This window comes from Semicossyphus pulcher, unplaced genomic scaffold, assembly GCF_022749685.1.
Source record: "Semicossyphus pulcher isolate SPU_LCO1_2020_fin unplaced genomic scaffold, fSemPul1.0.p SCAF_23, whole genome shotgun sequence".
Taxonomy (NCBI): Eukaryota; Metazoa; Chordata; class Actinopteri; order Labriformes; family Labridae; genus Semicossyphus; species Semicossyphus pulcher.
The window spans coordinates 14,253,918-14,398,096 of record NW_027211697.1 but is presented as its reverse complement, the minus strand read 5'-3'; the positions used below and the strand labels follow the sequence as shown (position 1 = coordinate 14,398,096).

The window sequence follows — 144,179 nt, the reverse complement described above, 5'->3', positions numbered from 1 at the left end:
TATCATCGATAAAAACAGTTTCTCCCCTTGTGAACACTAACATGAAGCCACCACAGGAGGAGCCCTCAGACCACCAATGATGTCAACATCAGTTCACTGTTACAGCAGCAAGAAAAACTTGAGACTTCATGAAAGAACTCTTCTGTTTCCATCAATAGAACTGATCATTATCAGAATCATGTGAGCATTGGAAACTGAACCAGAAGTCACTTTTATTATTCAAACTACAACAAATGAAGCTTTCAATACCAATCTAAACTCTGGGCAGATACCCAGAAACAAAGGAGACAAAACCTCCCACACATGTCGACAGTGAGATCTATAATGAAAGAACATCACGGGCAGTTAACACCTGATAGAGGTTTATATGGGAGCAGATCTTCTGGTGTCAATCAAGAGAAGAACTTACTGCTTCAGTCAGATGAACTGAAAATAACAGAGATAAAAGTCAAATGATATTCCTCCCTGAGGAGGAGTCAATGCAAACTGTGATGTCTTCCTCCTCTACTTATGTGACTGCAGAGAGGAGGACAGAGAACAGTGGACACACAGTTTAACATGATGGACTACAGGACAGGACTGCTGCTGTTAACTGTCTGCTGGGCAGGTGAAGATCATCACTATATTCATGTTACATAGCGTATATATCTGTCAGCAGCTGATTTCACTTGATGTTTTTCTCCTCTCTCCAGGTGTTGATGCTCAGACTCTGACAGAATCTGAACCAGTGGTTAAACGTCCTGGAGAATCCCACAGACTGACCTGTACAGGCTCTGGATTCACATTCAGCAACTACTGGATGAACTGGATCAGACAGGCTCCTGGAAAAGGACTGGAGTGGATCGCTTACATCAGGGGTGACAGTAGCCACAAATCCTACTCTCAGTCAGTTCGAGGCCGGTTCACCATCTCCAGAGACAACAGCAGACAGCAGGTGTATCTGCAGATGAACAGTCTGAAGACTGAAGACACTGCTGTGTATTACTGTGCCAGAGAGCCACAATAACACAAACCATCAGCAGAGCTGAACAAAAACCCCTCAGTGCCTGAACACTTGTAACATGAAGCCACCAGAGGAGGAGCCCTCAGACCACTAATGATTATAACAACAGTTCACTGTTAAGAACAGAACAGACATATTTAGAAACAGGAAAAGTCAAAGATTATAATGTATAAAAAGATATTTAATATACAGTGAAGTGTCAACATGTGAAATAGTGACATTATTTCTCTTCACAACTCTGTCTCAAAAAGGTTTCCATGAAACAAATGAAACATTAAAGATGGAATTTCTGTCTTTGACTTAATAACATGGGGTTAAATGGCATCTATGTTCTGAGGGCTTACACACGTTTCCTCACTTTGTTGTTAAAGCTTCATTAATATCCACAAATGTTTTCTACACATTTATTCCTGCTGTTTTTTTCCTAATGATGTTCTGAGAAATAAAACTGATGAGAACTCAGTGAGAAAATAAACAACAGAAAGAAAAACTCTGAAGGTTTGATTTGTTGGAAAAACTCACTTTGGCAAAACTTAAAAACTGATTAATTGTTGTCAAAGTCGTCACATCATGCAGCCTGAGCTCCAGAACGTAGAGCAGGGGTGTCCAAACTACGGCCCGTGGGCCATTTCTAATTAGCAGAAATTCCTAAACACAGAATGGAATATGGCCCGCATGAGAAAATAAAGCTTGTGCTTGACTGTATTGTACGTCTTAGTTTTGACACTAGGCGGCGCTGCTGTCTTGAACAAGGCAGCTTCTCTGTCCTCACAAAACAGGTGCAATCACTCAGAGAAGATTTTGCCACGGGTGATTAAACATGAAAACCAAAGAAACACAAATTAGCAAGTGAGTGCAGAAAGTTTCAGACACGGTGGGAAAATGAATATTTCTTCATGGAAGTCAAGGGGAAGTGTGTCTGTTGGATTTGCATTGAAACTGCTGCAGTGATGAAAGACTACAATGTTCAACGACACGATGAAACCAAGCATCAGTCCGACACGTCCTACACTGGTGCCGAGCCACAACAGAAAGTTAAGCAAATGGCAGCTAGCCTGTTAGCTCAACAACAGTATTTTTTCCATCCTAACAAAACACAAGAAGATGCCACAGTCACCAGATACGAGGTAGTTCAACTCATTGCCCGACACGGATAACCTTCCTCAGAGGGTGACTTCATGAAACAGTGCCTCACTAAAGTGGCAGGAATAATGTGACCAGAGAAAATGCAGGAATTCAACGTCAGCACGTCCAGAAACACAGTCGCCCAGCGAATCCAAGACTTGTCAGCTGACTTAAAGCATCAAGTGTCAGATGAAGCTCGTGCTTTTGATTTCTACTTGATTGCATGTGATGAGAGCACAGAGGCCACTTTGTTCTTTTTTTGTTTGCAGGAATAGACGAGAACGTTTGACAATAACTCTGTGCCAAGAAGGTCCAGCTTGGCGACGTGATGAACACTTCTGAAAACATATTTCGAGCTCGAGGGCTCTATCACAGAGAATTCCAGGCTCTCCTGAAATCGATGCTGAATACGGGGACCTAATCTTCCAATGTCCAAAGAGCAGTTTGTGCCACAGCTTTACACACACATGAAAGCCTTCTGTGTGAAGCTCCGTCTCTTTGAGACACAATGAGGCAACTTCAATGCTGCACACTTCCCCACGCTTTGTGAAATTTAATCTGCTTTTCCAAAGGCCAACTTCTCTGCTAAGAAAGGGAAATATGTGTCTGGGATCATTTTTCTGCTATTGACAAAGACATCCAGCTGTTCTCTACCTCCTTCTTGATGGATGCAGAAGAAGTGGATGAGAGTCTGCAATTAGAACTGATGGAAATGCAGTGTGAAGACTCTGAAGAATCAACATCAGCTTCTCTTTGTACCCGACTTCTACTGGATCTTGGAAGAGGCCAAGTTTCCTCTGATGAGGTGCCAAAAAGAATGATCAGTCTTTTTGTCTCTTCATACAAATGTGAGCAAACTTTAATACACGAGAGGTGAGGTAAATTAAAGTGGGCCAGTTTCTCTCTGTGAGGAGGAGTCAATGCAAACTGTGATGTCTTCCTCCTCTACTTATGTGACTGCAGAGAGGAGGACAGAGAACAGTGGACACACAGTTTAACATGATGGACTACAGGACAGGACTGCTGCTGTTAACTGTCTGCTGGGCAGGTGAAGATCATCACTATATTCATGTTACATAGCGTATATATCTGTCAGCAGCTGATTTCACTTGATGTTTTTATCCTCTCTCCAGGTGTTGATGCTCAGACTCTGACAGAATCTGAACCAGTGGTTAAACGTCCTGGAGAATCCCACAGACTGACCTGTACAGCCTCTGGATTCACATTAAGTAGCTATCACATGGGTTGGATCAGACAGGCTCCTGGAAAAGGACTGGAGTGGATCGCTTGGATCCAAACTGATAGTAGCGGCAAATCCTACTCTCAGTCAGTTCAAGGCCGGTTCACCGTCTCCAGAGACAACAGCAGACAGCAGCTGTATCTGCAGATGAACAGTCTGAAGACTGAAGACACTGCTGTGTATTACTGTGCCAGAGACACACAGTGACTGGAGGAGGCTGAGCAGCTGTACAAAATCCTACAGGACTCATCTTTACTGCACTGACAGACACTAGGAAACAGTTTAATACTAATATAACATATTTCATTAAACATCACCAACATAACCTTTAATCTCATAACTTAAAAGCTGTCTTTGTGTAATAATCACTTTTATAACCAGCTTTTGAAAACAGACTCTGCTGTTCATTATTGTGCGACTCATGGACTGAGTTACAGCACTGCCATTAAATATAGATATTGAGATCAATGTAAAAAGTACATCCAATCTATTTCAAAGGATTCAGAGCTTAACTTCAGTCAACAAAGTGTTTTTAATGTAGAGAACAGAACTTCAAAGTGCACACTCGTGACACTCAGATATCTAAATCATCATCATTAATATCATCATCACATCAACAATAATCATCTGTCCATCCATCCTTTTTTTCTTCAGCTTCTTCTCCCTGTTCACTGTCAGGTCAGTTGCAGTCCCTCCATTAAAACTGTTGAGGGCAGACAAGGACTGACTGTATTCAGTGCTGATCACAGTAATGGCCTCCATGGAACGAGCTGTATGTACAAGTAATGGCCCTGAGGAAAGCACTGACAGTTTAACACAGTTAACACCCTCAAACATCCTCTGAGTGTCTGTGATGCTTTCCTCATCCTGTCAACACACATGTATTTAGGTAAAATGGCTTTTGGAATCCTTTCAGGTGACAATATGTGTGAATGTGTTTGTCTCGTGTTTCAACTTGCTTGTTGAGAATGCAACGAGAAAAGTCCAGTCACCATGAAAAAGACAAAGTGGTTTGGAAGCTTGAAAGAATCCTGGTACCGCTCTACAAACAAAGTTGTGTCTCACGTCAGGCTATAAAACTCATTAGTGCAACGTGTCATTAATTAATGAAAGGGGTTATATGTTGCTTCTACTGACTGTCTGTCTGTCTGCTGAAATCTGGCACCAAAGACTCGATCCATTCAGTTTGATTTATCGTGCACGTCTTGTCCAACCAGCCCTGAAACCTCCAATAAAAAACAACATGGAAATATGAGGCTAAATCTTCATGCTTCTATTTTCAGCTCTGTGAGGCGGAGTCAATGCAAATCTACATCTCTTCCATCGTTATTAATCTCACTGCAAACTGAGGACAAACCAATCCACCAACCAGACATACAAACACATTTTCACAATGACTTTGGATGTTTTTAGTTTCCATTAGTGCTTATCTTCATTGTTATAGCAGTGCTGATTCTAATAACATTTTCTATTGTCCATGAATGTTAAATTAACATGAAGTAATAATGTTTGTCATTTGAAAATCAACATAATGTTTCAGTATCATATTTCTTTCAATGCAAAACATTCAGACATTAATATTCTGTAAATGTTGGGACATTTAAATGTAAATGAAAATATCACATGTGAAGCAAAGGTGATTTCCAGGCATGTTTCCACTCGACTGCCCCTCCCTGCTTCACACACATAACATTCATAAAAACGTTTAAATCAAGAATGTCATGAATTAAAATAAAACTATTTAAATAAAGTTATTTAGAGGAACACCAATACACGTATGCATGAAGTAATAATTCTGTAGTGCATTTGAATTTGTGTTTGCAGCTGAGGGGAAATGTAAACTGCAGAAACGAGATAGGCCTGAAAGTATGGCTGACATCTTAACATTAATAAGTCAACATCTGGGTAACATTGTCCATCGACTTTGGCTACAATACAGCCCCAAGCATCACTGATGTAAACACACAGTTTACAATGTGAACAACAGGAGGAGCCCTCAGACCAACAATGATGTCAACATCAGTTCACTGTTACAGCAGAAAGAAAAGCTTGAGACTTCATGAAAGAACTCTTCTGTTTCCATCAACAGAACTGATCATTATCAGAATCATGTGAGCATTGGAAACTGAACCAGAAGTCACCTTTATTATTCAAACTACAACAAATGAAGCTTTCAATACCAATCTAAACTCTGGGCAGATACCCAGAAACAAAGGAGACAAAACCTCCCACACATGTCGACAGTGAGATCTATAATGAAAGAACATCACGGGCAGTTAACACCTGATAGAGGTTTATATGGGAGCAGATCTTCTGGTGTCAAACAAGAGAAGAACTTACTGCTTCAGTCTGGTGAACTGAAAATAACAGAGATAAAAGTCAAATGATATTCCTCCCTGAGGAGGAGTCAATGCAAACTGTGATGTCTTCCTCCTCTACTTATGTGACTGCAGAGAGGAGGACAGAGAACAGTGGACACTCAGTTTAACATGATGGACTACAGGACAGGACTGCTGCTGTTAACTGTCTGCTGGGCAGGTGAAGATCATCACTATATTCATGTTACATAGCGTATATATCTGTCAGCAGCTGATTTCACTTGATGTTTTTATCCTCTCTCCAGGTGTTGATGGTCAAACTCTGACAGAATCTGAACCAGTGGTTAAACGTCCTGGAGAATCCCACAGACTGACCTGTACAGGCTCTGGGTTCTCATTCAGTGGCTCCCACATGGCCTGGGTCAGACAGGCTCCTGGAAAAGGACTGGAGTGGGTCGCTTTCATCTACACTGATAGTAGCGGCAAATCCTACTCTCAGTCAGTTCAAGGCCGGTTCACCATCTCCAGAGACAACAGCAGACAGCAGGTGTATCTGCAGATGAACAGTCTGAAGACTGAAGACACTGCTGTGTATTACTGTGCCAGAGAGACACAGTGAGAGACAATAACAGGAGAGTCGTACAAAAACTACTTCCTCTATTTACAACCATCAACTTTCAGCTGTCTCAGCATCACTTTATAAAAAGGCCTCTACAACTTATATTAGACTAAATGTAAAATATAACAAATAAAAATGTAATAATGATCGCAGAGTTGAAGTTCATTGATAAAAAAAACAGCTGATCGGTCTGCGGCTAAGCAGCCCCATACACAACAATGTGATGCTCTGTGTGTTCTGACACCTGTCTATCCGAACCAGCATCAACTTTTTCAGCAATTTCAGCTACAGTAGCTCTTCTGTTGGATCGGACCACATGGTCCAGCCTTCACTCCCTCCTTGAGCGTACTGACCGCTGCAGACCGGGAACACCCCACAAGAGCTGCAGTTCTGGAGATGCTCTGACCCAGTCATCCAGCCATCACAACTTGGCTCTTATCAAACTCGCTCACATTCTTACTCTTGACCATGTTTTTCTGTTTCCATTACATCAAGTTCGAGGACAAAATGTTCCCTTGCTGCCTAACATATCCCACCCACTGACAGGAGCCATTGTAACGAGGTAATTAGTGTTATTCACTTCACCTGTCAGTGGTCATAATGTTTTGGCTGATTGGTGAATATTAAATGACCCTTGGCTGCTTGATCTCGAGGAACTTTAGTTACAGATCAAGTCTGTTCCAGCTGTACGTTCTGGTGAGGAGGAGTCAATGCAAAACTCAGATGTATCATATGTAAAGCAGAGGTGATTTACAGTCATGCTTTCATTTAGTCAGAGCAACACTGATGCTTCATATGTTTGATTCTATGCAAACTCAGTGAGCTTCCTTGTTACTCGGCTATAAAAGCTTCACATCAGGCTGTCAGTGGAGTTCACAGCACGTCACTTTAACATAAAGCATGTTTTCTGTAGCTCTGCTGCTGCTGTTGGCAGCTGGATGTGAGTCTCTCTGGATTTGTCAAAGTCAACAGTTCTTCTTTTGCACTTTAACTTGATCATTTCTTACAAAACATGTTCTTTATTTTAACAGGTGTGAAGTGTCAACAGTTGACACAGCCAGCCTCTGTGACTGTGCAGCCAGGTCAACGTCTGACCATCACCTGTCAGGTCTCTTATTCTGTTAGCAGCTACTACACAGGCTGGATCAGACAGCCTGCAGGGAAAGCACTGGAGTGGATTGGAATGGCAGCTTCTGGATCCACAACAAGCTACAAAGATTCACTGAAGAACAAGTTCAGTATCGACTCAGACTCTTCCAGCAACACAGCGACTCTAAACGGACAGAATGTGCAGCCTGAAGACACTGCTGTGTATTACTGTGCCAGAGAGCCACAGTGAGAGACAATAACAGGAGAGTCGGACAAAAACTACTTCCTCTGTTTACAACCATCACTGGGAACATTCATTTACTCCAGTAGCTCTTCTTTTTTGTAATAACAATCGTGATAAACTGTCAGAGCTGGAAATGATAGAGTTGATTGAATAACAGAGTCTTATTTCATCTCATGTGTCTGAATGGTAAATACAATTCAATCATTTTCATTTATTTGTGATGTCACAGTTTCTCAATCATGTGAAGATGTTGCCTCTTCCTGCTCCACACACATATGTAGCGTTAAGGGGTAGCAAGATTAATAACTAATTAATAGCAAAAGGATTAAGGTTTACTTTAAATTCAGTGTTGGACGCCACCCAATTTTGACAAAACAGGGAAAACTTATAATTAGTTATTAATGACTTTAGGCTCATGATCTCAGGGTTGCTACGAGGTTCTTGGACATGGTGTACAGTGACTTTACCATTTCATACACACAGAAATCACATGGATCAAGGTCTTTATAAATGAAAGGTTTATTTAACTACTTCTAAGCGGAATATGAATGAATAAATGAACAGGGACAATGAATACAACGATGAACAATACATGAATGACAACGGACCACATTGTAGATGGTATCTGTGACTGGTTTCTTTGATGTTTAGAATTAAATGGGATTTAATGACTAATGCATCGCTCGGCAGTTGAGAGTTTAAAAGGGCACCAAGGAAGATTGTAAAGCAATTCAAAAGTAATTCTAATTTTTAAAGATTTTAGGTTTAATGTTTATTAATCCTAGTTAATTTAGCATCAAGCATCAACACATGGGAGATGTAATTGTATCACCTGATGATCATCTGATGGGTGTGGCAGCAGGTTCTCTTTTGGCGCTCGGGCCTTTTCAGGACGGCTTGTGTCCCTCGTGGCCGATTCGGCTTGAATCGGGTTTCTCCATCTCCCTCTCTCTCCAGCTCAGCAGGAAGCTGAATCATCTTCATCTTCACCCCCCTTTCTCTGGCTGGGGTGAAGTCTGTGGCAGTTTTGCCAGACGTTGTTCGGGAGTGTCTTTTGTGCAAAGTCTCCTTTAAAGGTTGCTAGATTCGGCTTCTTCGGCACGTTCAGTGCGGCACGGGATTAGCATGGTGATACTGGCGGCATTCTGCGGCCCAGTACACAATAAGGCCGTTCTTGACGGCTCAGGACTTCAGGAGAGGTTCAGGCTGCATAAGCTGACAGCAGAACCTGGGACAGGCCATGTGGCCAACCCTCCCCCCCCCCCCCAAGGGGGGGAAGAGAACTCAGAGGACTCAGGAACAAGAGTAACAGGACAAGACACAGGACCAAGAGAGCAAGAGGAAGTTGCTTGGAGCTTTATAACCTTGGGACCAGAGGGGTCTGGTTTCTGGGGTCCCTCTCTAGCCACACCCATGAGGAGAAGGCTCTGAGATAGAGATTATGTCTTTTAAAGCATTAAAATCAATATTGTCTACTTCACATATTTAATTCTTCCATATTTAAAAGTTGGGCTCTGTCAACTACAGAACGATACCAAACACTTTATATTAATTGTTGAATAAAACCTGTTGAAAAGGGATTAGATGAACTAAACAATTAAACAACAAGGTTGATGGCAACATCCATTATGACGACAAAAAGTATATACATGAACACGTACACGTCTGCATATGCACAGGTAAACCTTTCTGCACATCACATGAATGGATCAAATGATCTCACGTGTCCATATGTGGTCTTCCTTTGTTAGCAGACAGACATGAGGAGGAGGTGTGATCAGGATGAGGAGAACTGCAGTTTCAGATTCACGTTAAAACAATTTTCTAAGTATTAAAATATGTTCGCTCAGCATAACATTACTTTAAGTACATTTCAATTGCATAGGAGAGTTAGTCACTTTAGTCCTTATATTCTTTGCAGAAAGGATGTGTCTGCATGTGAGTTATCTTCTCTGGATAACTGTGAGAAGGGCCGTAAACTTGGGGGATGGTTGGTACCTAAATTGACCATTTGTACCAGCACTCTTCTTACAGACTCTGCATGTGTCTGTTCCAATGATCAGAATACTTTGTAAAAAGATGCAGAATTAAGGTCAAGGCGATTCACGCTACACATAGAACATAAATATAACTATTTAAAGTTAGAATAACATAAATAAAAATAAAACTATATATAAGGTTATTCATATTCACAGACACCTTTACACAGAGAGGATAAATAATTATCTAGTGCATTTCTTAAAATGTCTTCTAGGGGAATGTAAACGGCAGCAACGAGATCGAGCTGAAAATATTTCTGACAACTGAACATTAACGACTCAACATGTGTGAAACATTGTCCATCAGCTTTGACTACATTTGAGCCCCATGTATAATTGATGCAAACACAGTTTACACCAGAGGAGGAGCCCTCAGACCACCAATGGTTTCAACATCAGGTTACTATTATAGCAGAAAGAAAAACTTTAGACTTCTTCTGTTTGTGTTTTTATGTTGGAGCAGATCTTCTGGTGTCAAACAAGAGAAGAACTTGCTGCTTCAGTCTGGTGTGTGAGTGTGTGTTATTTGCCTTCTGTGTTGATGTTGATGGACTTAAGTTCAAGTTAGTGAATTTAAAACAGTGAAAGAAGGAACAAGTGGTATCTTAGTCAAATAGTTGTCACCCTCCTGTGAGGAGGAGTCAATGCAAACTGTGATGTCTTCCTCCTCTACTTATGTGACTGCAGAGAGGAGGACAGAGACCAGTGGACACACAGTTTAACATGATGGACTACAGGACAGGACTGCTGCTGTTAACTGTCTGCTGGGCAGGTGAAGATCATCACTATATTCATGTTACATAGCGTATATATCTGTCAGCAGCTGATTTCACTTGATGTTTTTATCCTCTCTCCAGGTGTTGATGGTCAGACTCTGAAACAATCTGAACCAGTGGTTAAACGTCCTGGAGAATCCCACAGACTGACCTGTACAGGCTCTGGATTCACACTCAGCAGCTGGGCTATGGCCTGGGTCAGACAGGCTCCTGGAAAAGGACTGGAGTGGATCGCTGCTGATGGTAGCAGCATCTACTACTCTCAGTCAGTTCAAGGCCGGTTCACCATCTCCAGAGACAACAGCAGACAGCAGGTGTATCTGCAGATGAACAGTCTGAAGACTGAAGACACTGCTGTGTATTACTGTGCCAGAGAGACACAGTGAGAGACAATAACAGGAGAGTCGTACAAAAACTACTTCCTCTATTTATCACCAGCAGCAACATCATTACAATAATAACTATATATTTTTTTACATTTGAAGGACATTAATATTAATCCAAATCAATCTCTAAATCTAATCTTGTTTTATTAACATGTTACATGATATTTTAATTGCAGGACTTCAGAGAGTTTTTCAGTGATCATCATCATTAAAGTGCTCAAACATACTTCCTGTTTCTCACTAAAGTTACTTTCTCTGTAGTTTCCTCGTGAGTGTGAAATCTAATCAAACCAGCATTACTGTGACTCACATTCATTCAATTATCTGGCAGTGATAGAAATTCCACTGATTGACTCAATGTTGGGATCTTTTTTCATCTCATTCAGCTGAATCTGAAATTCACATTCAACCTGAAAATCAACATTAATATAGAAAGTTGTTTTTTCTCTCATGAAGAAGAGAGCCAGAGAGTCACAATAACACAAACCATCAGCAGAGCTGAACAAAAACCCCTCAGTGCCTGAACACTTGTAACATGAAGCCACCAGAGGAGGAGCCCTCAGACCACTAATGATTATAACAACAGTCTCAGTGGGACAAACAGGCTTTAAATAGTGTATGTAACATTTATATACAGAAGTAATGAAAACATTTGAATGGTTATGTCAGATATAAAAATAAATGTGTTAGTGTATGAATACTTAAAACATGTTTAAATGTAAGAGACTTGTATGAAACTAAACTGACCAGCATCACTTTCATAAATGGAGGATGTATTTGTTATGACTGAGTCATATTATGAGTCCAGCTGTTGTATTGAGAGTAATGATGTGGCTCTGCCTCCTTGCCTGGGGTGGGTGCTATTGTCTCTCGTTTTGTGTGTGTTTTCTCTCTCGGTGCTGTGTTGCAGGTGGCTGTTTGTGATTGGGGGAAAACTTGTGGCGCCTGTTTTAAAATCGAGCTGCAGAAGTAGACTTTGCCCCGCCTCCTTTCTTCACTCCCAACCCGAACGTAGTGTTGTAGCGTCTTTGAGACAAGTGGATGATCGCTTGAGCAAAATTGTGTAAATATTGTAAATAGAGTAAATATATATTTAAAGTCTGAAAAGCAGGGCCGCTGATTTAGCTCAGCTGGTAGAGCAGGCGTCCCATGTACAGAGGCTACAGCCCTTATTGCACTGATCGCAGGTTAGACTCCCGATCTGCCGATCATTTGGTGCATGTCATCCCCCACCCTCTCCTCCCAATATTTCCTGTCTATCTTCAGCTGTCCAATCTAATAAAAAAAAGCCAAAGAAATAAATAAAAATCTGAAAAGCAGTCCTGGTAATAGTAGGGCAGAGGAGAAGTTACTTTTCACCCTTCTTTTGCTCCTGTTTTCTGTTAGGGAGTTAGGTAAGAACTTTGCATTTTCTTTATTGAGGTGAGAAAAATTGGTTTTGGGTAAGAGGTTCTGTTGGTTGTTTTGGCCTTGCTCTCCCTGAAGATTGTTTATGCTTTGTGTTGGATTAAATAAATCAGAGATTGTGGACTGCATATTGGTTTGACTGGTCTTCCTTGGGAGTGAGGAAAAGGAGGGGGTCACCTGTGTGCTTCAGTTTCCCCTGGGCCGGGCGTGACAGCACTTTTAATGCATGTGGATGTTTTATGAAATAATTGAGCATGAACCTGTTACTTCAAACATCATTTCTCCTGTTTGATGAATGTTTCAGTATTTATCAACAAGTATTTCCAAAATCTGTGAGAATGTGCAGCCTGAAGACACTGCTGTGTATTACTGTGTGCGAGTCAGCTCCACTGTGATACAAACCACCAACACACCTGCATAAAAACTCAGAGACTCAGCTACCTCACTAAATGTTAACTTTATAAAGACAATACTCTCTGATTAGTAGATAAGATAAATGTTTATGTAACTCACAGAATCAGAGAGTTCAATATTTCAAAGTATCAAAGCAGATCTAGTTTCACCTTTACTGCAGCCGACATCAGTACAGAAGAATCAGAGAGAAGCTTCATCTTGTGATACCTAGAAACAGTTTGTTTCTGTTTTTATGGGATGGGGCAGAAATTACCATCTGATAATGTAACTACATAAACATTATAGCTCCCCGTCTCACACAAACAGGAAACTATTTTCCCTTTTGGAAATCGTCAAGATAAAAACAGGCTCTAAACTGCTGAACCATGAGTTAAAGATCGTCAGTGAGGAGAGAAAGGTGTATTCTCCTTCTCAGATGGTTCAGATATGAGTTGCCAGTTGCCATCATACATGTAAAATATAAAGAACGTTGAACATTGTGTATGGGAGTTACAATGATTTTCTGTTTTTGGCCTCAAGCTTGTAATAACTTTGAATATCCAGTGTGTCAATAAACTGAGTTTGAAAAGGATCAGATGAAGTCCCTACGAGGAAGTCGTTAAAGTATGACCACTGTAAATCACCAAAAACAAGCCTTATTTTGAAATTCAAAGCAAAATGGATGACTTCCTGTTGGGTTTGAGGTATGGGTGCAAGAGGCTGTTTTGTGCATCTTGACCTGCTATATATACCTACCAAAAACCATATGTGTACGTCAGAGTAACCTTTATGGGGACCCCTTTTTTTAATTTTCTAGGGGGCGCTATGGAGCCATTTTGCCACGCCCATGTGCATAAAACACAAAATATAAAATTTTTTCGACAGACCTGATGCACAATCCAAATGTGGTGAGTTTTTTGGCATGTTTAAGCTGCGAAATCTGCACTTCATTTGGGGAGAAAAGAAAGGGTCTTTGCACCCATCGGTGCTCGGGCACCAATAATACGAGTGACTCTGGTTCAATTAAAAATGTCAGTAAATATTAGATTCTAGATTAAATTCTGAAAGCTATGTTATTCAACACAGTGAAATTTGAGGTGTTTCATATTCAGGAATAAAAGAAGGAAGATTTCTTTTATGTTCCAAAGAATGAGGAAACTGTACATGATCATTTTCTACATGAAGTTTTCTTGCTTTGCCCGACCACACTGCAGTTAGAACAGAGGAAACATGATGATCAAATATGACTAAATATGTCGAGAACACACAAAGAAAATCTCCCACCTGCCCCCAAAACACTCCTTTTCTCCCTGTGAGGAGGAGTCAATGCAAACTGTGATGTCTTCCTCCTCTACTTATGTGACTGCAGAGAGGAGGACAGAGAACAGTGGACACACAGTTTGACATGATGGACTACAGGACAGGACTGCTGCTGTTAACTGTCTGCTGGGCAGGTGAAGATCATCACTATATTCATGTTACATAGCGTATATATCTGTCAGCAGCTGATTTCACTTGATGTTTTTATCCTCTCTCCAGGTGTTGATGGTCAGACTCTGACACAATCTGAACCAGTGGTTAAACGTCCTGGAGAATCCCACAGACTGACCTGTACAGCCTCTGGATTCACATTCAGTGGCTCCTGGATGGCTTGGGTCAGACAGGCTCCTGGAAAAGGACTGGAGTGGATCGCTGCTATAAACCCTGGTGGTAGCAGCATCTACTACTCTCAGTCAGTTCAAGGCCGGTTCACCGTCTCCAGAGACAACAGCAGACAGCAGGTGTATCTGCAGATGAACAGTCTGAAGATTGAAGACACTGCTGTGTATTACTGTGCCAGAGAGCCACAGTGAGAGACAATAACAGGAGTCGCACAAAAACTACTTCCTCTATTTATCGCCTCTGAACATATTCAGTCGTCTCAGCACTGATACTGTTTGTTATAAACTATAAGTGATGAAAATTCTTAGTTGTGATTGAATGTCTTTTTTATCTTATTTGACTGAAATTGTTTTTTTTGGTTTTTTTTAAAAAGAGACAAATCTAAAAATGTCCATCCATCCGTTATCTTTCGATTATCCGGGGCCGGGTCGCGGTGGCAGCCTACTCAGTAAGGTGACCCAGGCGTCCCTCTCCCCAGCAACATTTTCCAGTTCCTCCTCTGGGATTTCGAGACGTTTCCAGGCCAGACGGGATATATATCCCTCCAGCGAGCTCTGGGTCTGCCCCAGGGTCTCCCCCCAGTTGGACGTGCCCAGAAAACCTCCAAAAGGAGGCGGCAAAGGGGCATCCTAACCAGATGCCCGAACCACCTCAACTGGCTCTTTTCGACGCGAAGGAGAAGCGGCTCTACTCCGAGCTCCCCCCGGATCTCTGAGCTCTGTACCCTATCTCTAAGGCTGAGACCAGCCCTAATTGGTTCATCAATGCCCCTGCCAACAAATATGTCCATCCCTTCGCCTGTAGTCCATCACACTCTAAAAATTTACTCACAATTGAGGAAACACTTTAATTTATCAGGTATGTGCCTTTCTAGCCCAGTAGCATTCAATCATCTCTTCTCACCCTCCATACTGGACACGTCATTTAATCTATGGCATGAGAGAGGTCTGAAGAGTTTCAATGACCTTTTTATCAAGGACACATTTTCCTCCTTTGAACAGTTGTCTGAGAAATTTAATATACCAAGGTCACACTTTTTTAGGTACTTACAGATAAGGCATTACATTAAAGGATCAATTACACAGTTTTCCAACTAACCCCCCAACACAATAATCGATTCCATCGTGTCTTTAAACCCGACAGATAAAGGAGCAATTACATCTATATTGAGACTCATCTCTAGATTAGATCAACCCTCCATGTATGGTATTAAGAATGCTTGGGAACAAGATCTGCAGCTGGCAACTAGCGAAGGAATCTGGACTAAGATTTTAAAAACAGTTCATTCCTCCTCAATGTGCGCTCGACACTCCTTAATTCAATTTAAAGTGGCACATAGTGCCCATTTATCTAAATCCAAAACAGCTAAAATATATCCCCAAATCGACCCTACGTGTGACAGATGTAAGTCTGAGGATGCAACATTAATTCACATGTGTTGGTTATGTCCTAACTTGGAAGGATTCTGGAAAGCTATTTTTGATGCCCTCTCCACCATACTATCAGTTAGAATTGATCCAGACCCCCTTCATGCTGCTTCTGGTCAATTATTTATTTATTTATTTTTTATTTATTTATTTTATTTATAGCATCATTTGTACATCAGATTACCTTTGTTATCTAATTGCTTAACTGTTTGAGTGACAGCTAGGGGGAAGGGATTGCCGGGTGTGGGGTGGGTAAAATGTTATGTTCATGTTAATGTATGTGAAAATGTCAAAATTCAGTAAAAAGAACTTTGAAGAAGAAGAGCTGGTCCACTGTTCCACGGCCAGGTCGGAATCCGCATTGTTCCTCCTGTATCTGAGGTTCGACAATCGGCCGGAGCCTCCTTTCAGGCACCCTGGAATAAACTTTCCCCGGGAGGCTGAGTAGTGTTATACCCCGATAGTTGGGACACACCCTCCAGTCCCCCTTTTTGAAAATGGGAACCACAATCCTGGTCTGCCATTCCACAGGTACTGTCCCAGACCTCCACACGACATTGAAGAGATAAAATAATGTACAATATGTTTCAATATTGAACTGTGGTCAACACAATACATTTAAGCATTAATAGTTAATATATAAAAGCAGTGAACAGACTCTTCAATTGGCTCCACTTAAACCAACACTGATGCTTCATATGTTTGATTCTATGCAAACTCAGTGAGCTTCCTTGTTACTCGGCTATAAAAGCTTCACAGCAGGCTGTCAGTGGAGTTCACAGCACGTCACTTTAACATAAAGCATGTTTTCTGTAGCTCTGCTCTGAGACTGTGCAGCCAGGTCAACGTCTGACCATCACCTGTCAGGTCTCTTATTCTGTTGGCAGCTATCACACAGCCTGGATCAGACAGCCTGCAGGGAAAGGACTGGAGTGGATACTAGCTGGACGTGTGGGATACACAACATACTCCAAAGATTCCCTGAAGAACAAGTTCAGTATCGACTTAGACTCTTCCAGAAACACAGTGACTCTAAACGGACAGAATGTGCAGCCTGAAGACACTGCTGTGTATTACTGTGCCAGAGAGCCACAGTGAGAGACAATAACAGGAGAGTCGTACAAAAACTACTTCCTCTGTTTATAACCATCACTGGGAACATTCAGTTCTCTCAGCATCACTCTATAAAACCTGATTGTGATTATCTGTCAGTGGATAAAATTCCAAGTAGTGATTGACTGAATATTGGAATCATGTACCACGGTCAGGGTGAATACTTGACTCTGATTGGTTGCAGTTTGTCACTTAATTTCTCACTTTGGATGGTTCTGGCCTCTAAGTCATCCATAAGTTGCCCCCCAAACACTCCCTTTCTCTCTGTGAGGAGGAGTCAATGCAAACTGTGATGTCTTCCTCCTCTACTTATGTGACTGCAGAGAGGAGGACAGAGAACAGTGGACACACAGTTTAACATGATGGACTACAGGACAGGACTGCTGCTGTTAACTGTCTGCTGGGCAGGTGAAGATCATCACTATATTCATGTTACATAGCGTATATATCTGTCAGCAGCTGATTTCACTTGATGTTTTTATCCTCTCTCCAGGTGTTGATGCTCAGACTCTGACAGAATCTGGACCAGTGGTTAAACGTCCTGGAGAATCCCACAGACTGACCTGTACAGCCTCTGGATTCACACTCAGCAGCTACTATATGTATTGGATCAGACAGGCTCCTGGAAAAGGACTTGAGTGGATCGCTGCTATAAGCCATGGTGGTGGTAGCTACAAATACTACTCTCAGTCAGTTCGAGGCCGGTTCACCATCTCCAGAGACGACAGCAGACAGCAGCTGTATCTGCAGATGAACAGTCTGAAGACTGAAGATTCTGCTGTTTATTATTGTGCTCGAGACCCACAGTGACCGGAGGAGGCTGAGCAGCTGTACAAAATCCTGTTTCATATTCTTTATTTTACATTATAAACATTATTTAAATAACAAACAAAATATAGAATCCTTCAAACTGCTCCTAAAATGTTTCTAAGAAACACAATAAAGATCACTGGCTCGAACAGGCCGAACACAAAACAACAGTTTGGTTGCTGAAATTATATTTTGTAATATTTTTTTTATCTTGTTCACACAAGATAATAAAAGATTATTTCCACAAGAGTTCAAACACAAGACACACACAGGGCAGCAAGTTAATACATCTCTGAGAAGATGATCGCATTGTGCGCACAAGATTTGCATCTGGTCTCAGATCCTCTGGCCTGCTTGAAGTTTCTTGTATTTCTGTGTCTTTAAACTGTGATAACACTGACACCTTTAAGAGTCTGTATGCAAACCTGCAAAGCAGCGCTATTAAATATGACTACTATTTACATGATGCTGACTGACGTCACTGTATTTCTGTTAGCAGCAAATGAGTAGAGTTAGTGAGAAAATACATTCATTCATAAATGCTACAATTAGAAACAAAGCTGTTTATAAATGTTCAAAGTCAATCATAAATTTAATGTAGCAGGCGACCGGTGATAAATTCTGTCAGGAAAACTGCTGAAGTAATATTTAAAGTGGATTTTAATCATTTGTAAACTTATTATTAAACTTACTGTAAATGTGGCTCATAAAGTAACAGATAGACAGCTGCTCCTTTAGACTCCATTAGTGCTCATCTTCATTATAGCAATGCTGATTTTAATGAATACATTTTCTATTATCCCTGAATGTTAATGTTAATATTCATAAGAGGAATAATTATCCTTATTGTTGTTCTCAATATGAAAATAAATTACATTATTATTATGTTTCCAGTCTGCAGATATAAAAGCAGTGAACAGACTCTTCTACTGGCTCCACTTAAACCAACACTGATGCTTCATATGTTTGACTCTATGCAAACTCAGTGAGCTTCCTTGTTACTCGGCTATAAAAGCTTCACATCAGGCTGTCAGTGGAGTTCACAGCACGTCACTTTAACATAAAGCATGTTTTCTGTAGCTCTGCTGCTGCTGTTGGCAGCTGGATGTGAGTCTCTCTGGATTTGTCAAAGTCAACAGTTCTTCTTTTGCACTTTAACTTGATCATTTCTTACAAAACATGTTCTTTATTTTAACAGGTGTGAAGTGTGAACAGTTGACACAGCCAGCCTCTGTGACTGTGCAGCCAGGTCAACGTCTGACCATCACCTGTCAGGTCTCTTATTCTGTTAGCGGCTACTACACAGCCTGGATCAGACAGCCTGCAGGGAAAGGACTGGAGTGGATTGGAATGAGATTCATTAAAGTGCTCAAACATACTTCCTGTTTCTCACTAAAGTTACTTTCTCTGTAGTTTCCTCGTGAGTGTGAAATCTAATCAAACCAGCATTACTGTGACTCACATTCATTCAATTATCTGGCAGTGATAGAAATTCCACTGATTGACTCAATGTTGGGATCTTTTTTCATCTCATTCAGCTGAATCTGAAATTCACATTCAACCTGAAAATCAACATTAATATAGAAAGTTGTTTTTTCTCTTATGAAGAAAAATAATGTGTGTGTGTTTTTACTGTGAAGCAATGTTTACAGATGATGGACAAAGACTGTTTCTGTTTGACACTATGTTGATTAAATTCTCTGTATTTGAGGTGAAACTGTGTCCACATATCTTCAAACAGTCCTTTACTGTCCTTTGAACAACAATCACAGTGAGGCAGTCATGGCAATAAATCTAAATATTCAGGCTCCATTCATCAATTAGTTTATCACATAACAGAAATGTATTGTGTCCCTATGGCGTCAAAAACGAGGAAACAACACATTATTCTATAATTCTTCATAGACACTCAAAACAGTCATGCACTGGAACGTTTGTTCATTTTATAGAGTCACAAAGAAAAGAAGGGTTTCTGTTCATGTGTCAGAGAATGAGAAAACTGTAGATCTGCATTTATTACATGAAGTCTGTGGTTGTTATATTTTCTATTCAATTCTGAATAAAGTTATAAGAAGAAGAAACTGGATCAATAATGACAAAAAATGTGACAGAGAGAGAGAGAGAGACAGAGAGAGAGAGAGAGAGAGAGAGAGAGAGAGAGAGAGAGAGAGAGACAGAGAGAGAGAAAGAGAGAGAGAGAGACACCATCATCCTCTCAGAAAAGAAATTCATGCAAACTGTGATGTCTTCCTCCTCTACTTATGTGACTGCAGAGAGGAGGACAGAGAACAGTGGACACACAGTTTAACATGATGGACTACAGGACAGGACTGCTGCTGTTAACTGTCTGCTGGGCAGGTGAAGATCATCACTATATTCATGTTACATAGCGTATATATCTGTCAGCAGCTGATTTCACTTGATGTTTTTATCCTCTCTCCAGGTGTTGATGGTGAGACTCTGACACAATCTGAACCAGTGGTTAAACGTCCTGGAGAATCCCACAGTCTGACCTGTTACGCCTATGGATTCACATTCAGCAACTACTGGATGCATTGGGTCAGACAGGCTCCTGGAAAAGGACTGGAGTGGATCGCTTACATCAGCAGCGGTGGTGGCAGCACCAAATCCTACTCTCAGTCAGTTCAAGGCCGGTTCACCATCTCCAGAGACAACAGCAGACAGCAGCTGTATCTGCAGATGAACAGTCTGAAGACTGAAGACACTGCTGTGTATTACTGTGCCAGAAGAGACACAATAACACAAACCATCAGCAGAGCTGAACAAAAACCCCTCAGTGCCTGAACACTTGTAACATGAAGCCACCAGAGGAGGAGCCCTCAGACCACTAATGATTATAACAACAGTTCACTGTTAAGAACAGAACAGACATATTTAGAAACAGGAAAAGTCAAAGATTATAATGTATAAAAAGATATTTAATATACAGTGAAGTGTCAACATGTGAAATAGTGACATTATTTCTCTTCACAACTCTGTCTCAAAAAGGTTTCCATGAAACAAATGAAACATTAAAGATGGAATTTCTGTCTTTGACTAAATAACATGGGGTTAAATGGCATCTATGTTCTGAGGGCTTACACACGTTTCCTCACTTTGTTGTTAAAGCTTCATTAATATCCACAAATGTTTTCTACACATTTATTCCTGCTGTTTTTTTCCTAATGATGTTCTGAGAAATAAAACTGATGAGAACTCAGTGAGAAAATAAACGACAGAAAGAAAAACTCTGAAGGTTTGATTTGTTGGGAAAACTCACTTTGGCAAAACTTTCAAACTGATTAATTGTTGTCAAAGTCGTCACATCATGCAGCCTGAGCTCCAGAACGTAGAGCAGGGGTGTCCAAACTACGGCCCGTGGGCCAACTGCGGCCTGTGGTCCATTTCTAATTTGCCCGCAGCAATTCCTAAACACAGAATGGAATATGGCCCGCATGAGAAAATAAAGCTTGTGCTTGACTGTATTGTACGTCTTAGTTTTGACACTAGGCGGCGCTGCTGTCTTGAACAAGGCAGCTTCTCCGTCCTCACAAAACAGGTGCAATCACTCAGTGAAGATTTTGCCACGGGTGATTAAACATGAAAACCAAAGAAACACAAATTAGCAAGTGAGTGCAGAAAGTTTCAGACACGGTGGGAAAATGAATATTTCTTCATGGAAGTCAAGGGGAAGTGTGTCTGTTGGATTTGCATTGAAACTGCTGCAGTGATGAAAGACTACAATGTTCAACGACACGATGAAACCAAGCATCAGTCCGACACGTCCTACACTGGTGCCGAGCCACAACAGAAAGTTAAGCAAATGGCAGCTAGCCTGTTAGCTCAACAACAGTATTTTTTCCATCCTAACAAAACACAAGAAGATGCCACAGTCACCAGATACGAGGTAGCTCAACTCATTGCCCGACACGGGAAACCTTCCTCAGAGGGTGACTTCATAAAACAGTGCCTCACTAAAGTGGCAGGAATAATGTGACCAGAGAAAATGCAGGAATTCAACGTCAGCACGTCCAGAAACACAGTCGCCCAGCGAATCCAAGACTTGTCAGCTGACTTAAAGCATCAAGTGTCAGATGAAGCTCGTGCTTTTGAGTTTTACTTGATTGCATGTGATGAGAGCACAGAGGCCACTTTGTTCTTTTTTTGTTTGCAGGAATTGACGAGAACGTTTGACAATAACTCTGTGCCAAGAAGGTGCAGCTTGGCGACGTGATGAACACTTCTGAAAACATATTTCGAGCTCGAGGGCTCTATCACAGAGAATTCCAGGCTCTCCTAAAATCGATGCTGAATACGGGGACCTAATCTTCCAATGTCCAAAGACCAGTTTGTGCCACAGCTTTACACACACATGAAAGCCTTCTGTGTGAAGCTCCGTCTCTTTGAGACACAATGAGGCAACTTCAATGCTGCACACTTCCCCACGCTGTGTGAAATTAAATCTGCTTTTCCAAAGGCCAACTTCTCTGCTAAGAAAGGGAAATATGTGTCTGGGATCATTTTTCTGCTATTGACAAAGACATCCAGCTGTTCTCTACCTCCTTCTTGATGGATGCAGAAGAAGTGGATGAGAGTCTGCAATTAGAACTGATGGAAATGCAGTGTGAAGACTCTGAAGAATCAACATCAGCTTCTCTTCAAACATGACTTCTACTGGATCTTGGAAGAGGCCAAGTTTCCTCTGATGAGGCGCCAAAAAGAATGATCAGTCTTTTTGTCTCTTCATACAAATGTGAGCAAACTTTAACACACGAGAGGTGAGGTAAATTAAAGTGGCCCAGTTTCTCTCTGTGAGGAGGAGTCAATGCAAACTGTGATGTCTTCCTCCTCTACTTATGTGACTGCAGAGAGGAGGACAGAGAACAGTGGACAGTTTAACATGATGGACTACAGGACAGGACTGCTGCTGTTAACTGTCTGCTGGGCAGGTGAAGATCATCACTATATTCATGTTACATAGCGTATATATCTGTCAGCAGCTGATTTCACTTGATGTTTTTATCCTCTCTCCAGGTGTTGATGCTCAGACTGTGACACAATCTGAACCAGTGGTTAAACGTCCTGGAGAATCCCACAGACTGACCTGTACAGCCTCTGGATTCACATTCAGCAGCCACTGGATGTTCTGGATCAGACAGGCTCCTGGAAAAGGACTGGAGTGGGTCGCTGCTATAACTGGTGGTGGTGGTAGCAACAAATACCACTCTCAGTCAGTTCAAGGCCGGTTCACTGTCTCCAGAGACGACAGCAGACAGCAGGTGTATCTGCAGATGAACAGTCTGAAGACTGAAGACACTGCTGTGTATTACTGTGCCAGAGAGCCACAGTGAGAGACAATAACAGGAGAGTCGTACAAAAACTACTTCCTCTATTTATCACCAGCAGCAACATCATTACAATAATATCTATATATATTTTTTTACATTTGAAGGACATTAATATTAATCCAAATCAATCTCTAAATCTAATCTTGTTTTATTAACATGTTACATGATATTTTAATTGCAGGACTTCAGAGAGTTTTTCAGTGATCATCATCATTAAAGTGCTCAAACATACTTCCTGTTTCTCACTAAAGTTACTTTCTCTGTAGTTTCCTCGTGAGTGTGAAATCTAATCAAACCAGCATTACTGTGACTCACATTCATTCAATTATCTGGCAGTGATAGAAATTCCACTGATTGACTCAATGTTGGGATCTTTTTTCATCTCATTCAGCTGAATCTGAAATTCACATTCAACCTGAAAATCAACATTAATATAGAAAGTTGTTTTTTCTCTCATGAAGAAGAGAGCCAGAGAGTCACAATAACACAAACCATCAGCAGAGCTGAACAAAAACCCCTCAGTGCCTGAACACTTGTAACATGAAGCCACCAGAGGAGGAGCCCTCAGACCACTAATGATTATAACAACAGTCTCAGTGGGACAAACAGGCTTTAAATAGTGTATGTAACATTTATATACAGAAGTAATGAAAACATTTGAATGGTTATGTCAGATAGAAAAATAAATGTGTTAGTGTATGAATACTTAAAACATGTTTAAATGTAAGAGACTTGTATGAAACTAAACTGACCAGCATCACTTTCATAAATGGAGGATGTATTTGTTATGACTGAGTCATATTATGAGTCCAGCTGTTGTATTGAGAGTAATGATGTGGCTCTGCCTCCTTGCCTGGAGTGGGTGCTATTGTCTCTCGTTTTGTGTGTGTTTTCTCTCTCGGTGCTGTGTTGCAGGTGGCTGTTTGTGATTGGGGGAAAACTTGTGGCGCCTGTTTTAAAATCGAGCTGCAGAAGTAGACTTTGCCCCGCCTCCTTTCTTCACTCCCAACCCGAACGTAGTGTTGCAGCGTCTTTGAGACAAGTGGATGATCGCTTGAGCGAAATTCTGTAAATATTGTAAATAGAGTAAATATATATTTAAAGTCTGAAAAGCAGGGCCGCTGATTTAGCTCAGCTGGTAGAGCAGGCGTCCCATGTACAGAGGCTACAGCCCTTATTGCACTGATCGCAGGTTAGACTCCCGATCTGCCGATCATTTGGTGCATGTCATCCTCCACCCTCTCCTCCCAATATTTCCTGTCTATCTTCAGCTGTCCTATCTAATAAAAAAAAGCCCAAAAAATAAATACAAATCTGAAAAGCAGTCCTGGTAATAGTAGGGCAGAGGAGAAGTTACTTTTCACCCTTCTTTTGCTCCTGTTTTCTGTTAGGGAGTTAGGTAAGAACTTTGCATTTTCTTTATTGAGGTGAGAAAAATTGGTTTTGGGTAAGAGGTTCTGTTGGTTGTTTTGGCCTTGCTCTCCCTGAAGATTGTTTATGCTTTGTGTTGGATTAAATAAATCAGAGATTGTGGACTGCATATTGGTTTGACTGGTCTTCCTTGGGAGTGAGGAAAAGGAGGGGGTCACCTGTGTGCTTCAGTTTCCCCTGGGCCGGGCGTGACAGCACTTTTAATGCATGTGGATGTATTATGAAATAATTGAGCATGAACCTGTTACTTCAAACATCATTTCTCCTGTTTGATGAATGTTTTCAGTATTTATCAACAAGTATTTCCAAAATCTGTGAGAATGTGCAGCCTGAAGACACTGCTGTGTATTACTGTGTGCGTGTCAGCTCCACTGTGATACAAACCACCAACACACCTGCACAAAAACTCAGAGACTCAGCTACCTCACTAAATGTTAACTTTATAAAGACAATACTCTCTGATTAGTAGATAAGATAAATGTTTATGTAACTCACAGAATCAGAGAGTTCAATATTTCAAAGTATCAAAGCAGATCTAGTTTCACCTTTACTGCAGCCGACATCAGTACAGAAGAATCAGAGAGAAGCTTCATCTTGTGATACCTAGAAACAGTTTGTTTCTGTTTTTATGGGATGGGGCAGAAATTACCATCTGATAATGTAACTACATAAACTTTATAGCTCCCCGTCTCACACAAACAGGAAACTATTTTCCCTTTTGGAAATCGTCAAGATAAAAACAGGCTCTAAACTGCTGAACCATGAGTTAAAGATCGTCAGTGAGGAGAGAAAGGTGTATTCTCCTTCTCAGATGGTTCAGATATGAGTTGTCAGGACTCTGATATTTTACAGTTTGCTCTGCTGCTGTAGAGATACTCTACTTATGGAAATGTATCTGTGTCACATGTTCCCTTTTAAACCTGCAGAGGGAGGTCCATGCAAACTCTTCCTCTCTTATAAACACACCATCAGTAACCTGTGGCAGAACACCGGGACACTTTAGTTTATTCTGTAACACTGAGATCAGAGAGAACTAAACTACAGGATGGAAAAAACGATTATCTGGAGTTTAGTTTTTGTAGTTTCTATTCATGGTGAGAAAATCAATTCTGCTTCACTTTTTAATGTCCAACCTGTTCTTTACACGTTTGTTTGATAATGATCACTATTCATTTTTCTACAGGAGTTTGGAGTGAGATCAAACTGGAGCAGTCTCCCTCTGAGGTGAAAAGACCTGCAGAGACAGTGAAGATGTCATGTATCACATCAGGCTTTGACATGACGGACTTCTTTATGCACTGGATACGACAGAGGCCAGGGAGAGCTCTGGAGTGGATTGGGTGGATGTATACAGGCAAAAACTCTGCTAGTTATGCCAGCTCCTTTCAAAGCCGTTTCATCATGACTGAAGATGTGCCCAGCAGCACTCAGTACCTCCAGGTCAACAGCCTGACAGCAGAAGATTCTGCTGTTTACTTCTGTGCTCGACAAGACACAGTGAGTGAAGACAGTGGAGCAGCTGCACAAAAACCTCCACAGGGAAACAGCCATGTGATCTCAATGACATCTGGGTTTACATACCATAATCCTTTTTACCGAGTCATTTGATTTGGTGTAGATTACAAATCAACACTCAGTCCTAATCACTTGTAACTGGAGAAACTCACACATTCACCTGTACAGGCTCTGGACTCAAATTCAGCAGCTGCAGGATGTCCTGGATCAGACAGGCTGCAGGGAAAGGACTGGAGTGAGTTACCAAGATGAATAATGCTGATGGTCAATGCTACTCTCAGAGGGTTCAAGTTCACCATCTTCAGAGACGACAGCAGACAGCCTTACTCATCCCGGACAGAGACATATAATGAGATCGATGTAAAAAGTACATCCAATCCATCTCAAAGGATTCAGGGCTGTTTTAATCCTTTCAGGTGACAATATGTGTGAATGTGTTTGTCTCGTGTTTCAACTTGCTTGTTGAGAATGCAATGAGAAAAGTCCAGTCACCATGAAAAAGACAAAGTGGTTTGGAAGCTTGAAAGAATCCTGGTACCGCTCTACAAACAAAGTTGTGTCTCACATCAGGCTATAAAACTCATTAGTGCAACGTGTCATTAATTAATGAAAGGGGTTATATGTTGCTTCTACTGTCTGTCTGTCTGTCTGCTGAAATCTGGCACCAAAGACTCGATCCATTCAGTTTGATTTATCGTGCACGTCTTGTCCAACCAGCCCTGAAACCTCCAATAAAAAACAACATGGAAATATGAGGCTAAATCTTCATGCTTCTATTTTCAGCTCTGTGAGGCGGAGTCAATGCAAATCTACATCTCTTCCATCGTTATTAATCTCACTGCAAACTGAGGACAAACCAATCCACCAACCAGACATACAAACACATTTTCACAATGACTTTGGATGTTTTTAGTTTCCATTAGTGCTTATCTTCATTGTTATAGCAGTGCTGATTCTAATAACATTTTCTATTGTCCATGAATGTTAAATTAACATGAAGTAATAATGTTTGTCATTTGAAAATCAACATAATGTTTCAGTATCATATTTCTTTCAATGCAAAACATTCAGACATTAATATTCTGTAAATGTTGGGACATTTTAAATGTAAATGAAAATATCACATGTGAAGCAAAGGTGATTTCCAGGCATGTTTCCACTCGACTGCCCCTCCCTGCTTCACACACATAACATTCATAAAAACGTTTAAATCAAGAATGTCATGAAATAAAATAAAACTATTTAAATAAAGTTATTTAGAGGAACACCAATACACGTATGCATGAAGTAATAATTCTGTAGTGCATTTGAATTTGTGTTTGCAGCTGAGGGGAAATGTAAACTGCAGAAACGAGATAGGCCTGAAAGTATGGCTGACATCTTAACATTAATAAGTCAACATCTGGGTAACATTGTCCATCGACTTTGGCTACAATACAGCCCCAAGCATCACTGATGTAAACACACAGTTTACAATGTGAACAACAGGAGGAGCCCTCAGACCAACAATGATGTCAACATCAGTTCACTGTTACAGCAGAAAGAAAAACTTGAGACTTCATGAAAGAACTCTTCTGTTTCCATCAATAGAACTGATCATTATCAGAATCATGTGAGCATTGGAAACTGAACCAGAAGTCACCTTTATTATTCAGACTACAACAAATGAAGCTTTCAATACCAATCTAAACTCTGGGCAGATACCCAGAAACAAAGGAGACAAAACCTCCCACACATGTCGACAGTGAGATCTATAATGAAAGAACATCACGGGCAGTTAACACCTGATAGAGGTTTATATGGGAGCAGATCTTCTGGTGTCAAACAAGAGAAGAACTTACTGCTTCAGTCTGATGAACTGAAAATAACAGAGATAAAAGTCAAACGATATTCCTCCCTGAGGAGGAGTCAATGCAAACTGTGATGTCTTCCTCCTCTACTTATGTGACTGCAGAGAGGAGGACAGAGAACAGTGGACACACAGTTTAACATGATGGACTACAGGACAGGACTGCTGCTGTTAACTGTCTGCTGGGCAGGTGAAGATCATCACTATATTCATGTTACATAGCGTATATATCTGTCAGCAGCTGATTTCACTTGATGTTTTTATCCTCTCTCCAGGTGTTGATGCTCAGACTCTGACACAATCTGAACCAGTGGTTAAACGTCCTGGAGAATCCCACAGACTGACCTGTACAGGCTCTGGATTCACATTCAGTGACTACGGCATGCACTGGATCAGACAGGCTCCTGGAAAAGGACTGGAGTGGGTCGCTGCTATAAGCTATGGTGGTAGCGACAAATACTACTCTCAGTCAGTTCAAGGCCGGTTCACCATCTCCAGAGACAACAGCAGACAGCAGCTGTATCTGCAGATGAACAGTCTGAAGACTGAAGACACTGCTGTGTATTACTGTGCCGGAAGAGACACAGTGAGAGACAATAACAGGAGAGTCGTACAAAAACTACTTCCTCTGTTTACAACCATCACTGGGGACAGTTGGAACATATGTTTGTAATACTGATGTGCCATAATGTAAATTCTTATTATAGATTCAATGTTGAAGTCTTGTTTAATCTCATTCGTCTGAATGTTAAAGTCGTTTCCATCAAGAATTCAACATCATTCATTTGTCATTGCACAACAGAGTTCCACAATGATTCAATGTTTTAGCCCATTCCTGCAACACACAGAACAAAAGGACACATTGTTTAAAGTAGAATAGAAAAAGATACATTGTCATATTTGAGTTATTTAGATACTAATACACTGGTTCATTAGCACAATTAAAATTATAATTCTGTTGCACTCTTTTTGGATTTGTTGTTTGGGGGAATGTAAACGGCAGCAACAAGATAGTGCTGATAACTTTATGCTGAAATCTGAACTTTAAAAACTTGACATCTGGGAAATATTATTAACTTTTACAATATTTGAGCACCAAGTATCATCGATAAAAACAGTTTCTCCCCTTGTGAACACTAACATGAAGCCACCACAGGAGGAGCCCTCAGACCACCAAAGATTTCAACATCAGTTCACTGTTACAGCAACAACAGAAACAGTCTTTAGGACATTGGAAATAATAGACAATGTTCCAATCACTGATAAAATAGTGTATGTTGTCACAGTAACAAACTCCATGATACATTATTAAATATTAAAGCATTCAACAACTTATACAAATGAGGTTGATTACTTTGCTCAGTGTTCCTCGTCTCTGAAAGTCAGTTCCTTTTTGAGAACATACTAAAAAATATCAAACTGATAAGTTATCAGAATCATACGTGCATTAGAGACTGAACCGGTCTTTAGCCAAAGTCATGGTGGTGTTTATTATTTAGGACATAAAACATGTGATTTAAACATCAATCTCATGACGTTTGATATGACTGAAGTTTCACCAACTCTTTCTGTGAGACGGAGAGAAAACATTTTAATAAACTTTACTGTCCCATGGATGTAAATAAGCCTCCTTGTGTGTTGCCTTATAAGGACATAAAGTGTCTTCTCCTCTTGCTGGTTTCTAGTTTCTATTCATGGCTGCTCCTTTAGTTTCCAGTAGTCCTCTTCTTCATTGTTACAGCAACGCTGATTTTAATAAATATTATCAATGAATGCTTCTGGTTGTTTGCAATTTGAAAATAAATTACATGATGCTTAAAAATCAAATGTCTCTCAGTGCAAAACATTCAGACATTTATATTCTGTAAATGTTGGGACATTTTAAATGTTGAGTGTTCTGAAATGAAAATATCACATGTGAAGCAAAGGTGATTTCCAGGCATGTTTCTACTCGACTGCCCCTCCCTGCTTCACACACATAACATTCATAAAAACGTTTAAATCAAGAATTCATGAATTTAAAAAATAAAGTTGAGATAAACACCAATACACGTATGCATGAAGTGATATTATATAATATAATTTCCATCAATAGAACTGATCATTATCAGAATCATGTGGGCATTGGAAACTGAACCAGAAGTCACCTTTATTATTCAAATGGTAAATGGACTGTACTTATAGAGCGCTTTTCTCACTCAGAGCTGCTTTTTACACTACATATCACATTCATCCATTCACACACTGATGGCAGAGGCTGCTACTAAAGTGCCCAACTGTCAATCAGATATCACATTCATACCCTTTGGCTATGCCACCGGGAGCAATTTGGGGTTCAGTGTCTTGCCCAAGGACACTTCGACATGTAGCCTGAGGGAGCTGGGGATCGAACCTCCGACCTTCCGATTGAAAGACGACCGACTCTACCACTGAGCCACAGCCGCCCCAAACTACAAAACTACAACAAATGAAGCTTTCAATACCAATCTAAACTCTGGGCAGATACCCAGAAACAAAGGAGACAAAACCTCCCACACATGTCGACAGTGAGATCTATAATGAAAGAACATCACGGGCAGTTAACACCTGATAGAGGTTTATATGGGAGCAGATCTTCTGGTGTCAAACAAGAGAAGAACTTACTGCTTCAGTCTGATGAACTGAAAATAACAGAGATAAAAGTCAAATGATATTCCTCCCTGAGGAGGAGTCAATGCAAACTGTGATGTCTTCCTCCTCTACTTATGTGACTGCAGAGAGGAGGACAGAGAACAGTGGACACACAGTTTAACATGATGGACTACAGGACAGGACTGCTGCTGTTAACTGTCTGCTGGGCAGGTGAAGATCATCACTATATTCATGTTACATAGCGTATATATCTGTCAGCAGCTGATTTCACTTGATGTTTTTATCCTCTCTCCAGGTGTTGATGCTCAGACTCTGACAGAATCTGAACCAGTGGTTAAACGTCCTGGAGAATCCCACAGACTGACCTGTACAGCCTCTGGATTCTCATTCGGCAGCTATGAGATGGCCTGGGTCAGACAGGCTCCTGGAAAAGGACTGGAGTGGATCGCCTGGATCCAAACTGATAGTAGCTACAAATACTACTCTCAGTCAGTTCAAGGCCGGTTCACCATCTCCAGAGACAACAGCAGACAGCAGCTGTATCTGCAGATGAACAGTCTGAAGACTGAAGACACTGCTGTGTATTACTGTGCCAGAGACCCACAGTGAGAGACAATAACAGGAGAGTCGTACAAAAACCACTTCCTCTATTTACAACCATCACTGGGAACATTCACTTGTCTCAGCATCACGTTATTAAAAAGTCCTCTACAAACAATATTAGTCCAAATGTAAAATATAAAAAATTAACAAAAATGTAACAATGATTGCAGAGTTGAAGTAGATTGACAAAGGAAAAACAGATTGGATCATCAAACTGATGTAAAAGACTGACGGATAAAAACATTGATCTACATACACGGATCAGCCGTAACATTATGACCACCTGCCTGATATTGTGTAGGTCCCCCTTTTGCCACCACAGCCCTGACCCATCAAGGCATGGACTCCATGACACGTCTAAAGATGAGCTGAGGTATCTGGCACCAAGACGTTAGCAGCAGATCCCTTAACTCCTTTATGTTGCGAGGTGGGGCCTCCACAGATCGGACTTGTTTGTCCTGCACATCCCACAGATGCTCGATTAAATTGAGATCTGGGTAATTTGGAGGCCAAGTCGACACCTTGAACTCGTTGTCTTGTTCCTCAAACCATACCTGAACCATGTTTGCAGTGTGGCAAGGCCCATTATACTACTGAAAGAGGCCACTGCCATTAGGGAATACAGTTTCCATGAAGGGGTGGACTTGGTCTGAACAATGTTAAGGTCGGTGGTACGTGTCAAAGTAACATCCACATGAATGGCAGGACCCAAGGTTTCCCAGCAAAACATTACCCAAAGCATCACACTGTCTCCGCTGGCTTGCCTTCTTCCCATGGTGCATCCTGATGCCACGTCTTCCCCAGGTAAGCGACGCACAGGAACCTGGCCATCCACATGATGTAAAAGAAAACGTGATTCATCAGACCAGTCCGCCTTCTTCCATTGCTCCGTGGTCCAGTTCTGATGCTGGTGTGCCCATTGTAGGAGCTTTTGGCAGTGGACAGGAGTCGGCATGGGCACCCTGACCGGTCTGCGGCTAAGCAGCCCCATCCATAAAATACTGTGATGCTCTGTGTGTTCTGACATCTTTCTATCAGAACCAGCATCAACTTATTCAGCCCTTTGAGCTACAGGAGCTCTTCTGTTGGATCAGACCACACGGGCCAGCCTTATCTCCCCATGAGCATCAATGAACCTCGGCTGCCCATGACCCTGTCAGCAGTACACCTGTTTTCCTTCCTTGGACCACTTTTGGTCGGTACTGACCGCTGCAGACCGGGAACACCCCACAAGAGCTGCAGTTCTGGAGATGCTCTGACCCAGTCATCACAATTTGGTCCTTGTCAAAGTCGCTCACATTCTTACACTTGACCATGTTTTTCTGTTTCCATTACATCAACTTTGAGGACAAAATGTTCCCTTGCTGCCTAACATATCCCACCCACTGACAGGAGCCATTGTAACGAGGTAATCAATGTTATTCACTTCACCTGTCAGTGGTCATAATGTTTTGGCTGATTGGTGAATATTAAATGACCCTTGGCTGCTTGATCTTGAGGAACTTTAGTTACAGATCAAGTCTGTTCCAGCTGTACGTTCTGGTGAGGAGGAGTCAATGCAAAACTCAGATGTATCATATGTAAAGCAGAGGTGATTTACAGTCATGCTTTCATATAGTCAGAGCAACACTGATGCTTCATATGTTTGACTCTATGCAAACTCAGTGAGCTTCCTTGTTACTCGGCTATAAAAGCTTCACATCAGGCTGTCAGTGGAGTTCACAGCACGTCACTTTAACATAAAGCATGTTTTCTGTAGCTCTGCTGCTGCTGTTGGCAGCTGGATGTGAGTCTCTCTGGATTTGTCAAAGTCAACAGTTCTTCTTTTGCACTTTAACTTGATCTTTTCTTACAAAACATGTTCTTTATTTTAACAGGTGTGAAGTGTGAACAGTTGACACAGCCAGCCTCTGTGACTGTGCAGCCAGGTCAACGTCTGACCATCACCTGTCAGGTCTCTTATTCTCTTAGCAGCTACTGGACAGCCTGGATCAGACAGCCTGCAGGGAAAGGACTGGAGTGGATTCTAACTGGAAGTGTGGGATCCACAACAAGCTACAAAGATTCACTGAAGAACAAGTTCAGCATCGACTTAGACTCTTCCAGCAACACAGCGACTCTAAACGGACAGAATGTGCAGCCTGAAGACACTGCTGTGTATTACTGTGCCAGACACCCACAGTGAGAGACAATAACAGGAGAGTCGTACAAAAACTACTTCCTCTATTTGCCAGCACCACATGGGACACTTGGAACACATTTTTGCAATACTGATTGTGATTAACTGTCATGTTCATTCTAACGGTGCCCCAATTGGTCGGCCACCGATCGTGATCAGCCGATATACATACTAATTGGTTTGATCAGTGGCCTGTATTAAAGGCCGATCATAAGAGCTGATCAGATGATGCAAAAAAACAATTTCTCTAAGCGACACTAAAATGGCGTCACTGGTCTGGCGGTTTTACTTGGTGTCTGAAGAAGATAATAAATTAGTCATTTGCAAGGTGTGTTCCAAGTTAGTACCTCGTGGGGGAACGCAAACGATAACATTCAACACCACAAATCTCAGACGTTTGAGGTTGAGTCACGTCAAAGAATATGACGAGTATTCAAAGTGAGCTTGTAGCACTAAGGAGAGAGAGCAGCTGGCATCAGCAACACTGCCACGACTCACTCAAACATCTGCAGCAGAGACATTTCAATGACAGCAACCAGAGAGCAAGGTCAGAAAGAAATCCACCAAAATAATGGTATTGATCACCAGCCGCTGTCAGTTGTGAAAGACGAGGGGCTCAGATGACTCATGTCATACATGGATCTACGTTACTCTCTGCCGGGGCGTAAATATTTCACAGATGTACGCCAGCCGCAGTTATACCAAACAATCTATACGCTTATCGACAGCCTTATGAAGAACAAGATCACTTTGATGAGTTTCACAAGTGACATCTGGAGTTCGAGTGTGTGTCTCATGTCCATGTTGAGCCTAACTGGGCAGTTTATTGATCAAAACTTCAAACTAAATGTGGCAGTGACAGCGAGTGGAAGCGCATTGGAACAACATCTGTCTAATGTTATCAGATCAATTGAATATTTAGTTGCCAAACAACGCCACTCTGGGAGTTTCACCCAGAGAATTATTTAGTTTACCCACACTTAGGACACACAGATTCATATAGTCAGGAGGCCAGAGACGTGGTTCCAACACTTACAATACCAATACTTTATTTTTAAATCCGTTTTTTTTTTAAAGTACTGAAAACACACCATTCACACAAAGGGGGGGGGGGGGGGGGGGGAATAAAGAAAAACCTAATCAGGTGCTGAGGCTTACCAGATGGACGAGGGACTAGTGAAGGGGGGAGGGATCCACCAAAACAAACCAAACAAATCACCCAGGCACAAGTGACACACACACGATGGTGAAGTAACTAAATCCCAGGGGAGCACAGCACACAAAGGGGGGGGATACCGCCACCTGGATCACCAGTACCACCACCGGCCCTCAGCAACTGAAAAGGAATAACACATTTAGTGAAGTTGAAACAATAAAACAAACAAACAATACAACAAAACTATACTAACTTATCGGTAGGTTACAAATTAGACAAACTATACAAATTAACTTCCCAAATGAAACAAAACAAACAACTTAAGTTCACACGAAAAGGAAACTACCTACACACCCAAAGGAAAACCCACAAACTACCCAAATTCAAATAAAGGAACTAAGGAACAGGTAATCTGACTAAATCAAAATAATCAAACAACAGGAGTACACTTCTAGAAATTAATCTAAACAAAAAGGGACATGAATCCCCACCACTCGATCACACCATTAAGATGTCCATTAAATGCCAATAAGCGGTGTGGCTGGTATCCGTCTCCCTCTGAAGGAGGAGGTGAAGCAGCCAACTCTAGCAGGTGGCCAGACGAGCAGCATGCAGGGCAAGAGACGGACAACCAAACAACTTCCAAACAGTCAGTCGGATCCTCGAACACAAAGCAGCAGTGTTTCCTCGTCAGCTGATGGTGACGTGACGTATAGCGGCGAAATATTTACAGCCACTCAGTTCAACTTCACCTGTCAGAAATATTAACATTTACCATCTAGCTGACAATGATGCGGTTGCGACCTACAGTGATGGATCTACATACCTCTCAGCAGCAGCAGACCCACACACACACGAGAGGAGGGCAGAAGAGAGAGACCCAGGCAGCTACCGGCATCTCACTTGCGACCACACTAGCATTAGCCAGCTATGAGCATGCACAATAACGCAGAGAGAGATGAGAACACTCACCACAGCAACCCTGAGAGAGACATGCACGCGCCAGGGGCACCCCAGTCGCTCTGTCGCAGCAGGAAGTGACAGACAGGAGCGCAAAAGAAAGAGGCAGGGGGGAAGTCGCTGCTTAAATGCTTCCCTCTAGTTCAATGATTGGCCACCAGTGGCGCTCCGTTAATTGAAGCCGCACACTGCATAGAGAAATAAATATATTTCTATGCTGCTACATAAACAAAGTTGTTCTTTATCCTCAAGAGTTCTGCAGGTCACACACCACAGTTGCATTCAGTGACATGTTACGAGCAACGGGGATACCGAAGGAAAAAGTGCACGTTATTCTAAGAGATAATGCCAAGAACATGGAAAAGGCCATGAGGGATACGGATTTACCCAGCCTGCCGTACATGGAGCGTACACTCCAGCTTCCCGTTGCTGAAGGAGTTTCGTCACAATGAAGCATCACATTTGAAGCATTTAATAGCCTCTGAAAGACGCATCGTTGGCCAACACTCCCAGTTTGCCTACTGGCGACTTCAAAGTATCCAGAAACAACTGGGTCAGCCTATCAAAAGACTTGAGCAAGACGTACCCACCCGATGGAACAGTTCGTTATTTATGCTACAGAGTCTACTTGAACAGAAACGTGCACTGTGCGCTTATGGAGCTGACTACAACAGAGTTGTTACTGTTGATCTCATATCTACTCACGGCTGAAAGGACATTAAATTAAGCTCTCATCAATTTCAAACAATCGTCATTGCATCATTTTTGTTTATCCTTGTTTACAGCCTCTGGATTCACACTCAGCAGCTACTGGATGCACTGGGTCAGACAGGCTCCTGGAAAAGGACTGGAGTGGGTCGCTGCTGATGCTGGCGGTAGCACCAAATCCTACTCTCAGTCAGTTCAAGGCCGGTTCACCATCTCCAGAGACAACAGCAGACAGCAGCTGTATCTGCAGATGAACAGTCTGAAGACTGAAGACACTGCTGTGTATTACTGTGCCAGAGAGCCACAATAACACAAACCATCAGCAGAGCTGAACAAAAACCCCTCAGTGCCTGAACACTTGTAACATGAAGCCACCAGAGGAGGAGCCCTCAGACCACTAATGATTATAACAACAGTTGATAGTAAAAGAGAGATAGACATAATTAGAGATGTAAAAGTAGAAGCAACAACGTTTATCATCATCCAAAACAATAATTATTATAATGATCATGACAATAATTTGATTTAATGAGGACATTTCAGGGTACTGACATACTCTTAAATTAAACTACTAAAATAAAAATATTAAATACAAAGTGGAGGATTTTCAGTGTGTTTTCTGACTTCTCAATATTTATGTGAGTTAACGAGAACATTATATCAGCTTTGTACATTAAATTTCACTTTGTCTAAATATCATTTTATTTGGCTGTTGTCTAAACTCCGACATTATTTTTTCAAGTGGTTCAAACAAAAGTCCAAAACTCAAGTCAATGTAAAACCTAGCTGTCTTACAGCTTTACCGATGTGACTCCAGAGAGAATGACAACATGTCTGACTGTGTGTGAGGATGAGTCAGTGATAGAAAGGCTCTAGTTGATCTCTTCTCCTTTTTTATATCATTAGAAACACTAACTCTAGCAGCATTGTAAAACTGATGAACTGAAAATAACAGAGATAAAAGTCAAATGATATTCCTCCCTGAGGAGGAGTCAATGCAAACTGTGATGTCTTCCTCCTCTACTTATGTGACTGCAGAGAGGAGGACAGAGAACAGTGGACACACAGTTTAACATGATGGACTACAGGACAGGACTGCTGCTGTTAACTGTCTGCTGGGCAGGTGAAGACCATCACTATATTCATGTTACATAGCGTATATATCTGTCAGCAGCTGATTTCACTTGATGTTTTTATCCTCTCTCCAGGTGTTGATGGTCAGACTCTGACACAATCTGGACCAGTGGTTAAACGTCCTGGAGAATCCCACAGTCTGACCTGTTACGCCTATGGATTCACATTCAGTGACTACGGCATGCACTGGATCAGACAGGCTCCTGGAAAAGGACTGGAGTGGATCGCTCACATCTACACTGACAGTAGCAGCAAATTCTACTCTCAGTCAGTTCAAGGCCGGTTCACCGTCTCCAGAGACAACAGCAGACAGCAGCTGTATCTGCAGATGAACAGTCTGAAGACTGAAGACACTGCTGTGTATTACTGTGCCAGAGACACACAGTGACTGGAGGAGGCTGAGCAGCTGTACAAAATCCTACAGGACTCATCTTTACTGCACTGATAGACACTAGGAAACAATTTAATACTAATATAACACATTTCATTAAACTGGCCTTGTAGAACATCACCAACAGTAACCTTTAATCTCATAACTTAAAAGCTGCTTTTGAAAAGAAACTCTGCTGTTCATTATTGTGCCACTCGTGGACTGAGTTACAGTACTGCCATTAAATATATCTAGATCAATGTAAATAATAATAATAATAACTTTATTTATATAGCACCTTTAAAAACAAGAGTTTACAAAGTGCTTTGACAGCCAATCAAACAAAGTAAAGCAGAGAACAAGCAGATCATAAAACCAGCAAATCACAAAACCAGCAACTCACTCAGGACCAGCAAATCACACAACAAGCAAAGCACAAAACCCAATACCCAATAGGCAGCAGGAGAACCCACACAACCAAGACCAAGGGGACGAAGCAGGAAGAAGTAGAAAGAGTTAATACAATAAAATAAAATACCTAAAAGAGATAAAGAAAGGAAATAATGCAAAAAGAAATAACAGCTGTAAAAGCAATAGGAGAGATAGAAACCAGTAAAAGGCAATAAAAAGAGCTAAAACAATACAAGCAATAAAAAGGAATCAAATCAGTCAAGCATGAAAGAGATTAAAGAAATAAAAGCAATAAAGGAGATAAAGGATCAATAAAAACAGAGAAAGAAGGAAAAGTAAGAATAAGGTGAAATAACATTTTAAAAACATAAATAAGAGCCAATAAGAAGACGTGTACATCCAATCTATTTCAAAGGATTCAGAGCTTAACTTCAGTCAAAAAAGTGTTTTTAATGTAGAGAACAGAAGTTCAAAGGGCACACTCGTGACACTCAGATATCTAAATCATCATCATTAATATCATCATCACAACATCAACAGTAATCATCTGTCCATCCATCCTTTTATTCTTCAGCTTCTTCTCCCTGTTCACTGTCAGGTCAGTTACAGTCCCTCCTTTAAAACTGCTGAGGGCAGACAAGGACTGACTGTATTCAGTGCTGATCACAGTAATGGCCTCCATGGAACGAGCTGTATGTACAAGTAATGGCCCTGAGGAAAACACTGACAGTTTAACACAGTTAACACCCTCAAACATCCTCTGAGTGTCTGTGATGCTTTCCTCATCCTGTCAACACACATGTATTTAGGTAAAATGGCTTTTGGAATCCTTTCAGGTGACAATATGTGTGAATGTGTTTGTCTCGTGTTTCAACTTGCTTGTTGAGAATGCAATGAGAAAAGTCCAGTCACCATGAAAAAGACAAAGTGGTTTGGAAGCTTGAAAGAATTTCGGTACCGCTCTACAAACAAAGTTGTGTCTCACGTCAGGCTATAAAACTCATTAGTGCAACGTGTCATTAATTAATGAAAGGGGTTATATGTTGCTTCTACTGTCTGTCTGTCTGTCTGCTGAAATCTGGCACCAAAGACTCGATCCATTCAGTTTGATTTATCGTGCACGTCTTGTCCAACCAGCCCTGAAACCTCCAATAAAAAACAACATGGAAATATGAGGCTAAATCTTCATGCTTCTATTTTCAGCTCTGTGAGGCGGAGTCAATGCAAATCTACATCTCTTCCATCGTTATTAATCTCACTGCAAACTGAGGACAAACCAATCCACCAACCAGACATACAAACACATTTTCACAATGACTTTAGCTGCATGTGTGACGTTTCTCCTGCTATCATCAATGTCTGGTAAATACATACTTATCCTCTTGTCTTTGTATGTGTTGGGGTTTATGTGTGGCTCTGCTCTGATCAGTCTCTTTTTTCCACAGTTGTTTGCAGTCAGACTCTGACTGAGTCTGAACCAGTGGTAAAGCGGCGAGGAGAATCCCACAAACTCACCTGTACATACTCAGGAATATCAGATGGAGCTGCTGATATCAGCTGGATCAGACAAGCTGAAGGGAAAGGACTGGAGTGGGTTGCCCACATTTCTGCTCCGAGTGGCAGCACTAAAGCTTATTCCACATCAGTCCAGAACCGTTTCACTGTTTCCAGAGACAACGATGTGGACCAGGTGTATCTGCAGATGAACAGCCTGACGACTGAAGACTCTGCTGTTTATTATTGTGCCAGAGCCCCACAGTGATACAGGAAGCCAGAGAGCTGCACACAAACCGCTGCAGGTGTCACTGTGACAGTCTCATAGAAAGTTCTGTGAAACATCACGTTCAGGTTTTGTTTAGATACCACTCAGAATATGAAGCCTCTCCCGACACCATGCATCTGTCACTATTTGGCCTAAACTGAAGAGTTGATCACACAGCACACTGTGATCATCTGCAGTCATTAGGCTCAGCTGCACTTTAAGACTTTATCTTACTGTTGATCTCAAATCTACTGACGGCTGAAAGGACAACTTTAAAATAAGCTCTCATCAATTTCAAGCGATCGACCATTTTTATTTATCAATGTTAAACATATTCACCTTCATTTTTCACCTGTTTGATTCAGTGTGATCTGTCCTGTTTAATGATCTTTAAATGCCTTAAACCACCAAGACTTTGAAAGCTTCTAGTTTTTCTTTAATATCTTAAAAGTACTTACAAAATGTTGCTATTGTTAGAAAATAAAAAGGTGTTGTACAAAAATGTAGATGTTTAAAATAATGTAGAAGATTGTGATGCAACAGTTTATTGAATATCATAGCTGACTGAAGAATGGTAATGATGGGACTGATGTTCCACCATCTCTTTCTGTGAGATTCTGAGAAAAACAAAACATTTCATCGACACTTTGAATGATTGAATAAAGTTAGTCAGCTGATTAACTGTCCTGTGTGTGTAAATACGCCTCCTTGTGTGTTGCCTTATAAGGACATGGAGTCTCTGTTGGACATGATACATTTCATGACTTATTTTATACCTAGAAATGATTAGGCACTATTATTTTTTCCACTCAACAGGGTGGAAATTCAGTTGATAACTATAAAATACTAAAATAATGTGGCTCCCTTTCTCACACAAACAGGAACTCATTTTCCCTTTTGTAAATCATCAAGGTGAAAAATAAGCTCTTTTTTTACTTTCTTGGAGATGTACAACATATAGTTAATGTATTATTTCCTCCTCTGTCATTTGCTGAGGTTTGCTGTTGAAGAGATACTCTGCTGAACTAAATGTATCTGGTTCATATTTAAATTTCCCTGTTAAACCTGCAGAGGGAGGTCCATGCAAACTCTTCCTCTCTTATAAACACACCATCAGTAACCTGTGGCAGAACACCGGGACACTTTAGTTTATTCTGTAACACTGAGATCAGAGAGAACTAAACTACAGGATGGAAAAAACGATTATCTGGAGTTTAGTTTTTGTAGTTTCTATTCATGGTGAGAAAATCAATTCTGCTTCACTTTTTAATGTCCAACCTGTTCTTTACACGTTTGTTTGATAATGATCACTATTCATTTTTCTACAGGAGTTTGGAGTGAGATCAAACTGGAGCAGTCTCCCTCTGAGGTGAAAAGACCTGGAGAGACAGTGAAGATGTCATGTATCACATCAGGCTTTGACATGACGAGCTTCTATATGCACTGGATACGACAGAGGCCAGGGAGAGCTCTGGAGTGGATTGGTAGGATGATTACAGGCACAAACTCTGCTGGCTATGCCAGCTCCTTTCAAAGCCGTTTCATCATGACTGAAGATGTGCCCAGCAGCACTCAGTACCTCCAGGTCAACAGCCTGACAGCAGAAGATTCTGCTGTTTACTTCTGTGCTCGAGAAGAAACAGTGAGTGAAGACAGTGGAGCAGCTGCACAAAAACCTCCACAGGGAAACAGCCATGTGATCTCAATGACATCTGGGTTTACATACCATAATCCTTTTTTACCAAGTCATCCGGTGAGTTTATGTAGAAACAGTTTATGTAATATCATAGATGATAAAGAATGGTAATGGACATCTAGTAGGTTGGCGTTCAATATATCAATACAAGAGTATAAAGTAATGTGATTTAAATCAAATGCTTTATACAAACTATAATGCTAAAAAGTAAATGACCTATTTAAAACCTTAAATAGTTCTGCACTGTTTCTTCAGTGCAGGAAACTGTGTTGGGTTTTTGTACGAGGGTTTATCACAGTGGGGGGGCACCGAGATACAGAGCCATACAAAAACCTTACAGCAATAATCTCAAACTCAACCATTCATGTGATGGACCAAAGAGCACAGGACGAAATATATCCCTCTAAAAACGAGGTCACTACTGTGTCGATGACTTTGATACGCAGATTTGTGGTTAGAAGTCCGATTTTTAGTCGTTTACAGCCACAGTTAGTCCACAGATGTAAATGTTACCTCTCAGTAAACCTCTACTTTAAAATAATATTTTGCATCACTCCGAGCCGACGCTTACAAGATGACACCAGGGTTTCACACTGACCGGGACTCCTGACCAGGACTTCTGTCTAATAAGGTTTTAACACATTTTTCTGGTACTTCAGGTTTTTGTTCAAGCTTTGAATGGAGGCGTATCACTGTGACTATGGCTACTTTGACTACTGGGGGAAGGGGACTCAAGTCAGCGTTTATTCAGGTAAGTCACATTTAATGTAATATATTTAGAGACTAGTTTCTTTTACTTTTCTTAAAATGATCATTGATGTTTGAGAGGTTCAGCTCAGTTCATATTTAGAAAAATGATTTCACTGCAGCCGTTTCTTAGAAAGCATTTAGAAAAGTTCCTCTTTGGCATTAAAAGTTCATATTTAAGAGATGGTTCGTTTTAATCTTTAAATCCACCCGGCCGATTGAAATCCATAGTTTTTGAGAGGTTTGTGTGTTTGAATACAAGGTCTCGATGCCCTTCAATTAAACTCTGAGTGAAGAGATTATTGAGCTCACACTTAAATAAAATGTTAAATATATATTATAAAGTTTCTTTTGAAATTCCAGGAGCATTGACTTTAATAGGACTATATAATTACACTGAACTGTTGATCAGTTTAAGTTCTGAGAAAACAATTCTCATCAAGTGTTTTATATGTCTTGTTACAATTAAACAATAGACCCACTACATTCTAATAATAAATACTTCAATACTTTATTAAAACTGATTATTATCATATACGATTATTATGGCCACAGAACAGTGCAGTGACTTCACTGGCTTCACTAGCTTCTAACGTTAAGATTTAATACGCAAGTTCATTATGTAAACATTTTTATTTAATCAGTATGTTTTTCTTTATATTACGTTTTATTAAAAATTGTATTATTTAAAGTCTTTTCAGCTTCATGTCTGTGAAATGCTTAAATTTTGTATAAAGATAACAAAATAATTTTAAATTTTAGACAGAAATTGTTCAGTATATCAAATCAGAATTCTTGAACAAAACATTTGGTAGTCGTAGTATATAGTAGTTTTAGTTTTTAGTGTTTAAGTGTCAGTATCAGAGTCACATCCCTTGAAAGTGTCCACATACTTGGCCAATAAAACTGATTCTGAAATCTGCCGCAATATATTTTATAACAATAGAATAGTTGTTATTTATATATGATTCATATATGATGAGTTGTGATCATTTGTTAATTTCTATTAATTTTATTTTAACCTTATAAAATCTCTCTCTTTGAAAGGACCTCCACCGACTCTGTTCCCTTTGGTTCCATGCGATTCTGGGACTGGAGATACAATCACTGTTGGCTGTATGGCAGACGACTTCTACCCACAGGGTACTTTGCAGTGGACCGATGCCACAGGGAACAGCTTGACTTCTGTACAATATCCTGCGCTTGTCAAAGACAACAAATATATAGGAGTCAGTTTGGTCAACGTACCAAAATCTGACTGGAACTCCTTCAAGTCTTTGAACTGTTCTGCGATTCATCCTCAAGGCCCCCGAAGTGTGAAAGTTAAAAGTATGTAATTTTTTACCCTCTATCGTGGCTCTCTTATGTGTAGTCTAAACGCATGACCTTGTTTTTATGTTAGCAATTGATTTTCTATTTTAAATTTTTATCTACAAAGTCTACAATGAACAATCTTCTTAACTAATCTTCCTCTGCTTTTTCATTACTACGCGTAGAGGCCTCGACCCCTCCAAAGATAAATCTGGTATCAGTGCCAAGAGGAGACACTCAGACTCTGGTGTGTACAATTGAGGAATTACCTAACAAAGACCTGTCAGTAAAATGGACGAAAAATGGAATCAATGTACAAGACTTCACTTCTTGCCCCGCCCAATCATCCGGAGACCTGTATTCATCTGTCAGTGTCCTGAATGTGGAGAACACAGACTGGGACAGTAATGCTGTTTACACATGTGAGATGACGCACAAAGGCACTGCATATACAAAGAAGGCCTCTAAAGGTACAGTCATTACTGCTGTACTATTACTCCAAGTAACCTGGTTGTAAAATAACAGTGAACATTGAGCTAAAATAAGCTAAATGTTTTCTCTGTTTATCTCGTTTATGTAGCTGCTGTCACAATGACACTCAAACAACCAAGTCCCAAAGAGCTGTTCAATAACAATCAGGCACAGTTGGAGTGTATCGTTACTGGACAAGACAAGGCCATTGTAGATGTGATGAAGATAACTTGGCTAATTGACGGAAACAATGTGACTGACAACATAACAGAGAAAACAGAATCCAGAAACGGTCAACACAGCAGAACCAGCACGATGACTCGGAGTTTCTCAAAGTGGCAGGAAGTTAACAAAGTGCGCTGTTCTGCTGGAGGAGACAACAGGACACCGGTAATTCAAGAATTCACTGTCCACAAAGGAGGTATGTTACCGAGTGATGGAAACTCATTGATGAAACAGCAAGCTGTGTGTAAAATGAACATTAATCTTGTAGATGAACCTCATTGCTAAAACAAGTGTCTCTTTCAGATCAGACGAAACATACTGTGACAGTCAACATCTTCCAAGAGGATCCACTCACTGTGGTGTGTCTGGTCGCCAGTGACAAAGAGCAGGACTACTACATCACCTGGGCAGAGAATAAAGGAGAGAAGACTGGCAACTATGTTGATGGCTTTGACCTCCCCCCACAGAAGACTCCAAAGGGCTACTTAGTTACAAGTATTTACTATCCAACTGAGAAGACAAATATGTTTGTGTGCAACGTCTGGCCTGCTGGCAGCGAAAGATCCTCCATGATTCCAAAATCAGTGTCTCAGACCAAGGGTAACTCGAGTGAATGCGAAACAGTTTAGATTGCATGTGGTATGTAGTGCTCACGTTTTGTTCTGTCTGTGTGTGTAATCTGTGCTGCGGTAACATGTGCACCCTGTGATGTCACCAGTCTTTGTGATTGTAAAACACAACAGTCAACATGTCAATGTAGTTTTGTTTGTCATCATATGGTGTTTCAAACTGTCTGTCACATTGTCTAACAGCTTGAGAAGCATGCTTATTGTTCCAAATAAATGTTGCATGGAGAAAAGTTTGTTACATGTTCATGAATGACAAAGTAACTCAATAAATAGGCTTATATTTAAGGCAAATTTAAGGCAATCAATTGCCTTAATTTTTTTAAGTTTATCAACTTAAAAGTCAAGTGTTTTCAGAGCTTAAATATTTGGATTACATGCTACACATACCTTTTGATTACAGTTAAATTAAAGTGCTTATTAAGCCAACTCAAATATTTTTCGTTCATGTGACTTAAAGTTTTGATTCACCTATCCCAAGGGATTAAGTTAACAGAACTTTAACAAAATGAGTACACAAACAAACTCTTTTTTTGTTAACAAAACTCAGTATTTATTAGTCTCTTTTGTCATTATTCTTAATTAATCTCAACACAAACACATTGGTTGTGAAACTTAAAACCATGTGACTCAGAACTTAAAAACTTTGTGGCAAGTGATTGCCTCAATTACATCGAGTAAAACCAACTTTAACAGTTTGAGTAAATGTCTTCTATTGAACAGTATTTTCCTGCCCACTTCCATTTTACACACTGTTACGCCACGGTTAATAGGGATAAGACACAGAAAGACATTTTAGTAGAAAATGTGAGTACATTTTAGAGTAGATCTGGTCCTTGATCTTGGATAGGTGCGGTATAGTGCACAAATGAGTCCAAACATTACCAGGAGCAAGTCTGGTGAGGCTGACCACAATGTCTCTTTGTGACGACACAGATGACGACAGAGATTTTCACCACTTAGCAGTGAACTGGACTTGTTTCATTATCACTGATGACGGTATGGATGGCCACAGAAACATCTCCAAGCTCTGGCTCATCAGACTCGTCCTGAATGAAGGAAAGAGAGATACTAATTACAAACTAGTCCAGCTAGTATGAAGGTAGTTTAAAAAGAAAAAAACAAAATATGCACACTTTACTACGCAGTACTTTTGGGGTGTTTCAGATCAACAGATTTACTTTCACATTCAGACAGTTAGATTCTAAAAATTCATCAGTCAGTGTCCCAAAAAAAGTAGACCACAGTTTCCTTATTTGAGACTCGTTAAGTTGTTAAAAAGGAGGTGTCCATTGAAGCCACTTGACTCCTTAAGGTGGGTCGTAGTGTAGAAAACAAATCAAACATGTTCATTCAAAAATGTTCATTAAGCAAAAACAAAGCTCTACCCAACAAGATCTTCCTATGCTGCTATATTTTTTGACTCCAACTTTTGGAGTTATGTTTGTAAGTTATATTTTAGTTAAAAATGTTTTTGAGAGTTGTGTTGTGAGATGGACTGATGCTAAGCTCAGCATATATTTGGAAATGTTTTACCAGACCTCCGTATTGCTGTGAACAAAACAACACTGATCTCATTCATTAGTAATGGGAAGACCAAATATATGGACAGACAGACTGAACAAGGGTAAGTGAGAAAATGTGCATTTTGATGAACTGTTCACTTAATATAGAGTGGTATTGGTAATCATTCAAGGAGACTCACTGTGCAGGTTCTGAAAGACTTCCTCACACAGATACAGAGGCAGGGCATGGAGAAGGGTGGTACACCTTGTGTGGATGTCATGAAGTCCCTAAAACAATAGGGAGAATAGAATAGAAGTGAAGTTTACTGAATAAACCTCATTTTAAACAGTCCAATCAGAATATATATCTACACTAAAAACCTACTCACATATTTATCAGTCGGGGAAGATGTGTATTATTGTGTATCCTCAAAAACATTTTTCAGCTCAAACTTGTGGTGGAGTCAAACATGGAGGATCTATCACGCTCCTATAAAGTAGTAACTAGCCACTAAGTGAGTAAGAACCACAACTATCACTTTAACCTCCACAGAATGTGACATATGTTATCAACAAAGAAAAACAGGTAAAAGAGCTAATCCGTATTACCTCAGACTCCATTTTGAGAGCAGCCAAGAGGTCCATGAGCTCTGCGATGATTTTTTAAAATGCTTTCTGAAATGACAGAAGAGAACAGATTCAGAAAAATGATGCTGAAATGTGCATTTAAAGGGCATATAAATGACAGGGCTGACCATGCTCTGCATCACTGATAACTCTGCCTGGGTAGTATCTTCTTTTTTTTTTGCATGTCACCGTAGTATATGGTATATGACGGGATTTGTGTAAAAACGACAACAACAACCACAATAACAAAAGGCTGAGCTGCTGCTGTCATTAAAATGAGAATAGCTGTTCCACCTTAAAGGTCAGTCCACCTTAAGTGAGACTGGCCTGAAGTTGTCGCTAGATTCGGAGCTAACCCCCTTCACTTTAAACGGAGTTATAGCATTTATTCACCGACAAATAGCCTAGACTGTACACACACTGACACTGCACCGCTATGTTTACAGCTAACGTTACTGCTAACTTTATACTTAACGTCACCCGCACTGTCTCTCTCTCGCTGACGTTACCCAGTGTGCATTTTCCCGTTGAAAATATGTCTAAAAATAGACGTTTAGTTATCTTCAAATAGTCGATGAAAAACGTACGCTTTTCAACCAGTTTTGAAAGTCTTGAACGGAAAAATGCGCACTGGACAGGTTCATTACTGTCTGGTTTCAAAGCATCACCAACTGTGGCCCCGGTTTCCCTGAAGTTAGGAATACAATGCTACTTTAAACGATCTTCTGCAAGCAGTCATAATTCGTAAATTCATAAAACGTATATTACAAGTTTACATTCTACAGTACCTTTGTGCAAATAATTCAAGCATTAATGTGAATCTCCTGACTCAACTGCTGGCTAATGTTAGCTAGCAATTATCAACACAAGCTCAACATTATCGATCCCAAAATATCAACAAATGCTTTAAAATATAAAGACATATAAATATTTAACACTTACGGTGAGAGAAATGCTGATTACTGCCGATAAGAGCGTAGTTCCACCTTACTGCAGGCATTTGTGGAGCTTTCTTGACTTCCGAGCCCCGTGTTCCCACAGCCTACCGTTACTGACGTTGATGACGTCAGACGCACGCATTTAAATTGAAACAATAGAAATAAGTACAGTGAAATTATACTTTTAGAGTGGTGCTTAATTAATCCGCAAGATAATTCAAGTAAATCAAAAATAATGAGTTTAGCTAACTCAAAAAGGAAGAAAAAGTCACAGGAACTGAAAATATTTAAGTTTACACTAGTTAATGTATTTAATTAATTTGAACGTTTGGGTTTACAGTGCTGCAGTGAAAATGGAAATATTGTGATGCTTTTTAAATTTTGAGAGCAGAAGGGTTTTCAATTTCCTGGCGCTGCTAAACATATCATCTTTCGAGAGTCACTTCCAATTTTCTATGCACCTCTGGGACCACACCTGTGGCAATGGAACTTTGTAGAAACTGTCGGAGCTAGTGAGACACTCATCTTTCATTGCATATATTTGCAAATCAGCACGTAACCAAGCGTGAAGAGGCGAATTTGCACACAGCAGACACATCCTCACAGACAAAGATAACATTAAAAAATGTCTAGAGACAAACGTGAAGCAGCAGCATAAATCAGATATATCCAATACACAGAATATTGAAAGCTTGTTAAACAGTACAACAGAACATATGTATGTGTGTAGTGTGTTTGTTTTGCTGTGTGGTGAAGAGTTCTTGGTGATATAGAGAGGGATAGTTTCATATAAGCGTTCTTGGTTTGTAGAACATCATGGCAGCACACATCAGACAGAGCTGGAAGCCTCTGAGGTGGTGTTTAATGAGTCTGACCTTCTCACTGGTTCAATTGAGACCAAAGTTAAGAGGCTAGAAATGTGTGATCTTGTAACCAAATTGGCAGATATGAATGGCGATGACAGAGCCAACGAGCAGTTTGCTGCAGTTACTTATAAGGTATGTCATCCAACATTTCTAACAATGTTTAAATATATGTTTAATGAGCGTAATCAGCCTGGTGACAGTAACTGTTGGAAATGAAAGCTCGCTGCATCCCACTTCCTGATGGCACACACAACCTCACGCCGTGTGTGTGCTGCAGGTGAAGCCGCTAAAGAAAACCTTTCGCAGTATGTCCACTCAGTTACCAGCCCGTATCTGTAGCACCGAGACGAGGTGCCGCTGACAAAAGCACGCACCCCAAACGTTTTAGCCCAAACTGGATGAAGATTCAGCTGAGCAATTCATGAAAAAAGCAACTGTGCTTAAAGATGGAAACAACTTCAACATTTAGAAGAACTTCCTATTGCAGAAACGTGGGGTTTAAGCACATCGACGGTATCACCTTTAAGTTCATCACCTTTGTTTACTAAACAAACTCCTTTATTGATTGGGTTATTGAATGATTGTGGCTGCTGACTGTGTGAATGAACACAAGGAATATTGGGCGGTGTTATTTGAACCAGATCGCTACAAGAGCTTAAAGGGACACCTTCCGATGTTTCGGTTTGCCCAACCTTTTGCCAAATCTGAACCATGACATGATGAATGGAGATCCTGATAATAGTTGCCAAGTTAAACAGAAAAAGCTTGTAAGCTGTTTTGACATTGCTTCTTGAAGATTCACAACCGAGAATAATTAAAAATCCTCCAGTAAGAACTGAGTCAGAATGACTAAAATCCATACGTTACCTAAACCTAAAAAGTTAATGGACTAAAACATGAGATACTTTCAGTATGGATGTTGTGGATGATTGAGTGGATATGACAGCCCGATATCATAAACCTATATCCATGTCCAAGTAATGCAGCTAAATCAAGTATATCTGGTTATCCACGCTGCAGTAACTGAAGGTGACAGGAGGATGTGATAAAGCTGTACACCAACTGTTGGCAAACACTTAGTTTTATATAAGCCCCACCACAGGAAAGGAATACCTTTAGGGAAGTGGTTAATAAATGGTACATTGGGGATTGCTTTAGTCAGTGAAACATGTTTGCTTTTCATGTTTTTTTCATTATAAAAATGTATGTTGGTTAAAACTGTACTCAAACTAACATTTAATCTTTAGTTAAAACATAAGATCAGAGTAAATATTACATATATACACTAATTTACTGAGTAAGTACAACAATTTAGAATATGATACAAGCTCCCAAGTATTTTCGTACTATAGTTCAATTGAAACCTCTCCTTACATTTAAAATTTCATTGATATCACATAATTTGACCTCAGTGGCGTGAAAGGCTTCTTTGAGGTGCTTGTTTTTGTATGTTGGATGTGTTGACATATCACACTGTGACGGTGCTTTTGACATCTGGGGAAAAGGAACGATGGTTACAGTCACATCAGGTAAAATAATTCATTTTGGTCTTGATAATGACAATTTGGTGATTACACAGTTAAATATAAGGTATTTTGACCTCAGTGGCTTGAAGGGAGTCTTTGAGGTGCTTGTTTTTGTATGTTGGATGTGTTCACATATCACACTGTGACGGTGCTTTTGACATCTGGGGAAAAGGAACGATGGTTACAGTCACATCAGGTAAGCCAAACACTTTTTTTGTCTTTTTAATTTGTTTGTTTGATTTTGAAGCAGAATTAGGAAATCCAGTTTTGACACCGTAAGTTAATGTATATCTGGAATACTGTATGTTAAAGGTGTTAAAATCCATAGACTCAATTTAAACTGAGCGGATCCAATTTCAAAGTTGGTAAGTGCAGAGGCCAATGTAACTATGTAATAGGGTAGATTATTACAAAATCACACACTATGGAACATGTAGATGCTTGAGATCCAGGTTTTTGTATGCAGCGGTTAATTATTTGTTGAACTGTGACAACTGGGCTTTTGACTACTGGGGAAAAGGCACTATGGTCACTGTCACTTCAGGTAAGTGATTTTAATATGTTTGATTAGTGAATGAAACTCCCATTGATGCCATTACTAATGCAATTTAATCTTTTTTCATGTGGTCACAAGTGTTGAACAAGGATATCATAGCCAACAGTATTTTGTAGGCTGGCATAGAATCTCTGATAATATTAAAACTCCTGGCTGGTAGTTCTATGGACAGGTTTATATCTAACTTTGGTTTTGGCAACAGTTCAAATCAAACTGTTTGATGAGAAGTTATTATTAAGGGATATTACAGTAAAAAGTAAGTTTTCGTGTTAAGTCCTTATGACTTTCTGAACTGTGACAACTGGGGTGCTTTCGACTACTGGGGAAAAGGCACTATGGTAACGGTGTCATCAGGTAAGATTTGCACTGCTAAATCCCTTTTTAAGTTACATTTAAATTGCTAAAACCTCTAAAGATTTGGAGTGTCACAAAATGAAAGTGTTTTACTATAAGGGTAAAAAAAAAAACGGTAAAAATTCTCTGAAGACACTGGTGAAGATTTATACTAAGTGTATTTTATTTCATTGGAAGAAAATATATGACAAAGCGAGCATTATTAAAAGTTAGAGTAGAGTAGAGTAGCTCTCAACGTTAGTAGACAGCCTTTTCAGACTAGTGGTTCAGTAATTTCAGCGCTGTGTTACTATGAAGCTTTTGACTACTGGGGAAAGGGTACAATGGTAACTGTTACATCAGGTAAGAATACTGTTTAATCTCAAACATATTTGCCTAATTTAAACAAAAGTTAAAGTTAACAAAATGATATGATGCCATAAACTCAGTACTGTATGTTTGTCAAATGTACAGCTACACTCCATTTAACTTTGAAAAAATAACAATGATTATCATCAAAGTTACGGACTAAAAGTTATCGACATTTATATTTTAAAAAGAGTAGACCACAAATGATATTACTGAGGGAGGCTAGTTCATCAAATAACATCTAAAGAAATGTGATAAGATAAAGATGTATGTACGGAGCGCACTTCTCTCATTCAACATATGAAAAGGTTAAGGTATTAAAATGTATCCTTGATTGCAATGCTTTGCTATGCTTTTGATGAAGTAAGCCAACTTCATTCCATTGTTAACTTATGTTTGATGAAAAATATCTTATTTTAAATGTTCACTTCACTTTTTTAACGGCATTTTTGTTTCTACTTTGTTAGCATGTGTTTCCAAGCCAACCGTGTATCCTCTGATACAATGTGATTCTGGGACTGGTGACCTGGTCACTCTTGGCTGCCTTGCCACTGGCTTCACACCGTCCTCAGTGACCTACACATGGAACAAACAGGGGTCTAACTTGCGGGAATTCACTCAGTATCCTCCAGTACTGAAAGACAATGTTTATACGGGAGTCAGTCAACTCAAAGTGAGCAGACAGGACTGGGACAACATGAAGCCCTTCCAATGTGTTGTGACAAATACAGCAGGAACAGGACAGGGGACATTCATCAAGCCACGTAAGTCTTGTGTTTAGTCATATATAAATGCCTTTATAGTAGTTGATTTGAAATTTAGCAGGTTAACATGGCAGAGCTGTTAACATATTTTAGCATTGTGAAACAATTTAAAAGGTTTTCAAATTGATTGTGATGACACAAAGCGTACATGTATTGCCAGTAGATGACAGTAGAATACAGTAACAAATACATAAGATCCATTTCTTACAGTGCACTAATCAATAATAATAATAATACATTGATAAATGTTATTGGTGTAATGTGTCTCTACTAGTTTTATTACTGTGTTCTTTAGAGGTGTTATCAGAGGTAGACTAACCCCGTCATTGTACCTTTATCCTGAGCTGATATTTTGACGTTTGAAGTAAAAGTAAAAGTGAGCCATCACTGTTGTAATTGTTTTACAATATACTCAATTATGAAGGAACGTGAACACAAAGGAGAGCACAAAAAATAATTTAGCTATTAAAAGGTTAGAGTGTTTCTAAGGTTTCTAATGTCATAATGAGCAGACCTGACCGGTTAACCAAACAGTGTGGTGGAATGAGAAGGTTGGCACTTTCTCGTGCACATACAGCTGCTGACTCAGTCTATATTATCTATTACTAATATTCTGCATGCCCTCTGCACCTGCTGAAGAACAAATTATTGTTGTGTGCTCTGCTTCTTTCCATCTATCTGCATAATCATAGTGATGCAGATAGATTGAACCTTTATGGTGATAATTAACGTTCAAGTTAACTCCATGTTTGCTTGCCTGAGCAGTCAATGTATATGCAGAAGCGAGCATCAGAGCTCTGCTGTTCAATTGTATTTTCCTCGAGTCCTTCTGCACACTTTAAAAAGAAGCTAAAGAGATCCTTTAAGTTTTATCAAACTACATGAACCTCTGCTTCTGCATATATATATTATACACACACACACACACACACACACATCCCCTGCTTGCGCATACATATATTTGTTTATATCTTTTTCTTTTTCAGATATGCCTTATCAGATACCAGATGTTAAAGTGTTTGTCTCATGTTATGAGGATCACGAGGTTGCCTTCACCTGCATTGCCAGTGATTTTTCACCAAGTAATCAAAAAGATCAAATGGCTGAAAAATGAAGCACCAATAGCCGATGAAGCAAATGTGATGAAAAGCTCTTCTGCAGAGAAAAAGACAGCTAATGGACTGTACAGTGTTTACAGTGTTCTCAAAGTACCAGCCAGTGAATGGACTGAGAGCATTAATTATACATGCGAGTTTGAAGGGAAAGGTCAAAATGGTGCAACGTCCAATAGATCCACTGTGTCCTACAAACAGACGTCCTCTCCCTCTAGTAAGTAAATGAATACTAATTATTGAAACATTTTGTGTGAATTTCTATGGTTTATATTCTCATTGGTTTGCAGCCATTCCTGTCCAATAATGTTTCCCTTATTCCTCAGCCCCAAAGGTGACGGATGCAGTGAATTAGCTGCTGACGTAGTGATCAAAGACCCTTCACTGGAGGACTTGTTTTCAAAAGGAAAAGGAACAATAGTATGTGAAGTCAAGGTAAATACGCCATCAGTAGAAGAGGTACGTTGGGAGGACGAGGAAGGAACTGAAATCGCTAATGCCAAATCGAAGGACAAAAAAGGACGTGGAGGCCTTTACAGAGTACCACTCGAGATCACATTTGAGGACTGGACCCGGGGGATAAAACCCAGCTGTGTTGTTATTCATCCAGATTTACATGAACCGCTCAAGAAACCCTTTGAAAGGAATATTGGTAAGAAAACTGAAGGGCTGTCTTTATTTTTTCTAATCATGCCATCAAATCCAGTGATCTTTCTCAGCTGATTATGGAGCAGAGATTTCCTTCAGCACTGTATGTGTGGCAGGAGGTTTAATGTTTCTCTCATGCTTGCAGGAGGACCGACTCGGCGTCCTTCAGTGTTTATGCTGGCTCCAGTAGAACATACTAGACAAGAAATGGTGACCTTGACTTGCTATGTGAAAGACTTCTACCCTCGTGAGGTTTTGGTGTCTTGGCTTGTTGATGACGAGAAAGCAGATTCAACATACACGTTCCATACCACAGAGCCTGTAGAAAACCAAGGATCCTATTCGGCTTATGGCCAGTTATCGCTCAGCCTTGATCAGTGGAAACAGAGTGATGTAGTGTATAGCTGTGAAGTGTCCCACGAGTCTATGGCTCAACCAAACTCAACCAAAGCTATTGTCAGGTCCATTGGGTACAGAATGCATGAAGGGAACAACCTGGTCCACCTCAACATGTTTCGACACATGCCAATACTGCCTTTTTAAAATGCGTTGTTGTCTATTGAATTAACTGACCGAACAACTGTTTAAATCTGGTCTTACCTCGAAGGTTATAAAGTATATAACCCTACAAGAAATGACTCAAATACTTTTGAAATCCAAAAACCAACATTTAGCTTTGAACGTTTTACTTAAACTATGAAGGGCATAATTATGAAGATGTCAGACAAGTACTCATTGTGATATTTTATTATACAGTAATGTAGGCCTAACTGGAAAAGCAGGACTTTGATGACTTTGGTGCATTTTCACTCAACATTTGTTTTCTTTGTCTTCACAGGTTAAATGAAACAAGGTGAACTTTCTGTAAGACTTATTTTGTCTGCCTTTTTTTCATTAACTTAAGAGTCATTATTAAGAGTATTGTGTAAGTATTTTCCTTTGTTTTAATTACAAAAGCTTTATGTCTGCTGAACAAAAATGTTTAAATGTCATTAACCATTGATGTTGATCCATTTTTTGCTTTTCCATTTAATTGTTCATACTATCTATTGTCTAAATGTCTATTTCACCAAAACATTTTTTAATACGTAACACTTATTTCTTGTTATTGACATTTTAATTGTTTTATCATGTTATTTATTGCATTACTCTGTTTATCATCTCCATTGCATCAGCAAAAGACAAAAGTTCTCGGTTCTATTATTAAGAGACTTAAACCTTCAGCAGGTCCTGACAAGCAATGCAAAAACTATTGTGCATGTACACTGACATGAGACGACATGAGATATTTAAATGTGCACTCTGTTTCTCTTACTGGCATAACCCCACCTCACACCTGGAGTCTGTGATGCTCCGTTGCTCATAACTTTGTTTCACTTCTGTAATTTGGTGCTTTACTAGGGGCGGCTGTGGCTCAGTGCTAGAGCCGGTCGTCTTTCAATCGGAAGGTCGGAGGTTCGATCCCCAGCTCCCTCACGCTCAGGTCGAAGTGTCCTAAATTGCTCCCGGTGGCATAGCCAACGGGTATGAATGTGATATCTGATTGACAGTTGGGCACTTTACGTAGCAGTCCTGCCATCAGTGTGTGTGAATGGTTGAATGTGAAATGTAGTGTAAAAGCAGCTTTGAGTGGTCGCAAAGACTAGAAAAGCACACAAGTACAGTCCATTTACTTTATTGGGAGCTGTGTGTTACTCAATGCTTCCGCCTGCTGCTTGCCCTGATCACTCTACCCTGTCATGCTGCAACATCTGTGCAACAGACTTCCAGCCTTCTCTCCACCTAACTTTTAGGACACACACCATCTAGCCTAGACACAAAGGTATTACCATTTACAATTCAGGCCCACATAATGTAAAGGTATGTACAACTGCTGATATGATATCAGCTCATTTTTTATAAATAAACATCTAATAGTTAGAAAGAAGCAAGCAAAGGTAAAATAATACTCTCTCTCTCTCTCAGGACCGCAGGTTCTATCTCCAAACATCAATAAAATCAGCAATAAAAAAAGGTCATAACTTTCTTCAAGGATAGGCTTATACTGCAGTACATTGTTCTCACAATACCAACACCCCTGTGTTACTTAGATTGTCCACAAGAGTGAGACAAAGCTCCACGTACAGCAATGTTGAGCTGCATCCTCTGTGAAACACCAGTTGGGTAGACATTTGATGATTCTGAACTGGACTTGCTAAATGCTAAGACACAGAGGTACATTCACTTGAAGAACAGAGACTGTTTTTCTAACCATTTCTGTTCCTCCATACATACACATGCAGAGTTACTGTCAATGTGTGCACATTCTGTCTTTGAGGTAGAACTGCTTGTTTGTATTGTTTATAGATGCCGATGGTCTCTTTTCCCATTCCCAGTGGAGTGTAGTGCTTTCAGTCTCTTTTCTGCTGCGTCACCATCTGACGTCACAAACGTGCCGGGGACAGGGTTAGTAAAGGGTTTTATTGTACCTATTACTCAGTCTATTTATCAAACTCGGCACCCACAACTTGGAACGATGTTCGAGCGCTGCTTGGAAGGAGACGGGCGGAAATTGTAGCTGAGTTGACAAGGAGTCACAGAAGTTACCGACGTAGCATGGCATTGCGCCTGAAAGGGGGCGGAGATTAGCGTGTCAACATGGTTTTTGTGTTCCCATCAATGCCGATTGGAGACGAGGCGATAATTACCCGCGTCTACTGCAGAGTCATTTGACCCGGGTCTGAATGTTGATTGTAGCCTTTCCCATTAAGAAAAAAAGATGAGTGTTCCCGGGTGTTAGAGGGTTTTTCGACCAGTGGGGAAAGGGCTTAAGAGAGAGTGTTCAAACATGGTTAGATTAACGTAAGTGGTCCATTCAGGAGACAGGGACTCATATTGGCCCCCGAGCCCACCTTGAGGCACAGATCTTATTCAACATTAAACAGAGCTGAATAAAATTCCAACAAGGTCTTCCACAACATCTATACTTTGATGTTACAAGGGTGATTCCTTTCTTCCTAAACCCTCATTTACAAAAAAACATTGAGATTTCAATTATTTTCAGTTTTGGAAATAATATAGTGTAATTATAGTTAATTATAGTGTAATAGTGTAATTAAAAAGCACCTGTAAAGTGCCTTTGAGTGTCATGAAAAGCGCAATATAAATAAAATGTATTATTATTTTAAAATTAAACTGAAATTTAATAAGTGAGCCACTTGTCCCAAACAGTCAAAAAGTACATTTCTATCTGATGCTACTTCAACAGACAACCATAAAAATATTGTACCGACAAAAATTGTGACAACTTCAAATCTTCAATACAAAAACAAAAAGACACTTCACCCGTCATAGCTGCAAATGCACAGGTGTTACTCATAAAACTGATAGCTGTTTTATCAGTGTCCCAGTGAGCTGTGATAAAAGAGTCTTTGCTACGTCTTAACTTAAGGATGAGCTCTGTCTCCTCTTGGACCCTTTAACAATATAATGTGATTAAAATGTTTTTCTTGCTCTTTACTTTAATTAACGGGTTTTGCCTTTGCCGAAATTTCAACGTCATGATGCGGATTAGTAAGTAGTAAACATGAAGCTTTGTCAGGTCTGTCCTCAAGAGGAAACTACTTTTAAAATGCTCGTTTGTTGAACGGAGGTCGGATTGATCATTTCTTATGCATTTGAAGAAGTCGGGAAATCTAAACGCTGAACGGCTTTTGTGACACCGTGTCAGGAAATTTAACTCAAGTTGAATCTTGATCTTGATGTATCTTTAGCTGTTAGCATGATGTCTGTTTATAGAGATTAATAAAACACTAAATCATCGCCAGACAGCCGCTGATGGGAGCCGGGATGTCATCTGCCTGCTTTTGCTCTCCACACGGACTGTTTTTCCTGCATACGCAGCAGCCTGCTGATATGTGATTGGTCACAGCCTACAGATTAATGCAAGTATTAGGTCTGTGGGTAACATGAGCTTTTAAAAAGTATGACATATACATGTATATTGACAATATGTTTATACTGATGACATGTTGGCACTACAGTAAATATTGTTTGAGAAACTGACCTTGCTTGTTTTGTTCATCTTCTCGTTCTTCGGTGGAAAAAAGCAGCCAGAGTGTTAAGTTTATTACTGCCACCAAACCATGGATGCATGTGCTTCCTGGAGTGACCTTTGTTGTTACTCACTCCTGCAGTCCTTCCAGGGTGGATCGAGCAAAGTTCCCTTCAGTTTTTCAGACAAAAGGAACTACACTTGTTGGCTGCGGGGATACCCCAACTCATGGGAGTAGACACATGAAAGGCATCTTATGTGAAGTCTGCAGAAAGTTTGCTCTGAGGCCTTCGTGGAATGGATGAAATGTGGATTTGGAGAGCATTTCAGAATGTGTCCAAAGTGAAGAGACATTTACGAGACAGAACTGATGAATGTCATTCAGGTTTACTAAAAAAATAAATCACACCGACACATTACTGCTTATGTTGGCATTAGAGTATTTGTCAACTAGCTACCATGCATTTTGGCCTGCAGGCAGATAGCATTGTTGACTATTATAGACTCATTACACTCTATTTAAACAGTTTTACTCAGACCCTAAACATTACATGTAGAACCGTGCGCATGCTCTCAGAGATGGAGAATGCAGTAAACACAGCATTGATCATTGGTCACATGACTCTTTATACATATATCAAGCCTGTAATCTTGGTTGTTGAAATAAAATCTATGAATCCAGGATCCTTTTAAGCATTTCTATGTTTTTAACATAGACACCAAAAGCAATCTCACTAGCTGGCTTTTATCAAACCAGCTAGCTTGACCCACCTGGCCTTACCTTTGTGCCCTTAAAGGTCAGCTTTGTTGCAGAAGAACAGTGGTAGAAATTCGCGGTGGGAAATGACGTTTTTTGTACGTTTTTGGAGTATGTTTGCTTTTTCAAACATAGAAACAAAACAAGCTCCTCAGAGTGGATCAAGTTTCCATTTGTTGGTAAGCCTCAGAAAGAAATACCTTAAGCAGCATCAAGAAGCTGCAGCATCTGTTGTCTGAGCGTTTGTTAGACCTACCTGTAGGGTTGCTAGCCTTTAGGGAAGGTGGCCTGTGGGTAGGATAAGTTTGTGCCATAGACTGGCAGGTTTGTTATGTTTAGTGAATCTCACCTGTGTGTCAATTGTAATTAACTTTAATTACTCAACATGTGTGAAACATTGTCCATCAGCTTTGACTACAATTTGATAATGATGATGTATAATTGATGTAAACACAGTTTACACCAGAGGAGGAGCCCTCAGACCACCAATGATTTCAACAGCAGTTTAGTATTATAGCAGAAAGAAAAACTTTAGACTTCTTCTGTTTTTATTTGGGAGCAGATCTTCAGTTCAAGTTAGTGAATTTAAAACAGTAAAAGAAGAAACAAGTGGTATCTTAGTCAAATAGTTGTCGCCCTCCTGTGAGGAGGAGTCAATGCAAACTGTGATGTCTTCCTCCTCTACTTATGTGACTGCAGAGAGGAGGACAGAGAACAGTGGACACACAGTTTAACATGATGGACTACAGGACAGGACTGCTGCTGTTAACTGTCTGCTGGGCAGGTGAAGATCATCACTATATTCATGTTACATAGCGTATATATCTGTCAGCAGCTGATTTCACTTGATGTTTTTATCCTCTCTCCAGGTGTTGATGCTCAGACTCTGACAGAATCTGAACCAGTGGTTAAACGTCCTGGAGAATCCCACAGACTGATCTGTACAGCCTCTGGATTCACATTCAGCAGCTACTATATGAACTGGGTCAGACAGGCTCCTGGAAAAGGACTGGAGTGGATTGCTGCTATAAGCAGCGGTGGTGGCAGCAGCAAATACTACTCTCAGTCAGTTCAAGGCCAGTTCACCATCTCCAGAGACAACAGCAGACAGCAGCTGTATCTGCAGATGAACAGTCTGAAGACTGAAGACACTGCTGTGTATTACTGTGCCAGAGACCCACAGTGAGAGACAATAACAGGAGAGTCGTACAAAAACTACTTCCTCTATTTATCACCAGCAGCAACATCATTACAATAATAACTATATATTTTTTTACATTTGAAGGACATTAATATTAATCCAAATCAATCTCTAAATCTAATCTTGTTTTATTAACATGTTACATGATATTTTAATTGCAGGACTTCAGAGAGTTTTTCAGTGATCATCATCATTAAAGTGCTCAAACATACTTCCTGTTTCTCACTAAAGTTACTTTCTCTGTAGTTTCCTCGTGAGTGTGAAATCTAATCAAACCAGCATTACTGTGACTCACATTCATTCAATTATCTGGCAGTGATAGAAATTCCACTGATTGACTCAATGTTGGGATCTTTTTTCATCTCATTCAGCTGAATCTGAAATTCACATTCAACCTGAGAATCAACATTAATATAGAAAGTTGTTTTTTCTCTCATGAAGAAGAGAGCCAGAGAGCCACAATAACACAAACCATCAGAGCTGAACAAAAACCCCTCAGTGCCTGAACACTTGTAACATGAAGCCACCAGAGGAGGAGCCCTCAGACCACTAATGATTATAACAACAGTCTCAGTGGGACAAACAGGCTTTAAACAACCCTGATCGCTGTACGAGAAGCACTGAAGCATGTCGGGCTTTAAAAACATTTCCCCTTCAACAATGAAGAATTAACACTGACGCACATTTTATCAATGAAAGTGTGTTTGTCAGCATGTTGGGACAGTTCATCATGACTCACAGCAACGGCTGCATTCATAGGAAGACAACTGTCCTGTAAATACATCATCAATACGACTGAACAGAGAACTGTACTTTAAAAAGCTCTCTCTCACCTGTTATGTCTCTGGTTAGTCTTTGACTGACAGCAGATGTGCAACAGGTTGGATCAGTCAGTATGAAGGAAAACCAATGGACGGGATTTTTCATCAGTGGGGGGAGGGAACTTTCACCAGAATAATGTTCTGAAGAACACTACAGCAGAGACACTTGTGCTCGATCAGTGACTCTAACCAGACAGAATGTGCAGACTGAAGACACTGCTGTGTATTACTGTGCCCGACAGCCACAGAAAGAGACAATAACAGGAGAGTCGTACAAAAATCACTTCCTCTGTTTACAACCATCAGTGGAAACATTTATTTGTCTCAGCGTCACTTCGTCTTCGCAATACAATTCTTTATACTCAGACTCCCTTCAGCTAATTTGTCTGTTTGTGTCACAAATTCATGTTGTCTCCGTTTCAATCATCACAGAAATACACCAAAACATATTTGAACACAGAGAAGGTTAAAAACAGAAGAGAAATGATACAAGTGACTCCTGTTCAATTCAAAATGTCAGTAAATATTAGATTCTAGATAAAAGTCTGAAATCTGTTGTTTAACACGTAGTGAAAAATGAAGTGTTTTATATTCAGGAATAAAAGGAGGAAGCTTTCTTTTGTGTTCCAGAGTGTTACGTGCCGTAGTTTTGTCTCATGTTTCCTGTGTGCGTCTCTCTCCTGTGTGCTCCTCAGGTGCTGCTCTCCCTTCACTGCAGGTGATTGAGCTCACCTGGGTCTCATTCAGCAATCAGGAGAAGGCATAAAGAGCAGCAGAGAGGAGACAGCCAGGGCCAGTGGGCCATTCGGCTGCACGTGTGTTGGACGTCAACTAGCTTGTGTATATTCCTATTGTGGAAGGAAGGGGTTCTGTCTTCGAGGCCTTCGTGTTTGTTAGTCGTCATTTTGGGTTTAATAGTCTTGATTTATGTTACAGCTTCTCTTTTGTTGGTTTTGAAAGAAGCTCGCTTTGTGTTCCATTTTTGCTTAATTTGTGAATAAATTCCTTTAAATTTGCAGATACTTTGTTCCTCCCTTCTTTTTCCTGGATTATAATTTATCGTTACTCCCCTCATCACCTAACCATCCTCGGGGAACGTAACAGAGAGAATGAGAAAAGTGTAAATGATCATTTTCTACATGAAGTTTTCTTGCTTTGCCCGACCACACTGCAGTTAGAACAGAGGAAACATGATGATCAAATATGACTAAATATGTCGAGGCCACACAAAGAAAATCTCCCACCTGCCCCCAAAACACTCCTTTTCTCTCTGTGAGGAGGAGTCAATGCAAACTGTGATGTCTTCCTCCTCTACTTATGTGACTGCAGAGAGGAGGACAGAGAACAGTGGACACACAGTTTAACATGATGGACTACAGGACAGGACTGCTGCTGTTAACTGTCTGCTGGGCAGGTGAAGATCATCACTATATTCATGTTACATAGCGTATATATCTGTCAGCAGCTGATTTCACTTGATGTTTTTATCCTCTCTCCAGGTGTTGATGCTCAGACTCTGACACAATCTGAACCAGTGGTTAAACGTCCTGGAGAATCCCACAGACTGACCTGTACAGCCTCTGGATTCTCATTCGGCAGCTATGAGATGGCCTGGGTCAGACTGGCTCCTGGAAAAGGACTGGAGTGGATCGCTTACATCTACTCTGGTGGTAGCAACACATTCTACTCTCAGTCAGTTCAAGGCCGGTTCACCATCTCCAGAGACGACAGCAGACAGCAGGTGTATCTGCAGATGAACAGTCTGAAGACTGAAGACACTGCTGTGTATTACTGTGCCAGAGACCCACAGTGAGAGACAATAACAGGAGAGTCGTACAAAAACTACTTCCTCTATTTGCCAGCACCACATGGGACACTTGGAACACATTTTTGCAATTCTGATTGTGATTAACTGTCATGTTTATTCTAACGGTGCTCCAATTGGTCGGCCACCGATCGTGATCAGCCGATATACATACTAACTGCTTTGATCAGTGGCCTGTATTAAAGGCCGATCATAAGAGCTGATCAGATGATGCAAAAAAAACAATTTCTCTAAGCGACACTAAAATGGCGTCACTGGTCTGGCGGTTTTACTTGGTGTCTGAAGAAGATAATAAATTAGTCATTTGCAAGGTGTGTTCCAAGTTAGTACCTCGTGGGGGAACGCAAACGATAACATTCAACACCACAAATCTCAGACGTTTGAGGTTGAGTCACGTCAAAGAATATGACGAGCATTCAAAGTGAGCTTGTAGCACTAAGGAGAGAGAGCAGCTGGCATCAGCAACACTGCCACGACTCACTCAAACATCTGCAGCAGAGACATTTCAATGACAGCAACCAGAGAGCAAGGTCAGAAAGAAATCCACCAAAATAATGGTATTGATCACCAGTCGCTGTCAGTTGTGAAAGACGAGGGGCTCAGATGACTCATGTCATACATGGATCTACGTTACTCTCTGCCGGGGCGTAAATATTTCACAGATGTACGCCAGCCGCAGTTATACCAAACAATCTATACGCTTATCGACAGCCTTATGAAGAACAAGATCACTTTGATAAGTTTCACAAGTGACATCTGGAGTTCGAGTGTGTGTCTCATGTCCATGTTGAGCCTAACTGGGCAGTTTATTGATCAAAACTTCAAAGTAAACAAAGTTGTTCTTTATCCTCAAGAGTTCTGCAGGTCACACACCACAGTTGCATTCAGTGACATGTTACGAGCAACGGGGATACCGAAGGAAAAAGTGCACGTTATTTTAAGAGATAATGCCAAGAACACGGAAAAGGCCATGAGGGATACGGATTTACCCAGCCTGCCGTACATGGAGCGTACACTCCAGCTTCCCGTTGCCGAAGGAGTTTCGTCACAATGAAGCATCACATTTGAAGCATTTAATAGCCTCTGAAAGACGCATCGTTGGCCATTTCGAACAGTCCAAGTATCCAGAAACAACTGGGTCAGCCTATCAACAGGCTTTGAAGAGCTCACACAACAGATCAGCTCATTAACGGCATCTGCTGCAGATGTGATAACATTCATCAGAGCTTTAACTCGTCTTGAGAAAAACTGCAGATTCTGACCATGAAGTAAAAACATCGAGAGCCACATTGTTGGAAGCAGTCCAGAGGAGATTTAGGGACATTGAATCTGAGCGCCTGTATACCATCGCTACAGTCCTAGATCCGAGGTGAGAAAACCTCATGAGCGCATGTGCGTTTGTGTGTGTCCAGTGCTTATGTCGCTCTGAGCGAATTAAAGAACAGGAAAGAAAGCAAGCAAAATGAGTAGGCTATTGAAAATGTTTAGATTCAGAAGCAATGTAAATTAAAATGTATTCATTGCTTTGATAAACATATGACAAATCAAAACAAGACTTATGAACAATCTTCGAAATTCATAAAATTATTGTTTACATTTATTTTTTTAAATAAAAAGGTCTAAAGAGATATTTTCCCGACACACTAAAGCCAAAGATACGTGGGCTGTTTCCTGAAGTCCTAGCTGCCCAAACGGAGCAACAGAATAGTCAGGCGAGTTCAGAAGCAAGTGGCTCCAAGCCCCCAGAGAAAGTACCACGAGCTAGGTCCTAGCATGCTATGTATGCTGAATTGTCGGATGAAGATGGGGAACATGGTGGCGGCGGCATCGTCAGCCCAACATCATCACAGATGAACCTCTGCCTATTGGAACAAGTTATCCCACGAAGCCGGCAGCCACTTGTTTTTTGGCAGGACAATAAAAGTCGCTTCCCTGCTCTTGCACAAGCAGCACGAGCCTACCTCGGTGCACCATGCACAAGTGTAGATAGCAAAAGACTTTTCAGCACAGCAGGGGATAGTGTTGATGACAAGAGGAACAAGCTGTCTGCCAAAAATGCAGAGATGCTTATATTTATAAAGAAAAATGTGCCATTGATGCCAAATAAATAAGCTTAGAGAGACACTGATCTCCACCCCCCACCACCACCACCTTTCACCCTCTAAACATGCACCAAACTGCCTCAGCTTTACAGAACAAAAGAACAGGACTGTATTATTTACTTGTGATGCCAAAGTCATCATAATGTTGGAAACATTTTTGAAACTTTATAATCAAATGTTTTAGAGTTGAAGTTATATATCCATAAGATTTATAAATGAAATGTTTTAAAAGTTAAAGGTCTTATAGTCTAATGCCTTAAAATTAACTTTCCTATAGTCTAATGCCTTTATAGTTAAAATGTCTTAAAGTTAACTTTTCTATAGTCTAAAGCCTTAAAGTTTTACAGTCAAACGTCTTAAAGTTTGAAAGTCAAATGTTTTATAGTTAAGGTTTTTTAGTCAAATGTTTTAAAATAAGTTTTTATAATCTAAAGTGTTAAAACTTTAAAAATAGAATCCTAAGCTGAGAAACTCGCTGGGCTCAGTGTAAAAGCCAGGTGCAGGGTGGGCAGCTGGCCAAGAAAAACAGGTGTCCCCCCGAGCCCCCCCCTTATCTGTTGTACAGTGCATGAACGTGCCTAATTGGCCGGAGTGAGGAAGAGTCCTGCGGAAAAGTTGGAAATGGGTCGGGCAAAACTGAAAGGAAACAAACTGAGGGCAGAGAGCCAGAGCGAGGGGGGGTCTCCAACAGGTGCTGTCAAATAAATGAATAAATCATGTTAAAACAATAAATAGAGCTACACAATCCATCCAGGGCTTCAAAAAGACCCTGTGATCGGCATCGGCAGATCCTGCATCCGGTGATTGGCCTGAAAACTCAGGATCGGAGCACCCCTCTTAAATCCATACTATAGATTCAATGTTGAAGTCTTGTTTAATCTCATTCGTCTGAATGTTAAAGTCGTTTCCATCAAGAATTCAACATCATTCATTTGTCATTGCACAACAGAGTTCCACAATGATTCAATGTTTTAGCCCATTCCTGCAACACACAGAACAAAAGGACACATTGTTTAAAGTAGAATAGAAAAAGAAAAAATAAATTGTTATATTTGAGTTATTTAGATACTAATACACTGTTTCATCTGCACACTTAAAGTTATAATTCTGTTGCACTCTTTTTGGATTTGTTGTTTGGGGGAATGTAAACGGCAGCAACAAGATAGTGCTGATAACTTTATGCTGAAATCTGAACTTTAAAAACTTGACATCTGGGAAATATTAACTTTTATTATTATTTATTATTATTTAACAATATTTGAGCACCAAGTATCATCGATAAAAACAGTTTCTCCCCTTGTGAACACTAACATGAAGCCACCACAGGAGGAGCCCTCAGACCACCAAAGATTTCAACATCAGTTAACTGTTACAGCAGAAAGAAAAACTTGAGACTTCATGAAAGAACTCTTCTGTTTCCATCAGTAGAACTGATCATTATCAGAATCATGTGAGCATTGGAAACTGAACCAGAAGTCACCTTTATTATTCAGACTACAACAAATGAAGCTTTCAATACCAATCTAAACTCTGGGCAGATACCCAGAAACAAAGGAGACAAAACCTCCCACACATGTCGACAGTGAGATCTATAATGAAAGAACATCACGGGCAGTTAACACCTGATAGAGGTTTATATGGGAGCAGATCTTCTGGTGTCAAACAAGAGAAGAACTTACTGCTTCAGTCAGATGAACTGAAAATAACAGAGATAAAAGTCAAATGATATTCCTCCCTGAGGAGGAGTCAATGCAAACTGTGATGTCTTCCTCCTCTACTTATGTGACTGCAGAGAGGAGGACAGAGAACAGTGGACACACAGTTTAACATGATGGACTACAGGACAGGACTGCTGCTGTTAACTGTCTGCTGGGCAGGTGAAGATCATCACTATATTCATGTTACATAGCGTATATATCTGTCAGCAGCTGATTTCACTTGATGTTTTTATCCTCTCTCCAGGTGTTGATGGTGAGACTCTGACAGAATCTGAACCAGTGGTTAAACGTCCTGGAGAATCCCACAGACTGACCTGTTACGCCTATGGATTAGACTTCAGCAGCTACTGGATGGCCTGGATCAGACAGGCTCCTGGAAAAGGACTGGAGTGGATCGCTCTCATCAAGTATGACAGTAGCCACAAATTCTACTCTCAGTCAGTTCAAGGCCGGTTCACCGTCTCCAGAGACAACAGCAGACAGCAGGTGTATCTGCAGATGAACAGTCTGAAGACTGAAGACACTGCTGTGTATTACTGTGCCAGAGACCCACAGTGACTGGAGGAGGCTGAGCAGCTGTACAAAATCCTACAGGACTCATCTTTACTGCACTGATAGACACTAGGAAACAGTTTAACACTAATATAACATATTTCATTAAACATCACCAACAATAACCTTTAATCTCATAACTTAAAAGCTGCTTTTGAAAAGAAACTCTGCCGTTCATTATTGTGCGACTCGTGGACTGAGTTATAGTACTGCCATTAAATATATATTGAGATCAATGTAAAAAGTAATAATAATAATAATAACTTTACTTATATAGCACCTTTAAAAACAAGAGTTTACAAAGTGCTTTGACAGCCAAGCAAACAAAGTAAAGCAGAGAACAAGCAGATCATAAAACCAGCAACTCACTCAGGACCAGCAAATCACACAACAAGCAAAGCACAAAACCCAATACCCAATAGGCAGCAGGAGAACCCACACAACCAAGACCAAGGGGACGAAGCAGGAAGAAGTAGAAAGAGTAAATACAATAAAATAAAATACCTAAAAGAGATAAAGAAAGGAAATAATGCAAAAAGAAATAACAGCTGTAAAAGCAATAGGAGAGATAGAAACCAGTAAAAGGCAATTAAAACAACAAAAGAGCTAAAACAATACAAGCAATAAAAAGGAATCAAATCAGTCAAGCATGAAAGAGATTAAAGAAATAAAAGCAATAAAGGAGATAAAGGATCAATAAAAACAAGGAAAGAAGGAAAAGTAAGAATAAGGTGAAATAACATTTAAAAAACATAAATAAGAGCCAATAAGAAGACGTGTACATCCAATCTATTTCAAAGGATTCAGAGCTTAACTTCAGTCAACAAAGTGTTTTTAATGTAGAGAACAGAAGTTCAAAGGGCACACTCGTGACACTCAGATATCTAAATCATCATCATTAATATCATCATCACAACATCAACAGTAATCATCTGTCCATCCATCCTTTTATTCTTCAGCTTCTTCTCCCTGTTCACTGCCAGGTCAGTTACAGTCCCTCCATTAAAACTGCTGAGGGCAGACAAGGACTGACTGTATTCAGTGCTGATCACAGTAATGGCCTCCATGGAACGAGCTGTATGTACAAGTAATGGCCCTGAGGAAAACACTGACAGTTTAACACAGTTAACACCCTCAAACATCCTCTGAGTGTCTGTGATGCTTTCCTCATCCTGTCAACACACATGTATTTAGGTAAAATGGCTTTTGGAATCCTTTCAGGTGACAATATGTGTGAATGTGTTTGTCTCGTGTTTCAACTTGCTTGTTGAGAATGCAATGAGAAAAGTCCAGTCACCATGAAAAAGACAAAGTGGTTTGGAAGCTTGAAAGAATCCTGGTACCGCTCTACAAACAAAGTTGTGTCTCACGTCAGGCTATAAAACTCATTAGTGCAACGAGTCATTAATTAATGAAAGGGGTTATATGTTGCTTCTACTGACTGTCTGTCTGTCTGCTGAAATCTGGCACCAAAGACTCGATCCATTCAGTTTGATTTATCGTGCACGTCTTGTCCAACCAGCCCTGAAACCTCCAATAAAAAACAACATGGAAATATGAGGCTAAATCTTCATGCTTCTATTTTCAGCTCTGTGAGGCGGAGTCAATGCAAATCTACATCTCTTCCATCGTTATTAATCTCACTGCAAACTGAGGACAAACCAATCCACCAACCAGACATACAAACACATTTTCACAATGACTTTGGATGTTTTTAGTTTCCATTAGTGCTTATCTTCATTGTTATAGCAGTGCTGATTCTAATAACATTTTCTATTGTCCATGAATGTTAAATTAACATGAAGTAATAATGTTTGTCATTTGAAAATGAACATAATGTTTCAGTATCATATTTCTTTCAATGCAAAACATTCAGACATTAATATTCTGTAAATGTTGGGACATTTAAATGTAAATGAAAATATCACATGTGAAGCAAAGGTGATTTCCAGGCATGTTTCCACTCGACTGCCCCTCCCTGCTTCACACACATAACATTCATAAAAACGTTTAAATCAAGAATGTCATGAATTAAAATAAAACTATTTAAATAAAGCTATTTAGAGGAACACCAATACACGTATGCATGAAGTAATAATTCTGTAGTGCATTTGAATTTGTGTTTGCAGCTGAGGGGAAATGTAAACTGCAGAAACGAGATAGGCCTGAAAGTATGGCTGACATCTTAACATTAATAAGTCAACATCTGGGTAACATTGTCCATCGACTTTGGCTACAATACAGCCCCAAGCATCACTGATGTAAACACACAGTTTACAATGTGAACAACAGGAGGAGCCCTCAGACCAACAATGATGTCAACATCAGTTCACTGTTACAGCAGAAAGAAAAACTTGAGACTTCATGAAAGAACTCTTCTGTTTCCATCAATAGAACTGATCATTATCAGAATCATGTGAGCATTGGAAACTGAACCAGAAGTCACCTTTATTATTCAGACTACAACAAATGAAGCTTTCAATACCAATCTAAACTCTGGGCAGATACCCAGAAACAAAGGAGACAAAACCTCCCACACATGTCGACAGTGAGATCTATAATGAAAGAACATCACGGGCAGTTAACACCTGATAGAGGTTTATATGGGAGCAGATCTTCTGGTGTCAAACAAGAGAAGAACTTACTGCTTCAGTCTGATGAACTGAAAATAACAGAGATAAAAGTCAAATGATATTTCTCCCTGAGGAGGAGTCAATGCAAACTGTGATGTCTTCCTCCTCTACTTATGTGACTGCAGAGAGGAGCACAGAGAACAGTGGACACACAGTTTAACATGATGGACTACAGGACAGGACTGCTGCTGTTAACTGTCTGCTGGGCAGGTGAAGATCATCACTATATTCATGTTACATAGCGTATATATCTGTCAGCAGCTGATTTCACTTTTATCCTCTCTCCAGGTGTTGATGGTCAGACTCTGAAACAATCTGAACCAGTGGTTAAAGGTCCTGGAGAATCCCACAGACTGATCTGTGCAGCCTATGGATTAGACTTCAGCAACTTCTGGATGCACTGGGTCAGACAGGCTCCTGGAAAAGGACTGGAGTGGATCGCTGCTATAAGCGATGGTGGTGGTAGCAGCAAACTCTACTCTCAGTCAGTTCAAGGCCGGTTCACCGTCTCCAGAGACAACAACAAACGGCAGCTGCATCTGCAGATGAACAGTCTGAAGACTGAAGACACTGCTGTGTATTACTGTGCCAGAGAGCCACAGTGAGAGACAATAACAGGAGAGTCGTACAAAAACTACTTCCTCTATTTATCACCAGCAGCAACATCATTACAATAATAACTATATATTTTTTTTACATTAGAAGGACATTAATATTAATCCAAATCAATCTCTAAATCTAATCTTGTTTTATTAACATGTTACATGATATTTTAATTGCAGGACTTCAGAGAGTTTTTCAGTGATCATCATCATTAAAGTGCTCAAACATACTTCCTGTTTCTCACTAAAGTTACTTTCTCTGTAGTTTCCTCGTGAGTGTGAAATCTGATCAAACCAGCATTACTGTGACTCACATTCATTCAATTATCTGGCAGTGATAGAAATTCCACTGATTGACTCAATGTTGGGATCTTTTTTCATCTCATTCAGCTGAATCTGAAATTCACATTCAACCTGAAAATCAACACTAATATAGAAAGTTGTTTTTCCTCTCATGAAGAAGAGAGCCAGAGAGTCACAATAACACAAACCATCAGCAGAGCTGAACAAAAACCCCTCAGTGCCTGAACACTTGTAACATGAAGCCACCAGAGGAGGAGCCCTCAGACCACTAATGATTATAACAACAGTCTCAGTGGGACAAACAGGCTTTAAATAATATACAATCATATTCGGAAATAATTTAAAAATGTAATGGTCATATCAGATATTTCCAAAAAGTCTGAATCTTTTCATCAGTGATCATGAATGAAAAATGTACAAATAGAATATAAATAAAAGTTGTATTCAAATGTGTTAGTGTATGAATTATTAAAACATGTTTAAATGTAAGAGACTCACATTAAATTAAATTGACCTGCTTCAGTTTAATAAATGGAGGATGTATTTTAAATGGATGTGTTATGAAATGATTGAGCATTAACCTGTTACTTCAAACATCCAGCATAGATGGACAATCAGCTACATGAAATGTTGAATTGAACTCTAACAGTGCTGAGTTCAGGAGCCACTCCCTCTTGATGCAAATGTTCAGTGTGTGCAGAGTACTTGTGTCCTGCTGACTGCTCTCGTCCTCTGTGTGGAGCTTCAGAGGTCACATCTCCAGCCTCAGGATGATGAACACACTCACTCTTCTGCTGGTTGCTCTCTCTCTGCCCTGTGAGTTCTCCTGCTTCTTGCTCTTTAATATTTTATCAGACAACATCGCCTGATGGTCAGTCAGTGATTCCAGATCCCCGTCTCACTTTCTCCTGTGGTTCCTGTCTGCTTTCCTCTCATCAGGTTGTACAGGTCAGAGTATGGAGTCCATTCCTTCCAGTTCAGTGGTGAAAATGCCCGGGGAGACTCTCAGTCTCTCCTGCAGGGGATCTGGCTTCACTTTTAGCTGCTGTGTTATGAGCTGGATAAGACGACCTGCAGGAAAAGCCCTGGAATGGATAGGGAGCAGTTTCTCTGATGCCAGCAGGAACACTTATGCCAGCAGTGTGCGAGGACGTGCAGAAGTCAGCAGAGATGACAGCAGCAGCATGGTGTATCTGAGACTGTCCAACTTAAAGCCAGAGGACTCTGCTGTGTATTACTGTGCCAGAGACACACTGGTTACAAGAAGCACAGAGGCTTTACAAAAACGTCTCAGACAGTGTTTTAACAAAGACCTACAGGTGGCAGCAGAACACATGAAGTCAGATGACTCTAAGGAGAGTGTAACACACTCTAAAACACACATGCAGGAACACACTGAAGGCAACAGCTGTAGTTGTGGTTTGTGACTTCCTGTTTCTTAGTGTCACATTAAACGAATGTTGACCCTGACCCTGCAGACCCTGACTCAGTCTGGACCAGTGGTTAAACGTCCTGGAGAATCCCACAGACTGACCTGTTACGCCTCTGGATTCACATTCAGCAGCCACTGGATGCACTGGATCAGACAGGCTCCTGGAGAAGGACTGGAGTGGGTTGCTGCTATAACTGATGGTGGTGGTAGCAACAAATACTACTCTCAGTCAGTTCGAGGCCGGTTCACCATCTCCAGAGACGACAGCAGACAGCAGCTGTATCTGCAGATGAACCGTCTGAAGACTGAAGATTCTGCTGTTTATTATTGTGCTCGAGACCCACAGTGACCGGAGGAGGCTGAGCAGCTGTACAAAATCCTGTTTCATATTCTTTATTTTACATTATAAACATTATTTAAATAACAAACAAAATATAGAATCCTTCAAACTGCTCCTAAAATGTTTCTAAGAAACACAATAAAGATCACTGGCTCGAACAGGCCGAACACAAAAGATTTGCATCTGGTCTCAGATCCTCTGGCCTGCTTGAAGTTTCTTGTATTTCTGTGTCTTTAAACTGTGATAACACTGACACCTTTAAGAGTCTGTATGCAAACCTGCAAAGCAGCGCTATTAAATATGACTACTATTTACATGATGCTGACTGACGTCACTGTATTTCTGTTAGCAGCAAATGAGTAGAGTTAGTGAGAAAATACATTCATTCATAAATGCTACAATTAGAAACAAAGCTGTTTATAAATGTTCAAAGTCAATCATAAATTTAATGTAGCAGGCGACCGGTGATAAATTCTGTCAGGAAAACTGCTGAAGTAATATTTAAAGAGGATTTTAATCATTTGTAAACTTATTATTAAACTTACTGTAAATGTGGCTCATAAAGTAACAGATAGACAGCTGCTCCTTTAGACTCCATTAGTGCTCATCTTCATTATAGCAATGCTGATTTTAATGAATACATTTTCTATTATCCCTGAATGTTAATGTTAATATTCATAAGAGGAATAATTATCCTTATTGTTGTTCTCAATATGAAAATAAATTACATTATTATTATGTTTCCAGTCTGCAGATATAAAAGCAGTGAACAGACTCTTCTATCGGCTCCACTTAAACCAACACTGATGCTTCATATGTCTGACTCTATGCAAACTCAGTGAGCTTCCTTGTTACTCGGCTATAAAAGCTTCACATCAGGCTGTCAGTGGAGTTCACAGCACGTCACTTTAACATAAAGCATGTTTTCTGTAGCTCTGCTGCTGCTGTTGGCAGCTGGATGTGAGTCTCTCTGGATTTGTCAAAGTCAACAGTTCTTCTTTTGCACTTTAACTTGATCATTTCTTACAAAACATGTTCTTTATTTTAACAGGTGTGAAGTGTGAACAGTTGACACAGCCAGCTTCTGTGACTGTGCAGCCAGGTCAACGTCTGACCATCACCTGTCAGGTCTCTTATTCTCTTAGCAGCTACTACACAGCCTGGATCAGACAGCCTGCAGGGAAAGGACTGGAGTGGATTGGAATTAAATACACTGGAGGCACTCACTACAAAGATTCACTGAAGAACAAGTTCAGTATCGACTTAGACTCTTCCAGCAACACAGCGACTCTAAACGGACAGAATGTGCAGCCTGAAGACACTGCTGTGTATTACTGTGCCAGAGACCCACAGTGAGAGACAATAACAGGAGAGTCGGACAAAAACTACTTCCTCTGTTTACAACCATCACTGGGAACATTCAGTTCTCTCAGCATCACTTCATAAAAACTGAGTGTTATTATCTGTCAGTGATTAAAATGATGGTTATTGAATGTTTTTTCTTTTCTTTTATTTGTTGGAAGGTTTAATTCAGGTCCAACTTCACAAAAACAGTGAAATAATTTCAGTTTTTACTTGTAAGAAATGTTCACAGACACTTATGAAAGATTGTGTCCTGTTTCAATGCTGATTAAATTCATTTTAATTAATGTGGTTGAACTGTGTCCATGTGTATTCAACATGTTAAAGCCCTTTATTATTATTACTGCAATATCTACAGTGGAGTGGGCATTTGTGATGGAAATTCTGAGGCTTCCGTTAAAATAAGCAAAATGAAACATAATTCTACACAAAGAAAGTCAAAAACAAACAGTAACCACCTCTTTACAGCGGTTTGAAGAGACATCCAAACATCTAAACACATTTTAAAGAGTGGGAAACTGAGTTTAATTTGATGTTCAGAGAAGAAGAAAGCTGTTAATCTTCAGTTTTCACATGAACTCTTTTAACATCAGTGTTTTTTGTGTTGATTTACTCATGGCTTTGCCCGACCATACTGCTGTTAAAACAGAGGAAAATATGATCAAATATGACTGGTCAATACAAAGAGATGTTCTCTCTGTGAGGAGGAGTCAATGCAAACTGTGATGTCTTCCTCCTCTACTTATGTGACTGCAGAGAGGAGGACAGAGAACAGTGGACACACAGTTTAACATGATGGACTACAGGACAGGACTGCTGCTGTTAACTGTCTGCTGGGCAGGTGAAGATCATCACTATATTCATGTTACATAGCGTACATATCTGTCAGCAGCTGATTTCACTTGATGTTTTTATCCTCTCTCCAGGTGTTGATGGTCAGACTCTGACACAATCTGGACCAGTGGTTAAACGTCCTGGAGAATCCCACAGACTGACCTGTACAGGCTCTGGATTCACATTCAGCAGCAACAGCATGAACTGGGTCAGACAGGCTCCTGGAAAAGGACTGGAGTGGATTGCTTACATCAGATATGACAGTAGCAGCAAACACTACTCTCAGTCAGTTCAAGGCCGGTTCACCATCTCCAGAGACAACAGCAGACAGCAGCTGTATCTGCAGATGAACAGTCTGAAGACTGAAGACACTGCTGTGTATTACTGTGCCAGAGAGCCACAATAACACAAACCATCAGCAGAGCTGAACAAAAACCCCTCAGTGCCTGAACACTTGTAACATGAAGCCACCAGAGGAGGAGCCCTCAGACCACTAATGATTATAACAACAGTCTCAGTGGGACAAACAGGCTTTAAGTGTATTTAGGTGTTAAACACTGCAAAATAGTTCATAGTGGTAGTATCAGACCCTCCCATCAAAATCAGAGTTTCTGCATGTATAAAATGTAAGTCATAAAATTTGCACAAATTACCATAAAAATGGTGCATGTAGTTGAAAATTGTCCTTCTGAAACATCCTTTAGCTGAATCCTTGTTCTTGTAAAACGTCTTCACTTAACCTCAGTGAGATGTGAACCGAAACTACAAGTTAACGTGTCTTCATGATCCAATAAAAATAAAAACAAAAATAAAGATTAAGTTCATGTGAATAAACTTAATCTTTATATCGTCACCTGTCACCTGTCAACACTTGACTCTGATTGGTTGCAGGGTGTCACTTCTTTTCTCACTTTGGATTGTTCTGGCCTCTAAGTCGTCCATAAGTTCCTCATAATGGAAACATCATCAGAGAATGTCCCTTTCTTAGTTTTTTAAGAGAACAGTGTTTATTCTTTTCTCTCGATTATAAGCATTATTAACAGGCAATATAAAAAGTCTATCTCTGTTTCTAACTATGCTGATTAAATCATTTGTATTTCTGTCATGAAACAGTATAATAAAGTCTTACTTTAGCAAAGAAATCAGTAGCAATGAAGTTCTTATTCTCAGGCTTCTTTTAATAATTGGTCTTTTTTCATGTCAGAAATTCATGTTGTCTCTGATTCAATCATCAGAAAAATACACTGATACACATTTGAACACAGAGAACATGAAAAACAGCAGACAAGTTACAGCCACAAGCGGCGATGAACGGGCCCTCGCACCCATGGCCACGTTGGGGAGTGTCGCGGCTACGGGGTGTGAGGCAGCCTCGGGACGTGCTGCAGCAGCAGGGTGTGCATGAGCCACAGCATGTGCTGCAGCCAGGGGCTGTTAACCAGTAGGTGGTGCTATCAGCATGACCCAAATTCCTATGTAGATCTGTTCAGGCCGAGACATTGATCAAGCAAATGAAATTTGAAGCTGATTGAAAAATGTATATGAGAGTTACTACTGCCTCTTTCCACTAGGTGGCGCCAAGAGTATGAGTGAAAATGTATATGCAGATCTCTTCAGGGCAGTACCCCCATGAAAAATCACCAGTGCGTGTCACTATAGCTATCATGAAAAAATGACTCTGTTCAGGGCAGAGATGATGAAGTACAGCCACGTTATCAAAGCCTTGATGTTAGGTGACGCATCATGTCGAAGGTTATCTTCGCCACGGCACCAGGGTCACGACGTCTGTTGAAACCTCACTGGGTTTTTTCACAAACCTTGATCAAGGTCTTAAGGCTTTCCTGGCCAAAGTTTGATGTTGATGTGTCTTACCACCTTGGAGGGGAAGCTTGGAGAATAAAACATGTAATTTCCTGTTTCCAGTAGGGGGCGCTAGGCCCGATGGGAAATGTTTTCATGTAGTTGTGTTCAGGCAGGGGCTGTTATCATACATGTAAAATATGAAGAACATTGAACATTGTGTATGGGAGTTACAATGATTTCCTGTTTTTGGCCTTTGACCCCCTGCCAAGGCCCCGCCCTTTGATGAAAACTCAAGCTTGTAATAACTTTGAATGTCCAGTGTGTTGTCAATACACTGACTGAGTTTGAAAAGGATCAGATGAAGTCCCTACGAGGCATTCGTTAAAGTATGACCACTGTAAATCACCAAAAACAAGCCTTATTTTGAAATTCAAAGCAAAATGGATGACTTCCTGTTGGGTTTGAGGTATTGGTGCAAGAGGCTGTTTTGTGCGTCTTGACCTGCTATATATACCTACCAGAATTCATACGTGTACGTCAGAGTAACCTTTATGGGGACCCCTTTTTTAAATTTGTTTTTTAAACAACCCTGATCGCTGTACGAGAAGCACTGAAGCATGTCGGGCTTTAAAAACATTTCCCCTTCAATAATGAAGAATTAACACTGACGCACATTTGATCAATGAAAGTGTGTTTGTCAGCATGTTGGGACAGTTCATCATGACTCACAGCAACAGCTGCATTTATGTAAATACATCATCAATACGACTGAACAGAGAACTGTACTTTAAAAAGCTCTCTCTCACCTGTTATGTCTCTGGTTAGTCTTTGACTGACAGCAGATATGCAACAGCAAATTCCTTTAAATTTGCAGATACTTTGTTCCTCCATTCTTTTTTCTGGGTTATAATTTATCGTTACTCTCCTCATCACCTAACCATCCTCGGGGAACGTAACAGAGAGAATGAGAAAAGTGTAAATGATCATTTTCTACATGAAGTTTTCTTGCTTTGCCCGACCACACTGCAGTTAGAACAGAGGAAACATGATGATCAAATATGACTAAATATGTCGAGGCCACACAAAGAAAATCTCCCACCTGCCCCCAAAACACTCCTTTTCTCTCTGTGAGGAGGAGTCAATGCAAACTGTGATGTCTTCCTCCTCTACTTATGTGACTGCAGAGAGGAGGACAGAGAACAGTGGACACACAGTTTAACATGATGGACTACAGGACAGGACTGCTGCTGTTAACTGTCTGCTGGGCAGGTGAAGATCATCACTATATTCATGTTACATAGCGTATATATCTGTCAGCAGCTGATTTCACTTGATGTTTTTATCCTCTCTCCAGGTGTTGATGCTCAGACTCTGACACAATCTGGACCAGTGGTTAAACGTCCTGGAGAATCCCACAGTCTGACCTGTACAGGCTCTGGATTCACATTCAGCAGCTACAGGATGGTCTGGGTCAGACAGGCTCCTGGAAAAGGACTGGAGTGGATAGCTTACATCTACGATGATGGTAGCAGCAAATACTACTCTCAGTCAGTTCAAGGCCGGTTCACCATCTCCAGAGACGACAGCAGACAGCAGGCGTATCTGCAGATGAACAGTCTGAAGACTGAAGACACTGCTGTGTATTACTGTGCCAGAAGAGACACAGTGAGAGACAATAACAGGAGAGTCGTACAAAAACTACTTCCTCTATTTACAACCATCACTGGGGACAGTTGGAACATATGTTTGTAATACTGATGTGCCATAATGCAAATTCTTATTATAGATTCAATGTTGAAGTCTTGTTTAATCTCATTCGTCTGAATGTTAAAGTCGTTTCCATCAAGAATTCAACATCATTCATTTGTCATTGCACAACAGAGTTCCACAATGATTCAATGTTTTAGCCCATTCCTGCTACACACAGAACAAAAGGAGACATTGTTTAAAGTAGAATAGAAAAAGATACATTGTCATATTTGAGTTATTTAGATACTAATACACTGGTTCATTAGCACAATTAAAATTATAATTCTGTTGCATTCTTTTTGGATTTGTTGTTTGGGGGAATGTAAACAGCAGCAACAAGATAGTGCTGATAACTTTATGCTGAAATCTGAACTTTAAAAACTTGACATCTGGGAAATATTATTAACTTTAACAATATTTGAGCACCAAGTATCATCGATAAAAACAGTTTCTCCCCTTGTGAACACTAACATGAAGCCACCACAGGAGGAGCCCTCAGACCACCAAAGATTTCAACATCAGTTCACTGTTACAGCAACAACAGAAACAGTCTTTAGAACATTGGAAATAATAGACAATGTTCCAATCACTGATAAAATAGTGTATGTTGTCACAGTAACAAACTCCACGATACATTATTAAATATTAAAGCATTCAACAACTTATACAAATGAGGTTGATTACTTTGCTCAGTGTTCCTCGTCTCTGAAAGTCAGTTCCTTTTTGAGAACATACTAAAAAATATCAAACTGATAAGTTATCAGAATCATACGTGCATTAGAGACTGAACCGGTCTTTAGCCAAAGTCATGGTGGTGTTTATTATTTAGGACATAAAAAATGTGATTTAAACATCAATCTCATAACGTTTGATATGACTGAAGTTTCACCAACTCTTTCTGTGAGACGGAGAGAAAACATTTTAATAAACTTTACTGTCCCATGGATGTAAATAAGCCTCCTTGTGTGTTGCCTTATAAGGACATAAAGTGTCTTCTCCTCTTGCTGGTTTCTAGTTTCTATTCATGGCTGCTCCTTTAGTTTCCAGTAGTCCTCTTCTTCATTGTTACAGCAACGCTGATTTTAAGAAATATTATCAATGAATGCTTCTGGTTGTTTGCAATTTGAAAATAAATTACATGATGCTTAAAAATCAAATGTCTCTCAGTGCAAAACATTCAGACATTTATATTCTGTAAATGTTGGGACATTTTAAATGTTGAGTGTTCTGAAATGAAAATATCACATGTGAAGCAAAGGTGATTTCCAGGCATGTTTCTACTCGACTGCCCCTCCCTGCTTCACACACATAACATTCATAAACACGTTTAAATCAAGAATTCATGAATTAAAAAATAAAGTTGAGATAAACGCCAATACACGTATGCATGAAGTGATATTATATAATATAATTTCCATCAATAGAACTGATCATTATCAGAATCATGTGGGCATTGGAAACTGAACCAGAAGTCACCTTTATTATTCAAATGGTAAATGGACTGTACTTATAGAGCGCTTTTCTCACTCAGAGCTGCTTTTTACACTACATATCACATTCACCCATTCACACACTGATGGCAGAGGCTGCTACTAAAGTGCCCAACTGTCAATCAGATATCACATTCATACCCTTTGGCGATGCCACCGGGAGCAATTTGGGGTTCAGTGTCTTGCCCAAGGACACTTCGACATGTAGCCTGAGGGAGCTGGGGATCGAACCTCCGACCTTCCGATTGAAAGACGACCGACTCTACCACTGAGCCACAGCCGCCACAAACTACAAACCTACAACAAATGAAGCTTTCAATACCAATCTAAACTCTGGGCAGATACCCAGAAACAAAGGAGACAAAACCTCCCACACATGTCGACAGTGAGATCTATAATGAAAGAACATCACGGGCAGTTAACACCTGATAGAGGTTTATATGGGAGCAGATCTTCTGGTGTCAAACAAGAGAAGAACTTACTGCTTCAGTCTGATGAACTGAAAATAACAGAGATAAAAGTCAAATGATATTCCTCCCTGAGGAGGAGTCAATGCAAACTGTGATGTCTTCCTCCTCTACTTATGTGACTGCAGAGAGGAGGACAGAGAACAGTGGACACACAGTTTAACATGATGGATTACAGGACAGGACTGCATGCATTTATTACTTCCCGTTTGGACTACTGCATCTCTATATGTGGGGGTCAGTCAGTCCTCCCTCTCACGTCTGCAGTATGTGCAAAATGCTGCTGCCAGATTTTTAAAAGGTACACGAAAGCGCGATTATATTTCCCCAGTACTCGCCTCTCTCCACTGGCTTCCTGTTAGTTTTCAGACTACATTTTAAAATTGTATTTCTTGTTTTTAAGTCGCTACATGGACTGGCTCCCTCTTACCTAGCAGACCCTTTAACCCTCTCTACCCCACCACGAGCACTCAGATCCTCTGAGCAGTCCCTGCTGGTCATCCCTCGGGCAAAGCGAAAACTACGGGGTGATCGCGCCTTTTCAGTTGTTGGCCCCAACCTGTGGAACTCATTGCCTCCTCTTATCCAAAGTGCAGAGTCAATAAATGTATTCAAAGCTCAGCTCAAAGCCCACCTCTTTTCCTTGGCCTTTGAAAATACTTTAAGTGAATGAAGATGTTTTGAAATTATATTGTATGAGTAGTTTGTATGTATGGGTGTATATAGGTGTGTGTGTGTATGCATGTGTAATTGTATATTGTTGTGTGTTATATTCATAATCTGTTATATCTCTTGCACTGTTTTATCTGCCACTGTCTGTAAAGCACTTTGGTCAGCTTATGTTGTTTTAAATGTGCTATACAAATACATTTGACTTGACTTGACAGACACCTTTACACAGAGAGGATAAATAATTCTGTAGTGCATTTCTTAAAATGTCTTCTAGGGGAATGTAAACGGCAGCAACGAGGTCGAGCTGAAAATGTTTCTGACATCTGAACATTAACAACTCAACATGTGTGAAACATTGTCCATCAGCTTTGACTTCATTTGAGCCCCATGTATAATTGATGCAAACACAGTTTACACCAGAGGAGGAGCCCTCAGACCACCAATGGTTTCAACATCAGTTTATAGTAGAAGAGAGAAAAAGACAGATTGAGACAAATAAAGTAGAAGCAACAAGGTTTATCATTATACACAATAATAATATTAATAATAATAATTTGATTTAAAGACAACATTTCAGGGTTGTTACTCAAAAACACTTTACAAAATGTAAAAATTAAACTACTAAAATAAAAATACTAAATACAAAGTGGAGGATTTTCCAAAAAATGTGTCTCTGACTGACTCAATATTTATGTGAGTTAACGAGATCATTATATCAGCTCCGAACTACTTCTAAAAAATCTTCTTCTTCTACCAAGACATGAAACACAAATAATTCCGTCTTCAAGTCACTTTTACATCAATCATTTCCGTCACTCAATCATGACGGCTGATGTCAAAACACCTGCATGATTGTTTCACAACTAACATGTCTGATTGTGTGCGAGGATGAATCAGTGATAAAAAATGTTCTAGTTGATCTCTTTCTTCTTTTTATTGTCAATAGAACCACTAACTCTAGCAGCATTGTAAAACTGATGAACTGAAAATAACAAAGATAAAAGTCAAATGATATTCCTCCCTGAGGAGGAGTCAATGCAAACTGTGATGTCTTCCTCCTCTACTTATGTGACTGCAGAGAGGAGGACAGAGAACAGTGGACACACAGTTTAACATGATGGACTACAGGACAGGACTGCTGCTGTTAACTGTCTGCTGGGCAGGTGAAGATCATCACTATATTCAGGTTACATAGCGTATATATCTGTCAGCAGCTGATTTCACTTGATGTTTTTATCCTCTCTCCAGGTGTTGATGGTCAGACTCTGACACAATCTGAACCAGTGGTTCAACGTCCTGGAGAATCCCACAGTCTGACCTGTACAGCCTCTGGATTAGACTTCAGCAGTGCTTTTATGGCCTGGGTCAGACAGGCTCCTGGAAAAGGACTGGAGTGGATCGCTTACATCTACACTGATAGTAGCGGCAAATTCTACTCTCAGTCAGTTCAAGGCCGGTTCACCATCTCCAGAGACAACAGCAGACAGCAGCTGTATCTGCAGATGAACAGTCTGAAGACTGAAGACACTGCTGTGTATTACTGTGCCAGAGAGCCACAATAACACAAACCATCAGCAGAGCTGAACAAAAACCCCTCAGTGCCTGAACACTTGTAACATGAAGCCACCAGAGGAGGAGCCCTCAGACCACTAATGATTATAACAACAGTCTCAGTGGGACAAACAGGCTTTAAATAATATACAATCATATTCGGAAATAATTTTAAAAATGTAATGGTCATATCAGATATTTCCAAAAAGTCTGAATCTTTTCATCAGTGATCATGAATGAAAAATGTACAAATAGAATATAAACAAAAGTTGTATTCAAATGTGTTAGTGTATGAATTATTAAAACATGTTTAAATGTAAGAGACTCAGATTAAATTAAATTGACCTGCTTCAGTTTAATAAATGGAGGATGTATTTTAAACGGATGTGTTATGAAATGATTGAGCATGAACCTGTTACTTCAAACATCCAGCATAGATGGACAATCAGCTACATGAAATGTTGAATTGAACTCTAACAGTGCTGAGTTCAGGAGCCACTCCCTCTTGATGCAAATGTTCAGTGTGTGCAGAGTACTTGTGTCCTGCTGACTGCTCTCGTCCTCTGTGTGGAGCTTCAGAGGTCACATCTCCAGCCTCAGGATGATGAACACACTCACTCTTCTGCTGGTTGCTCTCTCTCTGCCCTGTGAGTTCTCCTGCTTCTTGCTCTTTAATATTTTATCAGACAACATCGCCTGATGGTCAGTCAGTGATTCCAGATCCCCGTCTCACTTTCTCCTGTGGTTCCTGTCTGCTTTCCTCTCATCAGGTTGTACAGGTCAGAGTATGGAGTCCATTCATTCCAGTTCAGTGGTGAAAATGCCCGGGGAGACTCTCAGTCTCTCCTGCAGGGGATCTGGCTTCACTTTTAGCTGCTGTGTTATGAGCTGGATAAGACGACCTGCAGGAAAAGCCCTGGAATGGATAGGGAGCAGTTTCTCTGATGCCAGCAGGAACACTTATGCCAGCAGTGTGCGAGGACGTGCAGAAGTCAGCAGAGATGACAGCAGCAGCATGGTGTATCTGAGACTGTCCAACTTAAAGCCAGAGGACTCTGCTGTGTATTACTGTGCCAGAGACACACTGGTTACAAGAAGCACAGAGGCTTTACAAAAGCGTCTCAGACAGTGTTTTAACAAAGACCCACAGGTGGCAGCAGAACACATGAAGTCAGATGACTCTAAGGAGAGTGTAACACACTCTAAAACACACATGCAGGAACACACTGAAGGCAACAGCTGTAGTTGTGGTTTGTGACTTCCCGTTTCTTAGTGTCACATTAAACGAATGTTGACCCTGACCCTGCAGACCCTGACTCAGTCTGGACCAGTGGTTAAACGTCCTGGAGAATCCCACAGACTGACCTGTTACGCCTCTGGATTCACATTCAGCAGCCACTGGATGCACTGGATCAGACAGGCTCCTGGAAAAGGACTGGAGTGGGTCGCTGCTATAGCTGATGGTGGTGGTAGCAACAAATACTACTCTCAGTCAGTTCGAGGCCGGTTCACCATCTCCAGAGACGACAGCAGACAGCAGCTGTATCTGCAGATGAACAGTCTGAAGACTGAAGATTCTGCTGTTTATTATTGTGCTCGAGACCCACAGTGACCGGAGGAGGCTGAGCAGCTGTACAAAATCCTGTTTCATATTCTTTATTTTACATTATAAACATTATTTAAATAACAAACAAAATATAGAATCCTTCAAACTGCTCCTAAAATGTTTCTAAGAAACACAATAAAGATCACTGGCTCGAACAGGCCGAACACAAAACAACAGTTTGGTTGCTGAAATTATATTTTGTAATATTTTTTTTATCTTGTTCACACAAGATAATAAAAGATTATTTCCACAAGAGTTCAAACACAAGACACACACAGGGCAGCAAGTTAATACATCTCTGAGAAGATGATCGCATTGTGCGCACAAGATTTGCATCTGGTCTCAGATCCTCTGGCCTGCTTGAAGTTTCTTGTATTTCTGTGTCTTTAAACTGTGATAACACTGACACCTTTAAGAGTCTGTATGCAAACCTGCAAAGCAGCGCTATTAAATATGACTACTATTTACATGATGCTGACTGACGTCACTGTATTTCTGTTAGCAGCAAATGAGTAGAGTTAGTGAGAAAATACATTCATTCATAAATGCTACAATTAGAAACAAAGCTGTTTATAAATGTTCAAAGTCAATCATAAATTTAATGTAGCAGGCGACCGGTGATAAATTCTGTCAGGAAAACTGCTGAAGTAATATTTAAAGTGGATTTTAATCATTTGTAAACTTATTATTAAACTTACTGTAAATGTGGCTCATAAAGTAACAGATAGACAGCTGCTCCTTTAGACTCCATTAGTGCTCATCTTCATTATAGCAATGCTGATTTTAATGAATACATTTTCTATTATCCCTGAATGTTAATGTTGATATTCATAAGAGGAATAATTATCCTTATTGTTGTTCTCAATATGAAAATAAATTACATTATTATTATGTTTCCAGTCTGCAGATATAAAAGCAGTGAACAGACTCTTCTATTGGCTCCACTTGAACCAACACTGATGCTTCATATGTTTGACTCTATGCAAACTCAGTGAGCTTCCTTGTTACTCGGCTATAAAAGCTTCACAGCAGGCTGTCAGTGGAGTTCACAGCACGTCACTTTAACATAAAGCATGTTTTCTGTAGCTCTGCTGCTGCTGTTGGCAGCTGGATGTGAGTCTCTCTGGATTTGTCAAAGTCAACAGTTCTTCTTTTGCACTTTAACTTGATCATTTCTTACAAAACATGTTCTTTATTTTAACAGGTGTGAAGTGTGAACAGTTGACACAGCCAGCCTCTGTGACTGTGCAGCCAGGTCAACGTCTGACCATCACCTGTCAGGTCTCTTATTCTCTTAGCAGCTACTGGACAGCCTGGATCAGACAGCCTGCAGGGAAAGGACTGGAGTGGATTGGAATTAAATACACTGGAGGCACTCACTACAAAGATTCACTGAAGAACAAGTTCAGTATCGACTTAGACTCTTCCAGCAACACAGCGACTCTAAACGGACAGAATGTGCAGCCTGAAGACACTGCTGTGTATTACTGTGCCAGAGACCCACAGTGAGAGACAATAACAGGAGAGTCGTACAAAAACTACTTCCTCTGTTTACAGCCATCACTGGGAACATTCAGTTCTCTCAGCATCACTTCATAAAAACTGAGTGTTATTATCTGTCAGTGATTAAAATGATGGTTATTGAATGTTTTTTCTTTTCTTTTATTTGTTGGAAGGTTTAATTCAGGTCCAACTTCACAAAAACAGTGAAATAATTTCAGTTTTTACTTGTAAGAAATGTTCACAGACACTTATGAAAGATTGTGTCCTGTTTCAATGCTGATTAAATTCATTCTAATTAATGAGGTTGAACTGTGTCCATGTGTATTCAACATGTTAAAGCATGTTTATTATTATTACTGCAATATCTACAGTGGAGTGGGCATTTGTGATGGAAATTCTGAGGCTTCCGTTAAAATAAGCAAAATGAAACATAATTCTACACAAAGAAAGTCAAAAACAAACAGTAACCACCTCTTTACAGCGGTTTGAAGAGACATCCAAACATCTAAACACATTTTAAAGAGTGGGAAACTGAGTTTAATTTGATGTTCAGAGAAGAAGAAAGCTGTTAATCTTCAGTTTTCACATGAACTCTTTTAACATCAGTGTTTTTTGTGTTGATTTACTCATGGCTTTGCCCGACCATACTGCTGTTAAAACAGAGGAAAATATGATCAAATATGACTGGTCAATACAAAGAGATGTTCTCTCTGTGAGGAGGAGTCAATGCAAACTGTGATGTCTTCCTCCTCTACTTATGTGACTGCAGAGAGGAGGACAGAGAACAGTGGACACACAGTTTAACATGATGGACTACAGGACAGGACTGCTGCTGTTAACTGTCTGCTGGGCAGGTGAAGATCATCACTATATTCATGTTACATAGCGTATATATCTGTCAGCAGCTGATTTCACTTGATGTTTTTATCCTCTCTCCAGGTGTTGATGCTCAGACTCTGACAGAATCTGGACCAGTGGTTAAACGTCCTGGAGAATCCCACAGACTGACCTGTACAGGCTCTGGATTCACATTCAGCAGCTTCTGGATGCACTGGGTCAGACAGGCTCCTGGAAAAGGACTGGAGTGGGTCGCTTACATCAGCAGCAGTGGTGGTAGCAAATACTACTCTCAGTCAGTTCAAGGCCGGTTCACCATCTCCAGAGACGACAGCAGACAGCAGCTGTATCTGCAGATGAACAGTCTGAAGACTGAAGACACTGCTGTGTATTACTGTGCCAGAGACACACAGTGAGAGACAATAACAGGAGAGTTGTACAAAAACTACTTCCTCTATTTGCCAGCACCACATGGGACACTTGGAACACATTTTTGCAATACTGATTGTGATTAACTGTCATGTTCATTCTAACGGTGCCCCAATTGGTCGGCCACTGATCGTAATCAGCCGATATACATACTAACTGGTTTGATCAGTGGCCTGTATTAAAGGCCGATCATAAGAGCTGATCAGATGATGCAAAAAAACAATTTCTCTAAGCGACACTAAAATGGCGTCACCGGTCTGGCGGTTTTACTTGGTGTCTGAAGAAGATAATAAATTAGTCATTTGCAAGGTGTGTTCCAAGTTAGTACCTCGTGGGGGAACGCAAACGATAACATTCAACACCACAAATCTCAGACGTTTGAGGTTGAGTCACGTCAAAGAATATGACGAGTATTCAAAGTGAGCTTGTAGCACTAAGGAGAGAGAGCAGCTGGCATCAGCAACACTGCCACGACTCACTCAAACATCTGCAGCAGAGACATTTCAATGACAGCAACCAGAGAGCAAGGTCAGAAAGAAATCCACCAAAATAATGGTATTGATCACCAGCCGCTGTCAGTTGTGAAAGACGAGGGGCTCAGATGACTCATGTCATACATGGATCTACGTTACTCTCTGCCGGGGCGTAAATATTTCACAGATGTACGCCAGCCGCAGTTATACCAAACAATCTATACGCTTATCGACAGCCTTATGAAGAACAAGATCACTTTGATAAGTTTCACAAGTGACATCTGGAGTTCGAGTGTGTGTCTCATGTCCATGTTGAGCCTAACTGGGCAGTTTATTGATCAAAACTTCAAACTAAACAAAGTTGTTCTTTATCCTCAAGAGTTCTGCAGGTCACACACCACAGTTGCATTCAGTGACATGTTACGAGCAACGGGGATACCGAAGGAAAAAGTGCACGTTATTCTAAGAGATAATGCCAAGAACATGGAAAAGGCCATGAGGGATACGGATTTACCCAGCCTGCCGTACATGGAGCGTACACTCCAGCTTCCCGTTGCCGAAGGAGTTTCGTCACAATGAAGCATCATATTTGAAGCATTTAATAGCCTCTGAAAGACGCATCGTTGGCCAACACTCCCAGCTTGCCTACTGGCGACTTCAAAGTATCCAGAAACAACTGGGTCAGCCTATCAAAAGACTTGAGCAAGACGTACCCACCCGATGGAACAGTTCGTTATTTATGCTACAGAGTCTACTTGAACAGAAACGTGCACTGTGCGCTTATGGAGCTGACTACAACAGAGTTGTTACTGTTGATCTCAAATCTACTCACGGCTGAAAGGACATTAAATTAAGCTCTCATCAATTTCAAACAATCGTCATTGCATCATTTTTGTTTATCCTTGTTTACAGCCTCTGGATTCACACTCAGCAGCTACTGGATGCACTGGGTCAGACAGGCTCCTGGAAAAGGACTGGAGTGGATCGCTGCTGATGCTGGCGGCAGCACCAAATCCTACTCTCAGTCAGTTCAAGGCCGGTTCACCATCTCCAGAGACAACAGCAGACAGCAGGTGTATCTGCAGATGAACAGTCTGAAGACTGAAGACACTGCTGTGTATTACTGTGCCAGAGAGCCACAATAACACAAACCATCAGCAGAGCTGAACAAAAACTCCTCAGTGCCTGAACACTTGTAACATGAAGCCACCAGAGGAGGAGCCCTCAGACCACTAATGATTATAACAACAGTCTCAGTGGGACAAACAGGCTTTAAATAATATACAATCATATTCGGAAATAATTTTAAAAATGTAATGGTCATATCAGATATTTCCAAAAAGTCTGAATCTTTTCATCAGTGATCATGAATGAAAAATGTACAAATAGAATATAAACAAAAGTTGTATTCAAATGTGTTAGTGTATGAATTATTAAAACATGTTTAAATGTAAGAGACTCAGATTAAATTAAATTGACCTGCTTCAGTTTAATAAATGGAGGATGTATTTTAAACGGATGTGTTATGAAATGATTGAGCATGAACCTGTTACTTCAAACATCCAGCATAGATGGACAATCAGCTATATGAAATGTTGAATTGAACTCTAACAGTGCTGAGTTCAGGAGCCACTCCCTCTTGATGCAAATGTTCAGTGTGTGCAGAGTACTTGTGTCCTGCTGACTGCTCTCGTCCTCTGTGTGGAGCGTCAGAGGTCACATCTCCAGCCTCAGGATGATGAACACACTCACTCTTCTGCTGGTTGCTCTCTCTCTGCCCTGTGAGTTCTCCTGCTTCTTGCTCTTTAATATTTTATCAGACAACATCGCCTGATGGTCAGTCAGTGATTCCAGATCCCCGTCTCACTTTCTCCTGTGGTTCCTGTCTGCTTTCCTCTCATCAGGTTGTACAGGTCAGAGTATGGAGTCCATTCCTTCCAGTTCAGTGGTGAAAATGCCCGGGGAGACTCTCAGTCTCTCCTGCAGGGGATCTGGCTTCACTTTTAGCTGCTGTGTTATGAGCTGGATAAGACGACCTGCAGGAAAAGCCCTGGAATGGATAGGGAGCAGTTTCTCTGATGCCAGCAGTAACACTTATGCCAGCAGTGTGCGAGGACGTGCAGAAGTCAGCAGAGATGACAGCAGCAGCATGGTGTATCTGAGACTGTCCAACTTAAAGCCAGAGGACTCTGCTGTGTATTACTGTGCCAGAGACACACTGGTTACAAGAAGCACAGAGGCTTTACAAAAACGTCTCAGACAGTGTTTTAACAAAGACCTACAGGTGGCAGCAGAACACATGAAGTCAGATGACTCTAAGGAGAGTGTAACACACTCTAAAACACACATGCAGGAACACACTGAAGGCAACAGCTGTAGTTGTGGTTTGTGACTTCCCGTTTCTTAGTGTCACATTAAACGAATGTTGACCCTGACCCTGCAGACCCTGACTCAGTCTGGACCAGTGGTTAAACGTCCTGGAGAATCCCACAGACTGACCTGTTACGCCTCTGGATTCACATTCAGCAGCCACTGGATGCACTGGATCAGACAGGCTCCTGGAAAAGGACTGGAGTGGGTCGCTGCTATAACTGATGGTGGTGGTAGCAACAAATACTACTCTCAGTCAGTTCGAGGCCGGTTCACCATCTCCAGAGACGACAGCAGACAGCAGCTGTATCTGCAGATGAACAGTCTGAAGACTGAAGATTCTGCTGTTTATTATTGTGCTCGAGACCCACAGTGACCGGAGGAGGCTGAGCAGCTGTACAAAATCCTGTTTCATATTCTTTATTTTACATTATAAACATTATTTAAATAACAAACAAAATATAGAATCCTTCAAACTGCTCCTAAAATGTTTCTAAGAAACACAATAAAGATCACTGGCTCGAACAGGCCGAACACAAAACAACAGTTTGGTTGCTGAAATTATATTTTGTAATATTTTTTTTATCTTGTTCACACAAGATAATAAAAGATTATTTCCACAAGAGTTCAAACACAAGACACACACAGGGCAGCAAGTTAATACATCTCTGAGAAGATGATCGCATTGTGCGCACAACATTTGCATCTGGTCTCAGATCCTCTGGCCTGCTTGAAGTTTCTTGTATTTCTGTGTCTTTAAACTGTGATAACACTGACACCTTTAAGAGTCTGTATGCAAACCTGCAAAGCAGCGCTATTAAATATGACTACTATTTACATGATGCTGACTGACGTCACTGTATTTCTGTTAGCAGCAAATGAGTAGAGTTAGTGAGAAAATACATTAATTCATAAATGCTACAATTAGAAACAAAGCTGTTTATAAATGTTCAAAGTCAATCATAAATTGAATGTAGCAGGCGACCGGTGATAAATTCTGTCAGGAAAACTGCTGAAGTAATATTTAAAGTGGATTTTAATCATTTGTAAACTTATTATTAAACTTACTGTAAATGTGGCTCATAAAGTAACAGATAGACAGCTGCTCCTTTAGACTCCATTAGTGCTCATCTTCATTATAGCAATGCTGATTTTAATGAATACATTTTCTATTATCCCTGAATGTTAATGTTCATATTCATAAGAGGAATAATTATCCTTATTGTTGTTCTCAATATGAAAATAAATTACATTATTATTATGTTTCCAGTCTGCAGATATAAAAGCAGTGAACAGACTCTTCTATTGGCTCCACTTAAACCAACACTGATGCTTCATATGTTTGATTCTATGCAAACTCAGTGAGCTTCCTTGTTACTCGGCTATAAAAGCTTCACATCAGGCTGTCAGTGGAGTTCACAGCACGTCACTTTAACATAAAGCATGTTTTCTGTAGCTCTGCTGCTGCTGTTGGCAGCTGGATGTGAGTCTCTCTGGATTTGTCAAAGTCAACAGTTCTTCTTTTGCACTTTAACTTGATCATTTCTTACAAAACATGTTCTTTATTTTAACAGGTGTGAAGTGTGAACAGTTGACACAGCCAGCCTCTGTGACTGTGCAGCCAGGTCAACGTCTGACCATCACCTGTCAGGTCTCTTATTCTGTTAGCACCTACTGGACAGCCTGGATCAGACAGCCTGCAGGGAAAGGACTGGAGTGGATTGGTAGCAGAGTTGGATCCACAACATACTACCAAGATTCACTGAAGAACAAGTTCAGTATCGACTTAGACTCTTCCAGCAACACAGCGACTCTAAACGGACAGAATGTGCAGCCTGAAGACACTGCTGTGTATTACTGTGCCAGAGAGCCACAGTGAGAGACAATAACAGGAGAGTCGTACAAAAAGTACTTCCTCTGTTTACAACCATCACTGGGGACAGTTGGAACATATGTTTGTAATACTGATGTGCCATAATGTAAATTCTTATTATAGATTCAATGTTGAAGTCTTGTTTAATCTCATTCGTCTGAATGTTAAAGTCGTTTCCATCAAGAATTCAACATCATTCATTTGTCATTGCACAACAGAGTTCCACAATGATTCAATGTTTTAGCCCATTCCTGCTACACACAGAACAAAAGGAGACATTGTTTAAAGTAGAATAGAAAAAGATACATTGTCATATTTGAGTTATTTAGATACTAATACACTGGTTCATTAGCACAATTAAAATTATAATTCTGTTGCACTCTTTTTAGATTTGTTGTTTGGGGGAATGTAAACAGCAGCAACAAGATAGTGCTGATAACTTTATGCTGAAATCTGAACTTTAAAAACTTGACATCTGGGAAATATTATTAACTTTTACAATATTTGAGCACCAAGTATCATCGATAAAAACAGTTTCTCCCCTTGTGAACACTAACATGAAGCCACCACAGGAGGAGCCCTCAGACCACCAAAGATTTCAACATCAGTTCACTGTTACAGCAACAACAGAAACAGTCTTTAGAACATTGGAAATAATAGACAATGTTCCAATCACTGATAAAATAGTGTATGTTGTCACAGTAACAAACTCCACGATACATTATTAAATATTAAAGCATTCAACAACTTATACAAATGAGGTTGATTACTTTGCTCAGTGTTCCTCGTCTCTGAAAGTCAGTTCCTTTTTGAGAACATACTAAAAAATATCAAACTGATAAGTTATCAGAATCATACGTGCATTAGAGACTGAACCGGTCTTTAGCCAAAGTCATGGTGGTGTTTATTATTTAGGACATAAAACATGTGATTCAAACATCAATCTCATGACGTTTGATATGACTGAAGTTTCACCAACTCTTTCTGTGAGACGGAGAGAAAACATTTTAATAAACTTTACTGTCCGATGGATGTAAATAAGCCTCCTTGTGTGTTGCCTTATAAGGACATAAAGTGTCTTCTCCTCTTGCTGGTTTCTAGTTTCTATTCATGGCTGCTCCTTTAGTTTCCAGTAGTCCTCTTCTTCATTGTTACAGCAACGCTGATTTTAATAAATATTATCAATGAATGCTTCTGGTTGTTTGCAATTTGAAAATAAATTACATGATGCTTAAAAATCAAATGTCTCTCAGTGCAAAACATTCAGACATTTATATTCTGTAAATGTTGGGACATTTTAAATGTTGAGTGTTCTGAAATGAAAATATCACATGTGAAGCAAAGGTGATTTCCAGGCATGTTTCTACTCGACTGCCCCTCCCTGCTTCACACACATAACATTCATAAAACGTTTAAATCAAGAATTCATGAATTAAAAAATAAAGTTGAGATAAACACCAATACACGTATGCATGAAGTGATATTATATAATTTCATTTCCATCAATAGAACTGATCATTATCAGAATCATGTGGGCATTGGAAACTGAACCAGAAGTCACCTTTATTATTCAAATGGTAAATGGACTGTACTTATAGAGCGCTTTTCTCACTCAGAGCTGCTTTTTACACTACATATCACATTCACCCATTCACACACTGATGGCAGAGGCTGCTACTAAAGTGCCCAACTGTCAATCAGATATCACATTCATACCCTTTGGCTATGCCACCGGGAGCAATTTGGGTTTCAGTGTCTTGCCCAAAGACACTTCGACATGTAGCCTGAGGGAGCTGGGGATCGAACCTCCAACCTTCCGATTGAAAGACGACCGACTCTACCACTGAGCCACAGCCGCCACAAACTACAAACCTACAACAAATGAAGCTTTCAATACCAATCTAAACTCTGGGCAGATACCCAGAAACAAAGGAGACAAAACCTCCCACACATGTCGACAGTGAGATCTATAATGAAAGAACATCACGGGCAGTTAACACCTGATAGAGGTTTATATGGGAGCAGATCTTCTGGTGTCAAACAAGAGAAGAACTTACTGCTTCAGTCTGATGAACTGAAAATAACAGAGATAAAAGTCAAATGATATTCCTCCCTGAGGAGGAGTCAATGCAAACTGTGATGTCTTCCTCCTCTACTTATGTGACTGCAGAGAGGAGGACAGAGAACAGTGGACACACAGTTTAACATGATGGACTACAGGACAGGACTGCTGCTGTTAACTGTCTGCTGGGCAGGTGAAGATCATCACTATATTCATGTTACATAGCGTATATATCTGTCAGCAGCTGATTTCACTTGATGTTTTTATCCTCTCTCCAGGTGTTGATGCTCAGACTCTGACACAATCTGAACCAGTGGTTAAACGTCCTGGAGAATCCCACAGACTGACCTGTACAGCCTCTGGATTCACATTCGGCAGCTTCTATATGGCCTGGGTCAGACAGGCTCCTGGAAAAGGATTGGAGTGGATCGCCTGGATCCAAACTGATAGTCGCGAAAAATACTACTCTCAGTCAGTTCAAGGCCGGTTCACCATCTCCAGAGACGACAGCAGACAGCAGCTGTATCTGCAGATGAACAGTCTGAAGACTGAAGACACTGCTGTGTATTACTGTGCCAGACAGCCACAGTGAGAGACAATAACAGGAGAGTCGTACAAAAACCACTTCCTCTATTTACAACCATCACTGGGAACATTCACTTGTCTCAGCATCACTTTATTAAAAAGGCCTCTACAAACAATATTAGTCCAAATGTAAAATATAAAAAATTAACAAAAATGTAACAATGATTGCAGAGTTGAAGTAGATTGACAAAGGAAAAACAGATTGGATCATCAAACTGATGTAAAAGACTGACGGATAAAAACATTGATCTACATACACGGATCAGCCGTAACATTATGACCACCTGCCTGATATTGTGTAGGTCCCCCTTTTGCCACCACAGCCCTGACCCATCAAGGCATGGACTCCATGACACGTCTAAAGATGAGCTGAGGTATCTGGCACCAAGACGTTAGCAGCAGATCTTTTAAGTCCTGTAAGTTGCGAGGTGGGGCCTCCACAGATTGGACTTGTTTGACCTGCACATCCCACAGACGCTCGATTAAATTGAGATTTGGGTAATTTGGATGATCTTTTACATGATGTCAAAGAAAACTTGATTCATCTGACCAGTCCGCCTTCTTCCATTGCTCCGTGGTCCAGTTCTGATGCTGGTGTGCCCATTGTAGGAGCTTTTGGCAGTGGACAGGAGTCGGCATGGGCACCCTTGGTCCTTGTCAAACTCGCTCACATTCTTACACTTGACCATGTTTTTCTGTTTCCATTACATCAACTTTGAGGACAAAATGTTCCCTTGCTGCCTAACATATCCCACCCACTGACAGGAGCCATTGTAACGAGATCATCAATGTTATTTACTTCACCTGTCAGTGGTCATAATGTTTTGGCTGATCGGTGAATATTAAATGACCCGTGGCTGCTTGATCTCGAGGAACTTTAGTTACGGATCAAGTCTGTTCCAGCTGTACGTTCTGGTGAGGAGGAGTCAATGCAAAACTCAGATGTATCATATGTGAAGCAGAGGTGATTTACAGTCATGCTTTCATTTAGTCAGAGCAACACTGATGCTTCATATGTTTGATTCTATGCAAACTCAGTGAGCTTCCTTGTTACTCGGCTATAAAAGCTTCACATCAGGCTGTCAGTGGAGTTCACAGCACGTCACTTTAACATAAAGCATGTTTTCTGTAGCTCTGCTGCTGCTGTTGGCAGCTGGATGTGAGTCTCTCTGGATTTGTCAAAGTCAACAGTTCTTCTTTTGCACTTTAACTTGATCATTTCTTACAAAACATGTTCTTTATTTTAACAGGTGTGAAGTGTGAACAGTTGACACAGCCAGCCGCTGTGACTGTGCAGCCAGGTCAACGTCTGACCATCATTTGTCAGGTCTCTTATTGGCAGCTACTGGACAGCCTGGATCAGACAGCCTGCAGGGAAAGCACTGGAGTGGATTGGAATGAGACAAGTATCCTCAATACGCTACAAAGATTCACTGAAGAACAAGTTCAGTATCGACTTAGACTCTTCCAGCAACACAGTGACTCTAAACGGACAGAATGTGCAGCCTGAAGACACTGCTGTGTATTACTGTGCCAGAGAGCCACAGTGAGAGACAATAACAGGAGAGTCGTACAAAAACTACTTCCTCTGTTTACAACCATCACTGGGAACATTTAGACGCACAACACAAACACACCTGCATAAAAACTCAGAGACTCAGCTACCTCACTAAATGTTAACTTTATAAAGACAATACTCTCTGATTAGAAGATAAGATAAATGTTTATGTAACTCACAGAATCAGAGAGTTCAATATTTCAAAGTATCAAAGCAGATCTAGTTTCACCTTTACTGCAGCCGACATCAGTACAGAAGAATCAGAGAGAAGCTTCATCTTGTGATACCTAGAAACAGTTAGTTTCTGTTTTTATGGGATGGGGCAGAAATTACCATCTGATAATGTAACTACATAAACATTATAGCTCCCCGTCTCACACAAACAGGAAATCGTCAAGATAAAAACAGGCTCTAAACTGCTGAACCATGAGTTAAAGATCGTCAGTGAGGAGAGAAAGGTGTATTCTCCTTCTCAGATGGTTCAGATATGAGTTGCCAGGACTCTGATATTTTACAGTTTGCTCTGCTGCTGTAGAGATACTCTACTTATAGAAATGTATCTGTGTCACATGTTCCCTTTCAAACCTGCAGAGGGAGGTCCATGCAAACTCTTCCTCTCATATAAACACACCATCAGTAACCTGTGGCAGAACACCGGGACACTTTAGTTTATTCTGTAACACTGAGATCAGAGAGAACTAAACTACAGGATGGAAAAAACGATTATCTGGGCCCGTATTCATGAAGCTTTCTAGTACAAAGAGTTGCTCCTAGTGAAGAAATTCTAAGAAACTTCTTAGAATCTTGACGTTTTCTAAGAATTTCCCCTGAAAGTTAAGACAAGATCCTGGTAAAAATAGGAGTTATTCAGAAAGCATCTCAGCCCTTAAGAGAGCTCCTAAGGTGAGACACTGTTAGGAGTAGTGAGGAGGACTTTTAAGAGGCTTACAAGTTTTTTAAGCGGAGAAGAAAATGGGGGAAAGACAGAGAGAGAGGAGAAAAGTTCTCAAAACACTGAATAACAGTGAGCTAATTAAACAATAGCCTACAGAGTGGATCGTGCAGGGATCATGTTTGTGGTAGATCTCATTAGAGATGCGACGCAACAACGCAATATTGCCAGAAATGAAAGTGATCATAACATTAAAATATTTGGCAACTGGAAACATGCAAAGTGCAGCAGTGATGACTTGGGTCTGTCGCAACTGTCAATCAGCAGAGTGATCGCAATTACAGGGAATAGGAACGGGTATAGTGGGCTTGGGTATGGGACGCACATCCATAGAACTGCACGGACATCTTTTAATTCAGCATTTAATTTAACTTTGACAGCAGTTACAAGTAAGAGGTAAACTATCTCACCTGTGCTTGCAGACTCCCGTTTGGGTGCTGCAGTCTCCCCTCTCACGTTAGACTTTAACACAGAGCCTAACACTGCTTTTCGCACTCTTCACTAGTGTGCACAACCAGAGGGAAAGATGCATTTCCCTGCAGCGCTACATTTTCCCATGCCTGCCTCTTGGTTTGAGCTGTAAAACCGGGGCTGAATTTATGTCCTAAAATGTTTTTTTATTCATCAACTACTTGAGATAAAAGTAAACACTGTCCCTCCATCCAGTTGGGATTTCTGGTTCTTCTTGTTCAATGCAACAAACCCATTTTCCCTCGTTAATATCAGTTAGATCTAGAACTTAAATTAGCAGCATGGTAAATAAAAGTGATCAAGTAAATATAACTACATCAGCATGTGAAGATGAGCAGCTTCAAACATTCTGTAGGCTACTTTAAAGTGTGGCTTACAATTCATTCAACAGAGACGTTCAGTACATAAAATAGTGTTCATGATGACACAATGTCTGAGTAAATTCTATGATTAGGCCGATAGATTTCACCTTCCTTCTCTGCCCATCATCACTGAAAGACCTTTTTTTTTCAACCAATCACAGCTTCTGAAAGAATGTGTCATACCTGACAACGGGGTCAGCCAGGCCTCCTCACTAAGATACAAGTTTCTGTCCCTTCCTTGCTCAGAGTTGATCTGAGAGTGTTCCTAAATCACTCCTAAGCTAGGACTCTGCTAGAAGTTTATAAGCAAAGTGAGGAGCTCTCTGAGAGTATTCTGAGAATGTTTGTGAATACAGGCCCTGGAGTTTAGTTTTTGTAGTTTCTATTCATGGTGAGAAAATCCATTCTGCTTCACTTTTTAATGTCCAACCTGTTCTTTACACGTTTGTTTGATAATATTCACAATTCATTTTTCTACAGGAGTTTGGAGTGAGATCAAACTGGAGCAGTCTCCCTCTGAGGTGAAAAGACCTGGAGAGACAGTGAAGATGTCATGTATCACATCAGGCTTTGACATGACGAGCAGCTATATGCACTGGATATGACAGAGGCCAGGGAGAGCTCTGGAGTGGATTGGTGGGATGGATACAGGCACAAACTCTGCTCGCTATGCCAGCTCCTTTCAAAGTCGTTTCTTTATGACTGAAGATGAGCCCAGCAGCACTCAGTACCTCCAGGTCAACTGGAGCCCGACATCCGCATTGAGAGACAATAACAGGAGAGTCATACAAAAACTGCTTCCTCTATTTACAACCATCACTGGGAACATCCAGTTCTCTCTGCATCACTCTTTAAAAACTGATTGTGATTATTTCTCAGTGATTCAAATTCCAAGTAGTGATTGACTGAATATTGGAATCATATACCACGGTCAGGCTGAATACTTGTCTCTGATTGGTTGCAGGGTGTCACTTCTTTTCTCACTTTGGATTGTTCTGGCCTCTAAGTCGTCCATAAGTTCCTCATAATGGAAACATCATCAGAGAATGTCCCTTTCTTAGTTTTTTAAGAGAACAGTGTTTATTCTTTTCTCTCGATTATAAGCATTATTAACAGGCAATATAAAAAGTCTATCTCTGTTTCTAACTATGCTGATTAAATCATTTGTAATACTGACATGAAACAGTATAATAAACAAGTCTTACTGCAGCAAAGAAATCAGTAGCAATGAAGTTCTTATTCTCAGGCTTCCTTTAATAATTGGTCTATTTTCATGTCAGAAATTCATGTTGTCTCTGATTCAATCATCAGAAAAATACACTGATACACATTTGAACACAGAGAACATGAAAAACCACAGACAAGTTACAGCCGCAAGCGGCGATGAACGGGCCCTCGCACCCATGGCCACGTTGGGGAGTGTCGCGGCTACGGGGTGTGAGGCAGCCTCGGGGCGTGCTGCAGCAGCAGGGTGTGCATGAGCCACAGCATGTGCTGCAGCCAGGGGCTGTTAACCAGTAGGTGGTGCTATCAGCATCACCCAAATTCCTATGTAGATCTGTTCAGGCCGAGACTTTAATCAAGTAAATGAAATTTGAAGCTGATTGAAAATTGTATATGCGAGTTACTACTGCCTCTTTCCACTAGGTGGCGCCAAGAGTATGAGTGAAAATTTATATGCAGATCTCTTCAGGGCAGTACCCCCATGAAAAATTTGTGAGGAGATTGGACAATGCATATGAGGGTTGATACAGGCTGTCACCAGTGTGTGGCACTATAGCTATCATGAAAAAATGACTCTGTTCAGGGCGGGACTCAAGCATATGAAATTTGGTGCAGAGATGATGAAGTACAGCCACGTTATCAAAGCCTTGATGTTAGGCGAGGCATCATGGCGAAGGTTATCTTCGCCACGGCACCAGGGTCACGACGTCTGTTGAAACCTCACCGTGTTTTTTCACAAACCTTGATCAAGGTCTTAAGGCTTTCCTGGCCAAAGTTTGATGTTGATGTGTCTTACCAACTTGGAGGAGAAGCTTGGAGAGTAAAACATGTAATTTCCTGTTGCCAGTAGGGGGCGCTAGGACTGATGGGAAATGTTTTCATGTAGTTGTGTTCAGGCAGGGGCTGTTATCATACATGTAAAAGATGAAGAACATTGAACATTGTGTATGGGAGTTACAATGATTTTCTGTTTTTGGCCTTTGACCCCCCGCCAAGGCCCCGCCCTTTGATGAAAACTCAAGCTTGTAATAACTTTGAATGTCCAGTGTGTTGTCAATACACTGACTGAGTTTGAAAAGGATCGGATGAAGTACCTACGAGGAATTCGTTAAAGTATGACCACTGTAAATCACCAAAAACAAGAGGCTGTTTTGTGCATCTTGACCTGCTATATATACCTACCAAAATTCACACGTGTAGGTCAAAGTAACCTATATGGGGACCCCTTTTTGAAATTTTCTAGGGGGCGCTATGGAGCCATTTTGCCACGCCAATGTGCGTAACCCACAAAATAGCAAACTTTTCGTCACACCTGATGCACAATCCAAATGTGGTGAGTTTTGCGGCATGTTTAAGCTGTGAAATTTGCGCTTCATTTGGGGTAAAAAGAAAGGGTCTTTGCACCCATCGGTGCTCGGGCACCAATAATACGAGTGACTCTGGTTCAATTAAAAATGTCAGTAAATATTAGATTCTAGATTAAATTCTGAAAGCTATGTTATTCAACACAGTGAAATCTGAGGTGTTTCATATTCAGGAATAAAAGAAGGAAGATTTATTTTATGTTCCAGAGAATGAGGAAACTGTACATGATCATTTTCTACATTAAGATTTCTTGCTTTGCCCGACCACACTGCAGTTAGAACAGAGGAAACATGATGATCAAATATGACTAAATAGTTCGAGGCCACACAAAGAAAATCTCCCACCTGCCCCCAAAACACTCCTTTTCTCTCTGTGAGGAGGAGTCAATGCAAACTGTGATGTCTTCCTCCTCTACTTATGTGACTGCAGAGAGGAGGACAGAGAACAGTGGACACACAGTTTAACATGATGGACTACAGGACAGGACTGCTGCTGTTAACTGTCTGCTGGGCAGGTGAAGATCATCACTATATTCATGTTACATAGCGTATATATCTGTCAGCAGCTGATTTCACTTGATGTTTTTATCCTCTCTCCAGGTGTTGATGGTCAGACTCTGACACAATCTGAACCAGTGGTTAAACGTCCTGGAGAATCCCACAGACTGACCTGTACAGGCTCTGGATTCACATTCAGCAGCCACCCTATGGCCTGGGTCAGACAGGCTCCTGGAAAAGGACTCGAGTGGATCGCTCTCGTCTACGGTGATGGTAGCGGCAAATTCTACTCTCAGTCAGTTCGAGGCCGGTTCACCGTCTCCAAAGACAACAGCAGACAGCAGGTGTATCTGCAGATGAACAGTCTGAAGACTGAAGACACTGCTGTGTATTACTGTGCCAGAGAGCCACAATAACACAAACCATCAGCAGAGCTGAACAAAAACCCCTCAGTGCCTGAACACTTGTAACATGAAGCCACCAGAGGAGGAGCCCTCAGACCACTAATGATTATAACAACAGTCTCAGTGGGACAAACAGGCTTTAAACAACCCTGATCGCTGTACGAGAAGCACTGAAGCATGTCGGGCTTTAAAAACATTTCCCCTTCAACAATGAAGAATTAACACTGACGCACATTTGATCAATGAAAGTGTGTTTGTCAGCATGTTGGGACAGTTCATCATGACTCACAGCAACAGCTGCATTTATGTAAATACATCATCAATACGACTGAACAGAGAACTGTACTTTAAAAAGCTCTATCACATTATATTCTGTTTTTCTACATAAACCTACAAATACATCTCCACATAAACTTTTCCAAGTTTAAACACATTTTCACTGTATGACTCAAATCAGAGCGGCCCAACAAGTTTGATATATTAACCATCTAGATGGTGACATTTCATAAAAACAGAACAAATAAAAAATGACGTTTATGTTCATTTAAGAAGAAAACAGAACCTCCAACTGATTCAAATTAAACTGAGATTATTTAAAAATATGCAAATATATGTAACTTGTACTTAAGGGCGTGTTTGTGTCAGAGAGAGGACAGAAGATCTCTACCTCACTAAATGTTAACTTTATAAAGACAATACTCTCTGATTAGTAGATAAGATAAATGTTTATGTAACTCACAGAATCAGAGAGTTCAATATTTCAAAGTATCAAAGCAGATCTAGTTTCACCTTTACTGCAGCCGACATCAGTACAGAAGAATCAGAGAGAAGCTTCATCTTGTGATACCTAGAAACAGTTTGTTTCTGTTTTTATGGGATGGGGCAGAAATTACCATCTGATAATGTAACTACATAAACATTATAGCTCCCCGTCTCACACAAACAGGAAACTATTTTCCCTTTTGGAAATCGTCAAGATAAAAACAGGCTCTAAACTGCTGAACCATGAGTTAAAGATCGTCAGTGAGGAGAGAAAGGTGTATTCTCCTTCTCAGATGGTTCAGATATGAGTTGTCAGGACTCTGATATTTTACAGTTTGCTCTGCTGCTGTAGAGATACTCTACTTATGGAAATGTATCTGTGTCACATGTTCCCTTTTAAACCTGCAGAGGGAGGTCCATGCAAACTCTTCCTCTCTTATAAACACACCATCAGTAACCTGTGGCAGAACACCGGGACACTTTAGTTTATTCTGTAACACTGAGATCAGAGAGAACTAAACTACAGGATGGAAAAAACGATTATCTGGAGTTTAGTTTTTGTAGTTTCTATTCATGGTGAGAAAATCAATTCTGCTTCACTTTTTAATGTCCAACCTGTTCTTTACACGTTTGTTTGATAATGATCACTATTCATTTTTCTACAGGAGTTTGGAGTGAGATCAAACTGGAGCAGTCTCCCTCTGAGGTGAAAAGACCTGCAGAGACAGTGAAGATGTCATGTATCACATCAGGCTTTGACATGACGGACTTCTTTATGCACTGGATACGACAGAGGCCAGGGAGAGCTCTGGAGTGGATTGGGTGGATGTATACAGGCAAAAACTCTGCTAGTTATGCCAGCTCCTTTCAAAGCCGTTCCATCATGACTGAAGATGTGCCCAGCAGCACTCAGTACCTCCAGGTCAACAGCCTGACAGCAGAAGATTCTGCTGTTTACTTCTGTGCTCGACAAGACACAGTGAGTGAAGACAGTGGAGCAGCTGCACAAAAACCTCCACAGGGAAACAGCCATGTGATCTCAATGACATCTGGGTTTACATACCATAATCCTTTTTACCGAGTCATTTGATTTGGTGTAGATTACAAATCAACACTCAGTCCTAATCACTTGTAACTGGAGAAACTCACACATTCACCTGTACAGGCTCTGGACTCAAATTCAGCAGCTGCAGGATGTCCTGGATCAGACAGGCTGCAGGGAAAGGACTGGAGTGAGTTACCAAGATGAATAATGCTGATGGTCAATGCTACTCTCAGAGGGTTCAAGTTCACCATCTTCAGAGACGACAGCAGACAGCCTTACTCATCCCGGACAGAGACATATAATGAGATCGATGTAAAAAGTACATCCAATCCATCTCAAAGGATTCAGGGCTGTTTTAATCCTTTCAGGTGACAATATGTGTGAATGTGTTTGTCTCGTGTTTCAACTTGCTTGTTGAGAATGCAATGAGAAAAGTCCAGTCACCATGAAAAAGACAAAGTGGTTTGGAAGCTTGAAAGAATCCTGGTACCGCTCTACAAACAAAGTTGTGTCTCACATCAGGCTATAAAACTCATTAGTGCAACGTGTCATTAATTAATGAAAGGGGTTATATGTTGCTTCTACTGTCTGTCTGTCTGTCTGCTGAAATCTGGCACCAAAGACTCGATCCATTCAGTTTGATTTATCGTGCACGTCTTGTCCAACCAGCCCTGAAACCTCCAATAAAAAACAACATGGAAATATGAGGCTAAATCTTCATGCTTCTATTTTCAGCTCTGTGAGGCGGAGTCAATGCAAATCTACATCTCTTCCATCGTTATTAATCTCACTGCAAACTGAGGACAAACCAATCCACCAACCAGACATACAAACACATTTTCACAATGACTTTGGATGTTTTTAGTTTCCATTAGTGCTTATCTTCATTGTTATAGCAGTGCTGATTCTAATAACATTTTCTATTGTCCATGAATGTTAAATTAACATGAAGTAATAATGTTTGTCATTTGAAAATCAACATAATGTTTCAGTATCATATTTCTTTCAATGCAAAACATTCAGACATTAATATTCTGTAAATGTTGGGACATTTTAAATGTAAATGAAAATATCACATGTGAAGCAAAGGTGATTTCCAGGCATGTTTCCACTCGACTGCCCCTCCCTGCTTCACACACATAACATTCATAAAAACGTTTAAATCAAGAATGTCATGAAATAAAATAAAACTATTTAAATAAAGTTATTTAGAGGAACACCAATACACGTATGCATGAAGTAATAATTCTGTAGTGCATTTGAATTTGTGTTTGCAGCTGAGGGGAAATGTAAACTGCAGAAACGAGATAGGCCTGAAAGTATGGCTGACATCTTAACATTAATAAGTCAACATCTGGGTAACATTGTCCATCGACTTTGGCTACAATACAGCCCCAAGCATCACTGATGTAAACACACAGTTTACAATGTGAACAACAGGAGGAGCCCTCAGACCAACAATGATGTCAACATCAGTTCACTGTTACAGCAGAAAGAAAAACTTGAGACTTCATGAAAGAACTCTTCTGTTTCCATCAATAGAACTGATCATTATCAGAATCATGTGAGCATTGGAAACTGAACCAGAAGTCACCTTTATTATTCAGACTACAACAAATGAAGCTTTCAATACCAATCTAAACTCTGGGCAGATACCCAGAAACAAAGGAGACAAAACCTCCCACACATGTCGACAGTGAGATCTATAATGAAAGAACATCACGGGCAGTTAACACCTGATAGAGGTTTATATGGGAGCAGATCTTCTGGTGTCAAACAAGAGAAGAACTTACTGCTTCAGTCTGATGAACTGAAAATAACAGAGATAAAAGTCAAACGATATTCCTCCCTGAGGAGGAGTCAATGCAAACTGTGATGTCTTCCTCCTCTACTTATGTGACTGCAGAGAGGAGGACAGAGAACAGTGGACACACAGTTTAACATGATGGACTACAGGACAGGACTGCTGCTGTTAACTGTCTGCTGGGCAGGTGAAGATCATCACTATATTCATGTTACATAGCGTATATATCTGTCAGCAGCTGATTTCACTTGATGTTTTTATCCTCTCTCCAGGTGTTGATGCTCAGACTCTGACACAATCTGAACCAGTGGTTAAACGTCCTGGAGAATCCCACAGACTGACCTGTACAGGCTCTGGATTCACATTCAGTGACTACGGCATGCACTGGATCAGACAGGCTCCTGGAAAAGGACTGGAGTGGGTCGCTGCTATAAGCTATGGTGGTAGCGACAAATACTACTCTCAGTCAGTTCAAGGCCGGTTCACCATCTCCAGAGACAACAGCAGACAGCAGCTGTATCTGCAGATGAACAGTCTGAAGACTGAAGACACTGCTGTGTATTACTGTGCCGGAAGAGACACAGTGAGAGACAATAACAGGAGAGTCGTACAAAAACTACTTCCTCTGTTTACAACCATCACTGGGGACAGTTGGAACATATGTTTGTAATACTGATGTGCCATAATGTAAATTCTTATTATAGATTCAATGTTGAAGTCTTGTTTAATCTCATTCGTCTGAATGTTAAAGTCGTTTCCATCAAGAATTCAACATCATTCATTTGTCATTGCACAACAGAGTTCCACAATGATTCAATGTTTTAGCCCATTCCTGCAACACACAGAACAAAAGGACACATTGTTTAAAGTAGAATAGAAAAAGATACATTGTCATATTTGAGTTATTTAGATACTAATACACTGGTTCATTAGCACAATTAAAATTATAATTCTGTTGCACTCTTTTTGGATTTGTTGTTTGGGGGAATGTAAACGGCAGCAACAAGATAGTGCTGATAACTTTATGCTGAAATCTGAACTTTAAAAACTTGACATCTGGGAAATATTATTAACTTTTACAATATTTGAGCACCAAGTATCATCGATAAAAACAGTTTCTCCCCTTGTGAACACTAACATGAAGCCACCACAGGAGGAGCCCTCAGACCACCAAAGATTTCAACATCAGTTCACTGTTACAGCAACAACAGAAACAGTCTTTAGGACATTGGAAATAATAGACAATGTTCCAATCACTGATAAAATAGTGTATGTTGTCACAGTAACAAACTCCATGATACATTATTAAATATTAAAGCATTCAACAACTTATACAAATGAGGTTGATTACTTTGCTCAGTGTTCCTCGTCTCTGAAAGTCAGTTCCTTTTTGAGAACATACTAAAAAATATCAAACTGATAAGTTATCAGAATCATACGTGCATTAGAGACTGAACCGGTCTTTAGCCAAAGTCATGGTGGTGTTTATTATTTAGGACATAAAACATGTGATTTAAACATCAATCTCATGACGTTTGATATGACTGAAGTTTCACCAACTCTTTCTGTGAGACGGAGAGAAAACATTTTAATAAACTTTACTGTCCCATGGATGTAAATAAGCCTCCTTGTGTGTTGCCTTATAAGGACATAAAGTGTCTTCTCCTCTTGCTGGTTTCTAGTTTCTATTCATGGCTGCTCCTTTAGTTTCCAGTAGTCCTCTTCTTCATTGTTACAGCAACGCTGATTTTAATAAATATTATCAATGAATGCTTCTGGTTGTTTGCAATTTGAAAATAAATTACATGATGCTTAAAAATCAAATGTCTCTCAGTGCAAAACATTCAGACATTTATATTCTGTAAATGTTGGGACATTTTAAATGTTGAGTGTTCTGAAATGAAAATATCACATGTGAAGCAAAGGTGATTTCCAGGCATGTTTCTACTCGACTGCCCCTCCCTGCTTCACACACATAACATTCATAAAAACGTTTAAATCAAGAATTCATGAATTTAAAAAATAAAGTTGAGATAAACACCAATACACGTATGCATGAAGTGATATTATATAATATAATTTCCATCAATAGAACTGATCATTATCAGAATCATGTGGGCATTGGAAACTGAACCAGAAGTCACCTTTATTATTCAAATGGTAAATGGACTGTACTTATAGAGCGCTTTTCTCACTCAGAGCTGCTTTTTACACTACATATCACATTCATCCATTCACACACTGATGGCAGAGGCTGCTACTAAAGTGCCCAACTGTCAATCAGATATCACATTCATACCCTTTGGCTATGCCACCGGGAGCAATTTGGGGTTCAGTGTCTTGCCCAAGGACACTTCGACATGTAGCCTGAGGGAGCTGGGGATCGAACCTCCGACCTTCCGATTGAAAGACGACCGACTCTACCACTGAGCCACAGCCGCCCCAAACTACAAAACTACAACAAATGAAGCTTTCAATACCAATCTAAACTCTGGGCAGATACCCAGAAACAAAGGAGACAAAACCTCCCACACATGTCGACAGTGAGATCTATAATGAAAGAACATCACGGGCAGTTAACACCTGATAGAGGTTTATATGGGAGCAGATCTTCTGGTGTCAAACAAGAGAAGAACTTACTGCTTCAGTCTGATGAACTGAAAATAACAGAGATAAAAGTCAAATGATATTCCTCCCTGAGGAGGAGTCAATGCAAACTGTGATGTCTTCCTCCTCTACTTATGTGACTGCAGAGAGGAGGACAGAGAACAGTGGACACACAGTTTAACATGATGGACTACAGGACAGGACTGCTGCTGTTAACTGTCTGCTGGGCAGGTGAAGATCATCACTATATTCATGTTACATAGCGTATATATCTGTCAGCAGCTGATTTCACTTGATGTTTTTATCCTCTCTCCAGGTGTTGATGCTCAGACTCTGACAGAATCTGAACCAGTGGTTAAACGTCCTGGAGAATCCCACAGACTGACCTGTACAGCCTCTGGATTCTCATTCGGCAGCTATGAGATGGCCTGGGTCAGACAGGCTCCTGGAAAAGGACTGGAGTGGATCGCCTGGATCCAAACTGATAGTAGCTACAAATACTACTCTCAGTCAGTTCAAGGCCGGTTCACCATCTCCAGAGACAACAGCAGACAGCAGCTGTATCTGCAGATGAACAGTCTGAAGACTGAAGACACTGCTGTGTATTACTGTGCCAGAGACCCACAGTGAGAGACAATAACAGGAGAGTCGTACAAAAACCACTTCCTCTATTTACAACCATCACTGGGAACATTCACTTGTCTCAGCATCACGTTATTAAAAAGTCCTCTACAAACAATATTAGTCCAAATGTAAAATATAAAAAATTAACAAAAATGTAACAATGATTGCAGAGTTGAAGTAGATTGACAAAGGAAAAACAGATTGGATCATCAAACTGATGTAAAAGACTGACGGATAAAAACATTGATCTACATACACGGATCAGCCGTAACATTATGACCACCTGCCTGATATTGTGTAGGTCCCCCTTTTGCCACCACAGCCCTGACCCATCAAGGCATGGACTCCATGACACGTCTAAAGATGAGCTGAGGTATCTGGCACCAAGACGTTAGCAGCAGATCCCTTAACTCCTTTATGTTGCGAGGTGGGGCCTCCACAGATCGGACTTGTTTGTCCTGCACATCCCACAGATGCTCGATTAAATTGAGATCTGGGTAATTTGGAGGCCAAGTCGACACCTTGAACTCGTTGTCTTGTTCCTCAAACCATACCTGAACCATGTTTGCAGTGTGGCAAGGCCCATTATACTACTGAAAGAGGCCACTGCCATTAGGGAATACAGTTTCCATGAAGGGGTGGACTTGGTCTGAACAATGTTAAGGTCGGTGGTACGTGTCAAAGTAACATCCACATGAATGGCAGGACCCAAGGTTTCCCAGCAAAACATTACCCAAAGCATCACACTGTCTCCGCTGGCTTGCCTTCTTCCCATGGTGCATCCTGATGCCACGTCTTCCCCAGGTAAGCGACGCACAGGAACCTGGCCATCCACATGATGTAAAAGAAAACGTGATTCATCAGACCAGTCCGCCTTCTTCCATTGCTCCGTGGTCCAGTTCTGATGCTGGTGTGCCCATTGTAGGAGCTTTTGGCAGTGGACAGGAGTCGGCATGGGCACCCTGACCGGTCTGCGGCTAAGCAGCCCCATCCATAAAATACTGTGATGCTCTGTGTGTTCTGACATCTTTCTATCAGAACCAGCATCAACTTATTCAGCCCTTTGAGCTACAGGAGCTCTTCTGTTGGATCAGACCACACGGGCCAGCCTTATCTCCCCATGAGCATCAATGAACCTCGGCTGCCCATGACCCTGTCAGCAGTACACCTGTTTTCCTTCCTTGGACCACTTTTGGTCGGTACTGACCGCTGCAGACCGGGAACACCCCACAAGAGCTGCAGTTCTGGAGATGCTCTGACCCAGTCATCACAATTTGGTCCTTGTCAAAGTCGCTCACATTCTTACACTTGACCATGTTTTTCTGTTTCCATTACATCAACTTTGAGGACAAAATGTTCCCTTGCTGCCTAACATATCCCACCCACTGACAGGAGCCATTGTAACGAGGTAATCAATGTTATTCACTTCACCTGTCAGTGGTCATAATGTTTTGGCTGATTGGTGAATATTAAATGACCCTTGGCTGCTTGATCTTGAGGAACTTTAGTTACAGATCAAGTCTGTTCCAGCTGTACGTTCTGGTGAGGAGGAGTCAATGCAAAACTCAGATGTATCATATGTAAAGCAGAGGTGATTTACAGTCATGCTTTCATATAGTCAGAGCAACACTGATGCTTCATATGTTTGACTCTATGCAAACTCAGTGAGCTTCCTTGTTACTCGGCTATAAAAGCTTCACATCAGGCTGTCAGTGGAGTTCACAGCACGTCACTTTAACATAAAGCATGTTTTCTGTAGCTCTGCTGCTGCTGTTGGCAGCTGGATGTGAGTCTCTCTGGATTTGTCAAAGTCAACAGTTCTTCTTTTGCACTTTAACTTGATCTTTTCTTACAAAACATGTTCTTTATTTTAACAGGTGTGAAGTGTGAACAGTTGACACAGCCAGCCTCTGTGACTGTGCAGCCAGGTCAACGTCTGACCATCACCTGTCAGGTCTCTTATTCTCTTAGCAGCTACTGGACAGCCTGGATCAGACAGCCTGCAGGGAAAGGACTGGAGTGGATTCTAACTGGAAGTGTGGGATCCACAACAAGCTACAAAGATTCACTGAAGAACAAGTTCAGCATCGACTTAGACTCTTCCAGCAACACAGCGACTCTAAACGGACAGAATGTGCAGCCTGAAGACACTGCTGTGTATTACTGTGCCAGACACCCACAGTGAGAGACAATAACAGGAGAGTCGTACAAAAACTACTTCCTCTATTTGCCAGCACCACATGGGACACTTGGAACACATTTTTGCAATACTGATTGTGATTAACTGTCATGTTCATTCTAACGGTGCCCCAATTGGTCGGCCACCGATCGTGATCAGCCGATATACATACTGACTGGTTTGATCAGTGGCCTGTATTAAAGGCCGATCATAAGAGCTGATCAGATGATGCAAAAAAACTATTTCTCTAAGCGACACTAAAATGGCGTCACTGGTCTGGCGGTTTTACTTGGTGTCTGAAGAAGATAATAAATTAGTCATTTGCAAGGTGTGTTCCAAGTTAGTACCTCGTGGGGGAACGCAAACGATAACATTCAACACCACAAATCTCAGACGTTTGAGGTTGAGTCACGTCAAAGAATATGACGAGTATTCAAAGTGAGCTTGTAGCACTAAGGAGAGAGAGCAGCTGGCATCAGCAACACTGCCACGACTCACTCAAACATCTGCAGCAGAGACATTTCAATGACAGCAACCAGAGAGCAAGGTCAGAAAGAAATCCACCAAAATAATGGTATTGATCACCAGCCGCTGTCAGTTGTGAAAGACGAGGGGCTCAGATGACTCATGTCATACATGGATCTACGTTACTCTCTGCCGGGGCGTAAATATTTCACAGATGTACGCCAGCCGCAGTTATACCAAACAATCTATACGCTTATCGACAGCCTTATGAAGAACAAGATCACTTTGATGAGTTTCACAAGTGACATCTGGAGTTCGAGTGTGTGTCTCATGTCCATGTTGAGCCTAACTGGGCAGTTTATTGATCAAAACTTCAAACTAAATGTGGCAGTGACAGCGAGTGGAAGCGCATTGGAACAACATCTGTCTAATGTTATCAGATCAATTGAATATTTAGTTGCCAAACAACGCCACTCTGGGAGTTTCACCCAGAGAATTATTTAGTTTACCCACACTTAGGACACACAGATTCATATAGTCAGGAGGCCAGAGACGTGGTTCCAACACTTACAATACCAATACTTTATTTTTAAATCCGTTTTTTTTTTAAAGTACTGAAAACACACCATTCACACAAAGGGGGGGGGGGGGGGGGGGGGGAATAAAGAAAAACCTAATCAGGTGCTGAGGCTTACCAGATGGACGAGGGACTAGTGAAGGGGGGAGGGATCCACCAAAACAAACCAAACAAATCACCCAGGCACAAGTGACACACACACGATGGTGAAGTAACTAAATCCCAGGGGAGCACAGCACACAAAGGGGGGGGATACCGCCACCTGGATCACCAGTACCACCACCGGCCCTCAGCAACTGAAAAGGAATAACACATTTAGTGAAGTTGAAACAATAAAACAAACAAACAATACAACAAAACTATACTAACTTATCGGTAGGTTACAAATTAGACAAACTATACAAATTAACTTCCTAAATGAAACAAAACAAACAACTTAAGTTCACACGAAAAGGAAACTACCTACACACCCAAAGGAAAACCCACAAACTACCCAAATTCAAATAAAGGAACTAAGGAACAGGTAATCTGACTAAATCAAAATAATCAAACAACAGGAGTACACTTCTAGAAATTAATCTAAACAAAAAGGGACATGAATCCCCACCACTCGATCACACCATTAAGATGTCCATTAAATGCCAATAAGCGGTGTGGCTGGTATCCGTCTCCCTCTGAAGGAGGAGGTGAAGCAGCCAACTCTAGCAGGTGGCCAGACGAGCAGCATGCAGGGCAAGAGACGGACAACCAAACAACTTCCAAACAGTCAGTCGGATCCTCGAACACAAAGCAGCAGTGTTTCCTTGTCAGCTGATGGTGACGTGACGTATAGCGGCGAAATATTTACAGCCACTCAGTTCAACTTCACCTGTCAGAAATATTAACATTTACCATCTAGCTGACAATGATGCGGTTGCGACCTACAGTGATGGATCTACATACCTCTCAGCAGCAGCAGACCCACACACACACGAGAGGAGGGCAGAAGAGAGAGACCCAGGCAGCTACCGGCATCTCACTTGCGACCACACTAGCATTAGCCAGCTATGAGCATGCACAATAACGCAGAGAGAGATGAGAACACTCACCACAGCAACCCGGAGAGAGACATGCACGCGCCAGGGGCACACCAGTCGCTCTGTCACAGCCGGAAGTGACAGACAGGAGCGCAAAAGAAAGAGGCAGGGGGGAAGTCGCTGCTTAAATGCTTCCCTCTAGTTCAATGATTGGCCACCAGTGGCGCTCCGTTAATTGAAGCCGCACACTGCATAGAGAAATAAATATATTTCTATGCTGCTACATAAACAAAGTTGTTCTTTATCCTCAAGAGTTCTGCAGGTCACACACCACAGTTGCATTCAGTGACATGTTACGAGCAACGGGGATACCGAAGGAAAAAGTGCACGTTATTCTAAGAGATCATGCCAAGAACATGGAAAAGGCCATGAGGGATACGGATTTACCCAGCCTGCCGTACATGGAGCGTACACTCCAGCTTCCCGTTGCCGAAGGAGTTTCGTCACAATGAAGCATCACATTTGAAGCATTTAATAGCCTCTGAAAGACGCATCGTTGGCCAACACTCCCAGCTTGCCTACTGGCGACTTCAAAGTATCCAGAAACAACTGGGTCAGTCTATCAAAAGACTTGAGCAAGACGTACCCACCCGATGGAACAGTTCGTTATTTATGCTACAGAGTCTACTTGAACAGAAACGTGCACTGTGCGCTTATGGAGCTGACTACAACAGAGTTGTTACTGTTGATCTCAAATCTACTCACGGCTGAAAGGACATTAAATTAAGCTCTCATCAATTTCAAACAATCGTCATTGCATCATTTTTGTTTATCCTTGTTTACAGCCTCTGGATTCACACTCAGCAGCTACTGGATGCACTGGGTCAGACAGGCTCCTGGAAAAGGACTGGAGTGGATCGCTGCTATAAGCTATGGTGGCGGCAGCACCAAATCCTACTCTCAGTCAGTTAAAGGCCGGTTCACCATCTCCAGAGACAACAGCAGACAGCAGCTGTATCTGCAGATGAACAGTCTGAAGACTGAAGACACTGTTGTGTATTACTGTGCCAGAGAGCCACAATAACACAAAGCATCAGCAGAGCTGAACAAAAACCCCTCAGTGCCTGAACACTTGTAACATGAAGCCACCAGAGGAGGAGCCCTCAGACCACTAATGATTATAACAACAGTCTCAGTGGGACAAACAGGCTTTAAATAATATACAATCATATTCGGAAATAATTTTAAAAATGTAATGGTCATATCAGATATTTCCAAAAAGTCTGAATCTTTTCATCAGTGATCATGAATGAAAAATGTACAAATAGAATATAAACAAAAGTTGTATTCAAATGTGTTAGTGTATGAATTATTAAAACATGTTTAAATGTAAGAGCCTCACATTAAATTAAATTGACCTGCTTCAGTTTAATAAATGGAGGATGTATTTTAAATGGATGTGTTATGAAATGATTGAGCATGAACCTGTTACTTCAAACATCCAGCATAGATGGACAATCAGCTACATGAAATGTTGAATTGAACTCTAACAGTGCTGAGTTCAGGAGCCACTCCCTGTTGATGCAAATGTTCAGTGTGTGCAGAGTACTTGTGTCCTGCTGACTGCTCTCGTCCTCTGTGTGGAGCTTCAGAGGTCACATCTCCAGCCTCAGGATGATGAACACACTCACTCTTCTGCTGGTTGCTCTCTCTCTGCCCTGTGAGTTCTCCTGCTTCTTGCTCTTTAATATTTTATCAGACAACATCGCCTGATGGTCAGTCAGTGATTCCAGATCCCCGTCTCACTTTCTCCTGTGGTTCCTGTCTGCTTTCCTCTGATCAGGTTGTACAGGTCAGAGTATGGAGTCCATTCCTTCCAGTTCAGTGGTGAAAATGCCCGGGGAGACTCTCAGTCTCTCCTGCAGGGGATCTGGCTTCACTTTTAGCTGCTGTGTTATGAGCTGGATAAGACGACCTGCAGGAAAAGCCCTGGAATGGATAGGGAGCAGTTTCTCTGATGCCAGCAGTGTGCGAGGACGTGCAGAAGTCAGCAGAGATGACAGCAGCAGCATGGTGTATCTGAGACTGTCCAACTTAAAGCCAGAGAACTCTGCTGTGTATTACTGTGCCAGAGACACACTGGTTACAAGAAGCACAGAGGCTTTACAAAAGCGTCTCAGACAGTGTTTTAACAAAGACCTACAGGTGGCAGCAGAACACATGAAGTCAGATGACTCTAAGGAGAGTGTAACACACTCTAAAACACACATGCAGGAACACACTGAAGGCAACAGCTGTAGTTGTGGTTTGTGACTTCCTGTTTCTTAGTGTCACATTAAACGAATGTTGACCCTGACCCTGCAGACCCTGACTCAGTCTGGACCAGTGGTTAAACATCCTGGAGAATCCCACAGACTGACCTGTTACGCCTCTGGATTCACATTCAGCAGCCACTGGATGCACTGGATCAGACAGGCTCCTGGAAAAGGACTGGAGTGGGTCGCTGCTATAACTGATGGTGGTGGTAGCAACAAATACTACTCTCAGTCAGTTCGAGGCCGGTTCACCATCTCCAGAGACGACAGCAGACAGCAGCTGTATCTGCAGATGAACAGTCTGAAGACTGAAGATTCTGCTGTTTATTATTGTGCTCGAGACCCACAGTGACCGGAGGAGGCTGAGCAGCTGTACAAAATCCTGTTTCATATTCTTTATTTTACATTATAAACATTATTTAAATAACAAACAAAATATAGAATCCTTCAAACTGCTCCTAAAATGTTTCTAAGAAACACAATAAAGATCACTGGCTCGAACAGGCCGAACACAAAACAACAGTTTGGTTGCTGAAATTATATTTTGTAATACTTTTTTTTTTCTTGTTCACACAAGATAATAAAAGATTATTTCCACAAGAGTTCAAACACAAGACACACACAGGGCAGCAAGTTAATACATCTCTGAGAAGATGATCGCATTGTGCGCACAAGATTTGCATCTGGTCTCAGATCCTCTGGCCTGCTTGAAGTTTCTTGTATTTCTGTGTCTTTAAACTGTGATAACACTGACACCTTTAAGAGTCTGTATGCAAACCTGCAAAGCAGCGCTATTAAATATGACTACTATTTACATGATGCTGACTGACGTCACTGTATTTCTGTTAGCAGCAAATGAGTAGAGTTAGTGAGAAAATACATTAATTCATAAATGCTACAATTAGAAACAAAGCTGTTTATAAATGTTCAAAGTCAATCATAAATTTAATGTAGCAGGCGACCGGTGATAAATTCTGTCAGGAAAACTGCTGAAGTAATATTTAAAGTGGATTTTAATCATTTGTAAACTTATTATTAAACTTACTGTAAATGTGGCTCATAAAGTAACAGATAGACAGCTGCTCCTTTAGACTCCATTAGTGCTCATCTTCATTATAGCAATGCTGATTTTAATGAATACATTTTCTATTATCCCTGAATGTTAATGTTAATATTCATAAGAGGAATAATTATCCTTATTGTTGTTCTCAATATGAACATAAATTACATTATTATTATGTTTTCAGTCTGCAGATATAAAAGCAGTGAACAGACTCTTCTATTGGCTCCACTTAAACCAACACTGATGCTTCATATGTTTGACTCTATGCAAACTCAGTGAGCTTCCTTGTTACTCGGCTATAAAAGCTTCACATCAGGCTGTCAGTGGAGTTCACAGCACGTCACTTTAACATAAAGCATGTTTTCTGTAGCTCTGCTGCTGCTGTTGGCAGCTGGATGTGAGTCTCTCTGGATTTGTCAAAGTCAACAGTTCTTCTTTTGCACTTTAACTTGATCATTTCTTACAAAACATGTTCTTTATTTTAACAGGTGTGAAGTGTGAACAGTTGACACAGCCAGCCTCTGTGACTGTGCAGCCAGGTCAACGTCTGACCATCACCTGTCAGGTCTCTTATTCTGTTAGCAACTACTACACAGCCTGGATCAGACAGCCTGCAGGGAAAGGACTGGAGTGGATTCTAGCTGCACGTGTGGGATACACAACATACTCAAAAAAGATTCACTGAAGAACAAGTTCAGTATCGACTTAGACTCTTCCAGAAACACAGCGACTCTAAACGGACAGAATGTGCAGCCTGAAGACACTGCTGTGTATTACTGTGCCAGAGAGCCACAATAACACAAACCATCAGCAGAGCTGAACAAAAAACCCACAGTGCCTCAGCCTCTTGATTCACACTCAGTAGCTCCACTATGGTCTTGGTCAGACAGGCTCCAGGAAAAGGACTGGAGTGGATCGCTCTCATAGGCACATCTAGTTCTCCAATTTGTGACTCGAGTTCAGTCCAGGGCAGATACACCATCTCCAGAGATGACTCCAGCAGTAAGCTCTATCTGAAGACACTGCTGTGTATTACTGTGCAAGAGAGACACAGTGAGAGACAATAAAAGGAGAGTCGTACAAAAACTTCTTCCTCTGTTTACAACCATCACTGGGGACATTCAGTTGTTTCAGCATCACTCTATTAAAACCTGATTGTGATTATCTGTCAGTGGTTAAAATTCCAAGTAGTGATTGACTGAATATTGGAATCATGGACCATGGTCAGGCTGAATACTTGACTCTGATTGGTTGCAGGTTGTCACTTAATTTCTCACTTTGGATGGTTCTGGCCTCCAAGTCATCCATAATTTCCTGATAATGGAAACATCATCAGGGGGGTGTCCCTTATTGATTTTATTCTCAGGCTTCCTTTAATAATTGGTCTGTTTTCATGTCAGAAATTCATGTTGTCTCTGTTTCAATCATCAGAAAAATACACTGATACACATTTGAACACAGAGAACATGAAAAAAAGACAAATAATAGGAGTGACTCCTGTTAAAATAAAATGTCAGTAAATATTTGTTTCTAGATTAAACGCTGAGATCCATATTGTTCAACACGTAGTGAAAAATTAAGTGTTTTATATTCAGGAATAAAAGAAGGAAGCTTTCTTTATGTTCCAGAGAATAAGAACACTAAAAAATCATTTTCTACATGAAGTTTTCTTGCTTTGCCCGACCATACTGCAGTTAGAACAGAGGAAACATGATGATCACATATGACTAAATATGTCGAGACCACACAAAGAAAATCTCCCACCTGCCCCCAAAACACTCCTTTTCTCTCTGTGAGGAGGAGTCAATGCAAACTGTGATGTCTTCCTCCTCTACTTATGTGACTGCAGAGAGGAGGACAGAGAACAGTGGACACACAGTTTAACATGATGGACTACAGGACAGGACTGCTGCTGTTAACTGTCTGCTGGGCAGGTGAAGATCATCACTATATTCATGTTACATAGCGTATATATCTGTCAGCAGCTGATTTCACTTGATGTTTTTATCCTCTCTCCAGGTGTTGATGCTCAGACTCTGGCAGAATCTGAACCAGTGGTTAAACGTCCTGGAGAATCCCACAGACTGACCTGTACAGGCTCTGGATTCACATTCAGCAGCTATCAGATGAACTGGATCAGACAGGCTCCTGGAAAAGGACTGGAGTGGATCGCTGCTGATGATGGTGGCAGCAGCAAATACTACTCTCAGTCAGTTCAAGGCCGGTTCACCGTCTCCAGAGACAACAGCAGACAGCAGCTGTATCTGCAGATGAACAGTCTGAAGACTGAAGACACTGCTGTGTATTACTGTGCCAGAAGAGACACAATAACACAAACCATCAGCAGAGCTGAACAAAAACCCCTCAGTGCCTGAACACTTGTAACATGAAGCCACCAGAGGAGGAGCCCTCAGACCACTAATGATTATAACAACAGTCTCAGTGGGACAAACAGGCTTTAAGTGTATTTAGGTGTTAAACACTGCAAAATAGTTTATAGTGGTAGTATCAGACCCTCCCATCAAAATCAGAATTTCTGCATGTATAAAATGTAAGTCATAAAATTTGCACAAATTACCATAAAAATGGTGCATGTAGTTGAAAATTGTGCTTCTGAAACATCCTTTAGCTGAATCCTTGTTCTTGTAAAACTTCTTCACTTAACCTCAGTGAGATGTGAACCAAAACTACAAGTTAACGTGTCTTCATGATACAATAAAAATAAAAACAAAAATAAAGATTAAGTTCATGTGAATAAACTTAATCTTTATTTCGTCACCTGTCACCTGTCAACACTTGACTCTGATTGGTTGCAGGGTGTCACTTCTTTTCTCACTTTGGATTGTTCTGGCCTCTAAGTCGTCCTAAGTTCCTCATAATGGAAACATCATCAGAGAATGTCCCTTACTTAGTTTTTTAAGAGAACAGTGTTTATTCTTTTCTCTCGATTATAAGCATTATTAACAGGCAATATAAAAAGTCTATCTCTGTTTCTAACTATGCTGATTAAATCATTTGTATTTCTGTCATGAAACAGTATAATAAACAAGTCTTACTGCAGCAAAGAAATCAGTAGCAATGAAGTTCTTATTCTCAGGCTTCCTTTAATAATTGGTCTATTTTCATGTCAGAAATTCATGTTGTCTGTGATTCAATCATCAGAAAAATACACTGATAGACATTTGAACACAGAGAACATGAAAAACAGCAGACAAGTTACAGCCGCAAGCGGCGATGAACGGGCCCTCGCACCCATGGCCACGTTGGGGAGTGTCGCGGCTACGGGGTGTGAGGCAGCCTCGGGACGTGCTACAGCAGCAGGGTGTGCATGAGCCACAGCATGTGCTGCAGCCAGGGGCTGTTAACCAGTAGGTGGTGCTATCAGCATGACCCAAATTCCTATGTAGATCTGTTCAGGCCGAGACTTTAATCAAGCAAATGAAATTTGAAGCTGATTGAAAAATGTATATGAGAGTTACTACTGCCTCTTTCCACTAGGTGGCGCCAAGAGTATGAGTGAAAATGTTTATGCAGATCTCTTCAGGGCAGTACCCCCATGAAAAATTTGTGAGGAGATTGGACAATGCATATGAGGGTTGATACAGGCTGTCACCAGTGTGTGGCACTATAGCTATCATGAAAAAATGACTCTGTTCAAGGCGGGACTCAAGCACATGAAATTTGATGCAGAGAAGATGAAGTACAGCCACGTTATCAAAGCCTTGATGTTAGGTGACGCATCATGGCGAAGGTTATCTTCGCCACGGCACCAGGGTCACGACGTCTGTTGAAACCTCACCGTGTTTTTTCACAAACCTTGATCAAGGTCTTAAGGCTTTCCTGGCCAAAGTTTGATGTTGATGTGTCTTACCACCTTGGAGGAGAAGCTTGGAGAGTAAAACATGTCATTTCCTGTTTCCAGTAGGGGGCGCTAGGCCCGATGGGAAATGTTTTCATGTAGTTGTGTTCAGGCAGGGACTGTTATCATACATGTAAAATATAAAGAACATTGAACATTGTGTATGGGAGTTACAATGATTTTTTGTTTTTGGCCTTTGACCCCCCGCCAAGGCCCCGCCCTTTGATGAAAGCTCAAGCTTGTAATAACTTTGAATGTCCAGTGTGTTGTCAGTACACTGACTGAGTTTGAAAAGGATCAGATGAAGTCCCTACGAGGCATTCGTTAAAGTATGGCCACTTTAAATCACCAAAAACAAGAAGCTGTTTTGTGCATCTTGACCTGCTATATATACCTACCAAAATTCACACGTGTAGGTCAAAGTAACCTTTATGGGGACCCCTTTTTGAAATTTTCTAGGGGACGCTATGGAGCCATTTTGCCATGCCCATGTGCGTAACCCACAAAATAGCAAACTTTTCGTCAGACCTGATGCACAATCCAAATGTGGTGAGTTTTTTGGCGTGTTTAAGCTGCGAAATTTGCGCTTCATTTGGGGTAAAAAGAAAGGGTCTTTGCACCCATCGGTGCTCGGGCACCAATAATACGAGTGACTCCGGTTCAATTAAAAATGTCAGTAAATATTAGATTCTAGATTAAATTCTGAAAGCTATGTTATTCAACACAGTGAAATTTGAGGTGTTTCATATTCAGGAATAAAAGAAGGAAGATTTCTTTTATGTTCCAAAGAATGAGGAAACTGTACATGATCATTTTCTACATGAAGTTTTCTTGCTTTGCCCGACCACACTGCAGTTAGAACAGAGGAAACATGATGATCAAATATGACTAAATATGTCGAGAACACACAAAGAAAATCTCCCACCTGCCCCAAAACACTCCTTATCTCTCTGTGAGGAGGAGTCAATGCAAACTGTGATGTCTTCCTCCTCTACTTATGTGACTGCAGAGAGGAGGACAGAGAACAGTGGACACACAGTTTAACATGATGGACTACAGGACAGGACTGCTGCTGTTAACTGTCTGCTGGGCAGGTGAAGATCATCACTATATTCATGTTACATAGCGTATATATCTGTCAGCAGCTGATTTCACTTGATGTTTTTATCCTCTCTCCAGGTGTTGATGCTCAGACTCTGACAGAATCTGAACCAGTGGTTAAACGTCCTGGAGAATCCCACAGTCTGACCTGTACAGGCTCTGGATTCACATTCAGCAGTGCTTATATGGCCTGGGTCAGACAGGCTCCTGGAAAGGGACTGGAGTGGCTTGCCTGGATTAACACTGGTAGTAGCAGCAAATACTACTCTCAGTCAGTTCAAGGCCGGTTCACCGTCTCCAGAGACGACAGCAGACAGCAGCTGTATCTGCAGATGAACAGTCTGAAGACTGAAGACACTGCTGTGTATTACTGTGCCAGAGACACACAGTGAGAGACAATAACAGGAGAGTCGTACAAAAACTACTTCCTCTATTTATCACCAGCAGCAACATCATTACAATAATAACTATATATTTTTTTTACATTTGAAGGACATTAACATAAATCCAAATCAATCTCTAAATCTAATCTTGTTTTATTAACATGTTACATGATATTTTCATTGCAGGACTTCAGAGAGTTTTTCAGTGATCATCATCATTAAAGTGCTCAAACATACTTCCTGTTTCTCACTAAAGTTACTTTCTCTGTAGTTTCCTCGTGAGTGTGAAATCTAATCAAACCAGCATTACTGTGACTCACATTCATTCAATTATCTGGCAGTGATAGAAATTCAACTGATTGACTCAATGTTGGGATCTTTTTTCATCTCATTCAGCTGAATCTGAAATTCAAATTCAACCTGAAAATCAACATTAATATAGAAAGTTGTTTTTTCTCTCATGAAGAAGAGAGCCAGAGAGTCACAATAACACAAACCATCAGCAGAGCTGAACAAAAACCCCTCAGTGCCTGAACACTTGTAACATGAAGCCACCAGAGGAGGAGCCCTCAGACCACTAATGATTATAACAACAGTCTCAGTGGGACAAACAGGCTTTAAATAGTGTATGTAACATTTATATACAGAAGTAATGAAAACATTTGAATGGTTATGTCAGATAGAAAAATAAATGTGTTAGTGTATGAATACTTAAAACATGTTTAAATGTAAGAGACTTGTATGAAACTAAACTGACCAGCATCACTTTCATAAATGGAGGATGTATTTGTTATGACTGAGTCATATTATGAGTCCAGCTGTTGTATTTAGAGTAATGATGTGGCTCTGCCTCCTTGCCTGGGGTGGGTGCTATTGTCTCTCGTTTTGTGTGTGTTTTCTCTCTCAGTGCTGTGTTGCAGGTGGCTGTTTGTGATTGGGGGAAAACTTGTGGCGCCTGTTTTAAAATCGAGCTGCAGAAGTAGACTTTGCCCCGCCTCCTTTCTTCACTCCCAACCCGAACGTAGTGTTGCAGCGTCTTTGAGACAAGTGGATGATCGCTTGAGCGAAATTCTGTAAATATTGTAAATAGAGTAAATATATATTTAAAGTCTGAAAAGCAGGGCCGCTGATTTAGCTCAGCTGGTAGAGCAGGCGTCCCATGTACAGAGGCTACAGCCCTTATTGCACTGATCGCAGGTTAGACTCCCGATCTGCCGATCATTTGGTGCATGTCATCCCCCACCCTCTCCTCCCAATATTTCCTGTCTATCTTCAGCTGTCCTATCTAATAAAAAAAATCCTAAAAATAAATAAAAATCTGAAAAGCAGTCCTGGTAATAGTAGGGCAGAGGAGAAGTTACTTTTCACCCTTCTTTTGCTCCTGTTTTCTGTTAGGGAGTTAGGTAAGAACTTTGCATTTTCTTTATTGAGGTGAGAAAAATTGGTTTTGGGTAAGAGGTTCTGTTGGTTGTTTTGGCCTTGCTCTCCCTGAAGATTGTTTATGCTTTGTGTTGGATTAAATAAATCAGAGATTGTGGACTGCATATTGGTTTGACTGGTCTTCCTTGGGAGTGAGGAAAAGGAGGGGGTCACCTGTGTGCTTCAGTTTCCCCTGGGCCGGGCGTGACAGCACTTTTAATGCATGTGGATGTATTATGAAATAATTGAGCATGAACCTGTTACTTCAAACATCATTTCTCCTGTTTGATGAATGTTTTCAGTATTTATCAACAAGTATTTCCAAAATCTGTGAGAATGTGCAGCCTGAAGACACTGCTGTGTATTACTGTGTGCGTGTCAGCTCCACTGTGATACAAACCACCAACACACCTGCATAAAAACTCAGCAACTCAGCTACCTCACTAAATGTTAACTTTATAAAGACAATACTCTCTGATTAGTAGATAAGATAAATGTTTATGTAACTCACAGAATCAGAGAGTTCAATATTTCAAAGTATCAAAGCAGATCTAGTTTCACCTTTACTGCAGCCGACATCAGTACAGAAGAATCAGAGAGAAGCTTCATCTTGTGATACCTAGAAACAGTTTGTTTCTGTTTTTATGGGATGGGGCAGAAATTACCATCTGATAATGTAACTACATAAACATTATAGCTCCCCGTCTCACACAAACAGGAAACTATTTTCCCTTTCGGAAATCGTCAAGATAAAAACAGGCTCTAAACTGCTGAACCATGAGTTAAAGATCGTCAGTGAGGAGAGAAAGGTGTATTCTCCTTCTCAGCTGGTTCAGTTACTGTATGAACATATAAGTATTTAAGTCGCGGCTCTGTGCTGCAGCGGTTTTTATTCCCTGAGATCAGAAATCGACCAGTTTTTGAAAGAGAAGGACCGACCTCTTCATGAACCGAGTGACCCTCTCTGGTTGGCAGACCTGGCGTTTTTAGTTCATCCGACTGGTCATCTTGACACACTGAACAAGAGCCCACAAGGCAAAGACCAGTTTGTTCCACAGCTTTACACACAAATCATCACTGCTCCCACTGAGTGCAACGCTCTTCACATCTTCCCTGCTGTTTTGAAAATGAGCTGCCAGAAAAGAATGAAGGACACAAGCTACAATTTTAGGCCATTTTATTAAAGTCATGGACCACCGAACCCGCCCTCTTTTCTGTCACCTTCCTGAGACATTCATATTTCAACGCTTTGTGCTCAGGAACAAATGAAAACCATTAATGGAAAGCTGTGATGGAGGCTGTTTGTTTCTTTAAGCATATTCAATTACCAAGCATATCTTACCTTCATTGGATTGGTTTCACTAACTTTAATGCACGAGAGGTGAGGTATGTTAAAGTGGGCCAGTTTCTCTCTGTGAGGAGGAGTCAATGCAAACTGTGATGTCTTCCTCCTCTACTTATGTGACTGCAGAGAGGAGGTCAGAGAACAGTGGACACACAGTTTAACATGATGGACTACAGGACAGGACTGCTGCTGTTAACTGTCTGCTGGGCAGGTGAAGATCATCACTATATTCATGTTACATAGCGTATATATCTGTCAGCAGCTGATTTCACTTGATGTTTTTATCCTCTCTCCAGGTGTTGATGCTCAGACTCTGACAGAATCTGGACCAGTGGTTAAACGTCCTGGAGAATCCCACAGACTGACCTGTACAGGCTCTGGATTCACATTCAGCAGCTATCAGATGAACTGGATCAGACAGGCTCCTGGAAAAGGACTGGAATGGATCGCTGCTGATGATGGTGGTAGCAGCAAATACTACTCTCAGTCAGTTCAAGGCCGGTTCACCGTCTCCAGAGACAACAGCAGACAGCAGGTGTATCTGCAGATGAATTGTCTGAAGACTGAAGACACTGCTGTGTATTACTGTGCCAGAAGAGACACAATAACACAAACCATCAGCAGAGCTGAACAAAAACCCCTCAGTGCCTGAACACTTGTAACATGAAGCCACCAGAGGAGGAGCCCTCAGACCACTAATGATTATAACAACAGTCTCAGTGGGACAAACAGGCTTTAAGTGTATTTAGGTGTTAAACACTGCAAAATAGTTTATAGTGGTAGTATCAGACCCTCCCATCAAAATCAGAATTTCTGCATGTATAAAATATAAGTCATAAAATTTGCACAAATTACCATAAAAATGGTGCATGTAGTTGAAAATTGTGCTTCTGAAACATCCTTTAGCTGAATCCTTGTTCTTGTAAAACGTCTTCACTTAACCTCAGTGAGATGTGAACCAAAACTACAAGTTAACGTGTCTTCATGATACAATAAAAATAAAAACAACAATAAATATTAAGTTCATGTGAATAAACTTAATCTTTATTTCGTCACCTGTCAATACTTGACTCTGATTGGTTGCAGGGTGTCACTTCTTTTCTCACTTTGGATTGTTCTGGCCTCAAAGTCGTCCATAAGTTCCTCATAATGGAAACATCATCAGAGAATGTCCCTTTCTTAGTTTTTTAAGAGAACAGTGTTTATTCTTTTCTCTCGATTATAAGCATTATTAACAGGCAATATAAAAAGTCTATCTCTGTTTCTAACTATGCTGATTAAATCATTTGTATTTCTGTCATGAAACAGTATAATAAACAAGTCTTACTGCAGCAAAGAAATCAGTAGCAATGAAGTTCTTATTCTCAGGCTTCTTTTAATAATTGGTCTATTTTCATGTCAGAAATTCATGTTGTCTCTGATTCAATCATCAGAAAAATACACTGATAGACATTTGAACACAGAGAACATGAAAAACAGCAGACAAGTTACAGCCGCAAGCGGCGATGAACGGGCCCTCGCACCCATGGCCACGTTGGGGAGTGTCGCGGCTACGGGGTGTGAGGCAGCCTCGGGACGTGCTGCAGCAGCAGGGTGTGCATGAGCCACAGCATGTGCTGCAGCCAGGAGCTGTTAACCAGTAGGTGGTGCTATCAGCATGACCCAAATTCCTATGTAGATCTGTTCAGGCCGAGACTTTAATCAAGCAAATGAAATTTGAAGCTGATTGAAAAATGTATATGAGAGTTACTACTGCCTCTTTCCACTAGGTGGCGCCAAGAGTGAGTGAAAATGTATATGCAGATCTGTTCAGGGCAGTACCCTCATGAAAAATTTGTGAGGAGATTGGACAATGCATATGAGGGTTGATACAGGCTGTCACCAGTGTGTGGCACTATAGCTATCATGAAAAAATGACTCTGTTCAGGGCGGGACTCAAGCATATGAAATTTGGTGCAGAGATGATGAAGTACAGCCACGTTATCAAAGCCTCGATGTTAGGCGACGCATCATGGCGAAGGTTATCTTCGCCACGGCACCAGGGTCACGACGTCTGTTGAAACCTCACCGTGTTCTTCACAAATCTTGATCAAGGTCTTAAGGCTTTCCTGGCCAAAGTTTGTTGTTGATGTGTCTTACCACCTTGGAGGAGAAGCTTGGAGAGTAAAACATGTCATTTCCTGTTTCCAGTAGGGGGCGCTAGGCCCGATGGGAAATGTTTTCATGTAGTTGTGTTCAGGCAGGGGCTGTTATCATACATGTAAAATATGAAGAACATTGAACATTGTGTATGGGAGTTACAATGATTTTCTGTTTTTGGCCTTCGACCCCCCGCCAAGGCCCCGCCCTTTGATGAAAACTCAAGCTTGTAATAACTTTGAATATCCAGTGTGTTGTCAATACACTGACTGAGTTTGAAAAGGATCAGATGAAGTCCCTACGAGGAATTCGTTAAAGTATGACCACTGTAAATCACCAAAAACAAGCCTTATTTTGAAATTCAAAGCAAAATGGATGACTTCCTGTTGGGTTTGAGGTATGGGTGCAAGAGGCTGTTTTGTGCATCCTGACCTGCTATATATACCTACCAAAATCCATATGTGTACGTCAGAGTAACCTTTATGGGGACCCCTTTTTGAAATTTTCTGGGGGCGCTATGGAGCCATTTTGCCACGCCCATGTGCGTAAAACACAAAATATCAAACATTTCGTCAGACCAGGGGTCCGTTTCACAAAGCAGGTTTATTGAAAACTCTGAGTCTGTTAACCCTGAAATGAGGGAAACTCTGAGTTTTCCGTTTTACAAAGGGAGGTAACTCAAACCAGAGAAAGAGGGGTAACTCTAGCCTGTTTCACAGAGAGAGGTAACTTAAGCTCTCGGTCAGTAACCGTAGTAACAGCCTCTATGAACCTAACCTGGTCGGGAGCAGGTTTTTCTCAATGAACCTCGAGTTTCTCTCTGTCTCCGCCCTCTTTCAGCCACACACGGTATTTGATTTACTCATTCATTGAGTCAGCAGGCGAGTTTTGGCGTAGCAAAGTTCTGCCGTGTGTTATTTAAAAAAATCAGTCAGTAGGCTTATATTAGGCCATAGGCACAGTAGGTGGCGACTTTTTCCACTAACATGGCATGTCCGTTTGACAACGATCCCGTGGATGAAGGTGCAGCATTACTGCGCAGAGAATTAAATATTCGTCGGGAGATGGTTATCAGACCGCGCATAGATGTTCTCGCATTTCCAGACAATTATCTTTTTGAGCGGTACCGTTTCACGTCACAGTCCATCATCTACATACACAACCTAATCCGTCCTTACATTTGCAACATTACCAACCGTAGCCATGCTCTCACATCCCAACAGATATTGTGTGTTGCGCTGCGTTTCTTCGCAAATGGGAGTTTTTTGTATAATGTTGGAGATGCAGAGCACCTGAGTAAGGCAACTGTATGCAGGGCGGTCAGAAAAGTGTGTCTCGCCCTGAAACGGCTATTATCCATCTTCGTTGTTTTCCCTGGACATAAACCTGTCAGAGCCATCAAGGAGGAGTTTCACAGGATTGCAGGTGAATGATGTAGAGATCCGTTCAATGAATTTTAAATTATATTCTGTTAATGACATTGTGCTGCAACCTCATACTGGGATTAGTCATTTTAATTTCTTTTAGGATTTCCCAGTGTGATTGGCTGCATAGATGGCACACACATCCCCATCACGGCTCCGTCACATAATGAAGCAGATTATGTGAATAGGAAGTCAATTCACAGTATAAATGTGCAGGTACATGAAGATTGACTACTGTTTCAAAATGTTAAAGAGTGCATCATAGTTCAACATCTGTCATTCTCTGCACTGTCAAGATCATATGTGATGCTGCATACATCATTTCCAATGTGGTGGCCAAGTGGCCTGGGTCTGTTCATGACTCAAGGATTTATCGCGAGTCTAACCTGAGCAACAGACTGCAACGTGGTAAGCAGCCTAAAGATTTGCACAATATAATTCACTCGTCTCCCTCATTTAATATACTCTAATGTATCCACTATACATTACAGGAGAGTTTGATGGCCTTCTGCTGGGTGACAGGGGTTACCCATGCCAACCTAGGCTGCTGACCCCTTACCCTGACCCTGAACCAGGCCCCCAACAGAACTTCAACCGGGCTCACTGCAGGACGAGAGCCCGGGTGGAGATGACCATAGGCCTGCTGAAAGCCCGTTTCCAGTGCCTACGTCACCTTAGGGTGACCCCTGAGAGGGCCTGTGATATTATTGTGGCATGTGTTGTTCTTCATAATATTGCCACTATTAGAGGAGAGCAACACCCTGCCCTACAAATCGAAGACCTTGATGATGACCCCATCCACCTGCCAGCTATGCAGGACGGCAGAGCAGTCAGAGACACCATATGCCATAACCACTTCAGAGACTAATCATCACCATCATCACCACCACCACAGCAGTCAAATAAAGACATAATACAAATTTCATTTAGTCTTCTTTATTTCCTACAAATACAAGGGCTAGTTTAGTTAATGTTCCAATAGTTAACATAATTAACATAATTCAGCTGTGACCATGCACCTACCTCTAACTTGTGCTCCAGTATTTCAATTTCTAGGTCTGCCCTCCTAATCTGGCGGTCCGAGTATTGCATTTCTTTGTCGGTTTTTTGAATTTTTTTCAGCAGGTGAATTTTGTAAATGTCTTTTACTGGTAACTGGGAAAACATAAAGACATTAAATTATACAGTTACACATGAATTCCACAGAATGAACCTCTGGTGTTTACTGAACATCCATCTCACTGTGTCAATCTGTGCAGTGGAAGTTGAGGGACCCTCCTGCTGCTGCCCAGCCATGCCCTGTTAAAAAGGATGAGAATGTGTTAATACTTCAGTGTAGGCTAAATGTCACACTCTATATTCCACCAGAATGTTAAGAAATGTGAATGAGAAGAGAACTATCAGTAACATATCAAGATGTTACCTCTATAGGCCTTTCTGGATCCCCCTCTGTAAAGGCAGCAGACACAGTTTCCTCATACTCTTCTTCCTGGATGAGTGATATGTTTCAGTATACTTAAACTACCATTTGGCAAAATATTTGGAGTATTGCCTACTTACAGTTACAAGGTATGTTGTGGCGTGAGGGGGCTCCACCAGGCAGATAGCACCATCAGAATCTGTTTGGACAAAAGGAAAAAAAAAGACATGAAAGGGAAATACATATTTGTATGAATAGGCTTAAAAAAGGTATATAGGCCTAGGCATATTACATTTTATAAAGGCACTTGTGTCTTGAGGGGTGGGCTCAGAGGATGAGCTCCCTCCAGGGATTCCCTCAGCCACTGGCCTTCCTAAATTCTGGCTAAGGGCCAGCTTCTCTGCCTCTGTTAGAGGTGGCGGTGCTGGGCCACCACCCGTTTTACGGGCATCTGCCTTCTTTCTGTTGGCTGAGTAGAAGTCTGTGTTAGTTTAAATAGGCTTAATTATTTAACAGAACATGATATAGATAAGAAGACATTTATGTTTGTGAAAACAGCATTATGTTGGGGATAAAACAACTGCACAGTCAAACAGCCACTTAATATTTACTTTACAATGTAAAACATGATCAAAAAGAGGTGCCCCCATGAGGTTATGCCGAGGTCTTACCTGTTTGAACAATGTTTTTATATTTCATCTTAAGCTGCTGCCAAGTGCGCTTCTCCCCCGCGGGATTGCACCTAAATGAAATAAATTAATAGGCTACCATTGAAGCAGTTTTCCCCTGTAATATTATTGTGATTGCAAAGGACTACATTTAAACTTACGCATTGACCCGAGCAGCGATGTTCTCCCACGCCATCTCCCTCTCTTTTGCAGCTGCAGCGGTGTTGCACTTCCTTCTAAAAACATGTTCAAACTCGCCGTATGAGCGCATTAAAATGTCCAGTTTAAGTGGGGTGAAAAACGCAGCCCTCCCCTTCCCCATTGCCATGGTGACTCGTCGAATCGGGGCTCCACTGATGCTGTCTTTTTATAGTTGTGGTGCACGCGCTTAACTCCAGGTGAAACTACTCTGAGTTGATCAAACTAACTCAAATCAGCTGTTCTGGAACCGGAAAACTCAGAGTAGATCAACTCAGAGTTCAGGGTTAGACTCAGAGATGGTGAACCTGCTTTGTGAAACGGACCCCAGATGCACAATCCAAATGTGGTGAGTTTTTCGGCATGTTTAAGCTGCGAAATTTGCGCTTCATTTGGGGAGAAAAGAAAGGGTCTTTGCACCCATCGGTGCTCGGGCACCAATAATACGAGTGACTCTGGTTCAATTAAAAATGTCAGTAAATATTAGATTCTAGATTAAATTCTGAAAGCTATGTTATTCAACACAGTGAAATTTGAGGCGTTTCATATTCAGGAATAAAAGAAGGAAGATTTATTTTATGTTCCAGAGAATGAAGAAACTGTAAATGATCATTTTCTACATGAAGTTTTCTTGCTTTGCCCGACCACACTGCAGTTAGAACAGAGGAAACATGATGATCAAATATGACTAAATATGTCGAGAACACACAAAGAAAATCTCCCACCTGCCCCCAAAACACTCCTTTTCTCTCTGTGAGGAGGAGTCAATGCAAACTGTGATGTCTTCCTCCTCTACTTATGTGACTGCAGAGAGGAGGACAGAGAACAGTGGACACACAGTTTAACATGATGGACTACAGGACAGGACTGCTGCTGTTAACTGTCTGCTGGGCAGGTGAAGATCATCACTATATTCATGTTACATAGCGTATATATCTGTCAGCAGCTGATTTCACTTGATGTTTTTATCCTCTCTCCAGGTGTTGATGGTCAGACTCTGACACAATCTGAACCAGTGGTTAAACGTCCTGGAGAATCCCACAGACTGACCTGTACAGGCTCTGGGTTCACATTCAGTGGCTCCCACATGGCCTGGGTCAGACAGGCTCCTGGAAAAGGACTGGAGTGGATCGCCTGGATTCAAACCAGTAGTAGCAGCAAACGCTACTCTCAGTCAGTTCAAGGCCGGTTCACCATCTCCAGAGACGACAGCAGACAGCAGGTGTATCTGCAGATGAACAGTCTGAAGACTGAAGACACTGCTGTGTATTACTGTGCCAGAGACCCACAGTGAGAGACAATAACAGGAGAGTCGTACAAAAACTACTTCCTCTATTTGCCAGCACCACATGGGACACTTGGAACACATTTTTGCAATACTGATTGTGATTAACTGTCATGTTCATTCTAACGGTGCCCCAATTGGTCGGCCACCGATCGTGATCAGCCGATATACATACTAACTGCTTTGATCAGTGGTTTCACAAGTGACATGTGGAGTTCGAGTGTGTGTCTCATGTCCATGTTGAGCCTAACTGGGCAGTTTATTGATCAAAACTTCAAACTAAACAAAGTTGTTCTTTATCCTCAAGAATTCTGCAGGTCACACACCACAGTTGCATTCAGTGACATGTTACGAGCAACGGGGATACCGAAGGAAAAAGTGCACGTTATTCTAAGAGATAATGCCAAGAACATGGAAAAGGCCATGAGGGATACGGATTTACCCAGCCTGCCGTACATGGAGCGTACACTCCAGCTTCCCGTTGCCGAAGGAGTTTCGTCACAATGAAGCATCACATTTGAAGCATTTAATAGCCTCTGAAAGACGCATCGTTGGCCAACACTCCCAGCTTGCCTACTGGCGACTTCAAAGTATCCAGAAACAACTGAGTCAGTCTATCAAAAGACTTGAGCAAGACGTACCCACCCGATGGAACAGTTCGTTATTTATGCTACAGAGTCTACTTGAACAGAAACGTGCACTGTGCGCTTATGGAGCTGACTACAACAGAGTTGTTGAGACTGTTGATCTCAAATCTACTCACGGCTGAAAGGACATTAAATTAAGCTCTCATCAAGTTCAAACAATCGTCATTGCATCATTTTTGTTTATCCTTGTTTACAGCCTCTGGATTCACACTCAGCAGCTACTGGATGCACTGGGTCAGACAGGCTCCTGGAAAAGGACTGGAGTGGGTCGCTGCTGATGCTGGCGGCAGCACCAAATCCTACTCTCAGTCAGTTCAAGGCCGGTTCACCGTCTCCAGAGACAACAGCAGACAGCAGCTGTATCTGCAGATGAACAGTCTGAAGACTGAAGACACTGCTGTGTATTACTGTGCCAGAGAGCCACAATAACACAAACCATCAGCAGAGCTGAACAAAAACCCCTCAGTGCCTGAACACTTGTAACATGAAGCCACCAGAGGAGGAGCCCTCAGACCACTAATGATTATAACAACAGTTCACTGTTAAGAACAGAACAGACATATTTAGAAACAGGAAAAGTCAAAGATTATAATGTATAAAAAGATATTTAATATACAGTGAAGTGTCAACATGTGAAATAGTGACATTATTTCTCTTCACAACTCTGTCTCAAAAAGGTTTCCATGAAACAAATGAAACATTAAAGATGGAATTTCTGTCTTTGACTAAATAACATGGGGTTAAATGGCATCTATGTTCTGAGGGCTTACACACGTTTCCTCACTTTGTTGTTAAAGCTTCATTAATATCCACAAATGTTTTCTACACATTTATTCCTGCTGTTTTTTTCCTAATGATGTTCTGAGAAATAAAACTGATGAGAACTCAGTGAGAAAATAAACAACAGAAAGAAAAACTCTGAAGGTTTGATTTGTTGGAAAAACTCACTTTGGCAAAACTTTAAAACTGATTAATTGTTGTCAAAGTCGTCACATCATGCAGCCTGAGCTCCAGAACGTAGAGCAGGGGTGTCCAAACTACGGCCCGTGGGCCAACAGCGGCCTGTGGTCCATTTCTAATTTGCAGCAATTCCTAAACACAGAATGGAATATGGCCCGCATGAGAAAATAAAGCTTGTGCTTGACTGTATTGTACGTCTTAGTTTTGACACTAGGCGGCGCTGCTGTCTTGAACAAGGCAGCTTCTCCGTCCTCACAAAACAGGTGCAATCACTCAGAGAAGATTTTGCCACGGGTGATTAAACATGAAAACCAAAGAAACACAAATTAGCAAGTGAGTGCAGAAAGTTTCAGACACGGTGGGAAAATGAATATTTCTTCATGGAAGTCAAGGGGAAGTGTGTCTGTTGGATTTGCATTGAAACTGCTGCAGTGATGAAAGACTACAATGTTCAACGACACGATGAAACCAAGCATCAGTCCGACACGTCCTACACTGGTGCCGAGCCACAACAGAAAGTTAAGCAAATGGCAGCTAGCCTGTTAGCTCAACAACAGTATTTTTTCCATCCTAACAAAACACAAGAAGATGCCACAGTCACCAGATACGAGGTAGCTCAACTCATTGCCCGACACGGGAAACCTTCCTCAGAGGGTGACTTCATAAAACAGTGCCTCACTAAAGTGGCAGGAATAATGTGACCAGAGAAAATGCAGGAATTCAACGTCAGCACGTCCAGAAACACAGTCGCCCAGCGAATCCAAGACTTGTCAGCTGACTTAAAGCATCAAGTGTCAGATGAAGCTCGTGCTTTTGATTTCTACTTGATTGCATGTGATGAGAGCACAGAGGCCACTTTGTTCTTTTTTTGTTTGCAGGAATTGACGAGAACGTTTGACAATAACTCTGTGCCAAGAAGGTCCAGCTTGGCGACGTGATGAACACTGTTGTGAAAACTGTCAACATATTTCGAGCTCGAGGGCTCTATCACAGAGAATTTCAGGCTCTCCTGAAATCGATGCTGAATACGGGGACCTAATCTTCCAGTGTCCAAAGAGCAGTTTGTGCCACAGCTTTACACACACATGAAAGCCTTCTGTGTGAAGCTCCGTCTCTTTGAGACACAATGAGGCAACTTCAATGCACACTTCCCCACGCTGTGCGAAATTAAATCTGCTTTTCCAAAGGCCAACTTCTCTGCTAAGAAAGGGAAATATGTGTCTGGGATCATTTTTCTGCTATTGACAAAGACATCCAGCTGTTCTCTACCTCCTTCTTGATGGATGCAGAAGAAGTGGATGAGAGTCTGCAATTAGAACTGATGGAAATGCAGTGTGAAGACTCTGAAGAATCAACATCAGCTTCTCTTTGTACCCGACTTCTACTGGAGCTTAGAAGAGGCCAAGTTTCCTCTGATGAGGCGCCAAAAAGAAGGATCAGTCTTTTTGTCTCTTCATACAAATGTGAGCAAACTTTAACACACGAGAGGTGAGGTAAATTAAAGTGGCCCAGTTTCTCTCTGTGAGGAGGAGTCAATGCAAACTGTGATGTCTTCCTCCTCTACTTATGTGACTGCAGAGAGGAGGACAGAGAACAGTGGACACACAGTTTAACATGATGGACTACAGGACAGGACTGCTGCTGTTAACTGTCTGCTGGGCAGGTGAAGATCATCACTATATTCATGTTACATAGCGTATATATCTGTCAGCAGCTGATTTCACTTGATGTTTTTATCCTCTCTCCAGGTGTTGATGGTCAGACTCTGACAGAATCTGAACCAGTGGTTAAACGTCCTGGAGAATCCCACAGACTGACCTGTACAGCCTCTGGACTAGACTTCAGCAGCTACGGCATGGCCTGGGTCAGACAGGCTCCTGGAAAAGGACTGGAGTGGATCGCTTTCATCAGCTATGGTGGCAGCAGCATCTACTACTCTCAGTCAGTTCAAGGCCGGTTCACCATCTCCAGAGACAACAGCAGACAGCAGCTGTATCTGCAGATGAACAGTCTGAAGACTGAAGACACTGCTGTGTATTACTGTGCCAGAGACACACAGTGAGAGACAATAACAGGAGAGTCGTACAAAAACTACTTCCTCTGTTTACAACCATCACTGGGGACAGTTGGAACATATGTTTGTAATACTGATGTGCCATAATGTAAATTCTTATTATAGATTCAATGTTGAAGTCTTGTTTAATCTCATTCGTCTGAATGTTAAAGTCATTTCCATCAAGAATTCAACATCATTCATTTGTCATTGCACAACAGAGTTCCACAATGATTCAATGTTTTAGCCCATTCGTGCAACACACAGAACAAAAGGACACATTGTTTAAAGTAGAATAGAAAAAGATACATTGTCATATTTGAGTTATTTAGATACTAATACACTGGTTCATTAGCACAATTAGAATTATAATTCTGTTGCACTCTTTTTGGATTTGTTGTTTGGGGGAATGTAAACGGCAGCAACAAGATAGTGCTGATAACTTTATGCTGAAATCTGAACTTTAAAAACTTGACATCTGGGAAATATTATTAACTTTTACAATATTTGAGCACCAAGTATCATCGATAAAAACAGTTTCTCCCCTTGTGAACACTAACATGAAGCCACCACAGGAGGAGCCCTCAGACCACCAAAGATTTCAACATCAGTTCACTGTTACAGCAACAACAGAAACAGTCTTTAGGACATTGGAAATAATAGACAATGTTCCAATCACTGATAAAATAGTGTATGTTGTCACAGTAACAAACTCCACGATACATTATTAAATATTAAAGCATTCAACAACTTATACAAATGAGGTTGATTACTTTGCTCAGTGTTCCTCGTCTCTGAAAGTCAGTTCCTTTTTGAGAACATACTAAAAAATATCAAACTGATAAGTTATCAGAATCATACGTGCATTAGAGACTGAACCGGTCTTTAGCCAAAGTCATGGTGGTGTTTATTATTTAGGACATAAAACATGTGATTTAAACATCAATCTCATGACGTTTGATATGACTGAAGTTTCACCAACTCTTTCTGTGAGACGGAGAGAAAACATTTTAATAAACTTTACTGTCCGATGGATGTAAATAAGCCTCCTTGTGTGTTGCCTTATAAGGACATAAAGTGTCTTCTCCTCTTGCTGGTTTCTAGTTTCTATTCACGGCTGCTCCTTTAGTTTCCATTAGTGCTCATCTTCATTGTTACAGCAACGCTGATTTTAATAAATATTATCAATGAATGCTTCTGGTTGTTTGCAATTTGAAAATAAATTACATGATGCTTAAAAATCAAATGTCTCTCAGTGCAAAACATTCAGACATTTATATTCTGTAAATGTTGGGACATTTTAAATGTTGAGTGTTCTGAAATGAAAATATCACATGTGAAGCAAAGGTGATTTCCAGGCATGTTTCTACTCGACTGCCCCTCCCTGCTTCACACACATAACATTCATAAACACGTTTAAATCAAGAATTCATGAATTTAAAAAATAAAGTTGAGATAAACACCAATACACGTATGCATGAAGTGATATTATATAATATAATTTCCATCAATAGAACTGATCATTATCAGAATCATGTGGGCATTGGAAACTGAACCAGAAGTCACCTTTATTATTCAAATGGTAAATGGACTGTACTTATAGAGCGCTTTTCCCACTCAGAGCTGCTTTTTACACTACATATCACATTCACCCATTCACACACTGATGGCAGAGGCTGCTACGTAAAGTGCCCAACTGTCAATCAGATATCACATTCATACCCTTTGGCTATGCCACCGGGAGCAATTTGGGGTTCAGTGTCTTGCCCAAGGACACTTCGACATGTAGCCTGAGGGAGCTGGGGATCGAACCTCCGACCTTCCGATTGAAAGACAACCGACTCTACCACTGAGCCACAGCCGCCCCAAACTACAAAACTACAACAAATGAAGCTTTCAATACCAATCTAAACTCTGGGCAGATACCCAGAAACAAAGGAGACAAAACCTCCCACACATGTCGACAGTGAGATCTATAATGAAAGAACATCACGGGCAGTTAACACCTGATAGAGGTTTATATGGGAGCAGATCTTCTGGTGTCAAACAAGAGAAGAACTTACTGCTTCAGTCTGGTGAACTGAAAATAACAGAGATAAAAGTCAAATGATATTCCTCCCTGAGGAGGAGTCAATGCAAACTGTGATGTCTTCCTCCTCTACTTATGTGACTGCAGAGAGGAGCACAGAGAACAGTGGACACACAGTTTAACATGATGGACTACAGGACAGGACTGCTGCTGTTAACTGTCTGCTGGGCAGGTGAAGATCATCACTATATTCATGTTACATAGCGTATATATCTGTCAGCAGCTGATTTCACTTTTATCCTCTCTCCAGGTGTTGATGGTCAGACTCTGAAACAATCTGAACCAGTGGTTAAAGGTCCTGGAGAATCCCACAGACTGATCTGTGCAGCCTATGGATTAGACTTCAGCAACTTCTGGATGCACTGGGTCAGACAGGCTCCTGGAAAAGGACTGGAGTGGATCGCTGCTATAAGCGATGGTGGTGGTAGCAGCAAACTCTACTCTCAGTCAGTTCAAGGCCGGTTCACCGTCTCCAGAGACAACAACAAACGGCAGCTGCATCTGCAGATGAACAGTCTGAAGACTGAAGACACTGCTGTGTATTACTGTGCCAGAGAGACACAGTGAGAGACAATAACAGGAGAGTCGTACAAAAACTACTTCCTCTATTTACAACCATCAACTTTCAGCTGTCTCAGCATCACTTTATAAAAAGGCCTCTACAACTTATATTAGACTAAATGTAAAATATAACAAATAAAAATGTAATAATGATCGCAGAGTTGAAGTTCATTGATAAAAAAAACAGCTGATCGGTCTGCGGCTAAGCAGCCCCATACACAACAATGTGATGCTCTGTGTGTTCTGACACCTGTCTATCAGAACCAGCATCAACTCTTTCAGCTCTTTCAGCTACAGTAGCTCTTCTGTTGGATCGGACCACATGGTCCAGCCTTCACTCCACACGAGCATCAATGAACCTCGGCTGCCCATGACCCTGTCAGCAGTTCACCTGTTTTCCTTCCTTGGACCACTTTTGGTCGGTACTGACCGCTGCAGACCGGGAACACCCCACAAGAGCTGCAGTTCTGGAGATGCTCTGACCCAGTCATCCAGCCATCACAACTTGGCTCTTATCAAACTCGCTCACATTCTTAAATTGACCATTTTTTATGCCTGTATGTCTTCCATTACATCAAGTTCGAGGACAAAATGTTCCCTTGCTGCCTAACATATCCCACCCACTGACAGGAGCCATTGTAACGAGGTAATTAATGTTATTCACTTCACCTGTCAGTGGTCACAATGTTATGGCTGATTGGTGAATATTAAATGACCCTTGGCTGCTTGATCTCGAGGAACTTTAGTTACAGATCAAGTCTGTTCCAGCTGTACGTTCTGGTGAGGAGGAGTCAATGCAAAACTCAGATGTATCATATGTAAAGCAGAGGTGATTTACAGTCATGCTTTCATATAGTCAGAGCAACACTGATGCTTCATATGTTTGATTCTATGCAAACTCAGTGAGCTTCCTTGTTACTCGGCTATAAAAGCTTCACATCAGGCTGTCAGTGGAGTTCACAGCACGTCACTTTAACATAAAGCATGTTTTCTGTAGCTCTGCTGCTGCTGTTGGCAGCTGGATGTGAGTCTCTCTGGATTTGTCAAAGTCAACAGTTCTTCTTTTGCACTTTAACTTGATCATTTCTTACAAAACATGTTCTTTATTTTAACAGGTGTGAAGTGTGAGCAGTTGACACAGCCAGCTTCTGTGACTGTGCAGCCAGGTCAACGTCTGACCATCACCTGTCAGGTCTCTTATTCTCTTAGCAGCTACTACACAGCCTGGATCAGACAGCCTGCAGGGAAAGCACTGGAGTGGATTGGAATGAAATACACTGGAGGCACTCACTACAAAGATTCACTGAAGAACAAGTTCAGTATCGACTCAGACTCTTCCAGCAACACAGCGACTCTAAACGGACAGAATGTGCAGCCTGAAGACACTGCTGTGTATTACTGTGCCAGAGAGCCACAGTGAGAGACAATAACAGGAGAGTCGGACAAAAACTACTTCCTCTGTTTACAACCATCACTGGGAACATTCAGTTCTCTCAGCATCACTTCATAAAAACTGAGTGTTATTATCTGTCAGTGATTAAAATGATGGTTATTGAATGTTTTTTCTTTTCTTTTATTTGTTGGAAGGTTTAATTCAGGTCCAACTTCACAAAAACAGTGAAATAATTTCAGTTTTTACTTGTAAGAAATGTTCACAGACACTTATGAAAGATTGTGTCCTGTTTCAATGCTGATTAAATTCATTTTAATTAATGTGATTAAACTGTGTCCATGTGTATTCAACATGTTAAAGCCCTTTATTATTATTACTGCAATATCTACAGTGGAGTGGGCATTTGTGATGGAAATTCTGAGGCTTCCGTTAAAATAAGCAAAATGAAACATAATTCTACACAAAGAAAGTCAAAAACAAACAGTAACCACCTCTTTACAGCGGTTTGAAGAGACATCCAAACATCTAAACACATTTTAAAGAGTGGGAAACTGAGTTTAATTTGATGTTCAGAGAAGAAGAAAGCTGTTAATCTTCAGTTTTCACATGAACTCTTTTAACATCAGTGTTTTTTGTGTTGATTTACTCATGGCTTTGCCCGACCATACTGCTGTTAAAACAGAGGAGAATATGATCAAATATGACTGGTCAATACAAAGAGATGTTCTCTCTGTGAGGAGGAGTCAATGCAAACTGTGATGTCTTCCTCCTCTACTTATGTGACTGCAGAGAGGAGGACAGAGAACAGTGGACACACAGTTTAACATGATGGACTACAGGACAGGACTGCTGCTGTTAACTGTCTGCTGGGCAGGTGAAGATCATCACTATATTCATGTTACATAGCGTATATATCTGTCAGCAGCTGATTTCACTTGATGTTTTTATCCTCTCTCCAGGTGTTGATGGTCAGACTCTGACAGAATCTGAACCAGTGGTTAAACGTCCTGGAGAATCCCACAGACTGACCTGTACAGCCTCTGGATTCACATTCAGCAGCTATGAGATGGCCTGGGTCAGACAGGCTCCTGGAAAAGGACTGGAGTGGATCGCTTACATCAGCAGCAGTGGTGGTAGCAAATACTACTCTCAGTCAGTTCAAGGCCGGTTCACCATCTCCAGAGACAACAGCAGACAGCAGGTGTATCTGCAGATGAACAGTCTGAAGACTGAAGACACTGCTGTGTATTACTGTGCCAGAAGAGACACAGTGAGAGACAATAACAGGAGAGTCGTACAAAAACTACTTCCTCTGTTTACAACCATCACTGGGGACAGTTGGAACATATGTTTGTAATACTGATGTGCCATAATGTAAATTCTTATTATAGATTCAATGTTGAAGTCTTGTTTAATCTCATTCGTCTGAATGTTAAAGTCGTTTCCATCAAGAATTCAACATCATTCATTTGTCATTGCACAACAGAGTTCCACAATGATTCAATGTTTTAGCCCATTCCTGCAACACACAGAACAAAAGGACACATTGTTTAAAGTAGAATAGAAAAAGATACATTGTCATATTTGAGTTATTTAGATACTAATACACTGGTTCATTAGCACAATTAAAATTATAATTCTGTTGCACTCTTTTTGGATTTGTTGTTTGGGGGAATGTAAACGGCAGCAACAAGATAGTGCTGATAACTTTATGCTGAAATCTGAACTTTAAAAACTTGACATCTGGGAAATATTATTAACTTTTACAATATTTGAGCACCAAGTATCATCGATAAAAACAGTTTCTCCCCTTGTGAACACTAACATGAAGCCACCACAGGAGGAGCCCTCAGACCACCAAAGATTTCAACATCAGTTCACTGTTACAGCAGCAACAGAAACAGTCTTTAGAACATTGGAAATAATAGACAGTGTTCCAATCACTGATAAAATAGTGTATGTTGTCACAGTAACAAACTCCACGATACATTATTAAATATTAAAGCATTCAACAACTTATACAAATGAGGTTGATTACTTTGCTCAGTGTTCCTCGTCTCTGAAAGTCAGTTCCTTTTTGAGAACATACTAAAAAATATCAAACTGATAAGTTATCAGAATCATACGTGCATTAGAGACTGAACCGGTCTTTAGCCAAAGTCATGGTGGTGTTTATTATTTAGGACATAAAAAATGTGATTTAAACATCAATCTCATGACGTTTGATATGACTGAAGTTTCACCAACTCTTTCTGTGAGACGGAGAGAAAACATTTTAATAAACTTTACTGTCCCATGGATGTAAATAAGCCTCCTTGTGTGTTGCCTTATAAGGACATAAAGTGTCTTCTCCTCTTGCTGGTTTCTAGTTTCTATTCATGGCTGCTCCTTTAGTTTCCATTAGTGCTCATCTTCATTGTTACAGCAACACTGATTTTAATAAACACATTTTATATTGTCCGTGAATGTTAAAATTGACATTAAGAATCATAATAATGATGCTTTTGGTTGTTTGCAATTTGAACATAAATAAAATAATGTTTCAATATCAAATTTACTGGCTATAAAAGCTTCACATCAGGCTGTCAGTGGAGTTCACAGCACGTTTTACATAAAGCATGTTTTCTGTAGCTCTGCTGTTGCTGAGGAGCCCGGACCTCCTAAACGTTCCAACAAGGACTCTGCAGCCAATACAGTACCAACTCTAACATTAAACTACATAAACATTCTATAATAACTGCACTGATACAATTTTGTCGTGTTACAAAGTGTTCTTCAAACTCTAGAGGGCAGTCTAGGACCGACTGAGTTTGATACAGGTTACTTGATTTGTCTTATGTGACATGAACACAACGACTGATGATGGTTCATTTGTCCAAATCAAGCCCATGTTCCTATGTCACCTGGTCTGATGATGTAAACTACTAATCCATCAAAACACTGACCTACAAATACTAAATGTCTCTTTGGCTGCTTGATTTTGAGTTTCATCAGAACTTTACATCAAACTCTGTGAAAAATTAAAGGAACAGATCAACTCTGATCCAGGTTTATCCTCCCTGTGAGGAGGAGTCAATGCAAACTGTGATGTCTTCCTCCTCTACTTATGTGACTGCAGAGAGGAGGACAGAGAACAGTGGACACACAGTTTAACATGATGGACTACAGGACAGGACTGCTGCTGTTAACTGTCTGCTGGGCAGGTGAAGATCATCACTATATTCATGTTACATAGCGTATATATCTGTCAGCAGCTGATTTCACTCGATGTTTTTATCCTCTCTCCAGGTGTTGATGCTCAGACTCTGACAGAATCTGAACCAGTGGTTAAACGTCCTGGAGAATCCCACAGACTGACCTGTACAGGCTCTGGATTCACATTCAGCAGCTTCTTTATGGACTGGGTCAGACAGGCTCCTGGAAAAGGACTGGAGTGGGTTGCTGCTATAAACCGTGGTGGTAGCGACAAATACTACTCTCAGTCAGTTCGAGGCCGGTTCACCATCTCCAGAGACGACAGCAGACAGCAGCTGTATCTGCAGATGAACAGTCTGAAGACTGAAGACACTGCTGTGTATTACTGTGCCAGAGAGACACAGTGAGAGACAATAACAGGAGAGTCGTACAAAAACTACTTCCTCTGTTTACAACCATCACTGGGGACAGTTGGAACATATGTTTGTAATACTGATGTGCCATAATGTAAATTCTTATTATAGATTCAATGTTGAAGTCTTGTTTAATCTCATTCGTCTGAATGTTAAAGTCGTTTCCATCAAGAATTCAACATCATTCATTTGTCATTGCACAACAGAGTTCCACAATGATTCAATGTTTTAGCCCATTCCTGCAACACACAGAACAAAAGGACACATTGTTTAAAGTAGAATAGAAAAAGATACATTGTCATATTTGAGTTATTTAGATACTAATACACTGGTTCATTAGCACAATTAAAATTATAATTCTGTTGCATTCTTTTTGGATTTGTTGTTTGGGGGAATGTAAACGGCAGCAACAAGATAGTGCTGATAACTTTATGTGATGAAATCTGAACTGTAAAAACATGACATCTGGGAAATATTATTAACTTTTACAATATTTGAGCACCAAGTATCATTGATAAAAGCAGTTTCTCCCCTTGTGAACACTAACATGAAGCCACCACAGGAGGAGCCCTCAGACCACCAAAGATTTCAACATCAGTTCACTGTTACAGCAACAACAGAAACAGTCTTTAGAACATTGGAAATAATAGACAATGTTCCAATCACTGATAAAATAGTGTATGTTGTCACAGTAACAAACTCCACGATACATTATTAAATATTAAAGCATTCAACAACTTATACAAATGAGGTTGATTACTTTGCTCAGTGTTCCTCGTCTCTGAAAGTCAGTTCCTTTTTGAGAACATACTAAAAAATATCAAACTGATAAGTTATCAGAATCATACGTGCATTAGAGACTGAACCGGTCTTTAGCCAAAGTCATGGTGGTGTTTATTATTTAGGACATAAAAAATGTGATTTAAACATCAATCTCATTACGTTTGATATGACTGAAGTTTCACCAACTCTTTCTGTGAGACGGAGAGAAAACATTTTAATAAACTTTACTGTCCGATGGATGTAAAAAAGCCTCCTTGTGTGTTGCCTTATAAGGACATAAAGTGTCTTCTCCTCTTGCTGGTTTCTAGTTTCTATTCACGGCTGCTCCTTTAGTTTCCAGTAGTCCTCTTCTTCATTGTTACAGCAACGCTGATTTTAATAAATATTATCAATGAATGCTTCTGGTTGTTTGCAATTTGAAAATAAATGACATGATGCTTAAAAATCAAATGTCTCTCAGTGCAAAACATTCAGACATTTATATTCTGTAAATGTTGGGACATTTTAAATGTTGAGTGTTCTGAAATGAAAATATCACATGTGAAGCAAAGGTGATTTCCAGGCATGTTTCTACTCGACTGCCCCTCCCTGCTTCACACACATAACATTCATAAAAACGTTTAAATCATCTCTAAGTCGTCCATAAGTTCCTCATAATGGAAACATCATCAGGGAATGTCCCTTTCTTAGTTTTTTAAGAGAACAGTGTTTATTCTTTTCTCTCGATTATAAGCATTATTAACAGGCAATATAAAAAGTCTATCTCTGTTTCTAACTATGCTGATTAAATCATTTGTATTTCTGTCATGAAACAGTATAATAAACAAGTCTTACTGCAGCAAAGAAATCAGTAGCAATGAAGTTCTTATTCTCAGGCTTCTTTTAATAATTGGTCTATTTTCATGTCAGAAATTCATGTTGTCTCTGATTCAATCATCAGAAAAATACACTGATACACATTTGAACACAGAGAACATGAAAAACAGCAGACAAGTTACAGCCGCAAGCGGCGATGAACGGGCCCTCGCACCCATGGCCACGTTGGGGAGTGTCGCGGCTACGGGGTGTGAGGCAGCCTCGGGGCGTGCTGCAGCAGCAGGGTGTGCATGAGCCACAGCATGTGCTGCAGCCAGGGGCTGTTAACCAGTAGGTGGTGCTATCAGCATGACCCAAATTCCTTTGTAGATCTGTTCAGGCCGAGACTTTAATCAAGTAAATGAAATTTGAAGCTGATTGAAAATTGTATATGCGAGTTACTACTGCCTCTTTCCACTAGGTGGCGCCAAGAGTATGAGTGAAAATGTATATGCAGATCTCTTCAGGGCAGTACCCTCATGAAAAATCACCAGTGCGTGGCACTATAGCTATCATGAAAAAATGACTCTGTTCAGGGCAGGACTCAAGCATATGAAATTTGGTGCAGAGATGATGAAGTACAGCCACGTTATCAAAGCCTTGATGTTAGGCGAGGCATCATGGCGAAGGTTATCTTCGCCACGGCACCAGGGTCACGACGCCTGTTGAAACCTCACCGTGTTTTT

The 144,179-nt window shown here is 40.8% G+C and overlaps 1 protein-coding gene, 1 pseudogene and 3 gene segments (V, D, J or C); all 5 read left to right on the top strand.

Moving 5' to 3' along the window:
* Positions 1–32,774: 32,774 nt before the first annotated feature.
* On the top strand, positions 32,775–33,213 carry LOC138602504 (immunoglobulin heavy variable 3-74-like). The segment is given in 2 exon segments: positions 32,775–32,814; positions 32,906–33,213. Coding segments are annotated over 2 exon segments (348 nt in total).
* A 3,892-nt stretch (positions 33,214–37,105) lies between these two features.
* On the top strand, positions 37,106–58,455 carry LOC138602567 (immunoglobulin gamma-1 heavy chain-like; annotated as a pseudogene).
* On the top strand, positions 41,429–45,017 carry LOC138602503 (immunoglobulin heavy constant mu-like). The segment is given in 6 exon segments: positions 41,429–41,461; positions 42,064–42,155; positions 43,199–43,480; positions 43,648–43,932; positions 44,043–44,354; positions 44,462–45,017. Coding segments are annotated over 5 exon segments (1,278 nt in total).
* Positions 58,456–84,954: 26,499 nt separating the features above from the next.
* LOC138603020 (Ig heavy chain V region 5A-like) lies at positions 84,955–85,390 on the top strand. The segment is given in 2 exon segments: positions 84,955–84,994; positions 85,086–85,390. Coding segments are annotated over 2 exon segments (345 nt in total).
* A 41,145-nt stretch (positions 85,391–126,535) lies between these two features.
* On the top strand, positions 126,536–127,841 carry LOC138603255 (putative nuclease HARBI1). Its single transcript, XM_069674945.1, has 4 exons — positions 126,536–126,974; positions 127,077–127,189; positions 127,270–127,381; positions 127,465–127,841. Exons 1-4 carry the CDS (start codon positions 126,536–126,538, stop codon positions 127,839–127,841), a joined length of 1,041 nt encoding a protein of 346 aa, XP_069531046.1.
* Positions 127,842–144,179: the final 16,338 nt, after the last annotated feature.

Excerpts from the sequence above, each read along its gene's own strand:
- LOC138603255 (XM_069674945.1), top strand. The coding sequence starts at position 126,536 with ATGGCATGTCCGTTTGACAACGATCCCGTGGATGAAGGTGCAGCATTA. Across the intron at positions 126,975-127,076 it reads GGAGTTTCACAGGATTGCAG|GATTTCCCAGTGTGATTGGC; the intron begins GTGAATGATGTA and ends AATTTCTTTTAG. Across the intron at positions 127,382-127,464 it reads GAGCAACAGACTGCAACGTG|GAGAGTTTGATGGCCTTCTG; the intron begins GTAAGCAGCCTA and ends TATACATTACAG.